Consider the following 119,117-nt stretch of genomic DNA (forward strand, 5'->3'; position numbering starts at 1 on the left):
AGTAGCAAGGCAAAGTTAGCTTCCACCACTAATGCTAACTTTCCTTCGTTGGATCAAGGCAAGGTGGAACCAAACAAGCCCGCCGAATTGTTAAAGCCATTACCGAAGTACAAGGGATGGCATGAGAAAGCCGACAAGGCATGTGCTCCTCTAACCAAGGCCGCCAAGAGAATGAAGAAGTGGGCGGATGGAAAGAAGAGTCACTCAGAGTTTGAGGAGGAGGCTTAGTGATGGTAAAGTTCCTTCCCATCAAGGCCAAAGATTTGCCAAGGAACTTCAAGGGCATAATCAAGGCATCTGACGGAGGCAGCCGTCGCCAGAATGAGTGGGGAGAATGTCACAGCCCGCATATTTCCCCTTCTCGCACAAAGGTTCAGTGGCCCAAGAAGCCTCCAGAGTTCGCTACAAAGCAAGGGAAGATTCTAGAACATTCTAGAATCATCTAGAAGGATCTGGAAGCATCTGAAACAGTCTAGAATAATATAGAAGCTTGTAGAATGTGTAGATAAGTATGGAAATGTATAGAACATTCTAGATACTTAATCTTAGCCATTAGATTGAATGTATCCTCACCGTCCATTGAGGAGGTGGAGGCCTATATATAGCTTAGAGAATTCATTTGTAAGCATGAAGCAAATCAAGTTGCAATCAAGTTGTAATTAAGCAATTCAAGCTTAATAGAAGAGCAAGTAGTTTCTCTCTCTAGAAGTTCTCTCTCTCTAAGCTCTCTTTTGTTCTTTTTGCCATCCTAGCTAGCATTTTGCCTAGCATTTGAAGAGTAAGGCTGACTAGCTTACTTGTTTCCACGAGAAAGTAGCTAGTGTCGCACGGTTCGTTGGTAGAAAACACCAAGCCCGTGACACAGGGTTTGAGATGATGTTGTGTTGGTATACTTTCGGACTACACATCACAACATGTAAGCCAAATCAAATGTAATCCTTAACAAACATTCTGCCAGATTTAATTCATTTAACCAAATAGACCGCTGATTCATTGAATAGCTATAATAAGGGAGCAACGTAATTGTTAACATTACTCCTCTTCTTGTTATTTATCTTGCAAGCACTTGAACAAATCCAGCGATCCTTCCGTTTTGAATTATCATCAACAGGGATAATGAAAAGTTCTTTGTTTCTTTAGTTAAGAAAACAAAAATCAAATTATCAAGCTATCTTGGATAATGGCCGATAAGGGCGGGCTTTTTCTCGAAAGGATGATTAGTCTTGAATGCTATATTCTTTGGTCAAAGCGGTCAAGTACTCATGTCAGATCGCCCTCCTGTCATCCTCTCGTACCTTATCGCCCGCCTCACCGAAAATTGCATGAAAGATTTGCTTAGATCGGGATGCCTTCGAATTCCGGTATGTAATAAAAAACCAAATTTGGTTGATAAAAAGCAAATGTATTTACCGGTCACGGACTCTAATTACATGCAGAAACTAATAAAACGCCATTGGAAGCTTGATGATATACCTTACACTTTCTAATAACTCAAACCACCAAGCTGTTTACACTTGGTAGATTGATATGCACACACCGCCGCATCGCATAATGTATCATGATCATTTAGCTTTTTTTCTCTTGATTGATGGTATACAATATATATCTTCACTCGCATTTCTAACTTAGTGTCTCGGACTTTATGAGATAATTATACAATTCATGGTGATTGTGTAACAGCCCAAGTCCATATAATATAAAGCCCGACAGGCTTATAAGATTGATACTACATGTTTTGACAAGAGGGTATAGTAAAATTGACCTATGGCTCAAATGAGTAACTAGGTAATTAATTATTATATTGCCCGCCACAACAGGGTATGAGAGAAGAGACTATGTATAAGAGTGCAAGAAACACGCAATGGCTTTCCCATCTACCTATCAACAATAAATAACACATTGAAACACGGACAATATTCCTCACAAGCTATCGAGGTTAGTGCACCATTCTTATCATAATTATTGATGACATCAAGATCTCTCGCTAGTGAGCATGTGCAACTGCAAGCACATTCAATCATAATGGAAGAGAGGCCTAAGAGGAAACCCAAGCAAAAAAAAAGTTTTGTTCTTATGTAAAAGTTATAATTCAAATAAACTATCCCGTCGCAAGCCTCCAAAGCACTAAAGTAAATCACTAAACCCGACCCCGTAAAATAGCAAAAACTGCCGCTACTAAATCCCAAAACAAAAGGCACTATTAAATAGTTAAAGTGAAAGTCTCCGAAAAATGTTTATGTAATCCACTACTAAAACTAATGAAAGAAAGAAAAAGTTTAATCTTACGGAAAATATTGCCATCTCCAATCTCTCCAGTCCTTGCCTCCTCAATGATTTTTTCTATAACATCCTCAACCTAAGATAATGTAAAGCATTTAATAAGTAAGAATTTGGCAACGGAAATGTTGCATCTTTAAAAAATAATAAACATATATTTTACATGCGTCGGTATGATAATCAATTTCTTCATAATAAAAAACATTATTTCAAATGTTAGTACTTGTGTTACCACAGGGTTACCACTTAGACAAATCACCATGCATACCTTGTCTTTGCTAACCACGATCTCCATCTTAACTTTAGCAACAAACTTGTCTTCGGAAAATTCGAGCTGCGGCATCATAAGCAATAATAACCAAGGAATCATGCTAAGGTTAATCAATTTAATCCGATTTCTTTTAAAGAAAAGAGAATGCGAAACAAATGGTTAAACAAAAAAATGCAATTCCTGATACAGATTGTAAATTTAGTTATCATAATTTCGCATATTATAATCAAGTCATCGAATTCCCAAGAGTTTGATGGTTATCCAAGTGAAGAGCTTACCACCCTGCCTCTCAGTTGAACCACCTTGAGCACCAAAACCTCGAACATCAGAAACAGTAACACCTCGAATACCAATTTTTAGCAAAGCCTTCATTTATAATAATAGAAATAAAAATTAGTACTTGCGCCATGCAACTTTAGAAAATATGATGGCCTTCAGAAATTCAACAATTAGCAAGTAAGTGTGCATATATATAGAAGTCAAAGGACGATTAAATGAAACAAACCACTGATAGAACAGAAAAGAAAATGGAGGTTGGACCTTGACCAGGAAAAAGAATGCATAGCCATCCTTGTATTTTAGGGGTGTCAAAAGAGCTGAAGTATTGACTAAAGTCAATTTCAAGCAGTGGAAAGTCACTGTCCATATACACATATACACATTCAAATATGCATGAATATGAAATATGAAGGCGCTTGATTAACCACCTAATAAGTATTATCAATCAAAAATGGTTCGCGAATGCATTAACAATCTCAATCCGTCTAAATCGGGGAAAATTAAGAAGCATAATTAGATAAGACGAGCTGATTATTTGATATTTATTGACACCTAAACTATCACACAGTTTAGGCATTTCCCCGTGGAATGATGGCTCTCATAATGACCAAAGACGCATTGATGAAGAAATGACACACATCACACCTCCGAGTTACCTAAACAAGCCACAATTTCCCTAATCCCCTCTTGGAAACATAAAAGGAGATAAAGCTAGTATTAAAACCAATCCAAACCATTTCCACCAATTCACGAAATGAGGAGACAAAACTAGTAGTCTTCTTTGTAAAATTTAGAAACTATTTTTGCGATCGGAAACACTTATCAAGAAACTTGCGAGACTCGCTGAGGCCTATTACGTGCGAATCCAACAACACAATGCACGGATAAAAGGAAAAGAAAAAGATAGAATTAATAAGTCGTGTGTACACAATGGGGGAAAAGAATAAATTCAAAAATAACAATTGGCGTGGCACACGAGAATTGCTTCCACTTTCTAGAATTTAGCATCGGAATGTAGTCTACGAACAATTAAGTAGAGAAAGGAATAAAGATTCGGAAGCTAATAAATCACTAGATTTGCATGAGATTAAAAGACCCGGACCCATGAATTAAATGCCAAGAAAGAAAGAAATGAAAATGAAACGTCATATATACCTGACGTCATCTCATTCGATTGCATCTTGGAACTTCTCAAAATGCTTCTCCGGAACTTGGAGGTCTACTTGAGAAGTCGAAATGTCTAAAACATCTCGCGACAAGTATCTTCACTTGCCGGGAACCTCCTTAGAGTCTTCTTTCCGGACGATTTTGGACGGCGAGAGTTGCGTCTTCTTCTTCAAAGGTAGTTCGACGGTAAGATTCTCGGCCAAGACTCTAGCTTGTTCGTATCGTCTTGCCAAGGGATCTTTCACCGACATGCTAGAGAAAGCAAATATGAAGAGCACTAATTAGAGAGAGGAATGCGTTTATAAACATGCAATTTAGAGAAGAATACCTTCACGGTGTTTTTGGTGCTCACGCGGAGAGAGAAAGTAAAACGGTTTTTCGGTGAGAGAGCGTATGGTACATATAGGCGTGCAATAGAGGTCTTTCAGTGAGCGGTAAGCCCGCTATTGTGTGTTCTTGTTTTGGCGGTTAGAGAGAATTTAAACAGTTAGCGGAAAATTACTTTATAATAAATAAGCTATCATCCTATATTTATTAATTTTAAATAATAAAATATATAAAAATTATATAATATTAAAATATAAAATATTTATACATGTATCTTATTTTTTATTAGTTAATTAATTTTTTTTATTAATTATTATTTTTTATATCATTTTAAAAAATGTCGCTGGAATAAAAATAAAATATTTATACTAAACTGACAAGAGGACTATTAAAATATTGAGCTTTTCCTCTGGAGCTATGTTTGGGGACAGAAATGTTTAGTTATCGAGACGGGAACGATGAATTCATGCAGGTTTTTAGCACAATGGCGAATTTGTTAAGCAAAACGAACTCAGCTTTGAATTTTCTACGGTTTTACTGAATGAAATGGACCGGAAAAACACTCTCAGCTGAGAAGGATTCTTTAAGCCACCAATTGCAAGTCCAGTGATTGTAGATCTCGATTTCGAACTCTACTCTCTCTAAATACGCGACTTGACTTTTACCAAATACGGGACTCTTATAAAAGCGAGCTACCATAGATGTAGGCTTCCGCACCAACTGTCTATAAAAAGGTTACTCATTTTGCTGAAATCTACAGATTATGCTATTAAACTTCTTTGATCTACCAATGCAAACTTTGTATCAATGGCTTAGAGCAACCAAAAGAAATATACTTATAGAAACAAAGCTCTGATACAACCCTGTATTTTCTTTTTGGAAGAGTATTTATAGCCAAACTCCATAATTAGTCTACATATAAGGAAACACACAGTAAGCCAATTTTTAAGGCTAGTCAGAACTTTGAAGTTTCAGGTTAAAAAGGATTGCTTATATGTGCATAAAGAATAAGAAATTGTACATGACTTCCTGAGTTCCTCAGTATGAAGTACAATGAGACTAATTCATCTCCAATGTTAACCAACAAATTAATTACTCGAGTAAATCAATTGCTTGATAATGCTAAAATCAAAACAGAAGGATGAGCTTGGTAAAACTGAACCAGATGATACAATCAAACCCATGGCATTCATATATGATAAGTTTCTCAGAAGACTTGGTTCCATCAATTAGCTTGCAAAGCGAACAAACACCAGCAAAGGAAGAAGGACGGCTCAGAATGGAACTCTTATAATGCCAACCAGGCTCTACTTGTCAAACTCCCATATGACGCCTCCATCCTCTGAAATACCAGAAAATACACATCGGTAACATGGCACAAGCTGTATTGACATTGCAAACAAATATCTCTGACAATACTTGCTCAAAGTTGCCAATTTCTTTCAGGTGTTCAAGATGTCATAGCTAAGTTAACATGCCAAGAACCATAAATAACAACTCATAATCAATTTTAATATAGTCATTTGTGTCTCATCCATTCAAATAGTTACATTACACTTAGGGATGACTATTACCATCTTTTCCTTGCCTACTTCCTTCTTCTCTTTGTTTTGCAGGCAAGAAGAATAAGTTACTATACCTTTAACTTTCTTGTTTATCCAGATCTCAAGCAGCATACCAGCACCGATTCCACCAGCAATACATGCCCCATAGAATGCAATTCGCGGAGGGCAGAGACCTACGGGAAGGAAATAGTAGTCTGGAATTTGCCTAATCTTTTAGGAAGCCGTTTCCTTATAACCGATTTAGCACCAGCACTAGGGTCCTTCTGCAATTCACCGCCTATAGCTTTCCAATCAACCCCCTTGAATGGATCTTTTGGCTCTTCAGTCCCCATCCCCAAACACCACGACACAGCTCAAATCTGTGAATTCAGAACGGAAAATGAATGCAGCATGAATTATGATCCATGAAACTAATGTCCAACTAACGGGTAGGGTACCCACCCATTTCAGGATATCCAAACACGAACTCAATTAAACTACACATACCCAAACTCGTCCCAAATCCCTTTAAAAGACTACTTATATTGTCCGAACCCGTCCCAAATCCAAATAGAAATACTTGCATACTAACCGAACCCACCCAAACTCGTTTAATATATAAATCTTAAATAAATTTTATGAATACTTAACGTATAGCAGGTACCTTACCATCTAAATACCCGTTTATATGAACATTTGAGCAATTGAACGATATAATCAGTTTTCATTGAACAAGATGATCGACATTGATAGTGCTAGAGCCTAAAGAGCACAAAAAATAGCATAAGCAACACGAGTAATAAATCAACCAGCTCAAACAATGAGGAAATGTCAGTGCCTTCCAATTAGAAATGGGTTAAGGTCAAAATGAATCAGAAAGTAAAAGATATGAAAGATGACTTCTTATTTACAAGAAACTAAAAAATACCAAAAAGGAAAGCTGGTAGAAAAACAAAAAAAAAAAATTCAAAGAACAGGTATATATAATACTATAGAAAACAAAGAACCATAAAGAATAACAAAACATGTACAGAACGAGAATTACTTGAACCTAACCTTAAACGCACTACCAATGAATTCTAACCTTTGTGAACAAATATGAAGATGAAGACCGCTAATGATCTTTCAGTTTTATGTTTCGGATCAAGGAAGAAGAGATGAAGAACAATGTCTGAATTTAGTCAGTAACAGAAATTTCAAATCAATCCGTGTTTATGATTTTAGGGATTCTGGTTTTGTAGTTTAGAATTTAGACTAACGATTTTGAAACACTTTTGATGGGCCAAGTTCCGTGGGGTGAGTTGGCAGTTGCTCACTCCATTTTAAGTATCGCCGGAAAATGTGACCTAATTGAGTTCTGTGTGAAAACTCACTGGAATAATAAAATTGAAATTTATCTCTTGATCTGTGATTAAATTAGATAAACTTAATAATACAGACTATAAGCAATAAAAGATTTATAAATTTAAAATTATTTAAACAATTAAGCCAACAAAAATCCTAACCCTTTCTTCTTAAAAATCCAAATGTTAAAAACTCTCAGAGTGTTTCGCCCCTAGCTAGCTCACCACACAAAAATATATTATCAATCTCACTGTAGCAATTTGCGTGGCATCATAGTCAAGTTTCTTCTCAAGACTTCGCAACTTTTTAACTTAAATTACCAAAAATTACATGAGGAACAAAAGATTACCTCTGGAATCACCGGACCCGAAGTCTCTAGAGCAGCAACAAGTCAGGAAAAAGGCAGGGGAGAGAGAAAGGAGCAGCCTAACGTTTGTATTGTAGAACAATATGCTGTAGCGCACCGTTTCATTCCAATTCCGTTCAGTTAAGGGGTCATAAACGCGGCCGTTTCATGATGGGATGGCAAAATGGTAATTTCGAAGTAAATAATGGGTCATCTCATTCTCATCTAACGTGGCTACACTGAACGCAGCGACTGGACTGAAATCGGTGTTGCTGAAGGACGAAGCAAAGGGAGCGTGTTTTGACAAAGAAGAAGGGAAAAACACTTAAAAAGAGTGCAAAGGAAGAGAGCTCATAAAAATATAGGAGAGGTCGTGAATTATTGACTGTTGTTAGTTTGGATTAATGGATTTTGTATCTCTGTTTCTTCCATTTTCGTTCTGAAATTCGTGATTAAATTAAAGTACCCCAACTCCATGATCATTAGAAGTCTCTTCCACGAAACCATCATTCGCCACTACCACCATAATCATCATCAACATTGATCAGTTCCCTCTCCGTAACCTCTTTTCTTCCTCTATAGACTACTAGTTTCTGCAATTTTATCTCCACGCTTCCATTTTTATTTCTTGTGTATACTTCACGAAACCAACAACCCCATTTGATTTTGTGTTGTCTTTTCTTTATATTTCAATTATAGTTGGTCCCTTCTTCACTGTCAAGCCGTCGGAGAAACCCATCTAATTAATCTACTGCATTTATTCAGTATTGACAGCCCACCTCTTCGCTAATTGTCCAGTGGAGCCGGACGTGGTATTTAAATGAGCCTTTTGAAACTGAATTGAGTTGTGGTGTCTCATACTATTATTCAGTTTGCAAAATGCCAGCTCTAGTCTCAGTTAAAACCCCATCCAAGACAACGCCATTGCACAGTTCCCTTCCTCAAAACGACGATCAAATCTATAAAAACGACATCAAAACACCATCTCCGGCTTCTAAAGCGAACCCCATCGCCCTCCTCCTCCAAAAAGACCCCAAATAAGCTCCCCGTCGACGAAAAACCGGATCTGGTTTCCCTTTTGTTAAAGCTCGCCCGAGATACCATTGCTTCCGGTGATAACCCGAATAAAGCCTTGGATTATGCGTCGCGCGTCAGTATCGTTTGAAAGGTGTTCGGGTTCAGGTCTGGAACCTAAACCCTAAACCCTAAACCAATAAATCCTCTCAGCACATTGGATTTTGGAAGGCCCTTAGCTTATAGGAGTGATCTTCTTGTTTAAGATAGGGTTCAAAAACATACCATACCACCGGAAATTGTATTTCAAAGTAATAAATGTGAATGCTCCTCTGAACTTCATAATACAAACAGAAATCACATACCATACTAGAACAAAAACCACTGGTGAATAACATAACCATGACAAGTATTCAATTATATCAAGCATAAATCAACATTACAAATAGCAGGTGGGTTCATTTATTTAAGAAAAGATAAAATGTGAAAAGAACTCCATGAAAATCCGCTGGAGTAGAACTAGTTGATATATGACTCAAAAACTACCAACAAGGCCACTGTCGTAAGTCATAAGCAAGACTTCCCATATGTCAATATGATAACCAAAACCAAAGATAATAAGGACTTTTGTGCAAATAATCAATCAATCATATAACAGAGGACCATTTAATCTAAATCTTCTTGAAAATATTGAGATATGCACAATCATGAATGTTAACCTGAAAATTGTTTTATAAATACAAAACTTATTTACAGGACGAAGAAAAGAGGACAAAAATATTTTTTTTTAATTTTTTTAAATATCACAATTTTACTCAGCAAAAACAACAGTACACGAAAATCCATGAGCAAATGCCTAAGCGTTGAAAAATAGAGGCATATTTTGTTTACTCTTAAATATTCTTCTTGCATAAACTCAAAAGAAAAAAAATTCTGGTAGAAAACATGCTAGTTAATTTATGACCAAAGCATCACTCCAAGTTGCAGAGGATAACAAAAGAGTACCTTCATCACAAAATTACACATCTAAAAGTAAAATGACTATTTAAGTTCATGTACAAACTGAGAAAGAAAAAAAATTATCACCAACTAAAATCAAAACAAACATACGAGATCAAGCACAAGCAAAAATATACTAATACCAAAGAAGAACAGATATTGTAAATCAGACCATAAATTTGTAATTACTTAAGAATCCATAAAGAATATAATAATCCTTATGTGGAGAGAAAAGCACACCCTAATTGATGAGAACATAAGGAAAGCCCTCTAACAACCAACACGATAAGCTAAAGTAATTAAAGCGTATAATTTAGAAACTGCACCCAATTTCCGAGCAAACAGATTGAATATTTATGTGAGATTAAAAAAATTAGGCAGAAAATTAAAGATAGAAAGGTAAAGAGAGTAAAAGAGAAGAGTACAAACCAAAATATGGATTGAATCCGTGCAAAACTGGACGTAAATGAGCAACTAGTTATTTTGTATTGTATTATTGGGTACATCTGGTTGAATTCATTGAAGAAAAGCTGTAAAATTAAAAATAAATAAGATCATAATGACAGCATGAATCAGACTCCCCATAAAATAAATTACGGCTAAGATTCAAAATCATATACATAAACAGATGGATTCACATGGCTTTGTTATAAATAAGAACCTAATCTGTTTGGAACATCAAAATAGAACTCGAATCCATTAACTGGTAGATCAAGCATCAAATCAAACATATACCACCTACAGATCTCGAAATCTGATATATACGATCAAAATAATTTTAAATCAGGCAAGCAAAGGACACAGATTCAAACGGTAATAGATCAAAACCTTAAATGAACTTCAAGATCTTAAGATCAACAAACAAAAGAATTAACAACTGAATTAAGCAATCTCTATATCACCTATCGAGAAAGAGAACAGATCGAAACAGTAATCGAATTTGAAATGAAACAAAAAAAGAAAGAAGTTAGGGATTGAAGAAGAGGATAAGTGAGTTTACCTGAGAGAACAGCCAGAGAGAGCAAATGAAGGGATCCACGCACCTTCCTCCCCACAGAGATGAGGAAATTTTGAAAATGTGAGAGAGATTGTATATTTACTCGTTTTAAGAGATTGTATATTTATAGGACCTTTTTTTTTCTCCCTCAGATCGCCTTCTTTTTAGTTTATTTTTCCGGTTAAGCGTATTTTTAAGCTTCTTTTCTTTCCTTTTTCTTTTTCTAAATAAACTCGCTTATTCTAACTGACGCCGTTATGACGGCACAAAGGGTAATTTGCTCCCTATATTTAGACTGAATGACCAATTTATTTATTTTAAATTTTATGACCAATTAGTCACGTACTTAACAATTATAGTCAAACTATCTATTTTTTCTCGACCACCATGTACGAGTAAACTTAATTGCATTTTTAATTATAATAAATAATAAAAAATTAAATTTAAAGAGAAACAATCAAAATAAACTAAAACAAGCTAGGATTAAAAGAAAGCAAGAAGCATTTTTATAAATTTGTTTTATAGCAACCATTAGATCAAGAACTAAGATCTCATTTAAATTTAGTTGGAGACCGAAATGTGTTTAGAAAGGAGAAATCTATTTCTAATTCATAGATAGGGATCCTTGATCTCGAGACGTGGTTAATATTTTGTGAAGAAATCACTAATCAAGATTTAAAATTCACCTACTCATTTCAAAGTTTGTGATCACCCACCCTGCTACTCAGATTCTTTGATATTTAAATTTATTACTAAATAAATATTTTAATATAAATAAAATTTCAAACTAAATCTCCTTAATTTATATAAAAATATGAGCAATCGAAATCCGATAAACTAAAAAGTTAACATTGAAAATTTCTTTATTTACACAAGTTTAACATTCAAAAAAATATATACCGGTGACTCTTTCTAGTGTTTAGTTTTTCTAATCCTTCTTTTACATATGATTTATTATTATTATTATTTTATAGGAAAAATATATTAAAAAAGTAAACTCTAAAAGTAATATCTCGAGTTCAAGACAACTCTCTTCCCGGCATTATATGAGTTCTTATTTTTATAGTGATTATATGAAAGTAAGTATCATGTTGGATAGTCGATAACTCGTTGACCCTCCAATCAACTGATTATGAAACAAAAAACAAGGGCCAAAACACAAATGAAATTGGGGTGGACAATAACATCTGAAATGGAAGTCGACAAAATTCAGTTCTACAGCAAAGGGCGGGAGGATTTATGAATTTAGAAGGCGACAACAACAGTAATAACACATATCGCCCCACCGTAGTGGTCCCCGAGGAATGCTACTTTGAAAAACACCGCAGACTCGTGATCCGTTGACACCAAAAGGACCATCGATGCCTAGTGTCACAGCCCGCATATTTCCCCTTCTCGCACGAAGGTTCAGTGGCTCAAGAAGCCTCCAGAGTTTGCTACAAAGCAAGGGAGGATTCTAGAACATTCTAGAATCATCTGGAAGGATCTGGAAGCATCCGGAGCGATCTAGAATAATCTAGAAGCTTGTAGAATGTGTAGATAAGTATGAAAATATATAGAACATTCTAGATACTTAATCTTAGCATTAGATTGAATGTATCCTCACCGTCCATTGAGGAGGTGGAGGCCTATATATAGCTTAGAGAATTCATTTGTAAGCATGAAGCAAATCAAGTTGCAATTAAGTTGTAATTAAGCAATTCAAGCTTAATAGAAGAGCAAGTAGTTTCTCTCTCTAAAAGCTCTCTCTCTCTAAGCTTTCTTAAGCTCTCTTTTGTTCTTTTTGCCATCCTAGCTAGCATTTTGCCTAGCATTTGAAGAGTAAGGCTGACTAGCTTACTTGTTTCCGCGAGAAAGTAGCTAGTGTCGCACGGTTCGTTGGTAGAAAACACCAAGCCCGTGACAGTTGGTATCAGAGCAAGGTTAAACTATCGTTGAAATGGCAAAGACATCAGGAGCAAGTGAGGCTACTAGAGTTCCGGAGGAGGTAAGGCAACTCCATAGTGAGGTTGTGAAGGACCAGCCGGAAGCGTCCAAGCCACCAAGGAATGAGAGAGGAAGGTTGAGGGATGTTGTGTCTGACATGGATGCCAGGCTAGCCAAGGTAGAGCTAACTGTGGTCGAGGGACAAGATACGTTCTGGGATTTAGAGCAACGCATCGGGGAGCTCGAGAATGGAAGAGAAGAGCTTCAAGAGGGGATGCAAGCTGCCTTGAACGAGGGGATGTCCAAGTGTCAAGATCAAGCCAAGACCGTGGAGAAAACTCTCCTTGCCGAGGTTATGACATTGAGGGAGATGCTTGATGGAATGGTTGCTAGGTTGGTGGCAACAGAGGAAGAGCTTATCCTATGTAAGAAGGCAGCTATCCAGGGAAGTGGAAGCGTGCCAATGATAGTCTCTACTCCATCGAAGTTAGATGTTCCGAAGCCTAAAGCTTATAAAGGCTCGAGGAACGCGAAGGAAATTGATAACTTCCTATGGAGCTTGGAGCAATACTTCAAGGCACTTGGCTTAGTAGAAGAAGCCAAGAAAGTTGACGTTGCCGCACTCTTCCTAGAAGATACCGCAATGTTATGGTGGAGAAGGAAGAGTGGCGACATGGAAAAAGGGACATGCACCATTAGCTCGTGGGGAGAATTCAAGGAAGATTTGAAGAAGCAGTTCTACCCCGAGAATGCTATTCGCGATGCAAGGGCCAAGTTGCGGCGACTCTCACATACAGGAAGTATTAAGGAGTATGTTAAAGAATTCACCGACACACTCCTTGAGATTCCCAGCTATACCGATGAAGAAGCCTTGTTTGCATTTAAGGATGGGTTGCAGATTTGGGCAAGGTTGGAGTTGGAGCGCCGTGGTGTCCAAGATCTCAACACCGCCATTGCCATGGCCGAATCCTTGATAGAGATCAGGAGGCAAGACAAGCACAAGCCTGACCAAGAAAGGAACAGCAACGGAAAGAATGGGGGAGATCGCCACCACAAAAAGGAAGGCTCCTACAGGTTTGACAAACCCAGAGAGGGAGGCAACCATGGCAACAAGGATGACAAAGGTGGAGAAAAGCCTCGTATCAAGTGTTTCTTCTGTGATGGACCACATAAGGCGAGAGAGTGCCCTACGAAGAACAAGCTCTCTGCGTTGGTCGAAGAAAGGGAAGAACACCAGCGAGTGCAAGAGGAGTCCAAGATGGGGTCCCTGCTACTTCTCAGTGCCATCAAAACCAAATTTGAGATGCCCAAGTCCGAAAAGAAGGGCCGGTTATTCGTGGAAGCAAAGGTTGGAAGCCGTACGGTAGAAGCATTGATAGATACTGGGGCTAACAACAACTTCCTCGAGGTAAAAGAGGCAGAAAGACTTGGCATCAAGTATGCAAAGGAGCAAGGGTGGCTCAAGGTTGTGAACTCGGCTTCGCGCGAGACGCCAAAGTAAGCCCTCGGTGAGTGGTTTGGCCTCTTGGATTTTTCCATTATAACGATGGATGATTATGAGATGGTGCTTGGCATAGAGTTTCTGGATAAAGTGAATGCATTCCCACTTCCTTTTGCCAACACCATGTGTATCTTGGAGCAAGGGAATACTTGCATGGTACTGTTGAAACGAGAAGCCAAGATAAAAGCCATGAAGATCTCGGCCATGCAGCTATCTGAGCGGGTAGAGAAGGCTCAACCGTCATTCCTTGCGGCACTAAAGGAAGAAGTGGCAATCTCGCCACATACAGGGGTCCTAGATGAGTTTGGGAACGTAATGCCTGCGGAATTACCGAAGAAGCTCCCACCGAAGAGAGAGGTGGATCAGAAAATGGAGCTGGTAGAAGGTACGAGGCCTCTTACAGCAGTCCCTTATAGCATGGAACCCCTTGAGTTCGAAGAGTTACGGAGGCAACCAAAAGAGTTGTTGCATGTTAGCCACACTAATCCATCCAAGGCTCCGTGTGAACCACCGGTACTCAAGCAAAAGAAGCCAACTCCGAAGCAAGTAAGATGGCAAGCATCCCTTGCGGAGTCCGATTCTGTGAAGGAGTACAAGCCGAGAAAGGCAAACTTAGTGGCCGATGCGCTAAGTAGCAAGGCAAAGTTAGCTTCCACCACTAATGCTAACTTTCCTTCGTTGGATCAAGGCAAGGTGGAACCAAACAAGCCTCGAATTGTTAAAGCCATTCACCAAGTACAAGGGATGGCATGAGAAAGCCGACAAGGCATGTGCTCCTCTAACCAAGGCCGCCAAGAGAATGAAGAAGTGGGCGGATGGAAAGAAGAGTCACTCAGAGTTTGAGGAGGGAGGCTTAGTGATGGTAAAGTTCCTTCCCCATCAAGGCCAAAGATTTGCCAAGGAACTTCAAGGGCATAATCAAGGCATCTGAGAGCGCGGCGAGGCGTCGCCCGAGAATGAGTGGGGAGAATGTCACGTACCGCATATTTCCCCTTCTCGCACAAAGGTTCAGTGGCCCAAGAAGCCTCCAGAGTTCGCTACAAAGCAAGGGAAGATTCTAGAACATTCTAGAATCATCTAGAAGGATCTGGAAGCATCTGAAACAGTCTAGAATAATATAGAAGCTTGTAGAATGTGTAGATAAGTATGGAAATGTATAGAACATTCTAGATACTTAATCTTAGCCATTAGATTGAATGTATCCTCACCGTCCATTGAGGAGGTGGAGGCCTATATATAGCTTAGAGAATTCATTTGTAAGCATGAAGCAAATCAAGTTGCAATCAAGTTGTAATTAAGCAATTCAAGCTTAATAGAAGAGCAAGTAGTTTCTCTCTCTAGAAGTTCTCTCTCTCTAAGCTCTCTTTTGTTCTTTTTGCCATCCTAGCTAGCATTTTGCCTAGCATTTGAAGAGTAAGGCTGACTAGCTTACTTGTTTCCACGAGAAAGTAGCTAGTGTCGCACGGTCATTGGTAGAAAACACCAAGCCCGTGACACTAGTGCAGGGGTTTGAGATGATGTTGTGTTGGTATACTTTCGGACTACACATCACAACATGTTACTGTAAGCCAAATCAAATGTAATCCTTAACAAACATTCCCGCGATTTAATTCATTTAACCAAATAGACCGATTCATTGAATAGCTATAATAAGGGAGCAACGTAATTGTTAACATTACTCCTCTTCTTGTTATTTATCTTGCAAGCACTTGAACAAATCCAGCGATCCTTCCGTTTTGAATTATCATCAGCGGGATAATGAAAAGTTCTTTGTTTCTTTAGTTAAGAAAACAAAAATCAAATTATCAAGCTATCTTGGATAATGCCGATAAGGCGGGCTTTTTCTCAAAGGATGCTTAGTCTTGAATGCTATATTCTTTCGGTCAAAGCGGTCAAGCGAAGTACTCATGTCGGATCGCCCTCCTGTCATCCTCTCGGCCCTTATCGCCCGCTCACCGAAATTGCACGGAAAGATTTGCTTAGATCGGATGCCTTCGGAATTCCGGTATGTAATAAAAAACCAAATTTGGTTGATAAAAAGCAAATGTATTTACCGGTCACGGACTCTAATTACATCCGAAGCAGTGACTGCAGAAACTAATAAAAACGCCATTGGAAGCTTGATGATATACCTTACACTTTCTAATAACTCAAACCACCAAGCTGTTTACACTTGGTAGATTGATATGCACACACTGGCGTCGTTCGCATAATGTATCATGATCATTTAGCTTTTTTCTCTTGATTGATGGTATACAATATATATCTTCACTCTGCATTTCTAACTTAGTGTCTCAGACTTTATGAGATAATTATACAATTCATGGTGATTGTGTAACAGCCAAGTCCATATAATATAAAGCCCAGCAGAAGCTTATAAGATTGATACTACATGTTTTGACAAGAGGGTATAGTAAAATTGACCTATGGCTCAAATGAGTAACTAGGTAATTAATTATTATATTGCCCGCCACAACAGGGTATGAGAGAAGAGACTATGTATAAGAGTGCAAGAAACACGCAATGGCTTTCCCATCTACCTATCAACAATAAATAACACATTGAAACCTGCACGGACAATATTCCTCACAAGCTATTGAGGTTAGTGCACCATTCTTATCATAATTATTGATGACATCAAGATCTCTCACAAGCACTAGTGAGCATGTGCACCTATGACACACATTCAATCATAATGGAAGAGAGGCCTAAGAGGAAACCCAAGCAAAAAAAAAGTTTTTGTTCTTATGTAAAAGTTATAATTCAAATAAACTATCTGAAGCTGCAAGCCTCCAAAGCACTAAAGTAAATCACTAAACCTGACCCCGTAAAATAGCAAAAACTGCTGCTACTAAATCCCAAAAACAAAAGGCACTATTAAATAGTTAGGCAGAAAGTCTCCGAAAAATGTTTATGTAATCCACTACTAAAACTAATGAAAGAAAGAAAAAAGTTTAATCTTACAGAAAATATTGCCATCTCCAATCTCTCCAGTCCTTGCCTCCTCAATGATTTTTTCTATAACATCCTCAACCTAAGATAATGTAAAGCATTTAATAAGTAAGAATTTGGCAACGGAAATGTTGCATCTTTAAAAAAATAATAAACATATATTTTACATGCGTCAAGATGATAATCAATTTCTTCATAATAAAAAACATTATTTCAAATGTTAGTACTTGTGTTACCACAGGGTTACCACTTAGACAAATCACCATGCATACCTTGTCTTTGCTAACCACGATCTCCATCTTAACTTTAGCAACAAACTTGTCTTGGGAAAATTCCGAGCTGCGACATCATAAGCAATAATAACCAAGGAATCATGCTAAGGTTAATCAATTTAATCTGATTTCTTTTAAAGAAAGAGAGTACTGTGAAACAAATGGTTAAACAAAAATGCAATTCCACAGTCTGATTGTAAATTTAGTTATCATAATTTCGCATATTATAATCAAGTCATCGAATTCCCAAGAGTTTGATGGTTATCCAAGTGAAGAGCTTACCACCCCGCCTCTCGGTTGAACCACCTTGAGCACCAAAACCTCGAACATCGGGGAAACAGTAACACCTCGAATACCAATTTTTAGCAAAGCCTTCATTTATAATAATAGAAATAAAATTAGTACTTGCGCCATGCAACTTTAGAAAATATGATGGCCTTGAAATTCAACAATTAGCAAGTAAGTGTGCATATATATAGAAGTCAAAGGACGATTAAATGAAACAAACCAACGATAGAACGGGGAAAGAAAATGGAGGTTGGACCTTGACCGGGGAAAAGAATGCATAGCCATCCTTGTATTTTAGGGGTGTCAGAAAGAGTCAAGTATTGACTAAAGTCAATTTCAAGCGTTGGAAAGTCACTGTCCATATACACATATACACATTCAAATATGCGCATGAATATGAAATATGAAGGCGCTTGATTAACCACCTAATAAGTATTATCAATCAAAAAATGGTTCTGCAATGCATTAACAATCTCAATCCGTCTAAATCAGAAAATTAAGAAGCATAATTAGATAAGACGAGCTGATTATTTGATATTTATTGACACCTAAACTATCACACAGTTTAGGCATTTCTGTGGAATGATGGCTCTCATAATGACCAAAGACGCATTGATGAAGAAATGACACACATCACACCTCTGAGTTACCTAAACAAGCCACAATTTCCCTAATCCCCTCTTGAAACATAAAAGGAGATAAAGCTAGTATTAAAACCAATCCAAACCATTTCCACCAATTACGAAAATGAGGAGACAAAACTAGTAGTCTTCTTTGTAAAATTTAGAAACTATTTTTGCGATCTGGGAAACACTTACCAAGAAACTTGCGAGACTCGCCAGGCCTAATACGTGCGAATCCAACAACACAATGCACGGGATAAAAGGAAAAGAAAAAGATAGAATTAATAAGTCGTGTGTACACAGTGGGGGAAAAGAATAAATTCAAAAATAACAATTGGCGGTGGGCACGAGAATTGCTTCCACTTTCTAGAATTTAGCATCAGGAATGTAGTCTACGAACAATTAAGTAGAGAAAGGAATAAAGATTCGGAAAGCTAATAAATCACTAGATTTGCATGAGATTAAAAGACCCAGACCCATGAATTAAATGCCAAGAAAGAAAGAAATGAAAAATGAAACGTCATATATACCTGACGTCATCTCATTCGATTTCGCATCTTGGAACTTCTCAAAATGCTTCTCCGGAACTTGGAGGTCTACTTGAGAAGTCGAAATGTCTAAAACATCTGCTGCGACAGTATCTTCACTTGCGGGAACCTCCTTAGAGTCTTCTTTCTGGACGATTTTGGACGGCGAGAGTTGCGTCTTCTTCTTCAAAGGTAGTTCGACGGTAAGATTCTACGTGGGAAGACTCTAGCTTGTTCGTATCGTCTTCGCGCGAAGGGATCTTTCGACCGGCGACATGCTAGAGAAAGCAAATATGAAGAGCACTAATTAGAGAGAGGAATGCGTTTATAAACATGCAATTTAGAGAAGAATACCTTCACGGTGTTTTGGTGCTCATTGCGGAGAGAGAAAGTAAAACGGTTTTTCGGTGAGAGGCGTATGGTACATATAGGCGTGCAATAGAGGTCTTTCAGGGTGAGCGGTAAGCCTGCTATTGTGTGTTCTTGTTTTGGCGGTTAGAGAGAATTTAAACAGTTAGCGGAAAATTACTTTATAATAAATAAGCTATCATCCTATATTTATTAATTTTAAATAATAAAATATATAAAATTATATAATATTAAAATATAAAATATTTATACATGTATCTTATTTTTATTAGTTAATTAATTTTTTTATTAATTATTATTTTTATATCATTTTAAAAATGTCATTTGGAATAAAAATAAAATATTTATACTAAACTGACAAGAGGACTATTAAAATATTGAGCTTTTCCTCTGGAGCTATGTTTGGGGACGAAATGTTTAGTTATCGGGGCGGGAGCGATGAATTCATGCAGTTTTTAGCACAATGGCGAATTTGTTAAGCAAAACGAACTCGGCTTTGAATTTTCTACGGTTTCTTGAATGAAATGGACCGGAAAAACACTCTCGGTGAGAAGGATTCTTTAAGCCACCAATTGCAAGTCCAGTGATTGTAGATCTCGATTTCGAACTCTACTCTCTCTAAATCGCGACTTGACTTTTACCAAATCACGGGACTCTTATAAAAGCGAGCTACCATAGATGTAGGCTTCCGCACCAACTGTCTATAAAAAGGTTACTCATTTTGCTGAAATCTACAGATTATGCTATTAAACTTCTTTGATCTACCAATGCAAACTTTGTATCAATGGCTTAGAGCAACCAAAAGAAATATACTTATAGAAACAAAGCTCTGATACAACCCTGTATTTTCTTTTGGAAGAGTATTTATAGCCAAACTCCATAATTAGTCTACATATAAGGAAACACACAGTAAGCCAATTTTTAAGGCTAGTCAGAACTTTGAAGTTTCAGGTTAAAAAGGATTGCTTATATGTGCATAAAGAATAAGAAATTGTACATGACTTCCTGAGTTCCTCAGTATGAAGTACAATGAGACTAATTCATCTCCAATGTTAACCAACAAATTAATTACTCGAGTAAATCAATTGCTTGATAATGCTAAAATCAAAACAGAAGGATGAGCTTGGTAAAACTGAACCAGATGATACAATCAAACCCATGGCATTCATATATGATAAGTTTCTCAGAAGACTTGGTTCCATCAATTAGCTTGCAAAGCGAACAAACACCAGCAAAGGAAGAAGGACGGCTCAGAATGGAACTCTTATAATGCCAACCAGGCTCTACTTGTCAAACTCCCATATGACGCCTCCATCCTCTGAAATACCAGAAAATACACATCGGTAACATGGCACAAGCTGTATTGACATTGCAAACAAATATCTCTGACAATACTTGCTCAAAGTTGCCAATTTCTTTCAGGTGTTCAAGATGTCATAGCTAAGTTAACATGCCAAGAACCATAAATAACAACTCATAATCAATTTTAATATAGTCATTTGTGTCTCATCCATTCAAATAGTTACATTACACTTAGGGATGACTATTACCATCTTTTCCTTGCCTACTTCCTTCTTCTCTTTGTTTTGCAGGCAAGAAGAATAAGTTACTATACCTTTAACTTTCTTGTTTATCCAGATCTCAAGCAGCATACCAGCACCGATTCCACCAGCAATACATGCCCCATAGAATGCAATTGCGGAGGGCAGAGACCTACGGGGAAGGAAATAGTAGTCTGGAATTTGCCTAATCTTTTTAGGAAGCCGTTTCCTTATAACCGATTTAGCACCAGCACTAGGGTCCTTCTGCAATTCACCGCCTATAGCTTTCCAATCAACCCCCTTGAATGGATCTTTTGGCTCTTCAGTCCCCATCCCCAAACACCACGACACAGCTCAAATCTGTGAATTCAGAACGGAAAAATGAATGCAGCATGAATTATGATCCATGAAACTAATGTCCAACTAACGGGTAGGGTACCCACCCATTTCAGGATATCCAAACACGAACTCAATTAAACTACACATACCCAAACTCGTCCCAAATCCCTTTAAAAGACTACTTATATTGTCCGAACCCGTCCCAAATCCAAATAGAAATACTTGCATACTAACCGAACCCACCCAAACTCGTTTAATATATAAATCTTAAATAAATTTTATGAATACTTAACGTATAGCAGGTACCTTACCATCTAAATACCCGTTTATATGAACATTTGAGCAATTGAGCGATATAATCAGTTTTCATTGAACAAGATGATCGACATTGATAGTGCTAGAGCCTAAAGAGCACAAAAATAGCATAAGCAACACGAGTAATAAATCAACCAGCTCAAACAATGAGGAAATGTCAGTGCCTTCCAATTAGAAATGGGTTAAGGTCAAAATGAATCAGAAAGTAAAAGATATGAAAGATGACTTCTTATTTACAAGAAACTAAAAAATACCAAAAAGGAAAGCTGGTAGAAAAACAAAAAAAAAATTCAAAGAACAGGTATATATAATACTATAGAAAAACAAAGAACCATAAAGAATAACAAAACATGTACAGAACGAGAATTACTTGAACCTAACCTTAAACGCACTACCAATGAATTCTAACCTTTGTGAACAAATATGAAGATGAAGACCGCTAATGATCTTTCAGTTTTATGTTTCGGATCAAGGAAGAAGAGATGAAGAACAATGTCTGAATTTAGTCAGTAACAGAAATTTCAAATCAATCCGTGTTTATGATTTTAGGGATTCTGGTTTTGTAGTTTAGAATTTAGACTAACGATTTTGAAACACTTTTGATGGGCCAAGTTCCGTGGGGTGAGTTGGCAGTTGCTCACTCCATTTTAAGTATCGCCGGAAAATGTGACCTAATTGAGTTCTGTGTGAAAACTCACTGGAATAATAAAATTGAAATTTATCTCTTGATCTGTGATTAAATTAGATAAACTTAATAATACAGACTATAAGCAATAAAAGATTTATAAATTTAAAATTATTTAAACAATTAAGCCAACAAAAAATCCTAACCCTTTCTTCTTAAAAATCCAAATGTTAAAAACTCTCAGAGTGTTTCGCCCTAGCTAGCTCACCACACAAAAATATATTATCAATCTCACTGTAGCAATTTGCGTGGCATCATAGTCAAGTTTCTTCTCAAGACTTCGCAACTTTTTAACTTAAATTACCAAAAATTACATGAGGAACAAAAGATTACCTCTGGAATCACCGGACCCGAAGTCTCTAGAGCAGCAACAAGTCAGGAAAAAAGGCAGGGGAGAGAGAAAGGAGCAGCCTAACGTTTGTATTGTAGAACAATATGCTGTAGCGCACCGTTTCATTCCAATTCGTTCAGTTAAGGGGTCATAAACGCGGCCGTTTCATGATGGGATGGCAAAATGGTAATTTCGAAGTAAATAATGGGTCATCTCATTCTCATCTAACGTGGCTACACTGAGCATAGCGACTGGACTGAAATCGGTGTTGCTGAAGGACGAAGCAAAGGGAGCGTGTTTTGACAAAGAAGAAGGGAAAAACACTTAAAAAGAGTGCAAAGGAAGAGAGCTCATAAAAATATAGGAGAGGTCGTGAATTATTGACTGTTGTTAGTTTGGATTAATGGATTTTGTATCTCTGTTTCTTCCATTTTTCGTTCTGAAATTCGTGATTAAATTAAAGTACCCCAACTCCATGATCATTAGAAGTCTCTTCCACGAAACCATCATTCGCCACTACCACCATAATCATCATCAACATTGATCAGTTCCCTCTCCGTAACCTCTTTTCTTCCTCTATAGACTACTAGTTTCTGCAATTTTATCTCCACGCTTCCATTTTTATTTCTTGTGTATACTTCACGAAACCAACAACCCCATTTGATTTTGTGTTGTCTTTTTCTTTATATTTCAATTATAGTTGGTCCCTTCTTCACTGTCAAGCGTCGGAGAAACCCATCTAATTAATCTACTGCATTTATTCAGTATTGACAGCCCACCTCTTCGCTAATTGTCCAGTGGAGCCGGACGTGGTATTTAAATGAGCCTTTTGAAACTGAATTGAGTTGTGGTGTCTCATACTATTATTCAGTTTGCAAAAATGCCAGCTCTAGTCTCAGTTAAAACCCCATCCAAGACAACGCCATTGCACAGTTCCCTTCCTCAAAACGACGATCAAATCTATAAAAACGACATCAAAACACCATCTCCGCTTCTAAAGCGAACCCCATCGCCCTCCTCCTCCAAAAAGACCCCAAATAAGCTCCCCGTCGACGAAAAACCGGATCTGGTTTCCCTTTTTGTTAAAGCTCGCCCGAGATACCATTGCTTCCGGTGATAACCCGAATAAAGCCTTGGATTATGCGTCGCGTGCGTCAGTATCGTTTGAAAGGTGTTCGGGTTCAGGTCTGGAACCTAAACCCTAAACCCTAAACCAATAAATCCTCTCAGCACATTGGATTTTGGAAGGCCCTTAGCTTATAGGAGTGATCTTCTTGTTTAAGATAGGGTTCAAAAACATACCATACCACCGGAAATTGTATTTCAAAGTAATAAATGTGAATGCTCCCTCTGAACTTCATAATACAAACAGAAATCACATACCATACTAGAACAAAAACCACTGGTGAATAACATAACCATGACAAGTATTCAATTATATCAAGCATAAATCAACATTACAAATAGCAGGTGGGTTCATTTATTTAAGAAAAGATAAAATGTGAAAAGAACTCCATGAAAATCCGGCTGGAGTAGAACTAGTTGATATATGACTCAAAAACTACCAACAAGGCCACTGTACGTAAGTCATAAGCAAGACTTCCCATATGTCAATATGATAACCAAAACCAAAGATAATAAGGACTTTTTGTGCAAATAATCAATCAATCATATAACAGAGGACCATTTAATCTAAATCTTCTTGAAAATATTGAGATATGCACAATCATGAATGTTAACCTGAAAATTGTTTTATAAATACAAAACTTATTTACAGGACGAAGAAAAGAGGACAAAAATATTTTTTTTTAATTTTTTTAAATATCACAATTTTACTCAGCAAAAACAACAGTACACGAAAATCCATGAGCAAATGCCTAAGCGTTGAAAAATAGAGGCATATTTTGTTTACTCTTAAATATTCTTCTTGCATAAACTCAAAAGAAAAAAAATTCTGGTAGAAAACATGCTAGTTAATTTATGACCAAAGCATCACTCCAAGTTGCAGAGGATAACAAAAGAGTACCTTCATCACAAAATTACACATCTAAAAGTAAAATGACTATTTAAGTTCATGTACAAACTGAGAAAGAAAAAAAATTATCACCAACTAAAATCAAAACAAACATACGAGATCAAGCACAAGCAAAAATATACTAATACCAAAGAAGAACAGATATTGTAAATCAGACCATAAATTTGTAATTACTTAAGAATCCATAAAGAATATAATAATCCTTATGTGGAGAGAAAAGCACACCCTAATTGATGAGAACATAAGGAAAGCCCTCTAACAACCAACACGATAAGCTAAAGTAATTAAAGCGTATAATTTAGAAACTGCACCCAATTTCCGAGCAAACAGATTGAATATTTATGTGAGATTAAAAAAATTAGGCAGAAAATTAAAGATAGAAAGGTAAAGAGAGTAAAAGAGAAGAGTACAAACCAAAATATGGATTGAATCCGTGCAAAACTGGACGTAAATGAGCAACTAGTTATTTTGTATTGTATTATTGGGTACATCTGGTTGAATTCATTGAAGAAAAGCTGTAAAATTAAAAATAAATAAGATCATAATGACAGCATGAATCAGACTCCCCATAAAATAAATTACGGCTAAGATTCAAAATCATATACATAAACAGATGGATTCACATGGCTTTGTTATAAATAAGAACCTAATCTGTTTGGAACATCAAAATAGAACTCGAATCCATTAACTGGTAGATCAAGCATCAAATCAAACATATACCACCTACAGATCTCGAAATCTGATATATACGATCAAAATAATTTTAAATCAGGCAAGCAAAGGACACAGATTCAAACGGTAATAGATCAAAACCTTAAATGAACTTCAAGATCTTAAGATCAACAAACAAAAGAATTAACAACTGAATTAAGCAATCTCTATATCACCTATCGAGAAAGAGAACAGATCGAAACAGTAATCGAATTTGAAATGAAACAAAAAAAAGAAAGAAGTTAGGGATTGAAGAAGAGGATAAGTGAGTTTACCTGAGAGAACAGCCAGAGAGAGCAAATGAAGGGATCCACGCACCTTCCTCCCCACAGAGATGAGGAAATTTTGAAAATGTGAGAGAGATTGTATATTTACTCGTTTTAAGAGATTGTATATTTATAGGACCTTTTTTTTTCTCCCTCAGATCGCCTTCTTTTTTAGTTTATTTTTCCGGTTAAGCGTATTTTTTAAGCTTCTTTTTCTTTCCTTTTTTCTTTTTTCTAAATAAACTCGCTTATTCTAACTGACGCCGTTATGACGGCACAAAGGGTAATTTGCTCCCTATATTTAGACTGAATGACCAATTTATTTATTTTAAATTTTATGACCAATTAGTCACGTACTTAACAATTATAGTCAAACTATCTATTTTTTCTCGACCACCATGTACGAGTAAACTTAATTGCATTTTTAATTATAATAAATAATAAAAAATTAAATTTAAAGAGAAACAATCAAAATAAACTAAAACAAGCTAGGATTAAAAGAAAGCAAGAAGCATTTTTATAAATTTGTTTTATAACAAAGCAACCATTAGATCAAGAACTAAGATCTCATTTAAATTTAGTTGGAGACTGAAATGTGTTTAGAAAGGAGAAATCTATTTCTAATTCATAGATAGGGATCCTTGATCTCGAGACGTGGTTAATATTTTGTGAAGAAATCACTAATCAAGATTTAAAATTCACCTACTCATTTCAAAGTTTGTGATCACCCACCCTGCTACTCAGATTCTTTGATATTTAAATTTATTACTAAATAAATATTTTAATATAAATAAAATTTCAAACTAAATCTCCTTAATTTATATAAAAATATGAGCAACTGAAATCTGATAAACTAAAAAGTTAACATTGAAAATTTCTTTATTTACACAAGTTTAACATTCAAAAAAAATATATACTGGTGACTCTTTCTAGTGTTTAGTTTTTTCTAATCCTTCTTTTACATATGATTTATTATTATTATTATTTTATAGGAAAAATATATTAAAAAAAAGTAAACTCTAAAAGTAATATCTCGAGTTCAAGACAACTCTCTTCCGCATTATATGAGTTCTTATTTTTATAGTGATTATATGAAAGTAAGTATCATGTTGGATAGTCGATAACTCGTTGACCCTCCAATCAACTGATTATGAAACAAAAAAACAAGGGCCGAAACACAAATGAAATTGGGGTGGACAATAACATCTGAAATGGAAGTCGACAAAATTCAGTTCTACAGCAAAGGGCGGGAGGATTTATGAATTTAGAAGGCGACAACAACAGTAATAACACATATCGCCCCACCGTAGTGGTCCCTGAGGAATGCTACTTTGAAAAACACCAGTAAGACTCGTGATCCAGTGACACCAAAAGGACCATCGATGCCTAGTGTCACAGCCCGCATATTTCCCCTTCTCGCACGAAGGTTCAGTGGCTCAAGAAGCCTCCAGAGTTTGCTACAAAGCAAGGGAGGATTCTAGAACATTCTAGAATCATCTGGAAGGATCTGGAAGCATCTGGAACAGTCTAGAATAATCTAGAAGCTTGTAGAATGTGTAGATAAGTATGAAAATATATAGAACATTCTAGATACTTAATCTTAGCATTAGATTGAATGTATCCTCACCGTCCATTGAGGAGGTGGAGGCCTATATATAGCTTAGAGAATTCATTTGTAAGCATGAAGCAAATCAAGTTGCAATTAAGTTGTAATTAAGCAATTCAAGCTTAATAGAAGAGCAAGTAGTTTCTCTCTCTAAAAGCTCTCTCTCTCTAAGCTTTCTTAAGCTCTCTTTTGTTCTTTTTGCCATCCTAGCTAGCATTTTGCCTAGCATTTGAAGAGTAAGGCTGACTAGCTTACTTGTTTCCGCGAGAAAGTAGCTAGTGTCGCACGGTTCGTTGGTAGAAAACACCAAGCCCGTGACAGTTGGTATCAGAGCAAGGTTAAACTATCGTTGAAATGGCAAAGACATCAGGAGCAAGTGAGGCTACTAGAGTTCCGGAGGAGGTAAGGCAACTCCAGAGTGAGGTTGTGAAGGACCAGCCGGAAGCGTCCAAGCCACCAAGGAATGAGAGAGGAAGGTTGAGGGATGTTGTGTCTGACATGGATGCCAGGCTAGCCAAGGTAGAGCTAACTGTGGTCGAGGGACAAGATACGTTCTGGGATTTAGAGCAACGCATCGGGGAGCTCGAGAATGGAAGAGAAGAGCTTCAAGAGGGATGCAATGCCTTGAACGAGGGATGTCCAAGTGTCAAGATCAAGCCAAGACCGTGGAGAAAACTCTCCTTGCCGAGGTTATGACATTGAGGGAGATGCTTGATGGAATGGTTGCTAGGTTGGTGGCAACAGAGGAAGAGCTTATCCTATGTAAGAAGGCAGCTATCCAGGGAAGTGGAAGCGTGCCAATGATAGTCTCTACTCCATCGAAGTTAGATGTTCCGAAGCCTAAAGCTTATAAAGGCTCGAGGAACGCCGAAGGAAATTGATAACTTCCCATGGAGCTTGGAGCAATACTTCAAGGCACTTGGCTTAGTAGAAGAAGCCAAGAAAGTTGACGCTGCCGCACTCTTCCTAGAAGATACCGCAATGTTGTGGTGGAGAAGGAGGAGTGGCGACATGGAAAAAGGGACATGCACCATTAGCTCGTGGGGAGAATTCAAGGAAGATTTGAAGAAGCAGTTCTACCCCGAGAATGCTATTCGCGATGCAAGGGCCAAGTTGCGGCGACTCTCACATACAGGAAGTATTAAGGAGTATGTTAAAGAATTCACCGACACACTCCTTGAGATTCCCAAATTATCTAGATGAAGAAGCCTTGTTTGCATTTAAGGATGGGTTGCAGATTTGGGCAAGGTTGGAGTTGGAGCGCCGTGGTGTCCAAGATCTCAACACCGCCATTGCCATGGCCGAATCCTTGATAGAGATCAGGAGGCAAGACAAGCACAAGCCTGACCAAGAAAGGAACAGCAACGGAAAGAATGGGGGAGATCGCCACCACAAAAAGGAAGGCTCCTACAGGTTTGACAAACCCAGAGAGGGAGGCAACCATGGCAACAAGGATGACAAAGGTGGAGAAAAGCCTCGTATCAAGTGTTTCTTCTGTGATGGACCACATAAGGCGAGAGAGTGCCCTACGAAGAACAAGCTCTCTGCGTTGGTCGAAGAAAGGGAAGAACACCAGCGAGTGCAAGAGGAGTCCAAGATGGGGTCCCTGCTACTTCTCAGTGCCATCAAAACCAAATTTGAGATGCCCAAGTCCGAAAAGAAGGGCCGGTTATTCGTGGAAGCAAAGGTTGGAAGCCGTACGGTAGAAGCATTGATAGATACTGGGGCTAACAACAACTTCCTCGAGGTAAAAGAGGCAGAAAGACTTGGCATCAAGTATGCAAAGGAGCAAGGGTGGCTCAAGGTTGTGAACTCGGCACCGAACGCAACATGTGGGTTTGCGCGAGACGTCAAAGTAAGCCTCGGTGAGTGGTTTGGCCTCTTGGATTTTTCCATTATAACGATGGATGATTATGAGATGGTGCTTGGCATAGAGTTTCTGGATAAAGTGAATGCATTCCCACTTCCTTTTGCCAACACCATGTGTATCTTGGAGCAAGGGAATACTTGCATGGTACTGTTGAAACGAGAAGCCAAGGTAAAAGCCATGAAGATCTCGGCCATGCAGCTATCTGAGCGGGTAGAGAAGGCTCAACCGTCATTCCTTGCGGCACTAAAGGAAGAAGTGGCAATCTCGCCACATACAGGGGTCCTAGATGAGTTTGGGAACGTAATGCCTGCGGAATTACCGAAGAAGCTCCCACCGAAGAGAGAGGTGGATCAGAAAATGGAGCTGGTAGAAGGTACGAGGCCTCTTACAGCAGTCCCTTATAGCATGGAACCCCTTGAGTTCGAAGAGTTACGGAGGCAACCAAAAGAGTTGTTGCATGTTAGCCACACTAATCCATCCAAGGCTCCGTGAACCACCCAGCAAAGAGCCAACTCCGAAGCAAGTAAGATGGCAAGCATCCCTTGCGGAGTCCGATTCTGTGAAGGAGTACAAGCCGAGAAAGGCAAACTTAGTGGCCGATGCGCTAAGTAGCAAGGCAAAGTTAGCTTCCACCACTAATGCTAACTTTCCTTCGTTGGATCAAGGCAAGGTGGAACCAAACAAGCCCGCCGAATTGTTAAAGCCATTACCGAAGTACAAGGGATGGCATGAGAAAGCCGACAAGGCATGTGCTCCTCTAACCAAGGCCGCCAAGAGAATGAAGAAGTGGGCGGATGGAAAGAAGAGTCACTCAGAGTTTGAGGAGGGAGGCTTAGTGATGGTAAAGTTCCTTCCCCATCAAGGCCAAAGATTTGCCAAGGAACTTCAAGGGCATAATCAAGGCATACAGCGGAGACGCGACGAGGGCGTCGCCAGAATGAGTGGGGGAGAATGTCACAGCCCGCATATTTCCCCTTCTCGCACAAAGGTTCAGTGGCCCAAGAAGCCTCCAGAGTTCGCTACAAAGCAAGGGAAGATTCTAGAACATTCTAGAATCATCTAGAAGGATCTGGAAGCATCTGAAACAGTCTAGAATAATATAGAAGCTTGTAGAATGTGTAGATAAGTATGGAAATGTATAGAACATTCTAGATACTTAATCTTAGCCATTAGATTGAATGTATCCTCACCGTCCATTGAGGAGGTGGAGGCCTATATATAGCTTAGAGAATTCATTTGTAAGCATGAAGCAAATCAAGTTGCAATCAAGTTGTAATTAAGCAATTCAAGCTTAATAGAAGAGCAAGTAGTTTCTCTCTCTAGAAGTTCTCTCTCTCTAAGCTCTCTTTTGTTCTTTTTGCCATCCTAGCTAGCATTTTGCCTAGCATTTGAAGAGTAAGGCTGACTAGCTTACTTGTTTCCACGAGAAAGTAGCTAGTGTCGCACGGTTCGTTGGTAGAAAACACCAAGCCCGTGACACTAGGTACAGGGTTTGAGATGATGTTGTGTTGGTATACTTTCAGACTACACATCACAACATGTTACTGTAAGCCAAATCAAATGTAATCCTTAACAAACATTCTGCCAGATTTAATTCATTTAACCAAATAGACCGCTGATTCATTGAATAGCTATAATAAGGGAGCAACGTAATTGTTAACATTACTCCTCTTCTTGTTATTTATCTTGCAAGCACTTGAACAAATCCGCGATCCTTCCGTTTTGAATTATCATCAACAGGATAATGAAAAGTTCTTTGTTTCTTTAGTTAAGAAAACAAAAAATCAAATTATCAAGCTATACTGGATAATGGCTGATAAGGGCGGGGCTTTTTCTCAAAGGACAGTTAGTCTTGAATGCTATATTGCTGGTCAAAGCAGTCAAGCAGAAGTACTCATGTCAGATCGCCCTCCTGTCATCCTCTCAGCCTTATCGCCCCGCTCACCTGAAAATTGCACAGAAAGATTTGCTTAGATCAGATGCCTTCAGAATTCCAGCTATGTAATAAAAAACCAAATTTGGTTGATAAAAAAGCAAATGTATTTACCAAAGGACTCTAATTACATCCGAAGCAGTGACCGCGAAACTAATAAAACGCCATTAGAAGCTTGATGATATACCTTACACTTTCTAATAACTCAAACCACCAAGCTGTTTACACTTGGTAGATTGATATGCACACACTGGCGTCGTTACTGCATAATGTATCATGATCATTTAGCTTTTTTTCTCTTGATTGATGGTATACAATATATATCTTCACTCTGCATTTCTAACTTAGTGTCTCAGACTTTATGAGATAATTATACAATTCATGGTGATTGTGTAACAGCCAAGTCCATATAATATAAAGCCCAGCAGAAGCTTATAAGATTGATACTACATGTTTTGACAAGAGGGTATAGTAAAATTGACCTATGGCTCAATGAGTAACTAGGTAATTAATTATTATATTGCCCGCCACAACAGGGTATGAGAGAAGAGACTATGTATAAGAGTGCAAGAAACACGCAATGGCTTTCCCATCTACCTATCAACAATAAATAACACATTGAAACCTGCACGGACAATATTCCTCACAAGCTATTGAGGTTAGTGCACCATTCTTATCATAATTATTGATGACATCAAGATCTCTCGCGCACTAGTGAGCATGTGCACTGCAAGCACACATTCAATCATAATGGAAGAGAGGCCTAAGAGGAAACCCAAGCAAAAAAAAAGTTTTTGTTCTTATGTAAAAGTTATAATTCAAATAAACTATCTGAAGCTGCAAGCCTCCAAAGCACTAAAGTAAATCACTAAACCTGACCCCGTAAAATAGCAAAAACTGCTGCTACTAAATCCCAAAAACAAAAGGCACTATTAAATAGTTAGGCAGAAAGTCTCCGAAAAATGTTTATGTAATCCACTACTAAAACTAATGAAAGAAAGAAAAAAGTTTAATCTTACAGAAAATATTGCCATCTCCAATCTCTCCAGTCCTTGCCTCCTCAATGATTTTTTCTATAACATCCTCAACCTAAGATAATGTAAAGCATTTAATAAGTAAGAATTTGGCAACGGAAATGTTGCATCTTTGAAAAAATAATAAACATATATTTTACATGCGTCAGTATGATAATCAATTTCTTCATAATAAAAAAACATTATTTCAAATGTTAGTACTTGTGTTACCACAGGGTTACCACTTAGACAAATCACCATGCATACCTTGTCTTTGCTAACCACGATCTCCATCTTAACTTTAGCAACAAACTTGTCTTCAGAAAATTCTGAGCCTGCAGCATCATAAGCAATAATAACCAAGGAATCATGCTAAGGTTAATCAATTTAATCTGATTTCTTTTAAAGAAAAGAAATCGCAATGTGAAACAAATGGTTAAACAAAAAAATGCAATTCCTGATACAGATTGTAAATTTAGTTATCATAATTTCGCATATTATAATCAAGTCATCGAATTCCCAAGAGTTTGATGGTTATCCAAGTGAAGAGCTTACCACCCTGCCTCTCAGTTGAACCACCTTGAGCACCAAAACCTCGAACATCGGGGAAGCGGTAACACCTCGAATACCAATTTTTAGCAAAGCCTTCATTTATAATAATAGAAATAAAAATTAGTACTTGCGCCATGCAACTTTAGAAAATATGATGGCCTTCAGAAATTCAACAATTAGCAAGTAAGTGTGCATATATATAGAAGTCAAAGGACGATTAAATGAAACAAACCACTGATAGAACAGAAAAGAAAATGGAGGTTGGACCTTGACCAGGAAAAAGAATGCATAGCCATCCTTGTATTTTAGGGGTGTCAAAAGAGCTGAAGTATTGACTAAAGTCAATTTCAAGCAGTGGAAAGTCACTGTCCATATACACATATACACATTCAAATATGCGCATGAATATGAAATATGAAGGCGCTTGATTAACCACCTAATAAGTATTATCAATCAAAAAATGGTTCTGCAATGCATTAACAATCTCAATCCGTCTAAATCAGAAAATTAAGAAGCATAATTAGATAAGACGAGCTGATTATTTGATATTTATTGACACCTAAACTATCACACAGTTTAGGCATTTCTGTGGAATGATGGCTCTCATAATGACCAAAGACGCATTGATGAAGAAATGACACACATCACACCTCTGAGTTACCTAAACAAGCCACAATTTCCCTAATCCCCTCTTGAAACATAAAAGGAGATAAAGCTAGTATTAAAACCAATCCAAACCATTTCCACCAATTACGAAAATGAGGAGACAAAACTAGTAGTCTTCTTTGTAAAATTTAGAAACTATTTTTTGCAGTACTGGAAACACTTACCGAAGAAACTTGCGAGACTCGCCAGGGCCTATTACGTACCCGAATCCAACAACACAATGCACAGATAAAAGGAAAAGAAAAAAGATAGAATTAATAAGTCGTGTGTACACAATGGGGGAAAAGAATAAATTCAAAAAATAACAATTGGCCAGTGGCAGCACCTGAGAATTGCTTCCACTTTCTAGAATTTAGCATCAGGAATGTAGTCTACGAACAATTAAGTAGAGAAAGGAATAAAGATTCGGAAAGCTAATAAATCACTAGATTTGCATGAGATTAAAAGACCCAGACCCATGAATTAAATGCCAAGAAAGAAAGAAATGAAAAATGAAACGTCATATATACCTGACGTCATCTCATTCGATTTCGCATCTTGGAACTTCTCAAAATGCTTCTCCGGAACTTGGAGGTCTACTTGAGAAGTCGAAATGTCTAAAACATCTCGCTGCGACAGTATCTTCACTTGCGGAACCTCCTTAGAGTCTTCTTTCCTGGACGATTTTGGACGAGAGTTGCGTCTTCTTCAAAGGTAGTTCGACGGTAAGATTCTACGTGGAAGACTCTAGCTTGTTCGTATCGTCTTCTTGTGAAGGGATCTTTCGACCGGCGACATGCTAGAGAAAGCAAATATGAAGAGCACTAATTAGAGAGAGGAATGCGTTTATAAACATGCAATTTAGAGAAGAATACCTTCACGGTGTTTTTGGTGCTCATTGCGGAGAGAGAAAGTAAAACGGTTTTTCGGTGAGAGAGCGTATGGTACATATAGGGCGTGCAATAGAGGTCTTTCAGGGTGAACGGTAAGCCCTGCTATTGTGTGTTCTTGTTTTGGCGGTTAGAGAGAGAATTTAAACAGTTAGCGGAAAATTACTTTATAATAAATAAGCTATCATCCTATATTTATTAATTTTAAATAATAAAATATATAAAAATTATATAATATTAAAATATAAAATATTTATACATGTATCTTATTTTTATTAGTTAATTAATTTTTTTATTAATTATTATTTTTATATCATTTTAAAAATGTCATTTGGAATAAAAATAAAATATTTATACTAAACTGACAAGAGGACTATTAAAATATTGAGCTTTTCCTCCTGGAGCTATGTTTGGGGACAGAAATGTTTAGTTATCGAGACGGAACGATGAATTCATGCAGTTTTTAGCACAATGGCGAATTTGTTAAGCAAAACGAACTCAGCTTTGAATTTTCTACGGTTTTACTGAATGAAATGGACCGGAAAAACACTCTCAGCTGAGAAGGATTCTTTAAGCCACCAATTGCAAGTCCAGTGATTGTAGATCTCGATTTCGAACTCTACTCTCTCTAAATCACGCTGACTTGACTTTTTACCAAATACGGGACTCTTATAAAAGCGAGCTACCATAGATGTAGGCTTCCGCACCAACTGTCTATAAAAAGGTTACTCATTTTGCTGAAATCTACAGATTATGCTATTAAACTTCTTTGATCTACCAATGCAAACTTTGTATCAATGGCTTAGAGCAACCAAAAGAAATATACTTATAGAAACAAAGCTCTGATACAACCCTGTATTTTCTTTTGGAAGAGTATTTATAGCCAAACTCCATAATTAGTCCACATATAAGGAAACACACAGTAAGCCAATTTTTAAGGCTAGTCAGAACTTTGAAGTTTCAGGTTAAAAAGGATTGCTTATATGTGCATAAAGAATAAGAAATTGTACATGACTTCCTGAGTTCCTCAGTATGAAGTACAATGAGACTAATTCATCTCCAATGTTAACCAACAAATTAATTACTCGAGTAAATCAATTGCTTGATAATGCTAAAATCAAAACAGAAGGATGAGCTTGGTAAAACTGAACCAGATGATACAATCAAACCCATGGCATTCATATATGATAAGTTTCTCAGAAGACTTGGTTCCATCAATTAGCTTGCAAAGCGAACAAACACCAGCAAAGGAAGAAGGACGGCTCAGAATGGAACTCTTATAATGCCAACCAGGCTCTACTTGTCAAACTCCCATATGACGCCTCCATCCTCTGAAATACCAGAAAATACACATCGGTAACATGGCACAAGCTGTATTGACATTGCAAACAAATATCTCTGACAATACTTGCTCAAAGTTGCCAATTTCTTTCAGGTGTTCAAGATGTCATAGCTAAGTTAACATGCCAAGAACCATAAATAACAACTCATAATCAATTTTAATATAGTCATTTGTGTCTCATCCATTCAAATAGTTACATTACACTTAGGGATGACTATTACCATCTTTTCCTTGCCTACTTCCTTCTTCTCTTTGTTTTGCAGGCAAGAAGAATAAGTTACTATACCTTTAACTTTCTTGTTTATCCAGATCTCAAGCAGCATACCAGCACCGATTCCACCAGCAATACATGCCCCATAGAATGCAATTCGCGGAGGGCAGAGACCTACGGGAAGGAAATAGTAGTCTGGAATTTGCCTAATCTTTTAGGAAGCCGTTTCCTTATAACCGATTTAGCACCAGCACTAGGGTCCTTCTGCAATTCACCGCCTATAGCTTTCCAATCAACCCCCTTGAATGGATCTTTTGGCTCTTCAGTCCCCATCCCCAAACACCACGACACAGCTCAAATCTGTGAATTCAGAACGGAAAAATGAATGCAGCATGAATTATGATCCATGAAACTAATGTCCAACTAACGGGTAGGGTACCCACCCATTTCAGGATATCCAAACACGAACTCAATTAAACTACACATACCCAAACTCGTCCCAAATCCCTTTAAAAGACTACTTATATTGTCCGAACCCGTCCCAAATCCAAATAGAAATACTTGCATACTAACCGAACCCACCCAAACTCGTTTAATATATAAATCTTAAATAAATTTTATGAATACTTAACGTATAGCAGGTACCTTACCATCTAAATACCCGTTTATATGAACATTTGAGCAATTGAACGATATAATCAGTTTTCATTGAACAAGATGATCGACATTGATAGTGCTAGAGCCTAAAGAGCACAAAAAATAGCATAAGCAACACGAGTAATAAATCAACCAGCTCAAACAATGAGGAAATGTCAGTGCCTTCCAATTAGAAATGGGTTAAGGTCAAAATGAATCAGAAAGTAAAAGATATGAAAGATGACTTCTTATTTACAAGAAACTAAAAAATACCAAAAAGGAAAGCTGGTAGAAAAACAAAAAAAAAAAAATTCAAAGAACAGGTATATATAATACTATAGAAAAACAAAGAACCATAAAGAATAACAAAACATGTACAGAACGAGAATTACTTGAACCTAACCTTAAACGCACTACCAATGAATTCTAACCTTTGTGAACAAATATGAAGATGAAGACCGCTAATGATCTTTCAGTTTTATGTTTCGGATCAAGGAAGAAGAGATGAAGAACAATGTCTGAATTTAGTCAGTAACAGAAATTTCAAATCAATCCGTGTTTATGATTTTAGGGATTCTGGTTTTGTAGTTTAGAATTTAGACTAACGATTTTGAAACACTTTTGATGGGCCAAGTTCCGTGGGGTGAGTTGGCAGTTGCTCACTCCATTTTAAGTATCGCCGGAAAATGTGACCTAATTGAGTTCTGTGTGAAAACTCACTGGAATAATAAAATTGAAATTTATCTCTTGATCTGTGATTAAATTAGATAAACTTAATAATACAGACTATAAGCAATAAAAGATTTATAAATTTAAAATTATTTAAACAATTAAGCCAACAAAAAATCCTAACCCTTTCTTCTTAAAAATCCAAATGTTAAAAACTCTCAGAGTGTTTCGCCCTAGCTAGCTCACCACACAAAAATATATTATCAATCTCACTGTAGCAATTTGCGTGGCATCATAGTCAAGTTTCTTCTCAAGACTTCGCAACTTTTTAACTTAAATTACCAAAAATTACATGAGGAACAAAAGATTACCTCTGGAATCACCGGACCCGAAGTCTCTAGAGCAGCAACAAGTCAGGAAAAAAGGCAGGGGAGAGAGAAAGGAGCAGCCTAACGTTTGTATTGTAGAACAATATGCTGTAGCGCACCGTTTCATTCCAATTCGTTCAGTTAAGGGGTCATAAACGCGGCCGTTTCATGATGGGATGGCAAAATGGTAATTTCGAAGTAAATAATGGGTCATCTCATTCTCATCTAACGTGGCTACACTGAACGCAGCGACTGGACTGAAATCGGTGTTGCTGAAGGACGAAGCAAAGGGAGCGTGTTTTTGACAAAGAAGAAGGGAAAAACACTTAAAAAGAGTGCAAAGGAAGAGAGCTCATAAAAATATAGGAGAGGTCGTGAATTATTGACTGTTGTTAGTTTGGATTAATGGATTTTGTATCTCTGTTTCTTCCATTTTTCGTTCTGAAATTCGTGATTAAATTAAAGTACCCCAACTCCATGATCATTAGAAGTCTCTTCCACGAAACCATCATTCGCCACTACCACCATAATCATCATCAACATTGATCAGTTCCCTCTCCGTAACCTCTTTTCTTCCTCTATAGACTACTAGTTTCTGCAATTTTATCTCCACGCTTCCATTTTTATTTCTTGTGTATACTTCACGAAACCAACAACCCCATTTGATTTTGTGTTGTCTTTTTCTTTATATTTCAATTATAGTTGGTCCCTTCTTCACTGTCAAGCGTCGGAGAAACCCATCTAATTAATCTACTGCATTTATTCAGTATTGACAGCCCACCTCTTCGCTAATTGTCCAGTGGAGCCGGACGTGGTATTTAAATGAGCCTTTTGAAACTGAATTGAGTTGTGGTGTCTCATACTATTATTCAGTTTGCAAAAATGCCAGCTCTAGTCTCAGTTAAAACCCCATCCAAGACAACGCCATTGCACAGTTCCCTTCCTCAAAACGACGATCAAATCTATAAAAACGACATCAAAACACCATCTCCGCTTCTAAAGCGAACCCCATCGCCCTCCTCCTCCAAAAAGACCCCAAATAAGCTCCCCGTCGACGAAAACCCGGATCTGGGTCCCTTTTTCTTAAAGCTCGCCCGAGATACCATTGCTTCCGGTGATAACCCGAATAAAGCCTTGGATTATGCGTCGCGTGCGTCAGTATCGTTCGAAAGGTGTTCGGGTTCGGGTCTGGAACTTACCATGAGCTTGCACGTGCTAGCAGCTACTTACTGTAGTTTAGGCCGGTTTGAGGAAGCGGTTCCGGTTTTAGAACGTTCCATTGAGGTCTCGGATCTTTCTCACGGGTTGGATAATGCGTTGATGAAGTTTTCAGGATACATGCAGCTGGGTGACACGTATTGTATGTTGGGGCAGTTGGATCGGTCCATTTCGTGTTATGAGTCGGGTTTAAAGATCCAGATTGAAGCGCTTGGGGATTTGGATCCTAGAGTTGCAGAGACATACAGGTAAAACCAAAGCATTTTACTATTGTAGTCTTAAACTATCAACCTCTATTAAAATATGCAGTATTGGCATTATTAGCTTAATTTAGCTGTCTCTTTTTATTTATTTTCTTTATCTTATCCGGATGCTAAGTTGCGACTGGAGGCTCTAATAAAAATAGCAAAACCCACCTAAAAGCTGCGCGCTCTATCATTGGGAAGATAGACCCCCGCATGTTTCTTGGATGATTGAATGGATCTGGCCTTTGCATTGCAATTGAACACGAAGATGGAGAATCCTGAATTTTGTTTTTTCACTTTAAACTGAATTATTTCTTTCTTAAAATGCAACTGATCATATAATTAATTGATTTGATTATTTCATTTTTTAGTCATGTTGGATAAGAAATAGATCAAAACTCATTTTCATAAATTACCATTTAGCCAAGGATAAGAGTTCATACATTCTGAGAAATTTCTCTTTCTTTCCCACACTGCACAATCATAAACTAGACCATGTGTCCAGTGAAAGACTGAAAGCGTATATCTTTTGAACTCATTTGTATTAATGTCATCAACACGTTGAAATGCCGACTCAAATTCTATATAACAGATTTAAAAATAATTCTATTAAAATGCTCTTGGTTTTGTATTTGCTAATTTGTAATTGTTATTTTCTATTATAAGTTTGTAGAATACTTATACTCGTTTGGAAATGGTGTTGAAAGGTTGTTTGCTTTTGAAAAGGACAGGTATTTAGCCGAGGTCTATGTTCAAGCAATGCAATTTGATGAGGCAGAAAAGCTGTGCAAGAAGATCCTTGAAATTCACAGGAAGCATAGTGCACCGGATTCTCTTGTAGAAGCAGCTGATCGCCGGCTTATGGCCCTTGTCAACGAAGCTAAGGGAGATTATGAATCTGCGCTTGAGCACCTTGTCCTTGCTAGCATGGTGATGATTGCTGGTGGTCTGGACAATGAGGTTGCTGCTATTGATGTCTGCATTGGCAACATTTATGTGTCTGTTTGCCGCTTTGATGAAGCCATTTTTTCCTACCAAAAAGCCCTAACAGTTTTCAAGTCTACCAAAGGTGACAACCATCCTACAGTAGCATCAGTCTTTATCCGCCTAGCAGATTTATATCACAAGACAGGCAAGCTAAGGGAGTCCAAGTCCTACTGTGAGAATGCCTTGAGAATATATTTGAGACCAGCTCCTGGAACCACTACTGAGGAGATTGCTGGTGGTTTGACAGAAATCTCAGCTATTTATGAAGCTTTGAATGAGCCTGATGATGCACTGAAGCTCTTGCACAAGGCAATGAAGTTACTGGAAGACAGGCCAGGACAGCGTAGCACGATTGCAGGAATAGAATCACAGATGGGGGTTTTGTTTTACATGGTTGGGAGGTATGCGGATGCTAGAATCTCTTTTGAGAGTGCTGTAGCAAAGCTTAGGGCCTGTGGGGAGAGTAAATCAGCCTTCTTCGGAATCGTGTTGAACCAATTAGGATTGGCTTGTGTGCAACTGTACAAGATAGATGAGGCAGCTGAATTGTTTGAAGAAGCAAGAGTGATTTTAGAGCAGGAGTGTGGCACATATCACTTGGATACTCTTGGCGTGTATAGCAATCTTGCAGCAACTTATGATGCAATGGGCAGGTGAGAGTTCCTTCATGCTTATTGCTAAATTTAATGTAGTTATTTATCTTGCATGTTTGCATTGCTTCTTGCTATTTGCTATTGTCACCATCTGCTTCTGTTATAACATTATTCAAAACTCCAGAAAATAACTGTTCTATCATATCCTGCATAACATGCAAAATCGGTATGCAGAAGCTGTTTTTGTGGAGGCATCTACCGATATATCTTTAGACCCACAACCACAAGGAATGAACACCTTATTAAAGCATATGTGGTCTTCATGTTAACTAGGGATTGACAAACTTACTTTTCTGAACTTCTAGTCATGGTGTTCCTGGGTTATAGCATTGAAGTTGACAGCTTTGGGGCCTTTTCTATTGCAGCATATTATTTGCTCATTTTAATATCAAACAATGTATCCAGTATCTTGCATGTTGGTGACTTAGAATGTTTAAAATCCACTTATTCTCCCTATTATATGACATTACAGAAGGGCAGGAGTTGGCGAAATAAGTAGAGGTTTAATAAACTGCAGAACTATTCGTTCATATATTGGTTGTATCATATCATATAAGCAAACGTTAATATTTTATTATGGTTAAAACTTTTATCTTGAACAATTGGGATACCTTTTACAGGGTAGGTGATGCAATTGAGATAATGGAGTACATCCTTAAGGTAAGAGAAGAAAAGCTTGGGACAGCAAATCCAGATGTTGATGATGAAAAGAAAAGGCTAGCTGAGCTCTTGAAAGAAGCCGGAAGGGCTAGGATCAAGAAAGGAAAGTCTCTTGAGAATCTGCTTGATTCCAACTCTGAGAGGATAAAAAAGGTTACAAAGAGGAAGTCTGGATTTGGTTTCAGAACTTGAATCAGAATCTCTTGTAATGTTACATTTATACCACAGGATATGATTAAAATACCAAATTATGATTTAAATGAATCTTTAAAATGTCTCTTCCCTGATAATCTCTGCCTTTCTTTTTATTTATCTGAATATTCTGCCCCTGCTTATAAGGGGTATTTACCGAAGGAAAATCTCAGACGTGATCGTACAAATGATTCCAATGGTTACTTTGCACTAATGCTGTTTTGATCTTCTCCTCACCTGATCAGCAAATTTTCAAGGGCATCTCAAGGATAACATATTAAGGCTTTACTTTATCTAACTATTTTTTATAATGCTTATTAAGGTTTTAATCTCCCTTCTATATATGCCCTATAATAATAATTCAAAGATGTTTGAAAACCCAATATTTGAAATTTTAAAATTGATTATACTGTACCCTTACTTGAAAATCCTTCCAATTTTGAAAAGCTTTTTGAAATTACTAGTTTTATTCTTCGCATGAATTATAATATGATTGGTTATTATTCACATACTAATGAATTAAAATAATAAAATAAAATAAAAATTTATAATGTTTATTATCTTGATTTTAATTTTAGTTAGTTGATTAAAATATAGTATTTATAATTTTAAATAAATTAGTTAGTGGATTAAAATATAAAAATATAATCAATTAACTTTTGTAGCACTCATATTTATTTATACCATATAATTATTAAATTTTAGAAATATCAATTGTCTCTTTAGGTTAACAATTGTTGTCATTTTCAATTAGTAACGTTTTCATTTTAGTTATTTACAAAAGAAAGTAGTATTTAATTTTGAAATTTTATTAATAAATTTAATAAAACTTCCACCTATATATAAATTAAAAGTTATATTTTTCTAACGGAGAAATTAATTTTTTTATTTATATGTATTGCATGTAGATATTAAATATTTAACTCTTTGTCATTTAAAAAATAAAATAGTACTATATATTTTAAAATTTATCATTATAGGCGTTTCTAGTGTTTAGATAATAACAAAATTCTTAATCTATTAAGAAATATAGGGATAATAACAAAAAATTAATTTTGTAGTGTTTAGATAATAACAAAAAATAGTAATTTAATGCATTATATATACATTGAATTTTTTAATCTATTTATTAAAATTAATTTTGTCATTTTTTCTTTTTGGTATTGAGTCTTAAAGTATTTTGATAGCTCATCACATGCGGTTTTGCTTTTATTTGTTATGGCAAGATGACTTTATTAAAAAGATTAATAGTTATGAGGAATTAGGAGATGATCAAAAGAGAAAATAGACCTTCACAGAGACTATTCAAATACTTTAATGGGTTTATATTTTTTTTTTAAATTTACACTTTCAATAGTTAAAAATTATATTTTATAATAATATTAAAATTTTAACAGGGAAATTTTAAAGTTAGACTGATTCCTATAAATTGTTAAGATTCCTTATTAATAAATTTAATTAGTAAATAATTTAATTAATCTATTTAATTAAACATTTAATAGAATATTTACATATTAACAAATAATTAGTAAATAATTTATCATCATTATTTAAAAGCTGATATAGCTTTATACTCTGTTCTCTCCCCTTCTTTATCTCCTTTTCCTTTCATCATATCTTTAAAAATTCACGAAAAGATTAATAACTTTAAATAAATTTATTTTTTCTCCTCATTTTTTTCTCGCCTTCTCTTTCTTTAAGAGTAAATGAAGAAATTGTCAAAGTTGTAGAATCATTTTATTTGTTGTTGTTGTTGTGTGTATATGAACAAAGCAAACAATAACTTTAGGTGCAAAAGAGCATTTAACATTAACACAATTAAATATTTAGTATCAATAAAAAAAGAGCAACTAAATATGAAAAAGAGTAACAATAAGTAACAATTGTGACATTATAATATAAAAGTGGTACCTGATATCTGAAACCATTATAGAAAAAGAAATAATTAAATTTAATTCATCAAAATTAAAGGAAATAAGAGTACAAGACCAAATTGCTTTGATGAACGCATTACAAAGGAAAGCAAAAGGCATTTTGAGCTTAATAAGAATTCCGACCTAAAATTTCTTTGCATTCAAATCATCAGTTAGAAAATTTAAAATTATCTTCATATTTTCGACTTTATAATCATTAACTTACGATTTTGCTTCTCTTTCTCAAGCAAGTTGTAATGTCTTTTCTGTCTTCTATTGCTGTTACACCTTTTAGGGATACTTTATAATTTTATTTTTGCCTAAAAAGATATTAATTTTATTAATACAAATTTGTAAAAATTATAGATTGAAGAATTTTATTGGATTGTGAATTTTAATTAATTTAATTAATGTGATTGAATTTGAGAATTTGGTTGAATTGCTGTCATGGAAGCCATTAATTTTTTTTCAAATTTTTGAAGAGATGGGAAAGAAAAAGGAGAAGGAGAGAATAAGAAAAAAGGAGAAAAATGAGTATAAAAAAAAAATGAGAAGCCGCATCAACTTTTAAACAATGGTGTTAAGTTAATGTTTGAATGAGGGGTTTAAAATATAGATTTTTTATAATTTAAAAGTTTAACTAGTTGTTTATCCGTACGTTGCGTAACCGTTATTATTATTTTAATTTTTAGATATAATATAATAAATTTTTAATATTTAATATTAATTTATAATATTTTAAAAAATAATAAATTAACTATTTTTAAATGTTCTTATTTTTCAAATTTATTAAACAATAATAAAAAATTATCTTAAAAATATTTATTAATTTAATAATAATATTGTATAAATTAATATTATCAAAATAATTGATATTTTTATTTTTAGAATTATATTTATAATTAAAAATATTATTTTATTAGTGAATCTAATATTTAAAATATTTTTTCTATAATTAAAATTATTATCTAATTAGAAAACTAATTTATTATTAATAATATTATTAAAATATAATTAATATATTTCTTAGAATAATAATTATCTAATTAGAAAATTAATCATTATCTAATTAGAAATCTAATTAATTATTAATATGTTATTTTTTAGGATTAGAGTTAGTGTTTAATAAAAAATATAATTTATTAATCAATAAATTAATAGACTAAACCACAAAATTATACCTAAGTTTAAATCTCATATGTCAAAATAAGTACACATGTCAAAATAAAAATTCTATGTATCAAAAAATAAGCATACACTAGTCATTTACCCGTGCGTTGCACGACCATTATTATCATTTCGATTATAAAATTTAAGTTGATAGATACAATTTAATAAAATATTTAATATTTATTTTTAATTTATAATAGTTTAAGAAATAATAGTAAATTAATTATTCTTAAACATCTTTAATTTTTAAATCTTATTAATGTAATAAAATAAAAATTATTTTAAAAATATTTATTAATTAATTTCGTATTATATAACTTAATACTAGAATTTATATTACTATTTTTAGGATTAAAATTTTATTATATAATCAAAAATTAATTTATTATTAAAAATATATTAAAAATATTATTTTTTTAAATTAAATTTATTATCTAATTAAAAATTAATATGATTATAAAAACTATTTATTAGTTAATATAATATTAAAATATAATTAATATGCTATTTCTTAAGAAAGAATTAGTATTATTATCTGATTAAAAAATATTTTTTAATAAATTTAAGAAATTATTTATTAGTTATACCATATTAAAATATAATAAATATGTTATTTTTAGGACTAGAGTCGATTTAATTAGAAATATAACTTATTAATCAATAAATTAATAAAAAATTATAAAATCATATATAAACTTGACTTCTATGTAACAAAAATAGTATACATATCAAAATAACATGTCAAAAATTAAATACACATATTAAAAAAATTAAATATAAAAATTAATATACATATATTATAAAATATCATAAAAATAATTTAAAAGCTCATACTCTCCTCCCACTAAGCCTTGGTAGGCAAAAAATACACCTTTATTCTTTCTATAATATTTATAAAAGTGTCAATTTGCATAAACTTGGAGTCAATGGACCATTAACTCATATTTTTAATCTTTTTATCAATTTACCTAATAATTTGCTTAAATTGGTCAATTTAATTCATTCAAAAGATTTAATAAATATAATAATTCAATTTTATTCCTGAACTTCATACAAAATGAAAAATTTAATAAAAAAATTCTATTAAGTTAGAATAAAATTATTTAAATTTAACGAGTTTATTTTTATTATATAATAAAAAGAATTAAGTGATATTATTGTATTAAAAATTTAAATTTATGTCATTATTTAATTTAATATTATCAAAATTTATTTAAATTATTTTTTTTTATTTTTAAATTATTAATATAAATCTTATAAATATTTTGAATCATCATAATTGATAGTTATTTATAAAAATATTATTAAATTTTTTTAAATATTTAAAATAAAAAATAGAGCACATATCGCATAAAATTATGATTTATAAAATTAAATAATTTTATTTTGATTTAATAAAATTGATTATTTTATAATTAGATATTTAGTGTGAAATTTAATAATCAAATTAAAATTTTTATATTAAGGAAGTTGTTTGATTGCTTAAATTGATTATTTTATCTAATTCCTGGATAAATTAATTAAAAAGTTAAAATTTAAACTAATTGTTTGGTTACGAGTTAATGGGGACAAATTGGCATTTTCACCGTCCAAAATGTCGTCCACAGGCAGAAAAACGACAGTTAGTTACCTTTGCCGTTTGGATTTTTCTGTTAGCTCCGTATATAATTCTTCTATTTTCTCCCTCCAGAGCTAAGCTACTAACAAGTTACAATTACAACACACACAAAGGAAATGCCCGAAGCAAGCTCTTCGATCTCCACTATCAACCCCATTGATCATCTCCCTCTCTCTATTATTGGATCCGAAATTATTCCACCTGCTCCAACCAGATCCGAATCTACCATCGACTGGCTACCAGATTTTTCCGGTTACGCATGGATCGCGTATGGAGCCTCTTCTCTTCTGGTGATTTCCCACCTTCCATCCCCTATGTCCTCCGACGAGTTCCTGATCGGCCCCATTCTCCGGCAAGTTTTCGAGCTCTCCGGCGACCACTCGTCTGCCGTAACTTCCGTCTCATGGTCTTCAGTGACGCCGTCAATAGGAGAGCTTGCTGCTGCTTCAAATAACTGCATTTATGTATTCTCACATGATTCTGGAAGCTCCAAAGGTAATGAATTTGGGTTTACTGTACTTTAGTATACTCGATATCAGTGTTTAATTAATCAGAACTGAACACGATAAATTTAATTGAAGATAAGGATTATTAAATGATAACAGATAATGTTTGGGAAGTCTATAAGAGCAGGAATTCAATTGAGCTGAATTCTATTTAGCCAATTCTCATGTTTGGAAAGACTAGACTATAGCTAACTAGCATTCTCTATATATATATATATGTATATATATATATATATATATATATATATATATATATTTTCCGTTTTCAACCAAAAAAGTCAAATGTAAAAGGCATTTTTGAAAGAAATGAAATCATGCCACTAGTGAGGTGATATAGCAAGAATTCAATCGTTGAATTATTTTACACGATTTATTTGTTTTACATTATTATTCCAAACAAGGACTACATGAAAAATATTGTATAGTCTAATAGACATGGAGCTGATTCATTGTCGTGTTTAAGAACAATAAAGTGCTAAAAATGATTTCAGTAGCTGAATTGGCAATGGCAGTGTATTTTACAGACAATAAAGTTACAACCTTTCATCAATTGAACAGAGAATGGGCCATGTCTATTGTTTTATTGTAACTTTTGTATATCTTAAAGTTCAATTTTCTTTCACTCATATTCAGGTTCTTTTTGTTGGAGTCAGAATGCAGTGCTTGTACAATCTACAAAGGTGGAAGCAATCAAATGGACTGGCTCTGGGGATGGAATAATTTCTGGTGGAATTGATGTTGTTTTGTGGAGAAGGAGAAACAGGTCATCATGGGAAATAGCTTGGAAGTTTAAACGAGATGAGCCTCAAAATCTGGTTTCTGCAACTTGGTCAATTGAGGGACCTTCAGCAGCTGCCAATGCCTATCCAAGTAAACTACATGCTAAAAGATCTAGTGATGAGAGCAAGAGTGTGCTTGTATGTTATGGGAACAGTATATCTGAATATGAAAAGTGTGAGCTGTGTCATCCTCAGCCAGTGTCAATGGTTCAGTGGAGGCCATTAACAATAAATCAATCACGTAGAGATGTGAAACATTCTCCAAGGCACATGCTACTAACTTGCTGCCTTGATGGAACTGCGAGGTTATGGACTGAAATAGACAATGGAAAGGTTAAGAAACTGGGCAAGGACAACAGTGATCACAAAACAAGAAAATCCTTTTGTGTTGCTGCTGTAATTGAGATTAACCAGGTCTTGAGTGGAAGTTTAGGCATTGATATGGTTTTGAACTGGGCAACAGAACATGCAGGTGTATATAGAACTGGAGAAGGCAGTAACATCTCCACTGAAAGATATGGGCATGATTGGGTTGGCAAATGTGACTGGTTAATTGGGTTTGGACCAGGAACAGTGATTACTTTTTGGGTCATCCACTGTCTTGATGATATCTCACCCGTGAGGTTCCCCCGTGTTACACTATGGAAAAGACAAGAACTGCAGGATCTTGAAGGGGGGCATCTTGGTGGAGCTGGTTTTTCAAAATTTAAGGACTCCATTCTTCTTAACAAGGTCCTTATTTCGAGGAATTGCTTGTCTAGTCCACCTGATGAATGCTCTTTGGTTCATTTATTACATTGTAATTCCTCGGTCTGGTCTCTGTTACATATCCAAAAATCTGGTGATATGGAGGACAGATCCTCAGACAAGTACTTAACATCTTCTGCTAATGGTGTTTCATGTGGAGGACATACTAGAAAAATCCTACAGGTTGCTTTGCATCCTTATATTTATGAGCTTGCATTGGCTGCTTCTTTGGATTCTGATGGGTTGCTTATTTTTTGGTCAGTTTCGACTCTCAACAAGTTGGGCCTTTCAACATTGATTTCCACGTGGAAGTTTTGTGGAAAGTTTGTTACTTGTGATTCATTCTGTAAGTATACGAGCTTGAAGTGGGCACCTTCTATGTTGGATGAAGACCGTGTACTTTTTATGGGACATGTTGGAGGAATAGATTGCTTTATAGTTAAGATTTCTCAAAAGGGAGGGGACGTAATATGTCACCATGCATGCACCATACCTTTAACTGGTCACAATGCTTATGAGGATGGTCCCCGAGATATCTTTGTGATACCCCTTCCTTCTACCTGTAACAAGACTTTTAAGTACAATAAATTTATGCTTTTGGGGATATGGATGAATGCCTTTCAGGCTCTGTCATGGGAAGTTACTCTACACTGTTTTGACTTGCAAAGGAGTTCTTGTAAATGTAATTTTGATTATCAAAATAGTTCTGAGTCCTGTGCATGGAAATTTGAAAATACTTTTGCTAATAAAAGATACTGTCTTAGTGTTAACCCGTGCTCATCTCAGTTGCCAGAGCCATACTCTTATGACCAGATTACTAGTTTTTCTGTGATAGGCCCGGGATATTTATCTCCTATGCAAGAAGGGCTAGGTTTAGATAAAGATACATCCTGCAACTTTCCTGCATATATTATGGCTACAGGGTGCTTTGATGGTACCTTGAGAATGTGGAGAAGTAACTCTTCTAAACTGCCAACTCCTGCCATTCTGTGGGAGCTTGTGGGTAACTTTGTTGCACATGAAGGCCCTGTTACTGCTATACGTTTGACTGATTGTGGTCGGAAGATTGCGACACTCTCTGCAGGGAGTAATATGGATGGCTCTAGCATTCTTCATATATGGGACAGTGTACATCTTATTGGAGCTGGAAGTTTTGTGTTAGAGGCTATATTATCTATTGATGGAGATGTTGTTGCTTTAAATTGGTTAACTTTAGGTAATGGTCAGTTCTGTCTTGGAGTGTGCATGCAGAATGAGTTACGAGTGTATGCTCAGCAGCGTTCTGTAGGCCAGACATTAGTGAACCTTGGAAAATCGTTGAATGGGGAAAACTGGTTTTGCATTGCAGTTGCTCATACTCTCCCTGCTATTCGTGACTTGCTTTGGGGCTCACAGGCTGCAGCTGTCATTATTCATGATAGTTACTATAGTGTACTTAGTCAGTGGTTGTTTTTTGTAGATAACAAGCACCCAGTCAAATGTCATGCAAATTCTGTCGTGGTGGACTGTGAAGGTGGAAAGGGCACGGACATTCTTTCATCAATATTCACTGATTGTGACATTGCCAACAGCCAACTCAGAGAAAAATCATTTCTTATGAAGGCTAATAAAAATAATGAGTACCTATCAAGTAGTTTGTCTGTAGTCATGGCTCAACTGAGACAAGGTTCAGATAAAAGGTTTGGTTTCTGGAGCCTGGTCGAAATAGCTGAGAAACTAAGGGGAATGTTACCTGTTTATCATCCTGAGGCACTCCTTATGAATATATATTCAGGTACTTTAGGATGGTAAAATTACTCCTTCTAAGAAAGACTCATTTTTCAAGTTTTGTTGGACTCGGCTATTATGTTTCTAGTTGTAATTTCAAAACAATTTTACCCATCTAGTTCAGATTTCTCTTCTGCGCCCCTTAAACAGCCAACGCTGTAATACTTAATGCATGTCATTCCGAATGTGTCCAGGCAATTGGAAATGTGCATATGCAGCTGTGAGGCATCTTGCTGAATATCTTACCTCTGGTTATGCTTCTGAGAGAAGATGCAGCTCTGGAAAGAATAGCTTTATTGCTCCACAGATTCATTTGTCGAGTTATTTTGAAGGACTTCTCTCCAGAGATTCAACTGTTAAAGAGTTTAAATGGAGGGCTGATGTTAACTTACCTGCTTCATCTTCACAATTTTTTGTCCATGGGACTAATTTTGATGCTTCCAATAATATATTTCCTTCATCTACAACAGCATCTGAGCTTCATGGTTTCGTAGAGCCTGTTGAGAAGATGTATGATTTAGCAGCTTTAACCAATGTTGAGAAGTTGCAAATTCTTGCAATCATAGATCTTCTCACCGAAATTCAGCAATCTGCTTCTGCCTATGAAAATCTTGATGAACCTGGGCGAAGGTACTTCTCATCTTGGTTGAGTACTAGTTTGGATGATGATTATTATGAGATTGATTTATGTAATGATCTTATATCTTGCTCTTAGGGTTTTGGTGGTTAAGGTTAATATGTTTCTCGTATTCAAATCTTGCTAGAAGGATCTCGCCAAAAGGGTCTTTGGTGGAGTTGTAAATTGGAGTGTCAAGCTAAAGAGAATGCAAACTATGCGATAAAACATTAAAAATGAAATACATTTCAATTGTCGTATATCTAGGGAAAAAATGCCTCAAAGCGTATGCACAAAATTTCTGGACTGGATATAAAACACTGACTAACTAGGTTCTACTCAATATATAAATTCTAATGGCTCTATGAGTTCATTCACAGACATATCTCTAAGCTGGGTCATGCGGTGTCAGATGCTTGCAAAAGCTTGGCATGCCTTTGCACATTTTGAATGCACAAAAGCTCTATATCCATCAGAAAGAAAGGTGGATTAGGCTAGCATTGGATGTTTCATCGAACATTGTTTACACTACATAGTTTTTAAGTACATAGCTCTCTATTATGCATTGGTTCTCTCTCTCCAAGCCTTTTCCAATTTTATGCTGATAAGTGGGAGCTTTATACATTATCTAATAATTAAAATAGATTCGGGTTTCTGCATATAAAATTATAGGAAAATAGCCTCTAAATGCAATAAAATTTTGCACATGTGTGTAATGTGAAACTAGCCTCTAAATGCGCTGCAGTTTTAACATGTGTGTACTATGAAACTAAAATTTTATGCATATTATTTCTATAAGATTGCTAAAGTGCATTTTTATTGTTTCTGATACTGATCTTATCTTTCTAGGTTTTGGGTGGCATTAAGGTTTCAGCAATTATATTTTTGTCGAAGGTCTGGTAGATCATCTTCTGTGGAAGAATTGGTTGTTGACACTAGACTAATGAGCTGGGCCTTCCATTCTGATTGTCAGGAAACTTTGTTGGGTTCTTTTCTTCCAAATGAACCATCATGGAAAGAAATGCAGGCTCTTGGTGTTGGATTCTGGTTTACCAACAATGCACAACTACGCACAAGGGTAATACTTTGACATATTATTCTCTTCGTCTTCTGTGTTAGAAAAACAGCTTTTCTTTGCGGTCATTTCTAAAGAAAATTACTTCCTGTCTCTGATGGAACACTGTTTGGTCTAAAATTCTGGTCATGCTAATTGGTAGTAGCTGCAGTTTTGTTATCTGAAATCATTCAAGCGTATCTGGATATAGGGATTATTTTGTGAAGGTTGTTGGGGCAATTTCTTTGTAGTCTATTCTGTGAAAGTTATCTGAAAACTTTTTGGATAGTTGGAATTTGATAAATTAGGATCATATCTAGTGCACTATCATAGTGTTAGACACTCATCACACCAGGACAAGACTATGATAAATGGGTAGAATATTGATTGTTGCAAATCTGGGAGTTATTTGTAAAAGAGTTCTCGGACTATGTTGGCATGCATTGGTAAAAATCTTAAATTCAAACCGTCATAGAATTCATCTCACATAGAGAATGATTCATTTACTGTTGCATGTACAAAGCGTACACTGTGTGTCCATCTATTTAGCAACTGCAGCTGTATTGTAAATATGATCTATTGATGTGACTGCAAGTAAATCATATGAATTTCATTTAAGCAACTGATGCATGTAAAGCATATTGATTTTTATTAAGCACCTGCTTTAACTCTTGGAGAGCATTTTGTGGATAGTAGGAAATAGTTTGCTTCTCAAACGTATTACTTGAGATCTGTAAAGGCTGAATATGAACTCATGTCATTAATCCTCAGTATTCTGCCTCTGATTATGACTATTTCTGTTAAACTATGCTCTGGGCGCAACCAAGCTCTTTTTTTCTTTAAAAAGAAAAATGCAATTTCTTCCTTTTGTTCTTATGGTGCTTGGTTTACTGTAGATGGAGAAATTGGCGAGAATGCAATATCTAAGAAACAGAGATCCTAAGGATTGCGCCCTTCTATACGTTGCATTGAATCGAATTCAAGTCTTGGCTGGTCTTTTTAAAATCAGCAAAGATGAAAAGGACAAACCCTTGGTGGGATTTCTTTCACGCAATTTTCAGGTTTGTGCAAAGTTATTAGCTTTGAAGCTTGTGATTTACTGTAGGCTTCATGAACAATCTGTTGTGACAGGAAAGAATTGACTATCAAAAAATTTTCTTGAAAAAGGATTATCTCACCATCTGACAACATTTTCCTTCCTCTTGGTCGTCATTGCATGACTATTTGGATAAGCAATTGGCTAGACTCTTCCAGAAATATTCAAGTTGCAGGGACACGTACCTATTCCCAAATATAAATACACTAGAAGATTTATTTTCTTTCAGTTGCAGTTTTTGTTTTTCTTCAAGTCTTGGTTGTTGATCTCTAGGTTGTTTTTGGTTTCCGTGCACATTTCACATCTTTGCCCACCAAAAAGCAGTCATTGATGCTCTTTATTTATACATTCTTTCAGGAGGAGAAAAATAAAGCAGCTGCTTTAAAAAATGCTTATGTCTTAATGGGAAGACATCAACTGGGGCTGGCTATTGCTTTCTTTCTACTTGGTGGTGATAATTATTCTGCAATTACTGTTTGTGCAAAGAATTTAGGAGATGAACAGCTTGCCTTGGTAATTTGTCGACTCATTGAGGGTCGTGGTGGACCATTAGAACATCACCTGATTACAAAGTTTGCACTTCCATCTGCAACTGAGAGAGGCGATTATTGGCTCGCAAGCCTTCTCAAGGTTCCTGGATTGTAAATAATGATCTTGATCTTTTCTCTTTTTCATCCTTCCGCCCCTGTTTTTCCCTTTTCCAGAAAGCGAGTATGATGTATAGCTGCAGGCATGACATTTATTAAATATTTTTATTTTGCGACTTATAATGATCTCTCTTGTTTTGCAGTGGGAATTGGGCAATTATTTTGAGTCTTTTCTTACCATGCTCGGTTTCCCAAAAAATTGTGTGCTTGGAAAATCTGCACTTTCATCCAATAATGCTGCTTTTATGGATCCTCATATCGGATTACACTGCCTCATATTAGCAAATAAATATTGCATGAGAAATGCCATAGGGGAGCGAAATGCTGCAATCCTTGGTAGGTGGGCAACTTATATGGCGGCTACTGCCTTCAATAGAAGTGGGCTTCCTGTGAGTTTGCTTTGCATTTGTGTTATTCTTAGTATTGAGTTGAGTCTCTTCTATGGGTATCTGGCTAATTCTGTGAAGTATGAATCCATATTTACTCCTATGATTAGAGCTATTCACTACTTTAATACTTCAAATGCAGACACATCAGCCGCGTGAATACTATATAGGGGTTGCACTTGATGTAATAGTTTTATTAACCTGCAGTTTTATCATATGACGTGTGGACTTTCTGTAACAGAGGCAGAATTTCTGCAATTCCTCTCAATTTTGGGTAGTTTGGTATTTAGGTCTAAGGAATTGTTGGAAATTCCAACAAATTTAAGTTTGTTCTCTTTGAGTTGATATTTCAATAGTTATTAGCATTTCTATATGTTATCCCATATTCAATTAGAATAAGTAAAATCTACAAGTCTCTTAAATGCTAAAGCATTTGTAATGATGAAGTAGCTGGGCTTGCATTTGAAAGTATGTGTGGCTAGTGATATTTAATTGCACTTCATCACCTGGGCAAAGTTGCTTTTATCTCTTTCTTGTTCATATCTATTCTTTGCTATTCCCTTAATAGTGTCAAATTACTCCAAACAATTATAATTTATTCCTATTTGAAATTCAAGCAACTTAATTCTTGTATTTTTGTCCTGCCATAAAACGGTCACCTGCACCTTTTACCCGCAAATGTCAGCATTCAATCTTTATTTAATATGCAAACCCTAAACCTCCTCTTCATAAAGTCCCCTCTTAGATTTCTAACTCTGTTAGCTGTAATCCTCCTCAGCACGGTGCATAAAGGTCTTATATTATTCCTGCTGCATAAACTTGATCTCACACTGAATTTAGAATTGATACCTGATGTTGTGCCACTTGCTTATTTATTGTGATTATTTTTCCAAGCCAGAATAAATCTACTGTACATCTGTGGCTTTTACAGCATGTTGAGTATTAATACATTTTTCAGTTTAACCAAGGTGGCTAGAAATGATAAAAACTATCACTTTGCGGACAATTCATAAAACATTGCCAAGTGGACCTGAAAAACAACCATCAAATTTCTGAAAGGGGCTTTAGAGCTAGGAAATGTATTAGGGTGTACAAGAAGCTGTATTTCTGACAGAGTAATTTATTTGTGCTTACTGTAATTTATTATTGTTGTGAACTTAAAGCTTTGAAGTCATTATTAGGCTTTTCAGATTTACACATGCAACTATGTTTGTTGTGTTTTGAATTATAAATGTTGTTTCTTTCTTCAATAATAGCTGGAAGCTTTGGAGTGCCTCTCATCTTCCTCAAGTAATTCTGGGAATATAGATCAAGGGAGTATCTCAGATGTTGATGGTTCTCAAATTCTTCATGTAATTTTAAAGCCATCTGCTAGTGATTCTGTGAATTGGCTGTCAAGAAATGTAGCTTTGCATCTGGAGTCCTGTGCTAAATTAGATTTGGCTCTTCAGTATTTCTCAAAATTGATGGGGGAACATCCTAGTTGGCCTGACACTATCATAGGGTCTGTTCAACTCAGTTCGCATGTCAAGGACTGTGAGGTTCATCAATTTAAAAAATTGTTAGAAAATTTTCAAGAAAAACTCTATACGGGAATTTCAAAGTTTGAGCAGAAATTTTTAGTGGTTTCTTCTTGCTTAATTAAAATGGTATGTAGCTCGTGAATTTTTTGTTTGTGCCATTTGATTTACCTCATGTTGCTCTTTCCACTCTTTTTGTCCAATAGTTAATTGTTTTTGTTTATTTCTGTTTTCAGATTTTAGTCTGGTTGCATAATAATGGATCATTATTTACTGGATATGACATATTATTTGGCTATACTTCTCAATATCACTTACAAGATGAGAGCCGTTCTGTTGGCAATTCAGTCTTGTATCCTCTTCTTCATAAGACACTTTTGGAATCTGTTCAAGATATTTCCCTTTTACTTTCACGATTCATCGTCTCATGTAGCATAAATTCCTTGCAACCTTTTGAAAATAATGAAACTGTTGAAACTAGATCATGGTCAGATACGCAGGGGCATTACTTCCAAGGTATCATGTCGATGTTGTGGAGTTTAAGGACAGCTGTGAGGAGTGTCTCTGGATTATCATCTGAGGATGTCACAGCAAGGTCCCTTGTTCTACTTGATTTATTTGAATTTTATGTACATTTCGCGTCTGCTTGGCTTCAGCGAAACTCCAAAGGTCTCTTGTTGATGGTGCAACCTCTATTAATCACTTGTACTAATGGGCATACCCCTTATGAAGTTGATATAACGAATCTCAAGAACATTCTTTACCACATTGCAGAGTTGTTGGGTAGCAATTTGTCTGTGAATGATACAGGAGTAGGGCATATAGTTGCTAATTGTATGCCATCTACACAAGACAGAGAAACAATGCACTCATTCTCAGAAGATGAAAAATGGCATGTCATCGGGACATGCTTGTGGCAGCACCTGTCCAGATTATTGAAACATAAACTACATTTGCTATCTATTAATATTGAAGATGATTGCTTCTCTGGAGTTTCCCATGGCTTAATTTCTTCGTGGCCATCTGGTTCAATTGGATCTGATGACACCATGAAAAAAGAAATTATGTCATTTTCATTGATATTGGCCAAGTTACTGAAAATTACAATTCTACACGTTTCATCTTATCATGTAAAAATATTTGGGTCGCTCCTCCAGTTGAAAGTAGAGAATGAATTGCACATGACAACTTTGACATGGCTAAAAGATTCTATTGCATCTCAGGCCGAAGTCCTCTATCAGGATGCTAGTGCAGACATAATGAACAGCAAAGATGAATTATCAACTTTTGATATTTTGTGGGACACCTGTGCTGATCCTAACATTGTATCTGAAGGTTTTGCACTAGAAAAAATAAATTGGTCTGAGTTTTTCAATCGTAGATCATCTCAAAGCTGGAGTAAATTCTACAAAATCATTAGAGGGGAGTATGAAACCAGGGAAGGTTTGGATCATGAAGTCAGATTGAGTACTAATCGTTCCAGCGATGAGGTTGAGTCACCTGGTAAGGGTTTATTTAAGAATGGGCGAGCTGTTCTAACTACCTGGCAGAAGGATGCAACTATTTCCAAGGAGGAGACACTTTTCCAAAATGCTAAAGAAATATATAAGAGAGACGGAGAGCTGTTGGAGGTAATTTTTCAACTACTGATTTTATCCTTCCTAAATTAATAGTCGTATTTGAATACTGGCATTATTGTGGTAGATATTTGTTAGTAGGTCTTAAGGTGAATATCACCAGAATTTTCCAATATCTTTCACAATTATTAATTCTTCAACTTCAAGCAGGCACTTTGTGTGAACTCTGTCAATGAAGGGCAAGCTGCAATTGCTAGCAACCGAAAGGTTAGTCTCAGTGTATGATTTCTGCTTTCATCCTGATGTATCTCCTTCCCCTCTCATCCTCTCATTTCCCCCCTCTAGTGACCTCTCTAATCCATTGAGTACACTATCTTACATATAACAGGCAATTGCTGTCACCAATTTGTAAGTGCCACCACTAAGATTTGTGTTCTGGTAAATGATTAAATTCTTATTCTGCGGCCATTAAAGTGAAGGCCTTCATTGAATGGATTCTTTAGTAACTCTGTAATTCCCTGAATAAGCTTTTCTTGTATATCATCTGAATCCTACTTTAGTTACTTTAGATTCGTTATGACTAACAAAATTATTCTAGTCATCATGTGTATATTTGAGAATGAATTTCAATACCGTATGATAGTATAGTGAGACTTTCAGGGAACATTTTAGAGCCTAGGAGCTTTAAAAGGCTAGTGGAGCCATCAATCCTTTTAACTGGATAATATGGCTTCACTATTCAGTCAGAGTATCTAATGTTATATTCTCTTTAATACAGGGCATTATTTTCTTCAGTTGGAAAGATGGGGTTACCTTTGTCGATAAATCAGAATACATCTGGGCTGATGCTGATTGGCCACCAAATGGTTGGGCTGGTGCTGAATCAACACCTGTTCCAACTTCTGTTTCTCCTGGTGTTGGTCTTGGGAGCAAGAAAGGGTCACACCTTGGTTTGGGAGGGGCAACCCTTGGCACAGGTTCTTTAGCTAGACCAAGGAGAGACTTAACAGGTGGTGGAGCATTTGGTATTCCAGGTTATGCTGGTATCGGTGCATCTGGCTTAGGTTGGGAAGTTCAAGAGGATTTCGAGGAGTTTCTTGACCCACCAGCTACCGTGGAAACAATAAGTACAAGGGCTTTTTCTAGTCACCCCTCAAGATCCTTCTTTTTGGTTGGTTCCAGCAATACACATATTTACTTGTGGGAGGTACAAATTTTTTGACCTTGAGAACAAAGTCAATTCTGTTGCATCATATTCACACATATATTAATCATCTATATGGGAAGGGGTCCTTTCCTTAAATTAGTTATATTTTATTTCAAATTGCCTTGTGCTTGAATCAAATGATATTTTATAGGGCCGTTTGGTTAAGTCTGGCTTACATGTGCTGAGAAAGCCTCAAAAGTCTTTCCTGGTGAAAAACAATCAATAAGCTTTTGATGTTTAATCATGATTGCTGAAGAAGTTTGTACATACTGTTTTTATCTCTTGCTCCCATTCACCAATATTTGTAGTATATTGACAACATGAAATGTTTTATATGCAGTTTGGTAACAATAAAGCCACTGCAACTTATGGTGTCCTCCCTGCTGCAAATGTTCCTCCACCGTATGCCCTAGCATCGGTATCCGCTTTGCAGTTTGACCCCTGTGGGCACAGGTTTGCTTCAGCTGCACTAGACGGAACTGTATGCACATGGCAGCTGGAGGTTGGAGGAAGGAGTAATATCCACCCAACAGAATCATCTCTCTGCTTTAATGGCTATGCATCGTATGATTTCGCTTTTTTAATATACCAGGAACTTTTTTATTATCTAATTCTTTTTCTTTAGGTGGATTTTGGACAAAGAAAATGTAGTAGATGTTGGATTCCAAAGTCTACTTAGTGGAAAAGATCCTTGGTTTTTTAGAATGATGAGATAGTATTCTTTATTTTCACTGGGAGTGTTTGTTAGAAGAAATGCATGTGTTCGTTGCTTATGTAAACTAAACATATATGTATCAGGAATCTTCATATTGTTAAAGGTGTTGTATTCATGTTCCGATGAAGTGGTTAATATCAGTGCATTTGCAGGGATGTTACATATGTTACATCAAGCGGATCAGTTGTTGCAGCAGCTGGATACAGTGCTAATGGTGTTAATGCTGTAGTCTGGGACACGTTGGCTCCGCCCACAACCTCACAAGCTTCAATTATTTGTCATGAAGGTTTAATTCTTTTATTTTTGGAATTGCATTAAGTGAAATTGCATGCATATAATATGTCTTCAGATAATCATGCACAGATCACAGCTGGCCAGTTTTGGGTTACTTTTATAGTGTACTTTAAGATGCCAGAATCAGTACACTAAAGAAAACATTGATATAGATTGAAATAGTTATTGATCATCAATTTTCGATCCAGGTCTTACAATGACCAGCGAACAAAAGTAGCAATAGTGATGAATGTTACTGTTTTGACTAATGATCTCAATCTTGCTCATAATTGAACATTAAGTTGCAAGATACCCCTTCATTCATAATGACAGCAACCTTCTTTATATTTCCGTATGTGTTTGAAGGCGGTGCTCGCTCCATTTCTATGTTTGATAATGACATTGGAAGTGGTTCTGTATCTCCCCTTATTGTAACTGGAGGTAAAGGTGGTGATGTTGGACTTCATGACTTTCGGTACATAGCAACCGGAAGGACTAAAAGGCATAAGCATTTCGATAACCGTGATAGAAGCAGCAATCTGCCTTCTAATCCCGACTTGCAAGCAGGGGCTGGTGACAAAGTTGGTGGCCAGAATCAGAATGGGATGCTTTGGTACATACCAAAGGCACACTTAGGTATGCATATGTCTTTCCATGCGTAGTTGCAATTGAATTTTATTTCTGCATCTAACAACTTAATAAATTGAGTGAAGGAAGCGTTACCAAAATATCCACCATCCCACATACCAGCTTATTCTTAACTGGAAGTAAAGATGGAGATGTTAAGCTTTGGGATGCCAAAGCAGCACAGCTTGTCTATCACTGGCCCAAATTGCATGAAAGGCGCACCTTTCTGCAACCCAGTTCACGAGGTTTTGGTGGAGTTGTTAGGGTAAGAATTTCTACTTGGTACTTTTAGGAACAATAAGACAAAAGTTGTTTTAATTTGAAGTAGTAAGTTTTTTTAAGCCATGTGCCTGTTCTGAAGCATTAGCATATTAAATTTGCAGCCTGCGGTTACAGATATACAAGTTGTTTCTCATGGTTTTCTTACTTGTGGTTGGGATGGATCTGTAAAGTTGGTTCAGCTTAAAGATCACCAGCATGAGACATAATGAAGTTGCCTAACCATGAAACTCGGAGAATTTTAATAATTCGTTGAACATGACTGTGGAAGCGGGTACAATTTTCGCGCCACTGACTTCAACTGCGGTGGTGCCTACCACCATCAATATGTCATATCCAATCTGTAGACCATAACTACAGAAAACTGCTATGCATATGGATTAAATGAAACAGAATTCAGGCCAGGCTTCTTGATCAAACAATTTTCGGTCTCTCTACTTAGATCAAGCATTATCCACTCGCCTGATGGTCTAAATCAAGTGTATAAGAATACTGTTGAATTCCACAGGCGGTAAACCCATATCATCTGTTTCACAGCTCCATTTCCTCTCCAAGTATCCTCCTGTTAGATTCCTTGCTAAGTAACGGTTTTGAACAGGATGAAATCATACCACTGCTGTTTGGTCTTTGATATGTGTCTACAGATGTTTTTATTTTTTCATTACGCAGTCATTTTTTGCCTGGCGAGGAGTCAGTGTCCATTGTAGTCTATCATTATATAATGTTTTGATATAGTTATTCTGCGTCTAGGTGTATATTTGGTTGTTCTTGTATATATATTCCCCTTCCAATAAAATTCGATGTATACTACAGAAACATTTATCACAAATACAACAGTGAAAATTCTTTTTTTTTTTTAAATGTTTATTGAAATTGGTCGATGAACATTTTCCAGCCTTTTGCTTTTCACAGCATAGGCGTAGGATGACTTACAGTGGACACGAGTCACATGCAAGCAGCTTTGTTGGAGTCTGATTTTAAGAGTATAGTGAACCTTTTGGAGCTGAAAGGGCCAATTGGTCCCTTTGTCCTTTGCCGCTCAACTCCACCACTTCCTAATTTAAGATCGGAATCTGTCATTGATTGCCTATGCCAAAGGCCAAGTGGGTCAACTGTCGTTTTGTATCAATGCCTTATTTCAACGATCCTCTTCACAAAATCTTTTTCTAACCTAAATTAGGATTAGGATTTGATAAAAAGTATTGCATGAGCACTAAATACAATAATAAAAAAAATATGCTAAAAGAAAAGGGAAAAGAAAAAAAGGTGATAATTAGAGTAAGAGGTGTGTCATGCCGCTGCCCAAAGGTAGAATTGCACTGGGTAGGCACGTGTCGCATCACAGGAACTTCGTGTAATTTTAGTGCTGCATGCTATGCTTAGCCTTTGCCTTGTAGCTGTACTCCTGAAGTACTGTTCAGGAAAAGGTCAAAATGTACTGCGCAAATCCTCCTGTATTGAACCTTGATCATTTCACCTCTAATTTCTTCCTTTACCTAACTGAAATCCTCAATTTCCTATGCTATTTTAGGATAACAAAGTGAAATTAACTAAGACGTCAATGCTTTTGTTGGCTGATAACTGACCCTAACATAATTGCCTCGTAATACTATGGGCACAAAATGGATACCTTTGGCTTTATTTACTGCTTGCCTGCCTAACATCCCTGTGTGCGCCACCTAAAGATGTTGCCTTGCCTTGAAAACCATATCAACCTCCAAAGAAAAATTTTAAACTCGTTATATTTGTATTTTGAAATTCAACCAGATTTAAACTTTAATACCCATTTATAAAATAGTTTCACTTTACCACTAAAATAAATCAGCCAATTAGATAAAAAGAAAAATTCAAATTTCATTATATTTACATTTAGTTAAATTTTAATTCATTTTAGATGTTTCATACAGGATTATTTGTCCAGCTATAAATTATTAAAAATTCAATATAAGATCTTAAAATTATAAAAGTGTTTCTATTATTTATCCTATTTAATAGTACTTATATCATATTAAACATAAAATAAAAACATATAAAGTTTATTTATAAGAAGAAGATAAAAAGAATTCATTATAGAAAGATGCTGATTTTGGTTGTTACTTGATTGTACCAGAGTGCACTGTTTATGAAGTTCTTAGGAGAAGCCGCAAGGGTAGTTGGATTGGGACCTACGATCTTTCTACGTGGCGCTATCACCAAATGGTCCTCCCTTTCAATCAAGTCTTATCTTCTAAATGAGTTGGGCCTACGCCTCTCTTTTCCCCCACTCACCACTCGCCACGTGTGCGGAGGTGTAAGGTAAAAGCCATTACACAACACACACTGGTTTTCAAGTAAGCAAACGTGGACCACACCGGTGAAAGGGACGGCGCAAAGGCCGGTGTTTTCACTCTGTCGTTTTGGGAAATATTTCACCTCCTTTATCGATTGCTGCTTCTTGCTGCTAAAATTTCAAGGCCAAAATATATTTTATTTATTTATTTATTTTTATTTTAAAAAGCGCTATCGAGTGTACTGTGGGCTGTGCAAAGCGACAGATAAAAGAGAAAAAATGAAACTGAAAAATAAAGGGCTAAAGCCTGAACCTGAAAGGTCTGTAGTTGTTGTTATTGCTGCGTATCTTCTGTAGATTTTTTATTTTTATATAAATTTCTTTTGGAAATCAAAAACGATTCGTTTTGTTCTCATCATACAGCTTTTCTTCAATGAATTCAACCAGATCTACCCAATAATACAATACAAAATAACTAGTTGCTCATTTCCGTCCAGTTTTGCACGGATTCAATCCATATTTTGGTTTGTACTCTTCTCTTTTACTCTCTTTACCTTTCCATCTTTAATTTTCTGCCTAATTTTTTTTAATCTCATATAAATATTCAGTCTGTTTGCTCGGAAATTGGGTGCAGTTTCTAAATTATACGCTTTAATTTCTTTAGCTTATCGTGTTGGTTGTTAGAGGGCTTTCCTTATGTTCTCATCAATTAGGGTGTGCTTTTCTCTCCACATAAGGATTATTATATTCTTTATGGATTCTTAAGTAATTACAAATTTATGGGCTGATTTACAATATCTGTTCTTCTTTGGTATTAGTATATTTTTGCTTGTGCTTGATCTCGTATGTTTGTTTTGATTTTAGTTGGTGATAATTTTTTTTCTTTCTCAGTTTGTACATGAACTTAAATAGTCATTTTACTTTTAGATGTGTAATTTTGTGATGAAGGTACTCTTTTGTTATCCTCGCAACTTGGAGTGATGCTTTGGTCATAAATTAACTAGCATGTTTTCTACCAGACTTTTTTTTTCTTTTGAGTTTATGCAAGAAGAATATTTAAGAGTAACCAAAATATGCCTCTATTTTTCAACGCTTAGGCATTTGCTCATGGATTTTCGTGTACTGTTGTTTTTGCTGAGTAAAATTGTGATATTTAAAAAAAATAAAAAAATAAAAAATATTTTTGTCCTCTTTTCTTCGTCCTGTAAATAAGTTTTGTATTTATAAAACAATTTTCAGGTTAACATTCGTGATTGTGCATATCTCAATATTTTCAAGAAGATTTAGATTAAATGGTCCTCTGTTGTATGATTGATTGATTATTTGCATAAAAAGTCCTTATTGTCTTTGGTTTTGGTTATCATATTGACATATGGGAAGTCTTGCTTATGACTTACGTACAGTTGTTGGTAGTTTTTGGGTCATATATCAACTTGTTCTACTCCAGCGGATTTTCTGTAGAGTTCTTTTCACATTTTATCTTTTCTTAAATAAATGAACCCACCTGCTATTTATAATGTTGATTTATGCTTGAGATAATTGAATAGTTGTCATGGTTATGTTATTCACCAGTGGTTTTTGTTCTAGTATGGTATCTGATTTCTGTTTATATTATGAAGTTCAGAGGGAGCATTCACATTTATTACTTTGAAATACAATTTCCCGGTGGTATGGTATGTTTTTGAACCCTATCATAAACAAGATCACTCCTATAGGCTAAGGGCACTTCCAAAATCCAATGTGCTGAGAGGATTTATTGGCAGATTTCACATGTTAATAGCGATTCACATTCTCCATTAGAGCTCTAAGTGTTGCATTTTACTTTCTTCATAGCTTGCTGTCTGCGATGCTCACAGTGTCGTCTCTTTTTCCTCCCCATGTTTCTGTTGACAAGACAAATAAATTTTTAGCCTTATCTCATTGAAGGATAAGCTTATCAGTCTATTTTTCTCATTTAGCTTTGATCCTTCTTGGGGTATCAATGCCTGTTAAGGCTAACTGAAAGTTCTTATGTTATGCACAGTAGATGCATCTGATAAAAGGATGGCAGTAGCGGAAGCAAGGGCTGCATGGCAAAGAACAGCTAATCGTTGTTTTGTCCAAGAAGATGCCAAAAGAGCGCCCAAGTTAGCTTGCTGCCAGTCATCATCTTCATCATCTAAACAGGTTGATGGTGGACCAACAAATGCAGCAGAAATGCCAGAGAATTCTGCTGTAGGTTTCATGCCTTTCCACAGGAATGCCTCGTATTCCAGCCTACCCCCTGATACAAGATGGTGGCTTCAGCTGCAACCTAGTTATGGATACCAAAAGGGTTTTACGTATGAACAGCTAGATAAATTAGAGAATGAGGTGGAAATTTTGAGAGCTGAATTTGTAAACGCGCCCTCTATAATTGATGAGATCCGGCCTCATGATGACAGAGGCAGCACTCGTTTTGATGGCAATAAGAAATATGAGCCTTCCTTTGATCCACATTTTAGGATCTCGGCTGATTATAGGAACAGAGATCCTAATGTTAAGAACCAAGAGGCAGGGGTTCTATATGATAAGAATGCCCAAGAATTTATTGAACCCAAGGACACAAAAGAAAACTCCAAATTGATGGATTTGGATCCATTTGAATGTTTGAGACCGCAAAAGAGTGATGACTATTGTTTTGATTCAGAATCACCTTTTAGTGGGAGTGAAAAGAGTGTACCATGGTGGCGCACAACAGATAAAGATGACTTAGCCTCCTTGGTTGCACAGAAGTCTGTTGATTATATTGCAAATTGTGACCTTCCCCCACCTCAGAAGCTGCATCTTAGGAGATACCCACATGGCCGTCCCGGAGCTTCTGATCATGATGATTCGATAGCTTTATCTTTGGATGGGAAGGCACAGAGTGGTTGTATCTCTAGCCCGTTAGTTCATGCACATGGCTGTCCCAGTTCTGAAAGCATGCACGGAAGACACAGGGCTTCAGTTGAAGGTCACTTACAAAGTGGTTTAAACAAGCCATTCAGGTATCTAACCAAATTAAATCTTCTGGTTGTATTTGTACGTGAATTCTTCCTTCTGATATCTGGTAGATGCACAAGTCTGTTGAGTATGCATGTTTCTATTTTTCTTTCAAAATTTCTGCTCGTGTTTGAATGGTTTAAATAACTCAGTATAACATTAAGCCAGTGAATTTTTTTTCTTTATGCATACTTGTGAATGTTATTAAGCATTTTTATTCACACATGATGTTTGAAGCTCTGAAACCTTAAATGTAGCTCTATCGCAACTCATAAAGAAATGATAGAAATTGGACAAGTTCCGGAGGGTGACCCTTGCAAGGCTCAACTATTGGAAGCACTCCGTCATTCTCAAACACGAGCCAGGGAAGCAGAGAAGGTGGCAAAGCAAGCCTGTGCTGAGAGGGAACACATCATTAAGCTCTTTTTCAGACAGGCCTCGCAACTTTTTGCATACAAGCAATGGTTCCACCTGCTACAGCTTGAAAGCCTTTACTACCAGGTGAAGAATGGTGGACAGCCAATGTCTACTCTGTTCCCTGTGGCGCTTCCTTGGATGCCTCAGAAAGGTAGGAAAATGCGGAAGAGCTGGCAGAAGTCGACAAGGGGGAAACGTGGGAAGCGCGGACGACCGAGTCATGACATTAGCAAGTATGCTGTTGCACTTGCATTGGGATTGGGTCTTGTTGGTGCCGGGTTACTTCTGGGATGGACAGTAGGGTGGATGTTGCCTATTTGAGTTTCAACTAAAGTTTCGTGCATATGAAAATATATTTATGAGGGAAAAGGGCTGGGGTTTATTTTATTTTCATATCTATGTTCTTAGCGTCTCAGTTTCTTTCTTTTTTTTTTTTTTTTTGTATTTTGGTGGTTGTATATCCCGCTGTATTTGTATTGCTTGTGCACAAATGATGGGAGGGGTTGTTCATGTGAATATGGTGGGGGTAGATTTTCAATCAATGAAAATCTCATCATTTGGTGATACTACTGTATGTATATATGTATGATTTAATCTTAGTTTCATAATTTCCTGTTTGGAAAATCCAATGATGCATTATGAATTTCGGGATTTAGTTGTTATATTCCATTATGCTTTTGATAATTATGGTTTGGTTGAGGACGGATCCAATTAATTCAGGTTTTGAAATGCTCTCCGCTTCTACTGGATATAAAACCTTTTTTAGCTACTCTTTGTAATTCTTTTCCTAAAAATTATAATTCCTTTATTCTTGGAATAGTTTCGAGTAAATATAAAAATGGCTTTTCTCAAATTTGGATGTAGAATTACTGCTTTTTTAAAGGCCAAATTAATTTTTCATTTTTCATTTTTTATATTTTATTTTACCAAACTTTAAAATTTTTATTTTATTAATTTTTTATGTTTTTGCCAAAATATTTCTATAAAAGATAGTTTTTATATTTATATTTTAATTTTAATTAAAGACGCTTAGATTTTTAATAATGAAATGAAATAAAAAAAAACTTAATAAAATAAAAACTAAGTTACGTAGTTCGGATCCACAATCCTCACATAGTTGTGTTCCGATGATTTTTCTGTTAAACTAAAGAAGCTATAGATTTTAATTGGGATGAAGCTTTTCAACCCTAAAATCAACCTCACTTTTTTATTCATTTTAAAATATATTATTTCTTGAAGGTTAATTTACATTCATCCTCTCCTCCTTTATAATCATGTAGCATCAACATTTCTTCAATTTAACACGTGTCATGCTAATTCCAACCCCTTGGCGATGTGTGCATGACACCTGGCCTTTGCTCGTGATGTATCGTCTGACACCTGGACATGACCTAGCTATGCCACCTGGGCAAAATCCTACCATTCCCAACTTATACAAGAAAAGGCCCATATTTGGTTCCAATTTGGGCCAGCAAAGGCCGGCCTTCTTTAGATGGGAGAGGATGCGTGGGAGCTCTCGAAAGCAACAATTGGTTATTGGATCTTCGATAGATCAAAAGAAATTTTAAAAAAGAAATAAAAAAAAAGAATTGAATTGGAGAAGAGAGCGAGAAGGGGAAGGGATGGCGGTGATGGAGAAGCTGAAGATATTCGTAGTGCAAGAGCCAGTAGTAGCAGCTTCTTGCCTTATAGCTGGTGTTGGTGCGTCTTCTTTTTTATTTTTAATCTCCTGTCTTTCTCCTTTTCTTTTACCATTCTCTCCTAATCTATAGCTTTACCTTATTATCATTACTATTATTGCATTCATATGATCGCTTACTAAACTAACTTCTGATTTTAATTTTATTCGTAAAAACCCTCCATTTTTTTATCTTTATTTTATTGTATTTGAAAGATCTATCAAAACTTGGAAACTTGGTGGATTAGTTTTCCAAGTTTTAGCAGTTCTAGGGATTTCACTTTTACTGTTCTTATGTTTATTCCAATCATCAGCGCTATAGAAAATATATAGTTTTGACGGATATATAGAAATTATTTGTTAGGGCTGTGTTACCTGAATTTACTGGATAATCAATTACTGATTAATATTGTTGACTGGATAATCATTTTATCTCGTTTTCCCTAAATCATTAATAGAATCACATCTTATATTGTAAATTCAAGTTTTGTATTTTGGCAATAACTTAATTTTCCTTCCTATTTATATGGCCTTGATGGTTACAAGTTGTAGATACCCTAATGCAAGGACACATTTCCACCTTGTTTTTCCTGTTAATTTTTTCCCATGTGCAATGTGCTGCATTCGAAGAGAAACGCTTATTTAATCTTAAATATTGCAAATTTCAGGTCTTTTCCTTCCAGCCGTGGTTAGGCCGATTTTGGATTCTTTTGAAACAAGCAAACAAGTCCCTCAGCCTGCCTTAAGTGATGTGAGTATATAATTAAGGATTACCAATCTTTCTTGAGCAAAAATTTTATGCCTTCATTAAGCATCACAGTGTAATCTGAAGTGTGTGTGCATAATAGTGGCATTTAATGTTGATGATTCTCCCTATTGCTTCTTCTTTTTATTTTTATTATTTCTTTTGTATGTTATGTAGCTGTGTGGTAATAGCTGTCATTTTGAATGGATGAACCTTGAGATTAAAATATTATTGTCTGATTGATTATCTGCAGTGTCTCAATTTTCTCTTCTTCATTGAAGTAATACTATAATCTTTTGAAACATGATAATTCATAGATTTTTTTTATTAGGAAAATATATGGATAAAGGAAACAATTGTTACTGGTACTAACAGATTAAGAACTGATAGACTATTTATTGAACAAAAACTATCCTGGTTGGCTGGTTATGAGTTATGTCATCTGATTTCTTTGGTTGATAGTACCTTCTAAGGAAAAAAATTGGAAAAAGGACCTGATATTTGAAACACGGAATTACCTCATGGTATATCAACAATGCCCAGTTTAGCTAGCTCTGTTAACATTTTTATGACATAGACTTCCCTCTAATTATTTTGGAAGTCGGGCTTTATTGAGTTTAATGTGAATTTTTGAAGATAAATATTTCTCAAATGGCATGACTAACTTATTAAACTTTGATGGGACTTTGACTAGTGTGCTTGATTCTTTTAATCATGGAGCCTCAAAGTTTCTAGCACTTGGCTGGTCCCTTAATAATAGAGATTGGGTGTGCCAAGACTGTGATAGTGGAAGTGCACATATTTGATGCCAAGAACTGTTTTCAGTTTTTTCTAGAGATTTCAACACTGTTGCTCTTTGCTCCATTCTTCTGAAACTGATCCCTTGAACTTTGTGCAGGTGGTTGCAGGTGTGCGTAAAAAGCAGTAATGAAGAGGCATCAAACATTCTCCCATCTCTTTTCAGTTTTACTCTTTTCCTGCATTCCGAGGGGCATGAAATAAGCTTTCCTTTAGATTTGTTGAATCTGAGAAGTATTGCACATTGAACATCTGTTTTGTATCAGTATATGAATATTAGTATTGCACATTTCAACATCTCGTCTTTCATCAGTATATGAATATGACTTGCAACGTCGGATTAGCAATTTTAAACAGTTGATGCTTCATTGAAAATCCAATGCTTTTATTCATTTATGGGGTTTTTTATCATGTTGAGACTGGTAAGGTTTTTCTTAGTGTTTGTGCAAGCATTGAGGCCTTTTCAGCAACATGATAGCTACTTTGAAGTAATGGCTGATAATATACTTGTCTAGGTGTCTTAAACTAGCAACACAAATTGGAAGATGCTACTCTATATGCTTTACTGCTTGAGCCAGATAGGTGCTGCCTGTTTGCAGGATATAAAGGAAGGTTTTCTAAAATGGTTAATGTGAACCATGGGAAATTAAATCTACAGGTTGGATGTATTCAATCAACAATCACTGAAGTTGCTTGCTCGAAGTTGATGATTCAACTTCTAGTCTTGCCTGGACGGAGAACTTTTAACTTGTTCTTGTTCGAAGTCAGGATTTTGTTCTATTTGGAACGGCTGAAAACAGGAAATTTTGGAGAAAGCTCATGAAAAGTAATATGCAATGTATGCCAACTGTTCAACAAGTACATTAAGAATTGCCATCCTTTCTTTCTAGACAAGTGAGTTATTGGATTGAACAATATCATATTAGTCTTGACTAGTGCTTTAACTCCTCACGCCTCGGTGATACATTCAATGCTGCATTATCTAATATCTAACCACATGGCTATAAAGATCCCAATAATTGTTCCCATAAAATGCACTCAGAATTGAAGGAGCAGCAAGCAACTGCCAGACAGGCCCTTGAAGAACAACGGTGTAGAATAGCAATAGGGCAAGTAGTGATGAGCTATGGCACAACGAAAACGACATTCTCGTTGAAAGAGATATATCACAGGACATGACTACAGCGGTTCCGGGAAATTTAATGCGATACACCTTTTTTCTTCAAAGAAAAGTCAAATGAAGAACCCGTCTTTCTTCAGTTTTCTGCTCCTCCATGGAACTACCTGCTTCAAGCCTTCATAAATAGTTGCCTGCAAATATATGTCAACACAAACTGTTAACTGGTGATGAGCAAACGGGCTAACTTGAGACAATGGCAACTCGCTCTATCAACCAAGGCTACAAGGACAATCAAATCATGACTCGTGAAGGAAAGGAAAATGACGTGCTTTTCTCGATGTAATTTGCAATTACATAGCTCAATCATTTAATGGAAATTCACTGCTCAAATTTGCATTGCAAATCTAAAATGGACTTAAAACAGAAAATAATCCCAACAGATAGTTGACCCTAAGACGCGGGACTTCTGAAACAGAATGAAGAAAAACAAAATAAAAGAGTCGAGAACTAACCCAGAAATGAGACCTGGAACTAGTGGAAAAGCTGCCTGATCTTCTGATCCTTGTGATCGTAACATTCTTGCTACTTATTTCTTTTTCCTCTTCATTACCATCTTCAACCTCTCTATCCATAGACGACGATGGAAACACATAGCTAGCTCCAGCAACCTCTCTTTTACCCTTAAAACCCCTCCTTCCCCAACGCCAAGACCCCAGAAAACCTCTATCTTTTATCCCTCTCTTGCTAAGGACCAAGGCAGTAAACTGATCTCTTTCAGGACTACAAGTACGAAAAGATCCGTAACATTCCCTTCTTATCATTCTAAAAGAAGATGACTGAAATCTTGATGACCTCCCCGTATAAGGTCCATCCAAGACGGTAGTTGGCGAAGGCAGCTTACTAACATTGGCCTCCAACAACAGTCTTGGAGGCAACTCTAGGCACTTGGGGCTTAAGTCGGTTGGGGTGGTAATAGCACCAGAGCATTCTCTTGGCTTGCCAGGCTCCTCCTCCCACCGGAAGGGGACCGCGGCTGAGGAGTAGAGCGGCGGGGTTAGCATCCCCGATCTCTGTGGCGATTGCACGTATGGTGGCTTCAGGAATAGCGGTAATCTTGGTGTAGAACTGTCTTCTGCTTCTGCTTCAGATCCCATTACTCTTTCCTCTTCAATGCTTTGTGTTTTTTCTGGGTTTGTTGTACTGTATAGAGTTATGTTGTCTGTGCTCTTAGGTAGTGTGAATCAGGACCAGAGGAGACAATGAGGAAGATGGGAAGAGAAATGTCATTGTATGAGGAAAAAGGCCAGCCTTTCTTTCTTCCTTTTTTTTTTAATGTTTTAATGTATTAATAGCCTTATTTCTTTCTTTCTACTAGTCATTACTTTATTTTCATGTGCAGTGGAGCTATAATAAGAGCATTTCTACATGCTTGTCATGAGGACTGAATTTGCACTACATAATTAGGTTTAGTTAAATTAGAGTTGGAGTGATGGAGCAATGATTATGATTCATGGCCTCTTGTAACTATAATGCATTTGACAAGTGACAACTAATAAAAACAACATTAGTACCAAAAGTGTTGATTAGTTGTAAAAAATTTCCTACTGAAGTTGGCCCATCATATTGCAAAAGCAATAAGGTGAAATTATATCTTAGTTGCATGTCCATTATCTAATGCTGATTCTAAAACCTACCCTCTTATTTATATTTAAAAAATAAAAACAGTGAAAGTACTAAAGCAGCAAATCCCTTTTTTCTTCTTTTCTTTTTCTTGGTTATGGTTAAATGAGAAAAGTCTGATTTGAGGATGACCTTAGCTTTACTAAAGTATGTCATGGATTTATATCCATTCAAATTAAAGAAATGTAAAAGGAGGCACAAGTCTTTCAAATATTTGACACTGTATCTAATATTTGGTAGCCATAAATTCACTGCTTCCAAGCGCACCTGATTGTAACTTCGATCAAGACCAGACATTGGATCCCAGCATGTGATAGAGAATCTGCCCTTTGCCCAGTTTTGCACTTGGACTTTACTTGATTCCTGAAATGCCCCTCTGCACGAGTCATTCCTCGCTGCCACCAAACTGAGCTTCCTTAAAAACCTCTTGTCACTAGCAAATGGATGCATTTGAGAAGGAAGGAATATCATAATTTTCTTCATATGGAAGTATAATGTTGATACTTATAAAAAGTGACAGTTGAGATTGTCAATACTGTCTCAATTATATTAGTCTCGATCTCCAAGAGTGTGATACTTCGAGCTGCCCAAGTGACAAACAGATTATGTTTTGTAGTGCGACGTGGTATTCATTTGCCTTGTTATTTCACTAATTGATAGGCAACTATCTCGTTGAACTATATTTTTCTTTTCTTGCATGATTCCCTTACTGAACAAGATTTTCCATGTAAGTTGAGCTTAGTCAAATGTGTAGACGAAGAGGGTCTTATGTGCTTGGTCTCCAAGTTGGGTCCTGTAAGATAAAATTAAGGTCAGAAGACAGAGCCACTGGGTTAGTTTAATTAAGTTAATCCCTTTAATGTAGAGTTGTAGATCACAGTAAGTTAAGTGAAGAAGGGGAAGAATTAATAGAACAGACTCTCATGCATGTGATCATGTACATATATTAGAAAGTAGGGTGTTCTTTGTGTGAGGATGATTTTCTCTGATTACCCACGTACATGGGCGATTTAATTAGATGTTACTAGCATTCTCGAATTGGATATGTGAGTTCTGACAGTTTTTTTTTTTCTCAAGATTATTGGATCTGAATTGTAAAGATATTAGCCTTGTCTTGTCTGGACAACGTTAGTAGGTTTCACCAATTAGGTCATCATTAGAGACACAGTCTGATGCAAAATAAGGGAGGTGAGATTTGTGAATGGAGATGTGAAGGAAAATGAAGCAACCCACATACATTACCATTACCACACCATAGCTACCCACTCATCTCTAAAATCCAAAAAGTCAAAAGCCGAACCAAGAAAGTATTTTGTCATTTTCGGAGTGAAGAAAGCGTGCTCAAAAAGAAGAAAAAAAGAAAAGAAAAGAAGCAGAGTGAGTACAGCAGAAGATCCAAGTATTGATCTCTCCTTTGACTTGAGGCTCTGTTTGTCTGTGGCACCCCCTTTCTCTAGCTTCCTTATGCATTTGAAACGGGGGGAACACTTGTTCTCTGCGGCTTTTTTATCTTCTGTATATGAACATTATTTTTGTAAGTATATGCATAGAAAAAGTTTGAAATAGGAAACCACTTTTTCAAATATAACACACAGTTCAAACCTACTAAATTAAAAGAAAAAACACAAAAATGAATATTGATTAGGTAGTTAAACAGGTAAAGAAAACAGCATATTAAAAACAGGAGACAGTTTGTTAACTTTAGTAAAAGAATAATTATTCATCTGGGTATTAGTATAGGACCAGAAACAAGAAAACTTTGATACTGCTGCTAAATAAGTCCAATACCAAATGCAACTGATATATATATATATAGGATCTTGGTGGGAATCCACACAATCAGTGCGGGATCAAGAGGGCCAAGGGGATTTCGCTTCTCTGTAATCTTTTTGTAATTTTTATTTCAGTTCCTACAAAAATATTGGTTTTTTCTTTCACATCTTTTGATATATGTATTGACTTTTTATTCACTCCCTTCAAACGAATTTATGTATCCGTCACTGCACGCAATTATTATCTAAATGAAGTGGAAAAGCAAAGTCAATCAGCAAAAGTTACTTGGATGCGATAGTTTTTCTTTTTCTTCTCCTTTCTTTTCATATGAAACACCATTTATAGAGGCGGGCCTCATTTTACATAGATTAAAGACTATTTATCTGATTCATGTGGTACAGAATAGAGAGACGTGGTGAAGATTTGTTGAGAACAGAAAATGGCAAAAGTTTTACAGTGGTTAGACAATTTTTGGGCCAGCAAAAGGTGGTACCACTAATTATTTCAGTTTATCCATAATACCCAGATGGGGCAGTGCAAAAGCTACTTCATTTTTCTTGTCTTTATCTGGGCAAAAATCTTTTCTTATCATGGTAAGTGGAAAATGTTGTCAGGGTCATCTAACTTGGTCAATAGAAATGTGCTTATCATCGAAGCTCTCTATTTAAATCAGAGATCAAAAGCCAAAGAAAATAGAAAAAAACTTAATCTAAGACTTAACATTACCAAGATGTGACACGTTTTATGATGTGTGTCCAAATCTAATTTTCGCTGATTTGGTTTTATGAGTATCAAAGATTACATCAAGAATGTATGAATATTTATAGGAATGGCAATTTGGTATCCTAATCATGGGTTCTCTTTGTTGGTGCTGGACAAAGATTAGTTAGATTGTTGGGCTCGTACCCGCGAGATTTGGCCCAAGAATTTTAATTTTATATTCTTAATTTTCGCATAATTAAAACGTATTTTAACAATTCAAATTTTTTGCTTTTATCAAAAAAAGAACAATTCAGATTTTTGTTCTATTCTTGTGCAACCTAACGTCATTGTTGTTTTATTATAAAATAAACTCTTACTTTGAGTTTCTATTATTCTCTGAAACAATATCTGAATCGATTTGATAATTAAAAAAAAAACCATTAAATATAAGTAAGGTAGAAATGCTATACTATTCTATTTATTCTCCATTTCCAGATTATTACCATAAATTGATGATTCCACCTTGTGAATAATATTACCAATTATGAGCTTTCATATGGTCCTAATTTAAAAAAAGTAAAACTTCGTATCATTACTTATTATACGTATAAATTATTATTATAAAAATTATATTATAATTTTATTTAACAAATTAATATATAATATAATAATACATAGTAAATGATTCTTCTAATAGAGTAGTATTATAATAATAATAAACATATAAATTAATATATTAATAAAATAAAAATTATAAATAGCATATCGTTTCTTTTATGACTTCTTATTTTTTATTTCTATATAAATGTGTGTTAAATTATTTAAATTATATATATAAAGTACGATATAAAATAACTCATTAATTATTTATAGGCTTAAGAATGTATGTGGAAATATAATAAAATTAAAATAATAAATACATAAATAAATAAAATCAATGAAATAAATTTAACAATATCATACAAAATCTCCACAAGTATAGTTTATAATATACATTATGATTAATATCGAAAATATATTTTTATTATTATTTTTAGAAATATTTTAAATAATTTTAAAATATTAAAAAAATTATTTTTATTTATAAACACAAGTTATATTATTATCCAAAATCAAAAATAATTATGGTAATTGTATAACTTGTAGATAAAATACTAACTTTTCCAGATCGAATCCATCAGTGATAAAGGGTATGAATTTTGGGCTACAAGCGAGGCAGTGTTTAGAGCCCAATTTTGTCAACAAGGTTGGGCCGCGATAAGCTATTGTGGGCTAATATTGTTTTTAGGCCTACATTAAGAGTTGAAAATTCTAAGGTTTTAAGAATTCGTAAAAAAATTAATATTTTAATTTTGATAAGCAGTTGAAATGGATGAAGTTTGAAAGTAATTTTAAAATTGAACAAAAAAGGTTTGTAAGAGAAGTCAGGTAAGACCAGAAAGAGAATTAGCGAGTGACCAGTGAGCTTAGAGTTCGGGTTTTTCCTTTTTTCTTTTCAGGCGCAAACTAACACCCGTAAGAGAGCTTTCATGTACCTTATATAGCGCTTTACAAAAGGAAAAGTCGGTCAACCAGAGAACAACACATTTAATTTCCACCTTTCTAATACTCGACTTCTTTTATCTTTGTTTCTACTTTAACAAACATGTTTGCTCTATTTTCACTGCCAATTACAGATTATTTATTTTCCAAAAATGCTCTTTTCCATGTCCATCTGCTTAATTTTCACAACGCAGCAGTCGTAGCTTTTACCAAAATTTGAAATTTTTTAGTTTTTTTATATGGGTTTTTTCTTTCCTCCTGAAATTTTTAACTTGCAACTCATAAGAGTTGAAAGGCAATACTTGGATGAGTTAACGAGGTCTTGTTGGCAAACCATAATCCAAGAAGCTGGTTTCTGAAAATGCAAACTTTTGAAGTGATGGTTATTTCGGCATTAGGTACGGCAGGAGAAAGAATCGACATGTATTTGGTTATTATGGGACCAGTTGCCAGGACAATTATGAAGTCCTGAAATTGCATATACTGCACATCATATGGCCATTTCTGATGGTCCCAAAATATTTAGTCATGCTAAGGTCATCCTCCTCTGTAGGCCTTCCCCGAGGCATCAGGCAGGTATGTAGGACGATAAATGGTGAAAGCTACAAGTCACTACTACTTCCATTAGCAAGAAACCAAGAGCTAACTGCCACCATAACACATACCATACATATGTATATTATAAATATATATATTTCTACAGGGTAATATCAAGTTAAGTCCATAACATTTCTAACCCTGAATCTCCCCAACTTCCCTTCAGTCTTTTGACAGTCTTTACTACCACCCTTCGTCAAAGATCCAGGACGCTTATCCTTCCTTCACTCGACAACTATCCTAGTACAAGCTCAAAAAGAAAAGAGAAAAAAAAAAAAAAGAACTGAACAATACGAAGCGCCAAACCAAAAGAAAATTTAAATTAAAATAGAACCATATGAACGGAAAAGGGATTCTAGACTTTCATGTATCAGACCTATGCTCTGAATCCAAACTTGCAATCGCTCCTTCACCCTCTAAAGATGATGCAAGAAGTTTGCATCTTGTTTTCAGCTTCTTCGCCTCCTCGCTTGAATATATTAATATCTTCCTAACCATCTTACAGAACTCCCTGCAATTAAAAGATATCATCAAAATCCCAGCTAGTATTGTGTCCGTAAAAAGAGATAATGAAGTGTTGGACCAAATGCATTAGCTACCTACCGCCATGGATCATCACCCACAAGCATCATATCCCCCTCATCATCAGTAAATACAACAGCCCATTTCTCACGAGTGGAAAGCTCTCCTTTGATTTCAAACAGTTCCTCCAGCTCTTTGATAAGATCCCCATACCCTTTCAATGCAGTTAGGTCAACAGCACGACCAACAGCTACTCCTTGCATTTGAACCTACTCAGAAGCAAACAACTTCTGTTAATCAGAAAGTAATGCTAAGAGGGCAAGCTATTCATACCTCCTTTCAACAACTATAAATGTTACCTTGGTACGAGTTCTTGTGGAAGTAGTACCCGGCTTGCTATGCGTCTCCTTTGGCATCACCTCTGATGCAGCTTCCTTCTGCTCTTTGGAGGCCTTCGAGACATCCACATTCTGAGCCTCGTCAGTACCATCAACAGCTGGAGCAGATCCTCTGGGGCCGTTGGAGTCCATCTTTAAACCCAAAGATTCCTTCTCTGGAGGAGCAGCAGTACTAGAATTGCTAATTAAATCAATTCCAAACAATCGGCAGCCCACAGAATTTTCATATTTTTTCCCTTTCTCCACCTGTTCATGCACCAGGCTATTGCTTTGCCTAGATGGAAAAGCAGGTGCATAACCAGAAATAACAGACTGTGTTGTTATAGTTCTGTTGTCATCAGCAGAATCAGAGAATAGGCTGAGAGAGACATCCATATGAGGAGAATGTGGCCAGATGCCCTCTGATCGGACCCTTGAGCTACAGCTGCTGCCATTGAGAAGACAGTTGTCTATTTCCTTCTGCCTCCTGGACCACATGACTTGGCTTTCACAACTTTGAGCTTCAGCAGCACCGCCTAGTTGACTTACCTCAAGAGATTGGGTTGAGCCGGGGTACCAGAAAGGTGAAGTAGCTGAATTGGTGGTAATTTCTGCATCACAATTAATGCATGAAGTTTAAGGGGTCTCACTGAGAAATTACTGAAGAACATAAGAAACAAACGCTCTAATAGTCATACCTGAAGCTGTGGTATCCACAGGTCTGGGTCTTTTACTCTTTCCCACTGTTTGAGGAAGATTTACAGAAGCAGAAGCTGCAAAAGGCTCTATCTCCCATGGAGAAACTCTATCCGGCCTTTGAACTGTTGCTGGTTCATCCCATTGTATCTTCAAGGAAATAAGATACAAAAATCAAAAACAAGAAAGTGAATTAAGTCAGAATTCACAGGTGAATTTACAAACCACAAGCAACCTTTAACGACCGCCATTTAGAGCCTGACCACTCTGGAGAAAAATCTCCTACTCCAACTATAGTTCCCATGAACCTAATCAACCAATTTAGGCAGGAATTATGGATCATCTTAAAACAACAATACAGCAAGACAATCAGAAAACAGAAAGTCAAGGTACCTCCTCTCAGGAGAATCTTCTCCTTCAAATCTCATCTTGAAGCGCATGCCAAGAGAAAATCCATGATTAACAGCCTCCAGATATTTGTTCAACCCAATAATAAATTGGCTTGTTCTAAAGATGTGCACGAAAAACGTGTTAAAGACGCGTAGGCTTACAAGCTAATAAATATGTATACTGAGGGTTTACAGAAAACGGGAGCATTAATGAACCTTGGCTTGTAATAGACAACGAAGAGGGTCTGTGTTGTAACTGCATGAGAGGCAGTAGCAAGAACTCCTAAATGCATGCTTTGGCTAGATATCACAGAAGAAGGCATGGGGCTCTGCTGACGAGCAAGACGTCGAACCCCAACTCGCAGTTCCCCATTATCACTCCTGCATAACATATGTATAGATAACAAATGTAAAGAGAAGAAAAAAAGAACACAAGAACATCCAGAGACCTGAACTTGAATAAACAGTAGGTTAGTCATACTACCTCAAAAACACAAAAGCATCTCCAGCAACCAGTCTCTTTGAAGTAACAAATGTACTCCAACCCGTGGTAAGCAAATGCCTTCGCGGTTGTCCTAATAATAATACAAGGAGATGAGCATAAACATTAAGAAAAAAAAAAGCACACCTCCAATTTCTTCAAAGTCCCCTCATCTCAGGGAACTTGAAAATAGGAACAAGCATGACCAGAATTATAGCTAAAGGAAACATCTACCTCTAAAAATGTGTTTAAAGCGCCACTCATACCCATGAAGATCCTTTGCAACCAGTTCCTGAGTCGGAATTGATTGGTTCATGTCCTGAAGCAAATGAAGCAATGATTTGCCTGAACTTTTCAGTCAATAGCTAATATGCATGAGATTGTGCACTAAGGTTACTACCAATGGAGGCAAGCATTCTGTGGCATGCTTTCTGAGAACAGAGAACCCTCCATGAGTGCTGGTATCAGAAGCTGTTAGAATTTTGCAAAACGAATGAACAGGTCTCTTTTGCGGTTCAGGCGTGCATTGGTCAGGACTTGTAGGTTCTGTTTGCTGTAGTCATCATACTAAAAAAATTATTGCACCACAGTTTAGTTCAAAACCACCATCCCTAACTAGGAAGCAACTATATAACCTTTTATATTTCCCAAAAAAGAAAAATTCAATAGTTAGATAAAGTTAACGAGAAAATTAAAAGTGAGAAATATCATCTATAATTAAATTAAAAAGCCCATCTCATCTAAACAGAAAGCAGGAATTGATTTTGACCAAAATCCTATTTTGCAAATTAACCCCCAAAATAACAATAAGAAATGGAACATTTTTACTCACGTCTACTTCTGGGTGCAAGGTGATCTGTGCATAAACCTCATCTGTCTCTTGTTCTGCCTGTAAATTGAATGAAACAAACTCTTTAAAAAAAGAGCCACCTCGAGTGAAAAAAATAATAACAATGGTTAAATAAGATGAGCAATAATAGCATACCAGAAGATGAATGTGAACAACACGACAAAGGATCTTAGAAGGAAGATTAAACTTTGGGATTTGTTGAGTCAGTTCTTGATTAGTTGATGCTTCCAGCTGCAGATAGTCAGAGATACTTTGAGACCATAACACTCTTCAAGAGAGAAAGCAGATTTTTATCCACACAAGAAGCAAAAAGAAAATTATAACAAGAATAATAATAACAAAGCACAAACCTGTTCCATGTGACCTTGAGGAAAGTAGAAAACTCTCTCTCCAGGTCTTGGTACCTCCACCAATGGACCTGCACATGCCTTCCATAGCTCTGTATACAGATCATCTCGTCCTATATCAAAGAACAAAAGAAGAGATTAATAAATAAAGTCTGCTTTAAACTTTGTCTGGTTACTGAGAGAGCCCAGGAAAAGAGAGGAAGCCCTCTGAAAATAGAAAGAATCCTCCTTTGCGCTACTGAACATACATGCAGCAAACCAAAGGAGGATTCAATTCCATGTTTTAATTTTTCCTTTCTGTTCATCTGGACACAGTTTATTAGACCATCATGTTCTATCCTCACCCACCTCTTTCGCCATGAGAAATCGAACCACTCCTGAGATTATTACTCTCAACATGCACCATCCAAAAACACCACAAAAAACAATGCTGTAGAGAAAGAGAAGCAGAGCAAGAAAAGAAAAGAAAAAAAAAACAATAGAATCCCACTAACAGTGACAAGAAAAGCCCTTTACAAAAGTAAAAGGCTAACCCATTAATGGTTAAAGAAGAAGAAGGAAGAAAAAAGAGAAGCGACGGTTATGTGAGCATTGAATTGAGAATCAGTAGTAACAGTGAAGTGGATGGGGTGTTTAACATCTTATTTCGGTTACAAAAGCGCTACACTCTGCTTTCTTTCTTTCTTTCTTTCTTTCTTTTTGTGTCTTTCAAGAGTCACACTAAAACCGCTGTTTTTATTGGCAACACTTTTGAGAGAGAGAAAGAACAGCAAAACTTCTTTAAGTAAATTTGTTTTTGTTGTTATTGCGGTTGCTATTTTGCAAATTTCTACCTGAAACGAAAGACTTTGAAAATCAAACGTATAACCCAGAATACAAACTACCAAATCCCTAAACCAGCTTTCTCAGTCTCATGATTTTTGTATTCTCTTTCTTTCTTTCTTTCATTAGTTTCTTCTCCACATTCTCTATACTTTCTCTTTCTACTCTATAGTCCTTTTCTGGCCCTCTGGTCCCTGTTATTTTTCTTCTCCAAAATTACTCTCCAGCTAAAACCCACTCTACACTTTCTTTTACCCATACGACTCAGTTGTGTATGAATAATTATAAGATATGTTTTTTTATATATATATTTTTACAATTACGCTTGCACTTTTATATATAAAATAAAATATAAAGATTTTTTTATATATGAGTAATTTTGATACATAGCATAAGATAAAATATAATTTTCATGTTATCATATTTTTATATTTAAATAATAAATTATTATTTATAAAAACTTTATAAGTATAATTTTAATTTTATAGTAATTTATAAATTAGTCTTTCAGTTATATAATATAGTGATTTTTCATCTTAATGAAAGCATATCACTTTTTACTGAATAAATCATTTAAGAAGTATATTTAATATAATTTTTATTCCTATTGTATTAATAGCATCTTAAATATCAGAATTTTATTAAGAAAAAAATTTCGATTGACTTGATTTATTTTATTATTTATAATAAAAAATAACAATAGTCATACAACAAAATAAATAAAATATAAAAATATTTAAATAATAAAAAGATTAGATTATATTTATGAATCCTAGTTACCTACAAAAAATTTATATTTTTGTCAAATTTAACATGTATAAATATTATCAAATTAAATTATTTATACTAGTTTAAATATTTTGCCAAATTTAACATCCGAAAATGTTGACATGGCATCTATTAAAAAAATATCAATATAAAGGTTTTGTCATATTGTCTCACAAATTTAGTAAATTTTATTTATTTTATCTGTTTTAAATTTATATTATAATATTATTATAAATTTAATTTATAATTAGCAAGATATTAATTTAACACCATAACATATTAAATTAGTAAAAGAGATAGATACAAATTAAAAAAGGACCATAAAATACAGAGTAAGCAATTGAAATAAATAGACACTTATTGTATCATCCCGATCAGCTCTGACTTCTATCTTCAATCGTTGATTATTTTTTTCAAATTCAATCTCTTGTTCTTAATCCAAAATAAAGAAAAATGATGAGAAATAAAAATGAGAGTAGATTTCTTAATCAATAAGTTTATTTATTATTTATTTTTAATGCCAACTTAATATTTTATAGTGTTAAATTAAAATATTGGTAATTGAAAAGTATATTTGAAACAAAAATGTTATTGTATAGAATAAAAAATAGATAAAAACAAATATAGTTTTCTAAATTTGATAAAAGATTAAAAGGACAATATTATTTTAGCCGTTAAAATAAATACATATATTGATTTTTTTGCCAGAAAGTACCATATCAGTATTTTAAAATACTAAATATTTTTGAATATTAAAATTTGAATAATATTTTAATTTATAAAAGATAAAAAATATGATATGCATTGTGTCATACATGTTTATATGCCCAATTATTTCTATTTTTATGCACAGTTATCTTGTTTTATGCCATAATCACTTGTGTTTCGGTTCCTTTCATGTTTCAGGTGATCATCAATGGATATTATTAGTAGTCAAGAGAGATACGTGCGAATACGGACCAGAATCCATCAAAATTGAGCAAAGACTATTATTTCAAGGTTGAGCACGGCCTAGACTCTGACCATTTTGAACCATCAACATTTGACCCTCAAAAGTGTCCTTTTGGCACGGCCTCCATCACGGCCTGTGGTGGGTCAGCACCAGCGAGGGCACGGGCAGGGAGAAGAGGCTGATTTTCGGGACTCAAAGGTCCAACACAGGCTTGAGCACGGCCGTGTTGGGATATTTATATAGGCAAAATCGAGTTCTTTTGTAAGGGTTCGATTTTCTGACATTAGATCTCACATACACGCGTGAGCCACCCCTTTTCAGACTTTGATATTCGACTTTGGGAGACCATTTCATATATTGAAGGACGAATTTCAGTGGTTCAAGCATCACATTGAAGATCAAGAGTGGATTTTTAGGCAAATCAAAAGGCAATTCGGGAGATCAACCACAGCCGGATTTTGAGCTGTTCAACTAATTCGAAGGAAAATGGTACATCTATTTCATTTTCTTTATTCTTTCATTGTTATTGAATTCCTAGTTATTTTAGACATGAACATGTGTAGCTAGATCGATTAAACCTATTGGGATTTCCTTACTATGTTGGCTTAGTACTAAATTGTTGGATTGTTTGAGTTCCTTTTTGTATTTTTCTTGCTTTCAGTATTGATAAGATATCGCATTATTCATGAGACGTTGTGAATTGTGTTTCTTAAATTGCTTTCTGTAATTGAGAAATTCATTAAGCAATTGGAATTTTGAATAGCAAGAACTGGTTAATGAACACTTAAAGATAAGGGTAATTGACTAGATGGATTAAGAATTAATAAAGCTTAATAAAGACGGATTAAAGCTTAATGCTAACTTAATAATCGGTCGTTAGGAAGAGATTATAACTTTAGGTTCTTAGGTTTAGGAATTCGGCTATCTCGAGAGGAAGACCGAATTCAGTAAAGAATTCGTACACGAGTAGCATAATTGGATTCATCAATCTATTATCTTTTGTTCGATTGCCAGCTAGTCTAGGTTCTCTTTGGGTTCGCATTTCTTGTCTTGATTGTTTTATTCATTTATTCATTCTTACATCTCATTTAGAACTCAGTTTCTAGTTATTAGTAAATTTAGAATTCATCCATCATATATTTTAGATTCGATAACAAAGAACGAAGTAGTAACTCTGGGTTTTCACTTTCCCAAAAATATGACCTTGATACTCACCATTAGTGCTAGACTGCATCGACAGGTTCACTGCCTTAGATAATAGCTATACAAATAATCTATCAAAATAAAAAAATTTATGGCATTAAAAACTGATACGAGTAAAGTTTATGATAGAATAGAAGTTTGTAGAGAATGTTTTCATTAAATTATTATTTTTGAATAATTGGATTTTATTTTTAATTATGAGGTGCATTTCATCTGTTTGTTTTTCCTATCATGTTGAATGGTGTGCTTTGGGGAGATTTTCCTCCTAAACATATATTATTTATTTATTATGTATGTTGAGACTCTTTCACAATTCGTTACAAAAGCTGAATTGAATGGGCAAATTCATTGTATTTCCGTGGTTAGGCATGCTTTAAGGGTTTTTTATTAATTTTTTATAGATAATTTTATTATTTTCATTTAAGCTATAATTCAAAAAATAGTGCAAAATTAGAATATTTTAAAGCTTTATTAAAGTGCTTCTAATCAGCTTAGTAATCTTGATAAGTCGGTGATGTATTTTGGCTCAAATATTGGAGATATTATAAGGCTCGAGATCTACAATTTTTTAGATATTCAAAGAATTGTAAAGAATAAGAAGTTCATGGGTTTACCTACCATACTAGGTAGATCAAAGAATGAAGTTTTTGGGATTTTATTTGGAAGAGTTTGGAAGAAGCTAAAAGAATGGAAAGAAAAGCTTTTATCGAAGGCGAGCAAGGAAGTTCTTCTCAAGTCAGTAGTGCAAGCAATTTCTACTTATGTAAATGAGTGTTTTTGCCTCCCTATATGCTTTTACAAAGAACTTCAATTATTGATGGCCAGGTTTTGGTGGCAAAATGATATGGATAAAGAGACTATTCTTTGGTTTGAGCTAAGTAGTATGTTTGCCTAAGAAAATGGGTGGTTTGGGGGAACAAAGGAAAATTATATGTTCAAATGATCCCTTACCAGCTCTACAAATAAGGCATTTAGGGTCCTCAACGACTTCCAATTAAAATTTCAAAATTTTGCTATATTTAAGCCATTGTCTTCCTCTTCAAGTTAGTATAGCAAATGATAAATACCTTTAACCATAACTTGCCCCCTCTTATGAAAGTGCGAGACTGTTTTATCATTAACATTATGGTGACCCAAAGAGATACTTAGAATAACATCACTCTTTTCCTCAAAGAAAAAAGATTGGACGAGGCTACAATTCTAGGAGCCTTAGGGGGTTATCAGATCAGATACCTACTGGTAATTAGTCAGTTGGTCTTGGTGAGCGGATTCAGAACCCAGGGATAGATGAAACCTAAGGGTCCGACCATATACTAACCTCCTTACTATTATTTACAGCAAGTTGTCTACCCTTTTCAAAATACCCCTTATAGACAGCATACTCGACCATCCCCATGAGGCCGTATTGCCTATATCAGCACTCCAACGACTACCAAAGGAAAAATACAACTCCTTTTAACAATCGTGCATGCATAGTGTTAGGGTTTGTTTAACTTATTAAAAGAATTATTTATTAAAAATATAAAATTAGTTTAACTTATTAAATAGATAACAAGTTATTGGGTTGAAATAGTTAAATAAAGTAAAATGATAGCAAAATAATTGTGTAAAAGAGTGTTCAAAGGATTATAGTTATTAATTATCATACTTTGTATCTTACTCTCAGGTTAATCTTTTATTAGTAAAACAAAAAGAAAAAAGATGGATAAAGAAAGATAAATATGACTTTTAAAGAAAAAAGTTAAAAGAGAAAAGAAGAAAATAATTTTTTTTTAATATAACTTAAATAATTTTTTTTAATATAACTGATATAACTATTTTTAAAATAAAAAATTTATTATATAATTAAAAGAATAATTTATTATAAAATATATATTAAAATATTATTTTTTAAAATTAAAATTATTATTTAATTAAAAAATTAATTTATTAGTTAATATTATTATTTATTATGATAAAATTATTATTATTATCTAATTAGAATATTATTTATTAGTTAATATAATATTAAAATATAATTAATTATTATTTTTTAAAATTAGAATCTGTATATAATTAGAAATGTAATTTATTAATTAATAAATTAATAAAAATAATAAATTACATATAATCTAAAATTTTATATTAAAAAAGACATGTAATAAAAAATGTATGTGTTAAATATTTAATATATATTAAATAATATAAATTTTAAAAATTAATAATATTTATATAGAGAGAGATTCTTTCTCTACAACTTAAAAGTTTATCAGATATAATAAATTAAGACTATTTTATCTAATAAATTAAAAAGTATTATTTCTTGGTGTGTGAGCTAAACTGTATCTATATAAAATAGCGTCAAAGAAGTCTATTTCTACTCTCTACTAGCGTTGCGAGTTAACCTAACCACAGCTCCCCGGTGATAGCGTACGACTGTTTCGAAGGAAACAGTGGCCGTCTGATAAAGTAAACCACGGAGTAATTACGTGATTACACGTCACATCAGAAAGCTCGGACGGGGTTCTCGAGAAGCGTGGGTAGAGTTCCGTTATATTTGCCGCCGTTACGGTATTATTTCTATGCTTTCGTCGTCTCTTTCTTTGTCTGCATCGTGGCAGGCAATCTTGTTGGCTCGTGTAAACCCGGCAAAGAAATTTCTTGTTTTATATTTTTCTTTTTCCTGGAAATATATTTTGGAGGTTCCGTGGTATTTTTCTTTTCCCTTTTTGACATTCTGACAGTGATAATTTACACACGTTGCCACTGTATCGCTGGGACCCATGCGAGCGCATGGGAAGTATGTTGGCTTTCGATGTGTCAGCTAGCTGAAATTCAGCCTTCCACAGTTCCACTCCCTTGGACCCATGTACACTCCACGCGCCAAATTTTATTATTGCTTTAGTTTTTTTCTAAACATTATTAGTCATAATTTCTAAATAGTTATATTTTAGTTATATTATGATAATTAATTTACGTATATTATATTAATATAGTTAATTGATAAGATAAAGCAGCAATATTTAGAAAATTATTTTCTAAATAAATATCATTTCAAAAAAAAATTAATTTCAAAAAAAAGTTATTCATGCTGATTATTTATTATATATAAGTAAATTTAAAGATGTAATAATATTTTAAAAAATAAATTATTATATAAAATTATTTAATTTAAAAATATTTTTTATTTTATTTTAGATCTTTAATACAAATTAGAATATGTATAAAAATCACTTATTAATTATTACCTATATGGGACAGTTTTTTAAAAATTAGTAGCCGAATAAGTTATAAATTATTATAATACAGTTTATTCTTATTGTAATTACTCCAATTTGGCTATAAAAAAATTGTACTGCTTGACTTTTATCAACTTTATGCAAACTTTATTGTAGAATACATAATTAAAGTAAGTTTTAATCTAATATTGATAGAAAAATGAATTATCCATCATGAAATTGAGGCCATTCTTTGACAATTTGGGGATATTCAATGTTTTATCCAAGAAAATAATTGCCCAACATCATTTGATTTTGTTTGCCAAATAAAATAAGCTATAGTTTAACTGTATTTTAAATCATCAAGCTATAAGATAAAATTAAGAGATTCCAAATGAAATTTTTCATTTTAACATTAATCAGATTTTATTATATGATAATCAAATTTCTGAAAAGTGTTTGAATTTATAAAATTAGTTACAAATATATGATTTGTGTTTAACAAATAAAATAAAGTTTACTTACTCATTTTCTATACTATGGAAAATAATTTGAACTTAAAATTTCAAAACAACTTGCATCCAATATATCTAATGATATAAAATAATGAGAAAAAGCTTTAACTTAAATTTTAAAATAATTTGCACCCAAATAAAATTTGAGGCCAATCCAAGTCAATGTGAAAAATTAGTGCTTAATTATAGCTATTTTTGGTTATGTTGATTAGAGGTAAGTAGTAATTGATTTGGTTATGATTGAAGTTTAATTATAACTATTTAGTGAACTTAAAAATTAGATCTCCTTAAGTAAAAAGTGTGTGACTATATAATATTTTTTATATTTTCTTGAAATAAAAATTATAAAAAAACCCTACATGTGAAATTACTTTATTTCTTTCATTGCAGAATATATTGAATATAATTTTAATTTGGGAAATTTAAAAAAAAAGTTCATGAAATGCATTAAGACAAAAGCTGAAAATATATAATATAGCCTCGCACTGTAATTATCCAACAAACCATTATAATAGTGAGCGGAGGTGTGGCTCACTTTCTGCAGAAAGACGTGGGATACGGAATCAGTGATAAAACATAGGGCAGAGCCCATTCCGATCAGTTAGGTGGTCCCCACGATACACGTCATAATGCCAACCTCATTAAGCTCGGCCACGTGGTTTGGTCGTTGTCGTACCCACGTGTCATTGTCTGACTTGTCTTCCCTTCTTCAATGCAGGACATTCTGCCTCCATTTTTTAAGCAAACTGATTTCTTTTCCAGGAAAAATAAAAAGCTTTAATTAAATATTACCAACTTCTCTTTTTCCATTCAGAGCAACCCTCTTTTCTTCTTCTTTTTCCTTTTTTCTTTCACTAAATCACAATATTACCATTTTCTTTTTTCCGTTAGCACTCACTTCATTGTTATCATTAGCCTTTTAGTCACATCAATTTTATTTAGTTAGTTAACTTAATATTTTAATTTTTAATATAATTTAATAAATATTTTAATTTTTATATATTTTAATATTTTAATATTAAAAATATAAATAATTAAAATATAAATATCTAAATATACATTATCCTTTATTATTGTATTGGTGTGTTCATTCACACTTAATCCTCTTGAAAATTCTTTTTCACACATGTTAGGAGCAGATTGGAAAATAAATTATACTTTTCTTCTTGCGGTAGGAAGAAAGAAAGAAAACTTTGATTTTATATTTTAATAAAAAAAAACAATGATATTTTATATATTTAATAAAAAATGATGATTAATTTTGTTTTCTATTACTTATTTATTTTATTTTAATACAATTTGTGTGTTTAAGGATATAATTAGAGTTTACATTGTTTATATCATAAAAATTTCTATATAGTAATACTGTGAAACTAAATTAATTTTATTATTGTGAAAATTTATAACTTAACTTATAGAGCGTGGTTATATTGTCTCTGAGTCTTTTTATAATGAATAAAATATGCATGATTTTATAAAATTATATTAAAATAAATATAAATTTTAAAAAACTATTTCATTAATATCAAAAAAGAAACATATACAATTTTAACAATGTTTTATGTTCAAAAAGAAGATATCCAAATTTATAGATTATTACATTTGTATAAATTCAAAGATTTCATAACAACTAAAAATCTTTTTTTATTTATATCTTTTTTCCCTTTACCAACATGGTTGTCTTTTTTTTTATATATTATGTTATTTTAATTAATAAATATAAATTTTTTAAATTTATTTATTTTTTCTTTAGAATTCTTGATCTTTTTCTTTTATGAATTTTTTTATTTCTTTTGATCTAGAATTTTGATTCCCTTTATGAAGCTTTTAAATATATCTTTTTATAGAGTTTAAATCTTCCTTTATGAATGCATTGATTAAATTTCATGGACCTACAATAATGATAGTAAAAAAAATTTTATTCATATTCTCATAATCGGCCATATAAAAATTAAAGAGTCAATTTATAATTTAAAATAATCACAAAATGGAGAGCAGATCGCTGAATTATTAAATTAAAATAGTTCCATCAATGTGAATGCAAACTTTTTACTATTCATATAAAGATTTTTGTATACTTCTAAATTATAGTAATTTTTATTTTTATTATTAATTAAATTATACTTTTTATTTTTAATAATCAAGTTGTACTTTTTATTTTTCAATAAATGAAAGATTTATGATTTTTATTAAAATAAATTCATAACAACCTTAATAATTAAATTTATTATATCATATTACTTTACATAAATAATTTATTTCATCTGAAATTTTAATATAGTATAGCATATACGTATAATTATTACAATATGGGGACAAAATATTTTAAGATGGAATCTAAGAAAAAATTATTATTTACTATAATATGAAATTTACTTTTTATTAATAGCCTAAATGGGGATTAAAATTATGTATAACTATCCAAAGTTATTCCTAAAAGAGAGTGTCTACTATATATAATAATTAAAAAAAAATTAAAATTTAAAATTTCTTAGGTAATGCTATTAATTTTTGTCGTTCTTTTTGCAATATTGTTAAATTTATTTATAAATATTACAACTCCAAAGTAAAATAAAGTGAAATTAATAGCATATACTGAAAGACATTTTTAGTAATTATTTACAAAGAAAAATAAACTGTGTTCTGACACGATAAAAAGGAAAAAAGGACCGTCAATGTAGAATAGAAGAACATTTTATGGGGTGAGAAATAAATATATGTTTGGACAGCCACACAAAATAATTATATTTCACTAATAACTATAGGACAAAAACATAGTTGAATTGATGACTTATGCATTGGGGACATATTAAAAGAGTAAGGTGTGGCCTATGGTCCTAAAATCTTTAGATTTATAAAGAAAAGAAAAGAATAAAAATAAAATAAATATATATTTTTAAAAAGGGAGTCTAAGTTGACTCAATAAAACAGGAGCAAACGGATACATTTAAGCAATAAATTGCAATGAAAACGAATATACTAATGTCAACACAAAACATTCAAGAATTCAATATTTTCCTTTGCTTTTCAACTCTATTTATTTTATTTTCGTGAGGTTGACAGTGGAGATTTGTTGCGTGAAATTCCAGCTTCTTATTTCGCCCCAGATACCTCTACTCTTATTATTTTATCTTATTGGCTCAAAATATTAATAAATTGTAAATTTGACGAAAAATGGCAATAAGCATTGCAAGATTGGCTCACCAAACAGCCAGTTTACCCTTACTTTTTCCCACGTCTTTTCAGTATATTTTGTTTTCTCAGCTCCATTTTAACATTAAAACTTTTAAAAATTGACAGCTCATAATGATATTATTATTATTATTATTATTATTTTAGTCTTGTTGAGTTGTTACACATTTCATTGAAACTTACTTGATTAAGAAAATGCAATTTCCACAAAGAGAATCCATTATGATAAAAAATAAAATATTCCATAAAAAGCCAAGAAGAGTAGAATAAAAGAATAAAAACATTATGCCATTCAGAGAATAATTGAAATTTAAAAATTTTAAATTTAATTTTATGCCACTAAATATTAATATTGGTGAATATATGTTGCTTTTACTGTGAGTATTCTTCTACAAACTATAGTCACTAGGATTGAATGAATTGTAAAAAAAGAAAAAGAAACCCTAAAAAGACATTAAAATGGTAAAAAAATGAAGAAAGGAACCAAAGGTAAACAAGTATCAATATTTAATGTGATCTTATTCTTTAGTTAGCGATATGTAAACCACTTTCTATCTTAAAGAGTATTACTCACGTTTGTAATCTTTGATCACCTTTTGAAACCGGAGACTATCTTCTTAGTTCAGCATTTCTTAATGAGGAAGCCAATTTCCCTCAATTTTTGGACCTTTGGATATTCTTTATCAATGAAGTATATAGTGAATGTTTTGGAAGCCCAATATAGTTTATAATATAATATTTCTTTATTTTAAAAATTTAAATAATCGGACATCTTTATTAGATTTACTAAATTTATATATTTTGATGGATAGATAGCTTGTGCTAAAAGATTCTGAAATTATAAGTTTAATAAAAAATTTTAAAATTTTATTATTCAGATTAAATAAATTTTAATTAAAAATTAAAAATTATATTTTAAACTATTATTTATTTATTAAATAAAAATTCAATTAAATTTATAAATTTTTAGAAAAATTGAGGGTATAACACCAAATCAGCCCTTCAATTCTCAATGGGCAATATTTTAGAAGCTTAAACGTTTGTATTTATGTGCAAAAATACTGACACACATGTGGATGCACGTGGCTCCCAGTCCTCCCTTTGACTAAACTAAATTCCAAATATATTATTGATTTAGACTTAAAACTTTTTATTCCTTTTTCTTTCATTAATAAAATATAATACAAAAGCATAATGGAGACCGTTGCTTTTAAGCAACCCATAACAAGGAACAAACTATTATTCTAATCGTCCTTTTTCTCTTTGAGCGCACGGATGAGAATATTTTGCATACGTTAAAAGATCTTAGCGGTGGAGTGGAATCCTGATCATACCCTTAACTATGGTTAATAATCACCAAACCAAACCCTTTACTAATTCCTTGCCAATGAGATTACCTACCCAGCACCATTGACTAACTTCACAGTATGAACCCAAATGGTTGGACATTTACCAGTAAGGGTGATAGATTAAAAGTGTTTAAATTTTAAGAAATCATAAACTTAGAAGAGATATACAGAGCTTATTTTAATCATGTTTTTTTCCACTTAATGCTAGTGACGAATCTCAAAAGCTCCTATGATCATGTTTAACAGAGATTTATACTCTAGCCACTTATCTTTTGGTCATTTCATATTATAAAAAAAAGGTAAAAAACACAAAAAATAAAATAAAATTTTGTGATTCAACTAATAAAACAGATAAATTTGATCATTTTATAATAAAATTATACTCAATTTTATTAATGGAATATTTTTTTACTTATTCACCTCTATTACATCAATTAAATAAATTCATACAGTATCACTATGTTTCATAAAAAATTTATTTAAAACATTATATTGAAAGTAAATATTAGTGATTTCACTTTATTTAAAAAATAAGAAGTATAGAGTTTTAAGTATTGAAAACCTAATTCTAATTATCTTAATATTGAACTCAAATTTAACTTTATTGATAAAATCTACACTCACGCCTACTACATACATCAATCAATTTCATTCATTTTTTAATAGGAATAAAGGTCAAATGGGTCCCTAAACTTTGTGAGCATGATTAAGTAGGCCTTTTAAATATTTTTAGATCATTTTAATTCAAAACTTTGATATTTTGACTCAATTTAAAGCTATTCTCCTTTAAGAATTATAATTTTTAATATTATTATTAATATATTAAATTTAATTTAGCTATAATGAGAATAACAAAGTAATACACTTACAGTAATGAAAATAAAATTTAAATATTTAATATACGTATATATTTGATAATTAAAAATTATTTGATATTATAGATCATTTGTAAAACTCGTAAAAAGAATAATGATATTACCAGTGAAAAACCGAAACTCTAGTCAAATCTGCGATGCATGAAGCCATTACTTTACTGCAAGTTTCTTCATAGACGCTTTTGTCATTGCATTTTGCTTGGGTAAACAATGGCTATTGATTAGGAGTAGTGGAGTTACCAGATACAAATGGGACAGGGAGGGACTAAATATTGGCCGTGGGTAATAAATATCCATGTGTAAATCACAGTCATGTATCATTGGATGGGCTTAGGGTTCTTTCTTTTTGCCATCATTCTAAAGAAGAATTAAAACCAGTAACAACTATCATGCAGTAGTTTGGTCGAGTCGATCTCCTTTTCTACTCTTCAATATTATCAATAATGCCTTAACTTTAGTTGAGCTCCGAATTTCTATTATTTTCACCTTTTTAATATTTACTTTACAAACTGCTTTATGTTGATGAATTATTTGTTAGTTCTGTATTTTATATGTGAAGAACAAGCTGCAAACTATTTTTACTTGGTCCGTTTGGCTATGGAAATGCTCCTTCTAATTAATTATAATGTTTCTACACAGTATTAGGTATTTTTAATCTCGAACCTCCCTTATAAAAATAGCAGTAATTTTTACTGGGAAAAAGAAAGAGATAGAACTTGAATGAAGGAAAAACGACACAGATTGTGGCATTCTGCTATTAATTAGACTATAATTTCTCTCCTGCAAAATGACCCTTGCTTATTCTCAAGGGTCAAATATTTTATTAGGGATTAATCTTATCATCTAATAATGGGTTTAAAGAATTATCTTTTGAGGTCTAATCTTATCCTTCCAATCATAGATTCCTTCAAGATTAAAGATTAGATCCTTCAGAATTCTTTGGATTATTTGATGACAAATGCAAGGAAGTTCTTGCTCATGGGTTATGGCTTAATTCATCCTCTTGGTTTCTTAGTTTTAAAATTTTATAAATATACCTAAAACAATCTTTCAAAAAAGTATTAATATGTAATGATTTATTATTTGATAACAATTTATTTAATTGATGGGCACTTAGCCATAAAAAAGAAATAATGCAATGTGACTTATTAAAGTACTTTTCTTTTTTAAATTCTATAGGTCTGTGTTCCTTTCTTTTGAAAACAAAAAAAAAAAAGAATTTCAAAAAGAAGTTTTGGTATCTTGACAGAATCTTCTCGATTGTTCCCATTACTTTGGATTGTTTAGAAAAGGAGAAAAAGAATTGTTCTTATTGATCATTGGTGATGATAATAAAGTTAATTAAGGTGGCAGAGAGAGAGAGAGAGAGAGAGAGAGAGAGAGAGAGGTTGACCTCTCTCTAAAAAATGTGTCCTTGTTTGGAGACATAAAATATAGAAAAATAGATGATTGGTGGGGCAAGTGATTTTGAATGCACACCCCATGTGGAGACCAATTCAGTTCTTGTTCCTTAGCTGCCCTAAACCTTGCAAATATACATAATTTAAAGGCACCCCCACAACAAGGAAAGACTTTTTTTTTTTGTTTTTCCTTTTTGCCCATAACTATTGCTTCCTTCCTGCCTTTATGTCCAACTCCAACCTATGTTTTTAGCATATATATACATGATGTTAAGGTAAGGTATCCCAAACACAAAAAGATAATAATAAAATATCAAAGAATTTGAGGTTAGCATTATTTATGTTTATCTGAGTACATTGGAAATGATAAAGAAAGTTCAGATTCAGGTTGGAATTCATGTTACAGCATGTGAAAATAATCATGGATGATTGGATTATTTGGGTGCACGTTCAAGAACAGATCAAAAAGTGGTTATATATATAGTGGATTCCCTCTTCCTCTCTGAGCCTGCCCCCATGTTCATGTTTACTTAAACTTAGGTGAGATCTAATTAATTAACAACTGTAGATAGCTTTCTAGTCCAATAACAAAATTAGAAAGACTAAAACTTAATTGATTAACATAACAAATAGATAAATCAAAATACATAAACAAAGGGGTAACAAATCCCAATTGTCCCATTTTGATTATTACAAAGTTGCATGTTACAGAAGTTAGGATTTAACATGAACATACGATTTGTCTCCTTGATTAATTAGCTTCATTACATAGAATTTCTTTTTGAAACCCATTACATACAAATTTATAGTTGCATCACTTTCTACCTATTTTGACATTTCCCTATGCCGTTTCTTAGGTTTAGAATCTCGACATCCATGGGTCCTTCATTTCCTCTATCTTTTCTCGATTTCTTTCCTTTTTTTTTCTTATTATTCCTTCAGAAATGATACTAGAATTCGCATCACCAAACACAAGTAGCAAGGAAAAAGAAAAGAAAAGGTGGCATCCAAAGTGGACGTCCTTTGATCCATTTGAATTTTTATTCATGTGGGGCTCTTGATAGATTTTTTATTTATTTTTTTATTTTGTTTTTACACATAAAAGCAGTTTAAGAATATAATTAAATAGAACACAAAGAACCACAGGCACAGATGATGAATGTAATGATTGACTGTTAAATCCTCTTCTTTTATTTTTTCTTTTTTTAAATTTTTTTATTAATGGAAAGAAACAACCATAAATATTTTTTTAGGAGAAAAAATAGCCATAAATCATTTAGTCTAAATGAATTTTAATATTTTTAGTGGATAGAGAATATGTGCTATATAAATATATAAGTAAAGTCTTTGTATTATTCTTTTCTTTTAAGAAATATACATCTCACTTTTAGAAATAAAAAATAAAACATATACTAAATTAAAATATTCACATTTATCAATAACGAAGAAAATTTATTATTTTTATAAGAATTAGTTTATAAAGAAATGTCTTATCTATTATGTAACCCACATTTTGTCAAGTCTCTAATAAAGAAAAAGAAAAAGCAAGTTATGATTACAAATTTACTTATTTAAGAGAATCTTCTGAGGATATTTCATATTTAATTATTTTGGCTAAACAAGAAAAAGAAATGCAAAACTACTGTGACAAATCTTCTTCTTATGATGTTGAAAAGTTTCATGTTTTTTCTTAAATATGTTTTTGTGGGGTAGATAATTGGAAGATTAATACTTATTTATTCATTTCCTCTTCCAAGTCTTCTTTCTAAAAGGAAAAAAAAAAAAAAGCACTTAAATGAAAATGGAAAGAATGTAAATTGAACTTTCTTCAACTCAAATCAGATCCATTTTCGTTTTCATAATCTGAAATTGTTTGATTCGTTTATGAGGTAAGATTGGAATAAACTTATTTAATTGAATAAATCATAATTTTTTTTAAAAAAATTTCATATGCATGACTCATAATTAATAGTACAAGTACTTGTTTGATGTGCGGGTATGGAATTGGGCAAGGCATAAGAAAGGAAGAGGATTGGGAGAATGAGGTAAAAGTAAGCCGAAGCATTGCCTGTGATTGGCCATTTGAAGAGTTAATGGAGAATCAATTTTATTGGCGAGGGTAGGTAATCAGAGATTCGAGGGCAAGCGGACCAACGCATGGGACCAGATATTTGGCCCTGCCCTGGCCATTGGATGCTGGTGGTGGGGTCCCTATAGACAACGCAATCAATGATTATCTCACCACCCAACTTATTTAGCACTTGGACACGACTGTTTTGGGTATAAAGTATCGCACTTTAGAACAACCATATCAGTTATTTAATTATTTCCACAAATTAATATATTTGTACATATTGTTATAGTGGAAGTAAGTTAGGCAGTCTAGCAAAATCATCCAGATTGGGTGGATATAATACCAGATACTATTGGACTTTGTCAAAAAAAAAATGGTTCTTCTGTTGAGAAAAATCCATATTTAAATTATATACTAATCAAAAAGAAATATTTTTTTAATTAATATCATTAATTTTTATTATTAGTTCTTGAGAATGTTTTTGTTAATTTTTTATAAAAATACTAAATATAAAAATTAATTGCATATATTAATGAAGATATTGTGAAATAAATAACAATAAAAAGAATAAAAAATATTATAAACTAAAGGACAAGAACAAAGTAAATAAAGAGAGAAGGGAGAGTGATTTTCTATATATATATATATATATATATATATATATATGTTTATTTAGTTTTATTCCATTGATTGTAACACCAATTTATAGGTGTAAAATGCTATAAAAATAAAATTCTACTTACACAAGAAAATCTATCTATAGACATAATGATAAACATCTAATATAACCAAAATACTATAATATTATCATAACGCTCCCCTTTGAATGTCTATTACAATGAATATGTCTCGTTAAAATCTTACTAAGAAAAATCTCGTAGAAAAAAATCTTAGTGAAGGAGAAAGAGTATATTATTCATGTAAAAGCTTGCGCCATAACACTGTTTCATTAAAAACCTTGCTAGAAAAACCCAATAGGACAAAACTTAACCAGTTGTTCCTATAAATAGACCAGTTATTCCTATAGATAGACCAGTTGTTCCAAAGGATATTGACTGGCGCTGCCTTAAGATGGTTCCTCTCCCCACTCGATGATGTCCTAGTTGAGCTTTAACTCCTCATAAGAAAAAAAATAGTACAGTGCATCAAAGTCTCCCTCTCATGATCACATGACTTCTAACAAAGATCTATTAGCCTGCACATGCCAATTTTGTTCACCAACTTCTCAAATGATATTGTAGGGTGTGTTCTCGTAAACAAATCTGTCAAATTATCAATAGATCGAATTTGATGAACATCTAAAACACCTTACTTTTGAAGCTCATGAGTGAAAAAGAACTTTACCGAAATGTACTTGGTTCTATCTCCTTTAATATATCTTCCTTTAATATATCTTCCTTTGAGTTGGGCAATACAAGCATCATTATTTTCATATAGTACGGTTGGGCTTTCTTTATCAAATTGAAGATCACATATTTCCTTGATATGTTGGATCATAGATCTCAACCATATGCATTTTCTACTAGCCTCGTGCATTGCTAATATTTAAGCATGATTAGATGATGTGGCAGTTAGAGTTTACTTAGTAGAACGCCAAGATATAACAGTGCTACCATATGTAAACAAGTAAATTATTTATGATCGAGCTTTATGTGGATCAGATAAATATCCAACATCTGCATATCCAATTAATTCTGACTTCGAGTCTTGTGGATAAATTAAGCCCATATCTGATATATCACGTAAATAACGGAAAACTTGTTACACAAGATTTCAATGTCTTTGAGTTGGTGAGGAACTATATCTTGTTAGCAAAAATTCACAGAAAATGCTATATTAGGTCTTGTACAATTAGCAAGATACATTAATGTTCCAATAGGATATAATATTTTTAGACAAGTATTTCTTCACCATCTTTGTGAGGACGAAAATTGTCCTTTTCACCCAAGTATTTAACAATCATAGGAGAACTTATTGAATGAGATTTATCTATATTGAAATGTTTTAATATCTTTTCAATATAAGTTCATTGATGAATAAAAATTCCTCCAAATAAATGTTCGACCTGCAGGCTGAGACAATATTTGTTCGTCCCAAATATTTCATTTTTAAATTTATTTTCTTAACTAATTTATTGTTTCTATCAACTCCTCAGAAATTCCAATGATGTTTAAATCATCAACATAAATTGCAATTATAGCAAAACCAGAATTTATTTTCTTAATAAACACACATGGACAAATTAAATTGTTAGTATATCCTTTCTTCAAAAAATATTCACTTAGGTGGTTATACCATATTTGTCTAAATTTTTTTAATCCATACAATGATTTTTTAGCTCAATTGAATGCGGTTCTCGAGGTTTTGAACTACATCCTCCCGGTGTTTTTAGCCCTTCAGAAACTTTCATATAAATGTTATTATCAAGTTATCCATATAAATAAGTTGTAACGACATCCATAAGATGCATATGAAGTTGTTTTAAACTTGTCATGCTAAATAAAAATCTAAATGTAATTACATCCACTACTGGAGAATAAGTTTCTTCATAATCAATGTCAGGTCTTTGCGAGAACCCTTGTACTACAAGTCGTTCTTTATATCTCATAATCTCATTTTTTTCCATCGCATCGCATTTACACACAAACCATTTATAGTCTACTGACTTAATATCTTCAGGTATTAAAACAATGGGTCCAAAGACTTTGTGTTTTTCTAATGAGTTTAATTCTGTCTGGATTGCATATTTCATTTAGGCCACTAATTTCTTTGTCGACATTCCGTGACAGACTTAGGTTCAACGTCTTTACTTTCTTTTACAATATCTATTGCTACTGCATATGCAAATATATTGTTGACCATAGTTTAACTTTAGTTCCATCTCTTACTTGAAGTGACATAGTTGATTGCAATCTCATTGCTTTCATCATCTTTAGGCACTTGAACCTCTTCTGAGGTTATCTATTCTTCTATATCTTTTATTATACACTCTTCAGGAACATCAATTTTGGAACTATCACTAAGTTTATTTTGTTCCCTTTTCTTTCTTAGATTTTATCCTTGGAACGTGATGGCCTACCACTTCTTGAGTGCATGGACTCATTTGCTATAATATTAACTTGTTGTCCTACTGGCACATCAATTCTAGCTGGAATATGAGATTTAGAAACTCTTTTTCGATAACAAAATGCATATGACAATTGGTTTGCTATACTTTGCAAATGAATGATTCTTTGAATTTCTAGTTCACATTGTTTTGAATAAGTATCAAGATGATTTAGTGATGGTTCATTCCAAACAATTTGTTTCTCTAATCGCCTGTTCTCTCCCCTAACTTAGGAAATAAAGTCTCATTAAATGACAATCATTAAATCTCGCAATAAAGACATCCCTCATTAATGGCTCAAGATATTTAATTATAGATGGAGATTCATATCCAATATATATTCACAATCTCCTTTGAGATCCCATTTTTGTGCAATATGGGGGGTCAATTGGGACAAACAATACATCCAAAAGTTCTCAAATGAGAAATATTTGGCTCTTGGCCAAAAACCAACTGTAATTGTAAAAAATTATAATAAATAGTTGGCCTGATGCGAATAATAGTTGTTGCATATAAAACTGCATGTCCCTAAGCAACTATTGAGATATTATTTTCATGAGCAATGGTCTAGCTATTAATTGGAGAAGTTTAATAAAAGATTATGATAGACCATTTTAAGTGTGAACATGAGCTACTCGATGTTCAACAATTATTCCAATTGACATGCAATAATCATTAGAGGCCTTAAATGTAAATTCAGTGGCATTATCAAGATGAATTGTCTTAATAGCATATTCTAGAAATTGTGCTCTTAATCGAATTATTTGAACAAGTAATCTGGCAAATGCCGGATTTTGAGTTGATAATAAACATACATGTGACCATCTTGTTGATGCATCTATCAACACCATAAAATATTTAAATAATCCACATAGTATATGAGTTACAAATATCACTTTGTATATGTTCTAGAAATCTAGATAATTTTTTCAACCTAATAATTAGCTTTCCTTGAGAGCAAGCCGAACATGAAAATTCATTAGATTGAAGAATTTTATGGTTCTTCAATGGATGGCCATAAGAGCTTTTAATAATTTCTTGCATCATTGTTGATCTAGGATGACCTAATCGATTATATGCCCAATAGTAAAAATATTTGGGTCAATAAACTTCTAGTTTATTACCAGATTTGTTTCAATAGTATATATATATACGCGTGTGTGATATAGTCAGAGAAGAAAACATGTAATTTCTCCAATATACATTTATTTCCTATTGCGAGGGTTGTAATATAGAGATATTCTATATTTTTCACATTTGTAGTTTCATTATGATATCCATTTTTGCGAATATCTTTAAAACTCAATAAATTTCTACGAGATTTTGAAGAGAATAATACATTTTTAATAAAAAAATATATACCTCCAGATAATAATATATTTGCTCTTTTGGAGCTTTCAATTATTCTTTTACTACAAGATATTGTACTGACATAAGTTTCTCCCATTATTAAGTGAGAAAATATTTTTTACCTTTTAATATGGTATGCTTGGTAACAACTGTGGAAGACATAAATTTGCATTATTTGTTCTTAATCCTACTAATGATTGAGAAGGATCAATGATATCTTCATAAAAAAATAAAACATATTTATAAATAACAAAATAATAATTCAATCAAATCAATCCAAAAGTATTTAAAAATAAATAAGTTACTAGCACTATAAGTTAGTGTTTGAATAAAAGAAAAATTATAAAAAGATCAAATTAAAAAGCTAAAGGAAACACATAATTTTAGGCATTCACATTCTCATCGCCGATCAAATGATCAATTTTTCCTTCAGGATCTTCAAAGAAATTAGACACATCTAAATGTGAGATATCAGCAAAATCATTAGTAAAATAATCATAATTTTCTGCCAAAATTTACCTCTATATTTTTCTTTTACTTCTTCAAGGACTCTTGATATAGATCAGTAAGGTACTTTAGTATACGACAAGTATGAGACTAATGCCCTTTCATCCTACATCGATAGCATTGATTTTCTGAATTTTGTTTTGCTTCATTGTTCTCTTCACGGTTCTTCCACTTCTGGTGGAAAGATACATTATTATTTTTAATTTTTGATAACTACTCGCTATACTAATTTTTTGAAAAGAAAGATAGATTATAATTTAAATGGACAAAGAAAAAATAAAAAGGCTATTTTTTTAAACTGTACTGAAGGACAATAAATCTATTTCTTATCAAATCTGGTAGATAATATAAATAATAGCTAGTTCTATGTCAAATTAATTCATAGCCTGAAAATTATAAAATTTGATTTTGATAAAATATTGAAGAATTAATAATAAGAAAATGTCAAGCCACCTAGGATAATAGCCTCGTAGTTAAATGCTTTAAGCTCCATCTTAAATTAACTATAATTTTTATAAACATCTCCCAGTAGAGAAGAGTTGCATATAGTCACATTCGACCAAGATTATTATCACTATTCACCCCCTTTTCTCTTATTATTTACCTAGAAGGAATAAATTAGAAAACATCAAGACAATATAGAAGAAGATTCATAGGATCTACGGATATTAGATGAGCATTGAGTTTAGATATATAAAATCAAAATGCTGTCAAAAAGAATATAAGTGTTTAATTATGATCATTGTTTTACTCTTAGGGTGTACAATTTAGTGCGTTCCTTGAATTTTCTATTAATTAAGAAAAAAGAAAGTTACAAGGACCTTTTCTTGTTCTTTTTGAAACAAAAGTAAATGATTAGAAGTGTTGAACTGCAAACTAAGAACTGAATCATTACGCATATATAGCATGTGGATGATGTTAGCATGAAGATACTCTAGATTCCTAGGAGACTAAAACAGGAAAAAAAAAAAAAAGCGATCTTGACAAAAGAAAAGAAAGCGGTCTTGGCTCAAACTATTTAGCTCAAAAAAGTGTTGCTTTTTTGCATTCCATAAAATTAGACCAGAGTTTGCGAACGACAAGATAGAAGCCCTAAGATTGAACCTTTCAAAACTCAAGCTTCAGTCGTTTGTTACATTTAAAATTTCCCCAAACTACTATTACTCTTTCAAGTACGCTAATTACACGAGGCCTAATCAGCTGTATAAACAAAACTAAATAAGAAAACGTATGTATTAAATTTTAAGCCCAATTTCCGAGCATCGCAGAGCAGCAGCGACACGAGGACTATGATATTTTATTTATATATTTTCTAAAGAAGCCTAAATCCAGCCATCAGATCTGAATCTCGAAGCAATGTTTGACTAAACCGGTTGTGACGACCACTATCTACATTTAAAAGGACCAACATTTTCAAGGGTGAAATGAGAACTACTACTAAATTAACATGCAAGTGATTGCCAAAACTTTCAACTTTATATAATAAACTTTGAAACTAACCATTTCCCCTGGAGGAACTCGTTTTCCTCCTTTTACACGAGCTCGTGACAGAATAATGCATGTCATAACAACCCTGATGCTACAACTCAAAATGATAAGCATATAGATTTACATTTCACCAAGAAATGCATGTTGAACAAGACTAGTTACCCTTCACAACAAATTCAGGACAATTCATCACAAGTAGAGTCCAATGAATCCCTTTACGCATCCACCATTCCGCTCTTGAGCAAAAAGTAAAAACTCCGCGAGGCTGTAAACCCCAATACATTGCTGCATGAGACTCTCAGATGTTGGAAAACTATCGACTCAACCCATTGACCACAATGCAAAAGAAGCCATCTGTGCACAAAAGCATATTGAAACTGACCCCACAAAACAGATTTCATTCCCCTACATGATTCTGAAAAGGAGCACAAAAGAGACGGTAAGATATCTCTTTCACTTGTAAGTATAGACTACAAAAGGCACAATTTAAAATGCAAAGACAGCTAAACCTCATTAATGTATTATGGTAACGCCCTTCAATTTATCCAAGAATAGGTACTAAAATTGACCATTACTCAATTCTAATTTTGTTCTGCAGTGTTTATACTAACATTTCAGCTAGGCAATTTCCATAAAGCCTTCCAAAAGAACAACCATGAACCATAAATTAACAAATCAAATTTCCGTCTAAGCTACTAATTTATCATTAAAATATTCAGCTTTGCACTTACATCTCGTTTCACCTCAATAAAATGTCAGCTAGCAATCAAAAACTACCCAAGCATGTATACCTCTTTCAAAGAAAGCTAGAGGGGAGTAGGCATTTTCAAGAGAATGGCAACACGTGAAATCATGTATTCTCAAGGAGATAAAAGTAAGCTAAGTGCAGGCATGACAAGATAAATTAATTATTTAACTCCTACATGATGGAAGATTAGTATATGATTGGACAGAATTTAAGAACTTAAAGAAACAAATGACTCCAAAATGATATCCGGAATTTTGTGGTACTCAATGTTAACTGTATACAGGATCTAACTTGACTAAAATATTTCAACCCAGAAATTCTAAAAATAGCTGATATTTAATGCACAAAGTAATATGCCCACAGTCAATAACAGAAGTGACAGCACAGCAAAATACAGTACAATCACAAGATATTACAGTCACTAATCAAAGTAGTAGTCCTAAGATCCCCCTCCAACCATATACGTTTTTTGGGTGCATACAGAGCAGCATGCTATAACTAAACAATTTAAGATGGCAGCTATAATGTAAGGCAGGTTCACAAAATACTGCTCTTGCCCAGTGCATGTGACTGTTTGCATCATCAACCCAAAGAAAAAACATAAACAAAAAAGCAGTATGGCAAACAGATAAACAGTTGCAGCCTAAGACAGGTACTTACTCATACAATTGGGCAATTGTAAGTGCTGCAAAGCTGCAGTAGTGCTGTTTGATTTGCTGGATCAAGATTTTCACTGATGATCTGGGGATACCTTCCAGGGGAAAGGGCAGAAAGCTGTGCCACTGAAGCAACAAGGAACTGTTTTGGATCCTTTATATCCTTAAGAGGATCCTCCTCCTTCTTACCAGCATTATAAAGTTTTACAAAAGTGGCAGTATAACCTGCATTTTCTGCAATATCTGGCATTTCCGGTTCTTCTTCAACTCTATCCTCCTCTGGCCTTGAGAGAAGGGTAACAATGCTATCCAGCATTTTTCCCCAGTGCCTGATGGCTGCAGCATCTAAAACAGCAGAAGATTCACAGAGGAGTTTGCTCGAGGCAACTGCAGCTAATTTGACCTCAATGGGTCCAGTGATTAGCTTAAGATTTGGAATCCAGAACTGCTCCAAAATCACCATAAATATATTGGGTTGAACAGCATTTATTGTGTCCACAAGTTTTGCAGAACCATGCTTGACCAAAAAGAGTGACATAAAAATCAAAAAAGATTTAACAAACTTTACTGTTCGCTTATTTTGCAGGCGTGTAAACAGGGTACTCCAGATTTTAACCACATGACGATCAATGACACTGTAGTCAAGGTTCTCAATCACAGTGTTAAGCACATAGAAGCCTTGTTCATCAGTACTTGGGGATGACACGAGCATGGAGAATATTCCAAGCACCTGAGTGAGCCTATCCTCTTGGTTAAGCTCATGTGGTGCTTTTTGAAGGAAAGCTTGAAGTAGACGCACAAGGGCTGGAACATTTGAATTCCTCTTCCATGAATCAGGAGACAGGAGAAGTGCAAATATTTGCATGTAACTGGGAGAAAGTGGGGGTCTACTCAACTCAACAAGTTGAGCCAAGAGCTGGAATGCATAAGGCAAGAACTCAGTCACATCATTTGCCAATATCAACTGAAGGCTGGGAAATAGGCTTGTTTCAAAAGCCGGTATGAGAGAGACATCCCTTTCACATGCTCGCCTCACAAGAACAGCTACTGACTCAAAGAGATAGTGGTTGAAAACTGGATTCTTTGGATTTTTACAAACTTCATTGAGAATCAAAGTCAATCCAGAAATGCAAGGTGCAGCTATCTCGGGTGATATTTCTGCCACTCCTAGAACCCGCATGATACACTTCATTACATATTGATTCTCCTCGGACTCTGGAAACTTCAATGCGCTAAAGAGATTATTCATCAATACTTGAAGGAATGGAGCTACATCTGCTGATGTATATCGTAGCCGCCCTCCCTCATCCCTAACCAGCAAGAGTTTCTCTATACAGCTTGCAGCATAAGAATGCACCACATTTGACTCCGCCCCGAGATACCGAACTAACTCTGGTAATAATTGAACTGCAAGAAGCTTGGGTATCAGACTCCTAAATACAGTGAGGAACTTAAGAGCACCAGCTTTAAGCATTGGGAACCCATTGACATCCTGACTCTGCAGCTCAGGCAATATTACTTGTGTGAAAAAGTTCTGAACATCAACAAGATCCGTCGCAATAGAAGCACCCCCGGCCTTCTTAGTTGCAAGAGAAACAACCAAATAAATAGCACAATCCTTGTCCTTCCAATTTGCCACAGGATTTGCAGCATATGAGCTCAACAAATTCTGTATCTGAACAGCAACCAATTCCATTACCTGCATTCTATAATTTGTGGCAATCCCTTTAAGTAATTCACATGCAATCCTTCTCCTCGTATCAAGATCACTCCCTTCCATATCCCTTCTAATAAACTCAATATAATTCATTTCAAAAAGCTCCTCATCCTCATCTCTCAACCGCACATTAGGAATCACGATACCTTGACAAATCTGCGGAATAATCCCATCAGTTGCAAACAGAGTATGTTGCACACTAGTACTCACTGTGGTCAAAAACTTAATTGCTGTAACAGCTAATCTATCACGACCAGAAGACTGCGACACATTCCCTAACAAAGTCCAAATAGCAAGCGCAAAACCTTCCACATAACCCTTGAACTCCTCCTCATTCTTCTCCATATAAAGACTAATATTCTCACACACAGCCGCCCTAAGATCATCCACAACTGATTGACCATCTGCATTGCTCTCTAAGGCAGGATAGCTAGTAGTTAAATACTTTTTAAACTCATTCATCCACTTCTCCATATTATCCTCAAAAAACTCAGGCAATTCTTGAAAATTTAGCGAATAAAATATCCTACAACATAACCTCTGAGACTCAAATAACGGCCTTAATGTTACAGGGGACCCACCGCCTGAACTCATTGCGGATTCAATCAAAGCAGCGGTTCTAAGGAAAATATTTAACAACGGAACAGTAAAATTATCGAGACAATACTTCAAATCGAGTAAAAGATCATTAGTTTTATACTGGTAACGGAATTTTTTAAAGATAGAGTTTGCCGTACCAAGAATGCCGTTAATGGAGTTATAATCGTTATTACGGGAAGCAGCTTCTAGGTTTGATACGAGTTCTGGTAGCAAAGTGAGCCATGATTTAGGAAAATCATGTTTGCCGATTAAAGATAGCGATTCGCTGAGTTGCGATTGGATGCGAGGGGCTGAAGAGAGCATGAGAGTCACAATTAGGGTTTTGATCTGATCTTTCTCCGAATCCTGAAGCGGAGTGAGTGAAGAGTCTTGTGATGGGGCCCACCGTGAACGGAGATGGTTTTTAAAGTTGACGGCAGCTGCATGACGGATCTGCTCGTCCACGGAGGGTTCTGCAACTAAGCGGAGAACGGCGAGGGCGTAGTTTGGAAGGTCGGCGGCCTTTGTCAACTGAGCTTCGGCGGCACGGCGTGGCTCTGGTGCCGGAGAGAGAGTGTGGAGGAAACACTGAGAAAGGAATTCTGGATTCAAATCCATGATTTGGAGGAAATGTAGTTTTAACTAGGGTTTGAAAATAGGTTTTCTTAGGGTTTTTGAGAAAGAAATTTAAAAGAGGAGTTAAATAATAATTTTTTCTCAAAAAAAAAAAAAAAAGGAGTAGAAAGGAGAGAGTGAACCTGCGAGAAGGGAAATTTGAATGGAAGAGCGTTGAAATGGCGAGGGGGGGGTGGGCATTAGGGCCGTCAGTGGGAGGCGTGTTGTTTAAGAGACGGGAGACAAGTGGCACTTTTTGATTGGTATCTTTTTGAGAGCGGCGTAGAGGGCAGTGAATCGCTTAGCGTTCGGCGATAGAAAGATCAGAGCTCAGGGCCGAAACAATGGCCCAAAATAGAAATAGATTAGACTTAGGATAACGTAAAAAGTTGGGCCCAAAGCATGGCTAGTGGATCACATAGCCATGATTTTAGTTTTGAAGAATTTACATCCCATACGCTTTTTCTTTTTTAAATAATTACAAAAATACTTCCGTTTAAATTATATTACATTTTTACGCTTGTTGATTACGTTTTATTCTTGTTCCTTGTTTATTCCTTAATTTACAAGGACAAAGATCCCAAAAATCATTATGAGGGTTATATATTTCAACTGCTAATTATTAACCAATTTATCAATAAATCTTAAAATAAAGATCAATGATGTTGGGCCAGCTATCATAGTACTCGAGTACGGGTTTTAGTTGCTTTGTAAAGCTAGACTAGAAAAGAGAAATCTAATGAGATTCCTAACGATTTTCTACCAGGGTCTCATGCTTTGATGCACTAATCAGTTTCAATCCAGCTTCTTAATTTACGAAATTATATGATTTGTACCTTGATCGAATATATCGTTGATTGGGACAACGCTACCATCTTCGATTTTAGAGATAGAACAAGTGTATGATTTTTTCTGTTTCATTTGATATGGGTCTCCAGTACACAGGATGAAGAGACTACATAAGAACATGTTTCTTGGTCAAGATTATCGCATATTATTTTTTCATTATAAAACTAACTAGTTCATATACAAATTAGAGAGAGATACATCTATTATTCTGTGATAGCGGTGGTGGGAATGGTGGTGAATGGTAGTGGTGCTGATAATGTGCGAGAGAGAGAGAGAGAGAGAGAGAGAGAGAGATAAAGGTACTGGGTAGGAATTTGCCATAATTGCAAACTCCTTTTAGGTCCCTAAATGGAAATTAATGCTATAGTAAATTCATGTTTAATATTTTATTCATTTTCTTAAATAACTTCATTATAATTAAAACTAAATTAATACTAGTCAAGATTCATCAATAATAATAAAAAAAATAATATGTATTACAACCTGGTAAGTAATGATTTAAAAAATATTTAAGATTAACTTCATTTTAATTAAGTGAAGAGTCTAATGAGCCAAACTTGAGTTTCATAACACTCGATTTAATAGACTTCAAAAAATAATAATTTTTTTATTATTTATTCATTATGTATGAAAAGTTATATAATTGAAAATAATTCCATTACTAATATTTCACACTGAATAATTTCAAAAAAAAAAATTTATTCCACATTGAACTATTATTTACTTATTTTAAAAATTAAATTTTATAAATATATTAAGTTAGAAAAATTTAGATATTACATTGTTATTTTTTTTTTTTTCGCGTTTGGTTGATGTTTGATTGATATAAAAGGAGTATGATTTATGTTGTATTGATGTTTGGTTAATTTTCTGTTTATTGTCTAATGTATGTTTTTTCTGAATTTAATTTTTTTCGTTGGTTTTTATCTTTTTTCGTTAATACTTTTCTTGTATCTGGTTAAATTTTTTTTTTTACATATTCCGTTGTAATTTTAAATAGTTAATGCTTCATTCAAAATCTATTACTTATATATAGTCATTTAGTGAAATTTTTATATAATCTTTTATTGGTTGTTTTAGTATGTTGAGACTGGTAATTTTTTTTAATATTTGTGTAAGTATTGCGGTTTCTTTTCATAATTTGATAGTTGTATAAATTAAATTTAAAATAATAATATAATATAATATTAAAATAAAATAATTTAAGAGATACATAATAACTTGAATATAATTAATAAAAAATAAGTTAGTACGTCTGTATATACTTCAAAATATTTAATGTTTTGAACATATTAAATTAATAAAATACCACTATAGAAATTATATTGAAATAAAAATTCTTATTATTACAATGAACAACAAGAACTCAACCATAATCAATATATATACCTTCACAAAAAAAATTTAAATAATCTATTTTTTTAATATATATACATAACAAAATTGAAAAAACGAAAATAGATTGCATTGAAGAATTGATTGGCAGTTCTTTTTATAGAGAAAAAAAGAAAAATTGATCTAAAAATATATATTATAGAAATATGAGAAAAAAATCAAATAAAGTGTTTTTTGTGTTATATAACTAGTTATTTTGGATAATTTTGTTGATATTTGATTAATTTTTAGTTGATGTTTGGTTTATATTTGGTTGAGTTTCAAATCTATGAACAAGTGTCTTCAATTTCTTTTATTGAACTATTTTTATTTTTTTGTGGGTCTCAACCACTTTTTTATTTCTTTGATTTCTCTCATTGTAGTTCTCTTTATTATATAAAAGAAAAAAATTATTTTGATTTTCTTAAAATTTGTTGGATTTTATTTTTTTATAAGAAGTTCGGCTTTTTAAAAAAAATTTGTAAGAAATTATTTTGGTTATATATATATGGAATTTTATAATTTTAAAGCTATATTTATAATTCTGTTATGAATTTTTATACTAAATTTTACACGTTTTTATTTATTTTAAGTCTTTATATAACTAAATAATTTTATTAATATTTGGTTGTTGTTTGATTGATGTTTTATTGAATATCAGACATATGAATTAAGTGTGAACTCTTATTTATACGTTGAAAACAATTTAGAATATTAGAAATTAGTTTTTTTGTTGAAGAAATAGTTTTAAATTCTTTAAAATGTAAATACATGTTGAAAAAAATCTAAAATATTAGAAATTAGTTTCTTTGTTGAAAAATATTTTTTACTAGTTAGATTTATCTTGATTTATGCTTGATTATGGTTATTTTTTGTTTGTTTAGTTGATGCAAAAAACAATTAAAGATGAAAGAGGAATTGAAGTCATGACTGTAACTAAAAAGTGATTTGCATAGAATTTTATACTATTAAATAAAAAAATGAAATAATGATTATGGAAAAATTATAAAATAATGACTATAAAGAAATTATAAAATAATATAGTTAATTCTATAATTAATTGAGAAAAGGTTGTCAAGAAGAAAAGTAACAAAAAATATCCCGATATATTAATTTTTTAATTTAAGATATTTATTACTTCAAGATATTTTATTTTTAGAAAAATATGAAAACCTCAACATAGTTTGTAATAAATGTAATGTTTATTTAATTTAAACTATGAAGATAAATGAGTGTAAAATAATTTGTGAAAATGTAATAAATAATTAAATTTATAAACGAAAAAGAAATTATTAATTGCTTTATAGACTATTATATTTTTAGAGAACTCAAAAATATATATCACAATTGCTTCAAATATATAATATTTTAATTTAAAAAGATATTTATCTAAAATTTTAATTTAATAAATAAGTAAGTTATAGAAAACACTCTAAAGCAAATAGTGCTTAAAACATGTTACCATGATAATTTTAAAACTTTAAGATATCTTTTAATTAACTAAAATTTTAACTAACTAAAAAAAATATAATTACATTGATAATATAAATTTAGAAAAAAGAATATGAGAAAAAAATGAGTAAGTTTAAAAATTTAAAAACAAATGAGTGAAGAGAAAAGTATGAAAAAAATGCCAAAAGAATTACTTTCTCTAGAACAATACATGTGGCACTAACAAACCATTTGAAATGGAAATGTTAGTATTGAGAAAAACAAGTGAAGTGAAGTTGGAAAATTAAGAGCGTATTTTTGCAAAAAAAAAAAGAAAAAAATCAGCTTAAAAGGGGATTTTTATAAGTGTTATCTTTCTAAGATAAAAATATTACTTACTTGCTAGAAAAAGGAATTTGTGTAAACAACCCTTTTAATTTTTTATCAGAATTGCCCGAACATCTTATATTAGCCACAATATACGATCTCTTTAGTTTGATTTTATAATAAATATAATCTGATTGATTTCTACTTCTTCAAGATCAATATATACAATTTGATAATAAATAATAAGTTCCTTTTTTATTTTAGCAAACAAATCAACTGTTGATCTTCTCTGAGATATTCACTTTATTGAAAGAAAAAAAACCCAGAAATCTTCTATAAAAGACAACAATTCTAAAATGTTATACTTTATGTAAAAATTAAAGAACATTATTGGAACTAATTAAATTTTCAATAAAAAAATAATTAAGATTGTTCTAACTATAATACCATGACTATTTTAAATATTATTTAAATTATTTATCACTATCTATAAGGAATTCCTTTTTTTTTTTTAAGGAAAAAAAGTAACTTAAATTGCATATATGCATGAGATATCTACCAAAAGATAACGACCCAAAAATAGTTTCATGGTAAAAAAAATTTAGTTCATACATAGTAGAGATAATAAGTATAGAATATTAGTAATATATATATATATATATATATATATATGGACTATAGCTTTCCTTTTGTAAAAGAAGATAATGGTAACATTTTATTTAGAATAGTTTTACGTTTTATTTTTATTAAAGAATTTAGAAACAGCAATGGAGTGGGCAGGAGGAGGATTTTAATACTTTTTATTCAGGCTTCCTAAAGGATCAAGGCAGAACGAGTTGGTAGAGGAGACATGACAAATATATATCCGACGGCAACCGAGTAGCCACTTTGCAATAATATTACTCATAAAAATTGCTTATTAAGTGATACAAAGACAGCCTCACCTAGAGATTGTAATGACGCGGAATCAGATCACATGAGATATGCTCCGTTTTGCTCTCCTACTGGTCTCACGGTTTCATGTGACAGCCTGACCTAGAGAAACAGTTCGACAGGGGCGGAAAGTGGATGTGAGAGCAAGGATAGGATGCTTGGACAAAAAGCAGCTTCTACTGGGCCTCTAGGATGGCAACACTCTGAGATTCGGAAGTACGTGAATGAATTGAATTGCACATCGAAATAGGATGGGGAATAGTTGATAACATATGTAAAAAGTTGAAACTAATCATATGAGACGTCTTTTGGTTGGTCGGTTGTAGAGTTATAGGAACTCCAAAATAAACGTGCTCGGTTCAGGCCCACCAGCTTTCGCCTGATTCGTCTTCGAACTACAAATCTACTGGAAAGGGGCTAAAACCGACAATATCTCACGTTCCGACCGTTATATGGGGACTGCATTGCATGCAAATCCTTCACATTTTGGGATTATGCGGGGATGGGCCTTGCATCATCTATTGCACATTGTACAACTCTATTCTCTAGCGTCAATTTTATGTATGAAGGATTAAATTGCCCCCTACATTTGTCCAAAAGACCGGATTATACTAAAATGATTTCTTCAGTAAAAAATATTCATTATTCTTACAAATGAGTTGGCACAATACAAGATTTTTATTGAATTACATTATTGCGCTAAGAACCAACCCAACTCTGAAGATTCTTTTTGTACCCCGACTGGGCCAGCATTGATGAAAAAATGAAATAATCAAAACTTCTCCCATCGCGTCATTAACCGGTGTAGGATTAAAGATTAGGTCCAGGATTCGAGTAAAATCGACCTTCCCTCTCATCCCAGGGTTTGGCAAGGAATTCAATCAAATATCTCGGCTGCTCAAGAAGTTTGACTAGCTGCTCCTAGCACCCGGAGTGGATTCTAGAGGAAGGACAGAGCCTCACCTTGCAGTAGGAAGGTGTTCGTTGCTGGGACGGGTTCAAACTGGTAAAGGGAGGAGGAATTCAAGACTCTGATCTTACTAGGGATTCATCACTGGCTAGGACTTTCGAATCAAAGCATGGGCATCTGCAACTAAGATAAGAGGGAACAGTAGATCGTCGATTGACGAGCCGAGTCAGTAAACTTCTATTGGGACTTCTATTGATTAATGATTTGACTACTACGTGGGATTTTTATTATGATACTGAACATTAATCAAAAAATTAAAATGATAGCTAAATACAATGTTTAAATTAAATTACTGATTATATATTAGTTGTATTTTTTATATCAGTTTTTATTATATTTAGTAATAATAACTAACTCATTCTTTATTTTATACTATATATTAAATAAATTTAATTCTATATACATATAATGCACAGACATAAACACTAGTATTATATATTCACTTCACCTGCTATAAGTAGTGTGCGCCATACAAATAGGCCATTCGTCCTTATTTATCCTAAAAGTTGTGCTTTCCAGGTTTCTCTTTTCTTTCAAAGATTATATGGGCCTCTTTTGATTGTTTGGAAAAACACAGGGGGCCATTTGGAAATTTGTACATCTCAACCTGGACAAGCTCCAACGCGATACCGACTCCATCTTAGCTATCTATCATCCTCTAGTTTTCACCCACGTGTGATATATAATTATTATCCACACTTTATCAAGTTGTACATTGTCCTTGTGCGTACTACCCAGCCACAGCACAACCGCCAAATTCATTAAATCTTTTGGCGCATATATATCTCTGCACGTTGTTGGACCTCTCTGATTATATAATTTGTTGTTTTGTTGATATTGCTTTAATGGTTTTTGATAATTTATTAATATTTCACATATTAAAATGGACTGCCAAATTGAGATAATGAAAATAAATGTCTCGTTGTCTTTTTAAGACCATAATATTTATTGAAAGATGTCAAAATAAATTTTGCTAAGTAAACAGAAATGTCAAATTTCCAAATTAAACTTAATAAGATTGTAATTTAATGTTCTGTCAATAGTATTAATAATTATTGAAAATAAATTTTTTATATAATATTTTCTAACGTTTATTATATATTTTTATTTTTTATATAAATATTACATTTATTTATTCTCATTATCATGAATAAAATATTTATATTTCTTCTTAAGAAAAAAAAGAAAAAAGAAGAGGGGAAGCTTGGGCGGGATTTGTGATCCTCTAGAGCATATATATCTGAGTTGCAAAGGCATGGAAGGTGACAGATTGGGGGTTAGGACATGGGACCACTCCACCACACGACTGTTGCTGGAGATTCTCTATACTTCAAAGAAATTGTGATGCATCCAAATCTCCTGCCAACAAAACATTTTAGGATTTGTTTGGTTCGGAATAAAGTAAGTTGAGAATGAAAATAGAAATAGAAATGAATGATTTCTATATGTTTGCTTCATCAAGAATTTATTTAAAATTGGAATGAGATTATCCTATTAATAAAAATCATCTATTTTTCTACTCTCTTAAAAAGTGAAAATATTTATAAAAATTAAATTAAATCAATTATAAATAGTTAAAAAAATAAAATAACAATTTATTATTTATATAAATATTATATTTTATCTTAGAAAGATATAATAAATATAACATTATGTATATAAATATTTTAATTTCTTAAGCATATAACTTTTAAGACTACAATCAAGTTTGATTTTTAACTATTTATCTTTTTAAGATTTTCTAAAATTTCTTTTAAAAGTTTCTCAAATAAAATAAATAGCAATTAAAATTTTTTTATAAAATTTTGAAACATTCCCAAAAAGATTCAAAAAACTTTAATATCTTAAATATTTTTAATATAAAAATATTAATCTTTTAAAAAAATTTGAACAACCGTGACGTATACAACCACTTAGGGTGGTAGCTTAGTAGTAAGATATATTTTTTTTGCGGTAAAGAGCTTGAGTTCGATTCCGAAGAAGACGATTCTTTGAGGCATTTATATATTTTATTAAGTCACGTGTTGGTTGGATCTCTTCCACTTGGCTTAGGTTGGGCTCCAACTCAAGTTTAACTATATCTCTACAAACATTTTGCAGCACTCACGCCCGGTGAAAATTGCAATCCTTGATCACTCCTTTCTTTTAGTTGATAAAAAAAATAAAAAAAAAGGAACCCTAACTTATATAGTCACCATCTTACAACCTTCAACATTCAACAAAGAAAGAGGATTGTATTATTGATGTACGTGATTGTAAGTGTAAGGCTGTCAACAAGCTTTCAGTCTTTTTAAGAGAAAGAAGAAAGTTGATATCGCTTTCAACATTAATGGTGTGCAAGTATTTCAATCCACTTCTGAAGGGTCCTTCCTTGTGGTCCAGTGGAGCAATCATGCTGCCTCTCTGCAATCACCAACAAAGGTAATTTGGATTCTGGGCACAAATGGTTCTGGCTTGTACGCTGTTGGAGTAATCTCATGATAATTAGTTTATAATTCAGAAGTGTATAACACAATATGTAGCTAAAATAGAAAGAAAATAGAGAAAAATACAAAATTTGATTTCGCGGTTTAACTGTTTAACACAAGAGACCCTGTAATTCTTTGGTGATATTTTAGTATCTTAGGAATTAAAAGGTTAGTATTGTGCATTCAAATTTATTAATATTATTATTTAATTATTCATTATTTAGTATTAATTGGTTTCACCACTATTCTACTCCTTATCAACTTAGCTTTCATCCGAAACTAGCCACATCAATTCTTATAGAGTTTGAAAAGAAAAAAAAAAAAAATAGTCTCATAATTCGATTTTTTTTAGTTATAGTAAATTCCGACAAGTTTTAAATGATTTGATGAAACTAGATAATTCTATATTTCGACAAGACTTATTTTGGAGCGATTAAATTTCGTTTGAGATTCAATTTCCAAACATTAATTATATTAATAAATATAGATGTAAATTGCTAACAATATAATTTTTAGGATATTAAAATGTTACCAAAAAAACCACAGTATTTTTGTGTCAAAAGATTGAATTCCAGAATCAACTTTATATTTTTTCAAGAAAATATTCGACCCTAAGAACCAACTAGTGAGAAAATAATAATTTTTTTAGTTTAAATAAAATTTTAAATTCAAATTTTAAAAATATAGAATATTTTAATTAATAAAGAATTTTATTCGCTTTAAATTACTCTGTATTACCGGATAAAAAAAGAAAAACGAAAAAAGAAAATGACTATCCTATCAGTTTGCTGGATTAGATGTTAAAGAGTGTTGGAATATTTTGATAAATAACTTAAAAAGCTCAGACCCTTTAGGCTCAGCTTTATCAGTGCTTGCTTTTACCTTGTGGATAATCTGAAAAGCAAAAAATAATGTGATCTTCACCCAGAAGCTTTGTTTTCCTTCAAACGTAGATAATCGAGTGAATAAGGAGGCTGAGTATCTTGGTCTTCTTCGATTTCAATTCTTCTAGCCTAGTTCATCAAAACAATACTATTAGGATGGAATAAAGTTAACGTTGATATAGCTAATCGAGTGAATAAGGAGGCTGAGTATCTTGGTGTTTCTTTTCTTAATGTAAATTTCCACTTTGTACCTCGAAGATACAATTAGTTGGCTCATGACAAACCCAAGTAATTGTTCTTCTTCTGTTTGTAACTTCTCCTCTATCTACAGAAATGGGTCTAACCATACAACACTTGCTCTTTGATTAGAAGAGAAAAAAAAAAAAAAAAAGAACAGGGACAATAGCAGCTCAAATTCATCAATTATGGCCCCAAAATGAAGAAGCCCGTCACCTTTTGTCCTGCAAATCATAACCGAGAAAACAAAAAATATTTTGCATATTTAAGTGCATCTTATTATATAAATATTTAATTAACTAACTGATTATAAGAATTCAACAGCTGAGCGAAAGTATATTTTCCTTTTAAGTGTATCTTTTCATACGCGTAAGCTTAAATTATTTTTCGAATTTCAGTCCAAAAATCAAATACAAAAAATAGATTTAATAGTGAAAATGAGCAGTGGCTCCAATGAAGCCAAGAGTAGTGGAAGGGAATGATTTAGGTTCCACGAAAACTTATAAATGAATTACATTTTTGTATTGGATGGGTATTAATTACTGAACTTTTCGAAAATTCTCAAGAAATGTTTTAGAAACTTTAAAAAAAATTATATTTTTTTTAAATTTTATAAATTGTTGGAAACTGTTTAAAACTATTTAGCAAATAGCATGAGTATTTATTAGATAAATCAGGCAAATGAAGTATGATTTTACTTTTTCAATAGAATGCATTTTATATACCAAAATAACTATAAATTTTTATTATTTATTATTCTGATTTTTCATAAATTATTATTTATATAAAATTAATTGAAGGAACTAGCATAATTAAAAATGTTTAACTTATTAGATATCTTTTTTTTTTTTTAAATTAGAATTTTGATATCAGAACACTAATATCAATATTGTCAGAGTAATATATATATATATATATATATATATATATATATATATATATATATATATATATATATATATATAATTATATTTAAGAAATTTATAGGTCCGTCCTGTGTTGGTGTCATGTCACATTTTTAATTCCTATTTCAACTATCATACAACTAACTGGGGAAACAATCATGGTACCCTTTGATGGGAGTGAAGAAAGTAGTAGCTAAAGGCTTAATTTGCTTCTCATGGCAACTACCCTGAAATCTACTATTCAACTTCAATTACATGTGAATCAATCGTTCCAGGCTGGAGTGTGTACTTAACATGGAGCTCAGCTCACAATATTATTCTTGTCTTTAGTTTAACTTTCCAATTTTAAAAAATTAAAGAAGAAAAAAGATAAAAAAAAAAAACCGAAATGTCAGTCTCTGTCAGCCCTTTTAATGTGGGCTTGACCCGCTAAGGGATTTGTGGCCTTCAGCGATCCGAATACATTAAACATCATAGGCCCCTTAAAAACAAACGTTACAGCAAGACCTCAGAAGAAGCTTGGTAAACCACGTGTACTATTCTCACCAATTGCACGTGACTCATACACGAATCTGACACGTCTATCATCAGCCAAGTATCCACGACCAGTCTTATGATCTGTAACACCAGCCGTCCGTTTTGCAAATTTATGCACGATAAAAAAAAGGGTCTTATGCTATCTGCCTGTAGAGGAATTATTACGTAAATATAATATAAAACATGATAAGCAGAGACGACGAACGACATATTGTTATCTGTCGCTTAATGTTGCTACTATGTCCGTACATAACCACCGCGTGCTTGGCGTGTGGATATTATTACCTTTTTTTTTTTAAATCTTTTTATATATTTATGGAAAATCTAAAATTTGATAGACTATAAAACATATGATAGTTATTTTCTTCCACTTAATGAAAAAAATACATCTAATGCAGCTCGTCATAATAACAAAAATACATCTAATGTAAAAGAAAAACTTAAAAAAAAGATATTTAAATTTGAAACCTTTCATCTTAAAATAAAATAAAATAAAATTACTCTTGCTATTTGAACTAGACTTAAAGTATTTTGCCTTTAAACTTTTATGTTGTAGTAAAAATCGCCTCGTCTTACATATTTCTAATATTAAATGAAATAAATAAAATTTATATGGTTCAAAATATATGTATATTATATTTATTAATAATATTTAATTACTAATTAATTTTATACTTTTTAATTATTATATATAATTGTTTAATATTTTAAAATAAACACTATTTTTAAAATATAAAATTTTATAATAAAAAATATGTGGTAAATTATTTCTCTATATTAAAAGAATTATTAAATTAGTAAAAATTTATTACTTTTAAATATAAAATATACAAAATGTATATATATAAAATTTTAAATATTTAGATTATTAAATTTAGGACAAACTTATTTGTTAATTCATAATTATTATTTTTTTACAAAGCACAATCGACTTACCATGTCATATTTTTATAATAAAATTTTAAAAATAATCATTGAAAAATATAGTTTTAAAAAAGATATAGATATATATTTAAAATTATAAAGTAATTAAATAAAATTATTTAAAAGTATAAAATATAAAATTTAATTGATTCCTATTAATAAGGAAATGAGTAGGAGAAAAAAATAAAATAAAATAAAAAAAACTGTAAAATGTCACAAGTGAAAGCATGGACTTGTATTGACCAAGTGACGTCTTTAATTTTTATTGGTTACCGACTAGTTTGAACTTTATTAATTTATATTGATTTGTCATTTTCTCGATCGAGTTGGTTCCTTGTCCCTTTTTGATTTAGTTCACAATTTATAGGTTGAGAGAGGAAATCCCCTACTTGGACGGTGCCACTATATTTATCACCTACCTTTTATACATCATATTAATCTCTCTTTCTTGGCAACAGATACTTTATGTGCAAAGTCATCATTTATACGGCATATCTAATTCATACTATCTATCAAAAATTTCAATTATATATTTGCAAAATTTGATGAATTTGAACTCTAACACTTATTCTAAAATATGATTTGGCATTATCTGATAGTTTAATATTAAGTATATATTTAAAATATTTTAGTATTTTAATAATAATATTATATATATATATATATATATATATATAAAATATGATAAAAATAAACATTTATATCTCATTTAAGTTTAATTATCTAATTTTAGATAGCCAATATAG

The 119,117-nt window shown here is 33.6% G+C and overlaps 9 protein-coding genes and 3 pseudogenes across 15 annotated transcripts; 5 read left to right on the plus strand and 7 right to left on the minus strand.

Annotated features, from left to right (window-relative positions):
- Positions 1 to 5,290: 5,290 nt before the first annotated feature.
- LOC125370105 lies at positions 5,291 to 6,840 on the minus strand (annotated as a pseudogene).
- A 5,466-nt stretch (positions 6,841 to 12,306) lies between these two features.
- LOC125369742 lies at positions 12,307 to 29,214 on the plus strand. Its single transcript, XM_048372652.1, has 2 exons — positions 12,307 to 13,956; positions 28,657 to 29,214. The coding sequence occupies exons 1-2, from the start codon at positions 12,505 to 12,507 to the stop codon at positions 29,212 to 29,214; spliced, it is 2,010 nt and encodes a 669-aa protein (XP_048228609.1). The 5' UTR covers positions 12,307 to 12,504.
- LOC8263493 lies at positions 19,969 to 25,412 on the minus strand. 4 transcript variants are annotated; one of them, XM_048374203.1, is made up of 5 exons: positions 25,256 to 25,412; positions 24,684 to 24,784; positions 21,215 to 21,307; positions 20,639 to 20,924; positions 19,969 to 20,341 (listed from the first exon to the last, which is right to left on the minus strand). In XM_048374203.1, the coding sequence occupies exons 4-5, from the start codon at positions 20,895 to 20,897 to the stop codon at positions 20,307 to 20,309; spliced, it is 294 nt and encodes a 97-aa protein (XP_048230160.1). In that variant the 5' UTR covers positions 20,898 to 20,924; positions 21,215 to 21,307; positions 24,684 to 24,784; positions 25,256 to 25,412; the 3' UTR covers positions 19,969 to 20,306. The 4 variants fall into 4 exon arrangements, with proteins under 4 accessions (XP_048230160.1, XP_048230155.1, XP_002523317.1 ...); XM_048374198.1 differs by lacking the exon at positions 21,215 to 21,307; XM_002523271.4 differs by lacking the exons at positions 24,684 to 24,784; positions 25,256 to 25,412 and adding an exon at positions 22,237 to 22,469.
- Positions 29,215 to 30,341: 1,127 nt separating the features above from the next.
- LOC125369744 lies at positions 30,342 to 33,405 on the minus strand (annotated as a pseudogene).
- A 1,308-nt stretch (positions 33,406 to 34,713) lies between these two features.
- LOC125370396 lies at positions 34,714 to 35,952 on the minus strand (annotated as a pseudogene).
- An 871-nt stretch (positions 35,953 to 36,823) lies between these two features.
- LOC8263495 (protein KINESIN LIGHT CHAIN-RELATED 1) lies at positions 36,824 to 41,034 on the plus strand. Its single transcript, XM_048375572.1, has 3 exons — positions 36,824 to 38,447; positions 39,176 to 40,084; positions 40,705 to 41,034. Exons 1-3 carry the CDS (start codon positions 37,864 to 37,866, stop codon positions 40,934 to 40,936), a joined length of 1,725 nt encoding a protein of 574 aa, XP_048231529.1. The 5' UTR covers positions 36,824 to 37,863; the 3' UTR covers positions 40,937 to 41,034.
- A 4,665-nt stretch (positions 41,035 to 45,699) lies between these two features.
- LOC8263496 lies at positions 45,700 to 60,262 on the plus strand. Of its 3 annotated transcripts, none has more exons than XM_048380383.1 (16): positions 45,701 to 46,132; positions 46,777 to 49,443; positions 49,631 to 50,066; positions 50,902 to 51,130; positions 52,003 to 52,167; positions 52,560 to 52,832; positions 52,993 to 53,238; positions 54,492 to 54,884; positions 54,992 to 56,386; positions 56,543 to 56,599; positions 57,111 to 57,539; positions 57,880 to 58,103; positions 58,407 to 58,540; positions 58,894 to 59,163; positions 59,241 to 59,419; positions 59,538 to 60,262. In XM_048380383.1, the coding sequence occupies exons 1-16, from the start codon at positions 45,754 to 45,756 to the stop codon at positions 59,640 to 59,642; spliced, it is 7,581 nt and encodes a 2,526-aa protein (XP_048236340.1). In that variant the 5' UTR covers positions 45,701 to 45,753; the 3' UTR covers positions 59,643 to 60,262. The 3 variants fall into 3 exon arrangements, with proteins under 3 accessions (XP_048236343.1, XP_048236340.1, XP_048236345.1); XM_048380388.1 differs by having other exon boundaries at positions 45,994 to 46,132; positions 46,797 to 49,443; XM_048380386.1 differs by lacking the exon at positions 59,538 to 60,262 and having other exon boundaries at positions 45,700 to 46,132; positions 59,245 to 59,413.
- A 1,559-nt stretch (positions 60,263 to 61,821) lies between these two features.
- Positions 61,822 to 65,765, plus strand: LOC8263498. 2 transcript variants are annotated; one of them, XM_015721899.3, is made up of 4 exons: positions 61,822 to 62,022; positions 62,126 to 62,226; positions 63,729 to 64,710; positions 64,963 to 65,765. In XM_015721899.3, exons 3-4 carry the CDS (start codon positions 63,746 to 63,748, stop codon positions 65,441 to 65,443), a joined length of 1,446 nt encoding a protein of 481 aa, XP_015577385.1. In that variant the 5' UTR covers positions 61,822 to 62,022; positions 62,126 to 62,226; positions 63,729 to 63,745; the 3' UTR covers positions 65,444 to 65,765. The 2 variants fall into 2 exon arrangements, with proteins under 2 accessions (XP_015577385.1, XP_015577384.1); XM_015721898.3 differs by having other exon boundaries at positions 61,823 to 62,022; positions 63,726 to 64,710.
- An 859-nt stretch (positions 65,766 to 66,624) lies between these two features.
- On the plus strand, positions 66,625 to 68,716 carry LOC8263499. Its single transcript, XM_002523277.4, has 3 exons — positions 66,625 to 66,823; positions 67,469 to 67,551; positions 68,444 to 68,716. The coding sequence occupies exons 1-3, from the start codon at positions 66,745 to 66,747 to the stop codon at positions 68,471 to 68,473; spliced, it is 192 nt and encodes a 63-aa protein (XP_002523323.2). The 5' UTR covers positions 66,625 to 66,744; the 3' UTR covers positions 68,474 to 68,716.
- Positions 68,717 to 69,160: 444 nt separating this feature from the next.
- LOC8263500 (uncharacterized protein At4g00950) lies at positions 69,161 to 70,935 on the minus strand. The gene is made up of 2 exons (XM_002523278.4): positions 69,976 to 70,935; positions 69,161 to 69,654 (listed from the first exon to the last, which is right to left on the minus strand). Exons 1-2 carry the CDS (start codon positions 70,615 to 70,617, stop codon positions 69,577 to 69,579), a joined length of 720 nt encoding a protein of 239 aa, XP_002523324.2. The 5' UTR covers positions 70,618 to 70,935; the 3' UTR covers positions 69,161 to 69,576.
- A 4,872-nt stretch (positions 70,936 to 75,807) lies between these two features.
- LOC8263501 (auxin response factor 11) lies at positions 75,808 to 80,492 on the minus strand. The gene is made up of 15 exons (XM_015721891.3): positions 79,768 to 80,492; positions 79,423 to 79,532; positions 79,208 to 79,303; positions 79,055 to 79,111; positions 78,623 to 78,775; positions 78,457 to 78,541; positions 78,226 to 78,316; positions 77,958 to 78,122; positions 77,746 to 77,859; positions 77,588 to 77,660; positions 77,355 to 77,502; positions 76,639 to 77,267; positions 76,361 to 76,548; positions 76,134 to 76,268; positions 75,808 to 75,997 (listed from the first exon to the last, which is right to left on the minus strand). Exons 1-15 carry the CDS (start codon positions 79,823 to 79,825, stop codon positions 75,982 to 75,984), a joined length of 2,118 nt encoding a protein of 705 aa, XP_015577377.1. The 5' UTR covers positions 79,826 to 80,492; the 3' UTR covers positions 75,808 to 75,981.
- A 21,694-nt stretch (positions 80,493 to 102,186) lies between these two features.
- On the minus strand, positions 102,187 to 106,809 carry LOC8263502 (exportin-2). The gene is made up of 2 exons (XM_002523281.4): positions 103,626 to 106,809; positions 102,187 to 102,632 (listed from the first exon to the last, which is right to left on the minus strand). Exon 1 carries the CDS (start codon positions 106,533 to 106,535, stop codon positions 103,626 to 103,628), a length of 2,910 nt encoding a protein of 969 aa, XP_002523327.1. The 5' UTR covers positions 106,536 to 106,809; the 3' UTR covers positions 102,187 to 102,632.
- Between the last annotated feature and the right edge of the window lie 12,308 nt (positions 106,810 to 119,117).

This window comes from Ricinus communis, chromosome 1 (assembly GCF_019578655.1).
Source record: "Ricinus communis isolate WT05 ecotype wild-type chromosome 1, ASM1957865v1, whole genome shotgun sequence".
In the NCBI taxonomy this organism is placed as follows: domain Eukaryota; kingdom Viridiplantae; phylum Streptophyta; class Magnoliopsida; order Malpighiales; family Euphorbiaceae; genus Ricinus; species Ricinus communis.

Bases quoted from the DNA above. Each gene is read 5' to 3' on its own strand.
- LOC125369742 (XM_048372652.1), top strand. From the start codon at position 12,505: ATGGCAAAGACATCAGGAGCAAGTGAGGCTACTAGAGTTCCGGAGGAG. The intron at 13,957-28,656 runs GTTGTGAACTCG...GGGTGGCTCAAG, and splicing joins AGGAGCAAGGGTGGCTCAAG to GTTGTGAACTCGGCACCGAA.
- LOC8263493 (XM_048374198.1), bottom strand. From the start codon at position 20,897: ATGGGGACTGAAGAGCCAAAAGATCCATTCAAGGGGGTTGATTGGAAA. The intron at 20,342-20,638 runs GTATAGTAACTT...CTGGTATTTCAG, and splicing joins GATAAACAAGAAAGTTAAAG to AGGATGGAGGCGTCATATGG.
- LOC8263495 (XM_048375572.1), top strand. From the start codon at position 37,864: ATGCCAGCTCTAGTCTCAGTTAAAACCCCATCCAAGACAACGCCATTG. The intron at 38,448-39,175 runs GTAAAACCAAAG...TGAAAAGGACAG, and splicing joins AGAGTTGCAGAGACATACAG to GTATTTAGCCGAGGTCTATG. The intron at 40,085-40,704 runs GTGAGAGTTCCT...TACCTTTTACAG, and splicing joins ACTTATGATGCAATGGGCAG to GGTAGGTGATGCAATTGAGA.
- LOC8263496 (XM_048380383.1), top strand. From the start codon at position 45,754: ATGCCCGAAGCAAGCTCTTCGATCTCCACTATCAACCCCATTGATCAT. The intron at 50,067-50,901 runs GTACTTCTCATC...TTATCTTTCTAG, and splicing joins CTTGATGAACCTGGGCGAAG to GTTTTGGGTGGCATTAAGGT. The intron at 52,168-52,559 runs GTTTGTGCAAAG...ACATTCTTTCAG, and splicing joins TTCTTTCACGCAATTTTCAG to GAGGAGAAAAATAAAGCAGC.
- LOC8263498 (XM_015721899.3), top strand. From the start codon at position 63,746: ATGGCAGTAGCGGAAGCAAGGGCTGCATGGCAAAGAACAGCTAATCGT. The intron at 64,711-64,962 runs GTATCTAACCAA...CCTTAAATGTAG, and splicing joins GGTTTAAACAAGCCATTCAG to CTCTATCGCAACTCATAAAG.
- LOC8263499 (XM_002523277.4), top strand. From the start codon at position 66,745: ATGGCGGTGATGGAGAAGCTGAAGATATTCGTAGTGCAAGAGCCAGTA. The intron at 66,824-67,468 runs GTGCGTCTTCTT...TGCAAATTTCAG, and splicing joins TTGCCTTATAGCTGGTGTTG to GTCTTTTCCTTCCAGCCGTG. The intron at 67,552-68,443 runs GTGAGTATATAA...AACTTTGTGCAG, and splicing joins CTCAGCCTGCCTTAAGTGAT to GTGGTTGCAGGTGTGCGTAA.
- LOC8263500 (XM_002523278.4), bottom strand. From the start codon at position 70,617: ATGGGATCTGAAGCAGAAGCAGAAGACAGTTCTACACCAAGATTACCG. The intron at 69,655-69,975 runs GTTAGTTCTCGA...ATATATTTGCAG, and splicing joins GTTCCAGGTCTCATTTCTGG to GCAACTATTTATGAAGGCTT.
- LOC8263501 (XM_015721891.3), bottom strand. From the start codon at position 79,825: ATGGTGCATGTTGAGAGTAATAATCTCAGGAGTGGTTCGATTTCTCAT. The intron at 79,533-79,767 runs GTGGGTGAGGAT...TCTTTGATATAG, and splicing joins GATTTCTCATGGCGAAAGAG to GACGAGATGATCTGTATACA. The intron at 79,112-79,207 runs GTATGCTATTAT...TTCAATTTACAG, and splicing joins TTGTTCACATTCATCTTCTG to GCAGAACAAGAGACAGATGA.
- LOC8263502 (XM_002523281.4), bottom strand. From the start codon at position 106,535: ATGGATTTGAATCCAGAATTCCTTTCTCAGTGTTTCCTCCACACTCTC.